The sequence below is a fragment of the Rosa chinensis genome, chromosome 3 (assembly GCF_002994745.2).
Source record: "Rosa chinensis cultivar Old Blush chromosome 3, RchiOBHm-V2, whole genome shotgun sequence".
Classification (NCBI taxonomy): Eukaryota; Viridiplantae; Streptophyta; class Magnoliopsida; order Rosales; family Rosaceae; genus Rosa; species Rosa chinensis.
Window position 1 is genome coordinate 48,815,385 of NC_037090.1, and position 142,124 is coordinate 48,957,508.

Consider the following 142,124-nt stretch of genomic DNA (forward strand, 5'->3'; position numbering starts at 1 on the left):
ACAGGTTGCAGATGGTAACCTTGATGTTTGACTTCATGACCAGATGGGGTCTGAAGATCATGAGTCACAGATGGTGATCAATGGTTGAGCTGAGACCAGATGGGGTCTAATGATTATAGGTCACAGATGGTGACAGGTTGCAGATGGCGACCTTGATGTTGATTTCCTGACTAGACGGAGTCTGAAATCATATGTCTCAGATGGTGACAGATCACAGATGGTGATAGATCACAGATGGTGATCAAGGCAGGAAATAGGTAATCACGTTCTGGTTAGGACGAGTGATTACAATTTCAATAGGGTTCTAGTTTATCTGCCATGATAGCTTATGGGAGTAACGGTCGAGGTTGCTTGAGACTCATAGGTATGCAGCTTAAAGGAGAGTTTCGATGGCATTCTTCTTTAATTGTCTAGATGAGACTTGAATTGCTACTTGATGGTTAAGTTAGCAAATAAGGCATGGTCATAGTGGTGACTCATGTTGTCCTTTCTGTGGAAAGGATATTGAATGTTAGAAGGAATCATGGCTGCATGTTTCCTTAAGTAGATTGATGTGAGTTGTTGATTGATGTTCATGAGTTACTCATACGAGCTTGAAGAAGCTTACCGGGTTTGTTGTTTGGCAACCCCGGTGCACCATTGTATATGGTGTAGGGGCTAATCCTGCAGGTCAGGAAAATCGTGGCTGAAGCTGAAGGAGCTTGTTGGCAGCAGAACGGGTAGGAAGCAATTTTTGTTGGCTTTGCCAATATATGACTTCCGCTATGCAGTAAGCTCTGAGGAGCATTTACGTTTTATTGTGATGACAATTAAATTCGTAAATTTGTATAATATATAACTCTGTGGAGCGAGTGTATGTTATCTTGGATGATTCAGTGTATCAGTCAGTACTTGTTTTAAGGGAAAGATGTTCCAGGTATTTGTATTGATGACTGAATATTCACGCATGTATAATTATGGGATTATATATATCGATTTTTATTGTTGTAAAAATCAGGGGCGTGACATTATCTTCTTTCCAGAGTTCTTCTGGAATTGCAAATCTTTTTGCAACTGTGAATCCTGACCCATTATCTACAAATGCATGTAGATGATACTTTCTGTGATCAGTGAATTTCAATCCAATCTCTATGTAGTTGCTGTATTTACTAATAGAGATGATTTTCGATTGTTGAAGCTCGTCTTGAGCTGCTTGTTCTCGTGGTACAAATGGTTTACATTCTTCTAGAATGTTTTCTAGTTCAACTAGTTCTATATTCTCATCAATCTTTTCTTCCTTTATCTTTGAGGAAGATGCAGTCATTTCTTGGAACAAAACTTCTACTTTTTTCTCTTTTTGTTCACTTAAATACTCTTTAATTCTTGTTCCACCAGTTGGCTTATATTGCCATCTTTTGTTTTTATTCTTGCTTCAGCTATGAAGCATTCTTTGTGGTAAGTCTTTTTTTATTCTTCACAGAACATGGGAAGTCCATTCTTTTCATGACATAGGCAGTAGTCGCAAATGAATGTACCAGGGTTAACCTGATATGCAGACATTATCGCTTTTGTCTTACTTTCTTCCCACTTTTTTACTTTAAGAACATTCATCTGTCTAGATTCTAAATATTCTATTTCAGAATCTATTTCAGAGTCACCTGTCATCATCTTCTTCAGACCAGGCAGAGTATACTGGCTTGTCATCATCTTCTTCATCAAAATAAGCTATTTCATAGCTTTTCATATTTACTGTTTCTACTTGTAGATACCTCTACTAGCAAGCTAATTTGCTATCTCACCAGGCATAAGTAACACCCTCTTAGAGGGGCCCACAAGCCATGGTGGGTCTCAATCGAGACATGCATCCCGTAGCCCGATGTCCAGGCAACGGTATGGTAGTCGGAAGCGGCCAATACCTCGCTGGGAAGCCACATTCCCGGCCTTGCCAACATGCCTCCACAATATGGTTTTCTAGACTAGATCGAATAGTGGTTTTGCATCCCACATCTAAGAAAATATAAAGGAGAGGGTTCCCTTACCTATAAAAGGGACCCTCCTCCCACTTAAAATCCACCCCATTACATCTCATGTAATCTTCTTGGGCCGCAAGGCCCAACACACATAGTTAAGCTTTCAAGTGGACATAGTTTCCCGCTAAGGCGGTAGACGAACCACTATACTTCTTGTGTGAGTGTGTGTGTGTGTCTCTCTCTCTCTAAACGTTAATTAGACCCTTCAGTCACAAACATTAACATTGGCGCCGTCTGTGAGAAGCCAACACAAAGGTTTCGTCACGTACCGTGAACTTTTGATCCGCTAGTGTCAAGTCAATGCCCATCAGGCTCGGTCAACACCATCACACCTGGTCAAAGTTGACAAAAAAAAAATTTGAGCTTCAACCCCAGCAGTAAACTCACTTGGAGGTAGCAAAATTTTTCCTCACTGGGTGTTACGAGTCCCGCGACGACATCTTCTACTAGCAAGGCGAGCATGTTCGGCGGCGACATGTTCTGCCAACGAGTTCGGCGGCAACATCTTTCGCCAGCGAGGCTAGCGTGTCCGGCGGGGACATATTTGGTTAGCAAGGCTAGCATGTCTGGAGGTGACATCTTCCGCCAGCGAGTCCGGCGGCGACATCTTCTTCGAGCTAGGCTAGCTTATCCGACGGAGACATATTTCGCTAGCAAGGCTAGCGTGTCCAGTGTCGACATATTCCGCTAGCAAGGCTACCATGTCTGGCGGTGACATCTTCCGCCAGCAAGGTTGGCAGGGACATCTTCCACCAGCAAGGCTAGCGAGTCCGGCGGAGACATATTCCGCTAGGACAACTCCAACAAAATGTGGGCACTTACATCAATTCCAACTTCAACTCACTCCAAATCGGCATAAGCTAAGTAACTATATCTTCCTTCATGCTCTTTCAATTTGAGTTAGTGCCATGCCAATGCCATGCTTTTACTACTTCTAAGCATGCCTACAATATATCACACTTGATATGTATTTACATGTCTTCATGATCCTTAAGCATGTTCACAACAATGCAAAAAATGTTATTAGAAACTTTACTACAAGTACATGCTATACACATATACCATGTTTCTATTTTAATTGCAAACTTAAATAAACATGTGACACTCAAACAAACTATGTCATGCTTATTTGTTGTTCATATAATTAGCAAGATTTACATGTACACTGTGTAAATACTTTGTCTGGCCTCTTTGCCACCATATGTTGTCAAACCCTCCCCACAGGAAATAGACCTAAACGGGTCTAGACTCCACGAGTCTATGGTCTACGACCAACAGCCAAGCGGTAAGGCAACACCTCATAATGACGATGACCGCTATACGACATTACAGTCAAGCTTTTCTCCTCCGAGAAAGAGTAAATGGACCGGTTAACACAGCCCGTGGTAGCCATTGATCCGGCAATTAACCCCCGACGCTTGGGTATCAAATATTAGGTTAGCTACCTAATGCCCACCGCCTCTGCGGCACCCCGAGCTCAGCTCTCCCAAGCTCTAATGCTCACGCTTCAATGGCACCCCCGAGCTCTGCACTCACGAGCTCTAACGCTCATGCCTCCGTGGCACCCCTGAGCTCCACGCTCACAAGCTCTAACACTCATGCCTTCGCCGCACTCACGAGCTTCCGCTCAAGCCTTCGCTGCAACCCCGAGCTTCCCGCTCATGAGCTCTAACGCTCACGCCTTCGCGACATAACCGAGCTTCCTGCTCATGAGCTTTCGCTCACCCCTTCGCCGCGAGCTTCATGCTCACGAGCACTAACGCTCACGCCTCCACGGCACCCCCTAAGCTTCGCGCTCTTGCGATCACGGCACCTCCGAGCTTCCCGCTCATTCCTTCCCAGCACCCCGAGCTTCCGCTCACGAGCTCCCCGCTCACGCCTTCGTGGTACCCCGAGCTCCCACTCACAAGCTTACCGCTCACGCCTTCGCGGTACCCCGAGCTCCAGCTCACGAGCTTACCTCTCACACCTTCGCGGCACCTCGAGATTTCCGCTCATGCCTTCCTGGCAACCCCGAGCTTCCCACCTATGCCTTCCCGGCAACCCCGAGCTTCCCTCTCATGCCTTCCCGGCAACCCACGAGCTTCCTGGTCATGCCTTCCCAACAACCCTGAGCTTCCCGCTCATGCCTTCCCGGCAACCCACGAGCTTCCCGCTCATGCCTTCTCGGCAACCCGCGAGCTTCCCCCTCATGCCTTCCCGACAACCCACGAGCTTCCCGCTTATGCCTTCCCGGCAACCCGAGCTTTCTGCTCAAGCCTGCCCGGCACCCCCAAGCTTTCACGCTCTTGCCTTCCGGCAGTCCCCAAGGTTTACACTCATATCCCCTCGAAATAGTACACGTTAATGGAACATTGAATTCTTCTACCATTTGTCATTTGCAACAAATCAAATTCTTTTTGTGTTCCATTAATACGGGCGAAAACCAAACGAACACAGGCGTTTGCGTATTCATCGTTCACGAATTACAAACGCTTGCATTCACGGCACTCATGCAACTTACACTGAGCGTAACCTTGTCAACTTGACTCGTTTGTTCTCTTGCGAGCACCGCGTGCATCATATGCAATTCATGTGCTTATTCGTGATATGTTCACACAACCATATGCGTTCTTGAGTTTATACATCATAATCGATCTTACTCGGCGCAATTCACATGTATACATCACCATGTATCATGCACCTCGTACATTCATATATGCCAATGCATATCCATGCAACTCACATATGTTGCCCAACACAACAAGCATCCTACGTGTGCATGTTCCTATATTTGTTTTACAGGTTGAAGAGTCCCTTCTTGCTTACGGAGGTCGGGGACTTGTAGGGGCTAGGCACCTCTCGAACGTTACTTATGCTTGATGACATCATGTGTATAACTCCCCAACCAAGAAGTTCTTCTTACTTGGGGACTTTGGGGACTTGTAGATACCTCTACTAGCAAGCTAATTTACTATCTCACCAAGCATAAGTAACACCCTCTTAGAGGAGCCCACAAGCCATGGTGGGGCCTAACCGAGACATGCATCCCGTAACCCGATGTCCAGGCTACGCCACGGTAGTCGGAAGTTGCCAATACCTCGCCGAGAAGCCACCTTCCAGGCCTTGCCAACATGCCTCCACAATATGGCTTTCTAGACTAGAATAGTTGTTTTGCATTCCACATCTAAGAAAATGTAAAGGAGAGCCCTTACCTATAAAAGGGACCCCTCCTCCCACTTAAAATCCACCCCATTACATCTCATGTAATCCTCTTGGGCCACAAGGCCCAACACACATAGTTAAGCTTTCAAGTGGACGTAGTTTCCCTCTAAGGCGGGAGACGAACCACTATACTTTTTGTGTGTGTGTGTGTGTGTCTCTCTCTCTCTCTCTCTTTAAACGTTAATTAAACCCCTCAGTCACAAACATTAACACTACTATAGGCTCATATTCTTCAAATAGAGCTTTTGTAGATCTTTTATTTTATTTTTCTGGACATTCATTGGCATAATGCCCTTCAGTTTTGCATAACCAGCATCTGCAAGCTTTCTTGCCTAGTTGTTTATTCTGATGGTTGGTTTGGTGATTCTTCTTTTTCTTGAAGAATTTCTTCTTTGCATCTTCATTATGTTTCTTGAAGTTAGAACTTTTCTTAAACTTCCAACCTTTTTTGTTTTCATTCTTTCTGAACCGTTTTGAGTAATATTTTTCTTTTTTCTTCTTTCGAAATTTGGATTCATGACATCCCCAGTTGGTTGGCATGTCCAATATTCCATAGCCGAAGTTTTCAACTCCTTTGAGTTGTTTCTTGGCCATTGTGGCTCTAAGATTTACTTTGCATTGTTCTTTTAGTAGTTGCCTGATTCTGTCGGCAATTCCTCCAACTGAAAATCTTTAACTTGGTTTTTCAACTATGCTTTCTCTCATAACTGTTCTCCATGGTTCAGGAAGTTTCTTATGTAACAGGTTTACTAGATCAGTGTTTTCTAGTTCACCTATTGAGCAATAGTATTCTTGAAATTCATTTAGATACTCCTCAAAATATCTCATGTCACAAATTTTGAGAGCATAAATGTTTGATTTGGCTGCTTCTTTAGCCTTTTCACTTAGATTTGAGAGATCTCCACAGAATTGATCGTACAGGGGTATTGCAAAATCATATGGTGATTTCGAGTTTTTTTATTTCTTCTAACCATTCTCTTCCTCTGTCAGTTTCTTTAAAAGACAAGTAATCTTTCTTGGCTACTCCAGTGTGGATAGTTTCAAAGTATACTTGAAGATCTGATGCTTCAAATTTTCCGAGGATGAGAGCAACAGCCATCATGAGGCTATCTACCCATTGGTCAATAGCTTTTCTTTTATATAGAGTTTTGTCTAGATTTAGCCATATACCATAATTTGTGATTGCTACCCTAGGCATATTGTCCTCTGGGACAAATCTTTGAGAATTTCTTTCTTCCTTTTGCATGTATGGGCTTTCTGTACAGGGAGTTTCAATTTTCCCTTTTCTCTGATGATAAGGGCTTGTCCGGTGACGTTTTTAAAAATGATTTTTCAAAAACCGATTTTGAAAATAAAAACGAGAAAACAAGATTGGATTTTTGAAATCCGAAAATGTGTCCGGTAGCTTATTCCGAAAACAATTTTCAAAAACAAGAGAAGATTGCGACTAGAGATGAGAGAGAGACCTGAGAAGAAGATAGTGACGTGAGAATATGGAAGAAGAGAGCACATTCTTTTTTTTCTTTGTTTTGGAAAATATATCTCCGAGTTTTCTAAACTATGAGAATGAAAATGTGAAAATGTCTATTTGTCGTTTTCATGTTTTACGAGTAAAATAAAAAATTATTTTCAAAAATTATTTTCTGCATTTTTGAAAACAGACCAACGAACGCATTTTCAAGCCATTTTCATTTTATAAAATAAAAAAGATGACTTGAAAACGTTACCGAACGCCACCTAAAAGTCTTGAAATTGGAGCTTTCTTCGTCTTCCATTTCTATACCTTAATAAGGAATGACTTTTCTTTCCTTTCCTATTTTGAAATTTTTTATTTCTTCAATTAGTTGTTCTAATCGTTTAGTATTTTTGCAAGATTCTGCTTCATCATAGAGTTCATAGAGATTTTTTGCTCTAAGCATATTTACTGATCTATTTAGATCAACTTCTAATTCTTCTTTAGTAATAGAATATGTTGATTCTTCAACAAATTTAGTGCCACTAGTACTGTTGCATCTTCTGAAATTTCTATTTATCCTAATATTCTCATAACCGACATCACTTTTTCTATGATCATCAAATTTCAAACTGATATCTCCAGTCTTTCTACTTTCATAGATTGTTGCTTTAGCACTTTCTAGTGGTTTCTTTGGACCATATAATTTCCATTCAATAGGGAAAGTTACTTCATTCCATGTAACTTTGTGAATTTGTTGTGAATGGTTATTCTGACTGGTGAGAAATCCAGTAGTAAGACCTGAGATATTTGATATCCTTGTCTTAGGTTCTACTATGGTACTCATCAGTTTATAATATATTCTGTATACTATTGCAAGTTTTTACATATTTTCTTTCATGGTTATGCCATCTATCTTGACTCTCAGTCGCAGACAGTGAGCAGCATCTTTCAAGCTGGTTGAGAAGTTTGGGAAACAGTTAAAATATTACTTGATTGCATAAAAATGCTTCAAGTGTTCCCAACATACTAGCTTGAAAATCTGTTAGTCTATTGTCTTGTAAGGCACATAGAACTGAACAGTTTATGCCTTCTCAGGCAAGCAATTTTATGCCTACTTGGACTGCTCCAATGTGCATAAATTGATAATTTTTTGCCTTTGCTCTGGCAACTTCTTGAGGAGTGATCATTAAGAGATCTGTTTCTCCTATTGTAGAGGGTGTTGTAAATTCCAATAATTTGAAATGGTGGCTGTTCATCAATTCAAACTTTCTTCTTTTATAGATTTGTTTGAAATCTAATTTTGGAATTTCGGAGTTTTTCACCTCCTGTTCTATTTCATTGTATTCAAATTCTTCTGCATTTAAGAGTTGTACTCCTTTCTTTTTTCCAAAGTTGCATGTCAAAATGACATCTCTTGTTATCAAGTGCTTTGGTTTTTCATATTTGATACTAGTCAAACTAGTAGAGGGTTCTAGAAAAATCATGTTTGGAACATGATTCTTCTTAGGTTTTTCTAATGGTTTGAATCCATTAGCTTTCTTGGATTTTGCTTGAGGCTTTTTCTTATCCTTCATAAAGTTTTTCATAGAATCCAGCATTTCTTGTTGTTCATTGATTTTTCTACTAACACTTGTTAGCTGTTCTTCTTCTCTTTTAGGCAGTATTTTGATATAATCCAGCTTGTTTTTCAATTTTTCTAATTGGAAGATTATATGTGGTAGCTTTTCTAAATGATGACATCTAGATAATTCTTTTATTAGATTCTGATGTTTCTCATCAGAAGATTTTAGTAGAAAATTCAACTTCTCTAATATCAATTCAGACATTGTCCCCATTGGGGATTCCCCTTTTGAGCCTTTTCAGCAAGCTCTGATACTAGTGAATTGCGGATCTAACCGATGCTTAAGTAATCAAAAGGTTTTTGTTCCTCTTCAAGAGTATCTTTGATATCTTGAATATTTTTCTCAACTTTATAAATTTTTTTCTGAATTATAAAGATAATATCTCAGTAGTTGGAAGTTTCTCTTTTAAGCCTTGATCTAAAATCTTTTAATTTTCTTAACTTTTCTCTTTCTTCTACTAATTCTTTTACAAATAGCAATTAAATCTAGTCTGGAAAGGATCGAAATTATGAATAGTAAAAATAACTGTTTACCTTCGAATATAGAGGATGAATTTTAACTGTATTTGCTGTCTAAACAAATAACTTCAAGATATGGGCTCACCACGTTTCATCAAAAATAAAAAAAAATAAAAGAACTTTACTATTTATAGTAATAGTGAATTAACAAAGGTCGGAGAAAGAAAAGGAAAAAAAAAGGGTACTAATGGTATAAAAGTAGGTGAGATGGGTAGGTGAAAAGAAAAAAGGAAAAGTTTTGTGTGAAAGGAAATAAAAATAAGTTGGGGTGTATGGAAAGTACATTGGTATTTTAGGGGTGTATGGGCATTTTCCCTATAGAAAAATACATAATAGCAACAAACAACAGTTTCAATTTATATAAATTTTATACAAATCAGGATCCAAAGCCCAGGTCTAAGGAGAATGGAGTATGCCTAATCCCTAATATTTCATGTGAAATTACAAATTATAACAACTTTTTGTTAAAATTACTGCAATGCCACTATAGGGTAGTGTGAGACTCGTAAAATTTTAAGAAGTTTAGATGGAGTTATTTGTGATTATTTTATTATCTCAATATTTGTTAAGGGTTTTTGAGATATATTTTTCAAAAATTTTCTTGAAGGGAAATGTCCAATTTAAGGGCTGGTATTAATGCGACAAGTTCGTGGTAATTTTCAAGAAAATTTTCCGACATCATAGCTATTGATTTCAGATTTTGGAAGTTTGGGAATTTAAGGAAATTCATTTAAAAAGAAAAGAACAATCATACGATGCAATCTGGGCTGTGTTAGGATATTGTGGTATGGGGCACCCAATTACAACTGAAGTAGAAACTATAAAAACGAGTGGAGCAAAAGATGATAGGCAAATTGTAGAAGGATTTTTACTCTAGCAGAAGGATACAACAATTTCTCTTCTGCAATAAGGAGCGCACAATTGACAATACTCTCTCTCTTATAACAAGAGGAAATACACTCTAACAAAAGAAAGACAATTGTGTTTTAGGAGAAATCTCTATTTTCTCTCTAAACTCCCCTATCTCTTTCTCTATGTTTTTACTCACAACATGTAGTCCCCACTCTATAACATAGGTCCTCTATTTATACCAGATAGAGGCGGTTACAACTAGATTCTTAAAGCCTAAGAATCTTAGATATAGGTGAGTTGTAATTGTGGCATTACAACTATCATATGCTGAAAAACAGCCACCATTTTTTTACTTCTCAAGAACTTAAGTAAGAAGTAAGTCACCATTTTTGACTTCTCAAACTTAAGCAAGAAGTAAGCCACCATTTTTGACTTCTCAAGAACTTAACCAAAAAGTAAGAGGCAAAAGTGATTTTACCGCCACAAACAGTACGTTGTCCACCATTTGATCTGGCCCGTTGATTTTCATTTTACTTGAGAACTATATAAGTATCAAGATCTTGAGATTCTCAGGAAAATAAATAAATAAATAAAATATCAAGACTGACCCCGGAGAACCCAGAAGCTTCAAAACTCAACACCGTTTCTTCGACCCGAAATCCGGCGAAAACGACCCGGCGGTATCTCCACCTTCCGGTCGATTGGCGGAATCGAACAAGCAGTATTCTCTTCACCTCGACGGCGCGAAGCTGAACATGGGCTCGGATTGCTCAACCAAACCTTCATGATAGCAAAACTAAGCGAGAAATCTACGGCAGTTTAGATGCATTTTCCGGGGACTCTAGTCACCGACGATAGCAACTGAAGTATGAAAATTTAATTGCATTCAATTTCGGTTAAGATTTGGAAAAGTTGGTGTTCACTGTGAGCAGCGGCGATTTGGGTCATTTTTAGCTTACTTTTCACCTTGGTTCATATCTTATCTTAGAGCGTATAATAATGCCTGGTTATGCTTGAAATGCAGAATTGGTTGAGTTGGTGAGATGAAGTGAGCTATCTCTGTAAATGGAAAACAACAGAATAGCTATGGTTGACGTGCTTCAGAATATCAAGTTCGTTGTTTCCAGATTTTGAAAGCATGGACTTGGCGGAATGGAAGTACGGAACTACAATGAAGTCTGGGAGTTCATAATTATTAGCATGTATCATTGAAGGTAAATTCCTTAGGGCTTAGAAAAGACGCCCGACCATAATTGATGAAGATTTGTTGATTTCTGCTTGGACCAAGAACCCAGCTGAATAAAGAGACAAAATTGGTCAAAGTTTTAAGTAAGGTAAGCTGAGATTTCTTTCTAGGGTATGGAGTCATGATACTGTAAATATGAAGTTTGTGATGTTTGAATTAAGTTGCAAAGCTTTAGCTGTAATCATGGTTCGATGTTATCTGGAAGTTCAGGAATGAATTTGTCAAAGTCATTATCACAAGTTCATGTAACTTTACATATTTAATTAGTTAAGGTATTAACTATTAAGCCAATGGGATAACTCATGATTATAAGTTTGTATGTGGTATACATGAAAACTAAGAGTTTGAGCCTGGTGATTAGATTGTTAATTTATTTGGCATAGTATCCAGTACCCTTGGTTTATCATTTGATTGTGGTACTGGACAAAAGTTCTAAGTACGTGAATACTTTTTGTGTTAATGGATGACGTAGAACCTTGCTATTTGGGATCATATGAAATTCTTGTCAAATAGAATTCTGAGAATTTTGGTTACTTAAGTGTGAGTTTGGCTCAAACTGAAGAATGGTTTAGAATAGAGAATAGTTTTGGGTGTCCGGCGAAATAACAAGGATTACACCCAATAAGGAAAGAAATCCATTTTTGGAAGAAATTAACTGAATGGGCTCCGTCAAGTGTTATAGTTTGGAATTTTATTAACACTTGAATTATTGACCTCCAGTTACCAGAAGTTGAAATATGGTGGTGGTGTTGGCCTAAGAAGTGAATGGAGTCAAAGCTGCTATGTTCCAGGTAAGGTGATTCAGGACTCTCTCAGTTAAAATTTTTCTTCAATATAAATAATATCACATGGCTGTGATTACTTCTCTATGAATTTAAAGGATTTGATATTTTATTGCCATGCTTGTTTTCAATGTTTTTCTATATCATGCGATGACCTGAGCGTGAGTGGAGCATAGCAACTATCTTGGCTTTCGATCCCATAAACCTCCAAAGGGGCTGTATGGACGGTATGATGTCCTACATCTTGTGAGATGTCACACTATTTCTATGTGATACGGCGTAAATTGACACTCTCGCTACTCCTTACCATTTATATATGATAATAATCTTGGTAAGGATGTAGTTTGCATAATGATTGGTTATCCGGTTTGTGCTCTCTAGGCCCGCAAATGTTTTCAAAACAAACTCTATGGTTTATGATTTAATCTCTCTTTTCACCTGTATACGTAATTTTCAAATACTAGCAATAAATGCCTCTCTCTCTCTCTCTCTCTCTCTCTCTCTCTCTCTCTCTCTCTCTCTCTCTCTCTCTCTCTCTCTCTCTCTCTCAATTCAAGAAATCTAAGGCTGCATCGTTCCAGGAGCAGGCCCACCAGCACTGAGAATCGAATCGGAAAGACCCAGCTGAGCTTGAGTGAGTGGTGCTACCAAGCCTCTTCCAACGCCGGTGCTTGTATTCCGGCATAGGATCGGAGTTTAATTCTCATGCCACGACGTGTTACAGTCCGCACTTGTCCAACATTAGTCCAAGTGCAATAACCATCAAAAGTCTTTGATGTAAACTCTCTAGCATTGTCAAATCCAATTGACTGAATGAGATGATATGGGGAGTGAGCCCGTCACCATATGATCTGTGCTAGGAGTGTAGTATAAGTGGCATTACAAGTGGATAATGGCACAACACGTAGCCAGTGTGCTTGCGTGTCAACCAACATTATGAAATATTTAAACGTCTGCAAGTTGGTTGAATTAGTCCACATATATAATCGCCTCGAATTCTATGTAAGAACAGAAGGAGTATTGTCGCATTATTTGCATAGGACTGTCTCATTCCTAATTTCCATGAGGAACAGGCTTTGTAGAATGAGCGAAAGGCCTTAGAAGTAACCAAAGAGGATTTTGGTTGGGTCAGAGCGTCTGTAACGCTATTGGAAGCAAAGTTGGTGGCTACAACATCACCATTAGCGTCATCACCATGATGGACACCATCCATGGCATCATGGATAGGAACGTTACCAACCCTAGGCCGGTAGTGGACGGCGGAGGAGGTAGAGGCAACGGCGGGGGCTCTAGAGGCAACAACAGGGGTCACACTCAATCCAGGAATCAACCTTTGATTCTTGCTTCATTTCGCTCGAAAGAATAGATGTCCATGTGAAGTCTTTGGTAGACGGATCATCATTCATGACTAGGATGACTTATCCTGTCGTGACAAAGCCAATATGTGTGTAAATCCAAGAGATTTTCTCTCATAGCTTTATTGGATTTAATAGCTCAAATAGTAGTAACATAAAATCCACTAGAGAGACACCTAAGTTTCTCTAAGATGAGCCTTTATTCACAATCATTAGAGGTAATGCAAAGACACTCTTTTTCGTTCTCTACATGCGTTTTCTCATGGAATCTGTTGGCACGAATATCTCAATAAGGTTCGATTTTCCCTAGGAGTGTAGAGAGTTTCTGTGACAGTAATCAAGGTGTCATTTGGCAAGAGAAATTTGGGTTATTCCATGTCCTTGAACTAAACTTGATGGCCCTGCCATTGTAATCACGGAGGAATGTGTAGGCAACATCTCTTAAGAATGATTGCTTATGGCGGTTAATGGTGTGTGTAGTCGCACTATCTGCAAGACATTGAAGTTATCTAGGATTCATTCCTCAAAAGCTCATAATTGAAATGGACTCATAATGAAAAGGACTCGAAATTTTATTCATAAGTCAACGGTGTACATCATTGTTTCTTTGACCAAAAGAAAATCTAATCCCAAATTATCTAATGCAAAACAAAGGTAGTCGTTTAACTTCTTTTGGTAACTCCAAAATAAGTATGACCAGGTGACTAGAGAGATATCGGTGGAGCAAAGGTCGCTTAACTATCACTTATCTCAAGACTTTCCTAGACATCATACTCATTTTGGATGAGCCTACTTGAAGAGAAACTAAACCAATGGCATTTAGTACAAAATATATGGCAATTACCAATTAGATCTCGTGGAAAAATAAAGACTTAAACAGAATTGGCAATCTATTGATCCCAGCTAGATTTGAAGTCTTTAACCCTTCATTCTAAATCACCTTCTTAATCTTCTTGTTCCACATAGTGAGCTTCTCTTGCTTTACAATATCCTTTGTAGGTGGTGACAATATCTTCACGAGCTCTATAAATGTGTGCCCAATGACTGGATACTCCACATCGAGAACATACATCTCTGCTTTCTGACTCCATTGATTGAGGCACTTTGAAAGAGTCATTTGGATGGCTCTTAGTGTTGGTGGCGCCACCAACATAGCCAGAGGCGTTGCCTCCCTCTCTCTTTTCACGTTGACCTCTTCGGTTTCGTGTTCGCCTATTTTGGCGGTTACCGTTCTTATTAGAGTGAGAATATGGACCAAAACGTCCAGAAATGTCCCTAGATTTAGGGTTTCGTGTTCGCCTATTTTGGCGGTTACCTTCCTTATTAAAGTGAGAATATAGACCAAAACGTCCAGAAATGTCCCTAGATTTAGGGTTTCGCTCTTGGTGCCCTCCCTTAGGGGCGCGACTATAATTGGACTCCGAAATAGACATAGTTTCCACGGGTCTCAAATTATAGTTCTTCACAAGGATGTTGTCGTGCTTTTCAGCGACTTTCATGTCTCCAATTAGCTCATGAAATCTTATGATTCGTCCTGCAGTAACATCAATTTAATAGTTCTTAGCAACTATCAAAGCAGAGACGGGGATGTTAGAGAGAGTCCTCTCAATCAACATCGCATCTGTGATATCTTTTCCATAGAATTCCATTAAGGATTTAATGTGAAGTCCTTCCGAGTTGTAATCAAGAACTGTCTTAAAATCACAGAAGCGGAGATTATGCCATCTCACTTCTAGGTCAGGAAGCAGGGAGTCACGGAAGTTGCCCAAGCGTTCTTCGACTGAGACCCACAGCCTTCTGGGGGCTTCTTCATTCATATACTCGTACTAGAGCAAATCATTCATATGTCGAGTCATTAGGATGATGGCTTTCGCCTTATTTGCCTCCAAGGCTATTCTATTTGCTTCCAAAGCTTGAGCTTACTCACCAGTTAGCACGTCCTGGCTAGGCTCAAGAATCCTATCCAGCATTCCTTGGGCCTTGAGATGCTAGAGGATATTACGTACCCATTTGTGATATATAGAGCCAGTTGTTTCCAATAAAGCAAAGTCCAGTTTGTTCAAGTTACTCATTTTGAAAGAGAACAAGAAAAAGCGTTAGTTTCAGAGTAAAAAGGATACCACGAAAATAATAAAAATTTCTGAGCGTATTCACTCCAAAGAAATTGAGAATTCCTAAGCGTAGTCGCTCCTAAGAAATTAGGAATTTCTTAGTGTAGTCACTCCCAAGAAATTCGATTTCAAGAGGTATTGGATTAGATCGAAACAAAGATATAAGTGGTTGATCATATCTTCTCAACAAACTCTAAGTTTGGAGGTCTCAACAAGCTCCAAGCTTGGAGTTAGCACGAACCCCCACAGTTCGACTTAGGTCTCCCCATGAAAAAGAAAGAGGGGTAGAAGAAGGGAGGTTGCAAGTCCCCGAAGAAAAGAAAAGAATTGAAATCTTACAGAAAAGTACACAAATGCGGGAATTAAAATGAAAAATTACCTTGAAAATGACAAACGAGGGTTGACAGAACTTTTGGCCAGAAGTTGGCCGAAAAATGGTGCTTCTGGCTAGTGGTGGTCGAAATTGGCCTGAACTGCCCTAAATGGCTTTTGTCTGATTTTCTGCTTGTGGTTCAGTCACTTAGGTGGCCGGTTCGGTGACTTTTAGACTGATTCTTGAGGTTCTGCTTCAGGTTCCTGAAACCTGGGATCAATGTGCTGTTGTTGACAAAATTTGGTGGCAATCAGAGGTCAGGAAGGTGGTCAACTGGTGAAGAATCTAATTCTGCTTCCAGGGGCCGGTTCTGTTCTTTTTAGGCCGGTTCTGGGAATTCCGCCACCGGTTCAGGACTCCTGGGATCAAGGTCTTTAAGATGTGCGGCAGAGGTAGAAAGGGTTTCAAGGTTTTGTATTCGGATTTAGGTTTTGACTATTTGTTTCAGGGTTTGTCTATTTGTTTCAAGGTTAGGGCTTCGTGCTGATAACGTGTTTTAAGAAAAAGGGATGCAGAAAACAGCAGAGAGAATTGGGAGAATGAGTTGTTATTTTCATTGATAATAGAGGCATTTTTATATAAAGGATTACAAGCATAGAATCAGAGTTTTACAAGGAAACATAATCGTATAATGATTTGGATATCTACGAAGATATCTTCGAGAATATGTGTAAAACTTATCCTATTACAACTCAGGCAAGTAACTAGAGTTTGGGCCAGACACACAATCTAAGTATCAATAAACAACATTATATTTTTTAATTTTACAATTTTATTTTTTATAATAATATTTTAAAAGACCATTTTTCAAGTGAACCATCTCTAGTAAGGCAGAGCTAAAAATGAACTCTTTTTTTCTTGATAACACAAATTTATACGTTACTAATACATATAAAAAAAAAATTTGAACAAACGGCTAGTTGGCGCAACTATGTTTAATTGATAGCTTGATTTTCTACCATTGGATTGCAATGGTTCATTCATTTGGGCAGTTGATTCCTTTTTTTCAAATGCATGCATTGCGTCAGCAGTCTTCTTAATTATGCATAATTGATGTTGGGTTTTTTGTGGGTCCCCACAAGAGCCCAAAAGCCACCTTTAGAGCTATTTTTAGCTCTCCCCCTCCCTCTTTTGGATCTGGACTACCTTTTCTTGTTGGAGTTCATATTTTTTTTAAAATTTGCTAGAGATCTCATTTTGACCCTCCTATTGAAGATGACCTTACATGATGACTTTTGTTTTTGCATGTAAGCTCTTAATGCAGTTTGATCGATTGATTGCGAAGAGCGAGATAGAGTCTGGATTATAGAGAATGAGAGAGAAACTGAATTCGGATCAGAGAGAGAGAGAGAGAGAGAGAGAGAGTGTGTGTGTGTGTGTGTAAAACTATCTTAGGGTAGTTGATGGCCTGGTAATATTATAATTTTGTATCAGTTTTGGGTTTAATGTCCTTTTGGGAAAATATGTTTTGGATCCTCAACTGGTGGGGAAAATTTTGAGGACTTTTGTCCTTATGGGTCAAGGACCCTTAATAAAAAGCTACTGAAATATCCAATTCTCAAATAATTGGAACATAATGATTTTAACATCCATATATACATTCATTGCAAAACTGGTTTACATAGTCACATAGTCCGCCAATTTCATTGTTACAATGAAAAACTGGTAGACATCAATAGAGTTCGATAGGAAAGGGGAAAAAAAACAAATGAGTTTTTTATCTAGCAACCTTTGCACAATTGCTTGATCTATAATCTTACTAGAATGAATACAATAATGCTCATCACCGTGCAATTGCACGTTTTAAATGAATAGTTTTCATTTCTTCAAGATTGAATTTGTGACATATATAGGTAACGTTATAACCCAGAGACCTTGCTAAAAAAAGCCCTTAAATACTGTTAATGCATTAATTTCATTTTATGAATTGAAGTATTAATCGATCACCAATAGAGTAAAATGGGGCGGAACAAGTTGAGATTTAGGTCAGACGACGGTAGGCAGTAGCAAGTAATCACGGGGTTCAATAGGAATCATTGATGGCAAACAAGACAGGGAATCACGTAGAAGAGCATGTAATGGAGCTGGCAATACTACGTACAGCTTCTACTGCATGTAAAGGCTAAAGTTAGATCTTGCAATTGTCTCCCTCAATATGCATGTCCCAACTTCCAACTATACATATTCATAAAGGAACAGATCGAGATCGAATTTCAGCAAATCCCTTCTATATATATAAAGAGCCATGACCCAGGAAAGAGACTCATCGTCTTACTAGCTAAGATGGGAACAATCATGGCGAGCAAGTGTGTGTCTGTTGTTATGTTGTTTGCTGTTGTGCTGAGCTTCACCCAGTCAGTGCAAGGAAGGAAGTTACTCAAGTTAGAGGAACCTCATCACAAGGATGGTGGTGGTGAACAAGTTGAAAAGCCACTCTGGTTTTATGATAGCAATCCGAGTGGGGCTGGTTCTGTAGGTGGGAAAGGGTATGGTTTTGGCCATTCTTTCAGTTTCGGCAAGGGATCATATGGTTATAGTTATGGTACTTCTGGGAAACCTGGCGTTGGTTTTGGAAAACCTGATTGTATCGGGAAAGGTGGAGGAGCCAGAGGAATTGGTGGAGGTGGTGGAAAGCTACGCAAGAAAAAAGAAAAGGAGCATCATCAACATAAAGGAAGTGGGGGTGGTATTGGAGGCGCTAGAGGGGGAGGCATCAGAAAAGGAGGCGGTGTTGGTGGAAGCATTGGACATGGAGGGAAAGGTAGCAAAGGTGGTATTGGTGAAGGGATAAGGAGAGGAGTTGGGGGCGGTGCTGGCAGAGGCGTAGGGGGCGGTGCTGGCGGTGGGGTAGGGGGCGGTGCTGGCGGAGGCGTTGGGGGCGGTGCTGGCGGAGGAGTTGGGGGCGGTGCTGGCGGAGGCCTTGGGGGCGGTGCTGGCAGAGGCGTAGGGGGCGGTGCTGGCGGTGGGGTAGGGGGCGGTGCTGGCGGAGGCGTTGGGGGCGGTGCTGGCGGAGGAGTTGGGGGCGGTGCTGGCGGAGGCGTAGGGGGCGGTGCTGGCGGTGGGGTAGGGGGCGGTGCTGGTAGAGGCGTTGGGGGCGGTGCTGGCGGAGGCGTTGGGGGCGGTGCTGGCAGAGGCGTTGGGGGCGGTGCTGGCGGAGGCGTTGGGGGCGGTGCTGGCGGAGGCGTTGGGGGCGGTGCTGGCGGAGGCGTTGGGGGCGGTGCTGGGGGAGGCGTTGGGGGTGGTGCTGGCGGAGGCGTAGGGGGCGGTGCTGGTGGAGGCTTTGGCGGCGGTGCTGGTGGAGGTATTGGGGGCGGAGCTGGTGGCGGCTTCGGGGGCGGTGCTGGTGGAGGCTTCGGGGGCAGTGCTGGTGGAGGCTTCGGGGGCGGTGCTGGTGGAGGCTTCGGGGGCGGTGCTGGTGGAGGCTTTGGAGGTGGAGTTGGTGGAGGCGTTGGGGGCGGTGCTGGTGGCGGATTTGGTGGAGGAGGCGATGGTGGAATTGGAAATGGCGGAGGCGCTGGTGGTGGATTTGGAGGAGGGATAGGCGGTGGAGGTAGTGGTGGAGGATTTGGTGGTGGTGGTGGGGGCGGATTTGGTGGTGTAGGAGGAGGATTTGGCGGTGGTTTAGGTGGCGGCGGACATCACTAACTTTAATCCTTGAGATATGCATGCTGCTTAAACATTAAAAAAATATATTAAAAAATGTTTATTTTATACATTACTAATGATTCATGTCTAGAGCGCCAAAGAAACCACACAATTTGATTCCAAATAGCGGTTGTTTCTCTGTATTAAATTATGGCATGGTTTTCTTAGTTATTGACCTAATTGTTCTATCGTTGTTGAAATTTTCAATAAATGTATGTACCTAAATAATGTATTCTAATTTTTAATCCTAATAAAACAAAGAGTCATTTGCTTTCTAAGATCTTGGCTTATATCATGCATCGTCTCAAGTGCGAAAAGAAAGCAAGAGATTACAAGAAAATTGACATGGATTTAGGCAGACTTAACTCTTAATTTCTCAAAAGGGAAGGCCAGGACTCAAATTGGCTACAAAGTTGTGGTCTTTGTAGTCATTGATAAATTTTGTAATTCGATGGGGAAAATGAACAATATCTATAGCATAAATGGCCTTCTCATAAGGCTAAAACCTTTTAGCTATATCAGATGTAGTTGAAACTACTGAGTATGTTGGGTGCTGTAACTGAAACTTGGAAATAAACATCATGTTTAATCCTTATCTTTACTCTGTGTGTATTAGTAATGGCATCGTCAATGCTTACAAAGATGAGCAAAAAGCCAAAGCCACTCAGACTTTAGAAAGCCTTCTCAGCAACCCGAATCAGATATAACAGATTGTGTTGAAGAATCAAAACTCACAGAAGCTCAAAGTAGACTCAACAATGACTGAATGATTCTCATTATTGAATAACAAACAAACTGGCTTAAATAGCCATTACACGTACAGGGAATTCAAAAGCATAACCACATCTCAACAACCCTGAGATTGGGGTAAACCAATTAAGGACTCGGTCTAATTAAAACAAACTCGACTAACTCTCTAACTCTCTTGAAACATAGGAATTTATTTGACTTAACAAAAACCGACCTTGACTAACAAGAACTTCTAACCACTTCAAACATATCTCAACAATCCCTCCCCTAAAGTGAAGCTGCTGAGAGCAGTTCAGTTTACTTCTTTTTTTGCCACGACCCTAAGCATTCCTCGAAGTCTTTCAAATGCTTATAACTTCAGAGGTTTTGTTAATATGTCTGCAAGCTGCTCACTACTCCCACAAAATTCAAGTTTCACAACACCATCCTTTGTAAGATCTCGAATGAAATGAAATCTCACATTGATGTGTTTGCTCCTACCATGAAACACAGGATTCTTGGCTAATTTAATTGTAGAAGTATTGTCACAAAATAAAGTAACACACTTACAATGATCATAGCCAAGACTATTAAGAACTCCCTGCATCCAGACACACTGACAAGCACAAGCTGCAGCAGCAACATACTCCTCTTCCGTAGTCGACAATGTTACAATAGGTTGTTTTTTTGAAGACCAAGATACTGCTCCAGTACTCAACATGAACACAAAATCAGTTGTACTTCAAGAATCATCAACATTGCTAGCATAATCACTATCACATTATCCCACCACATCATCAAGTACTTCTCTTCTATAGTATACACCCATATCAACAGTTCATCTTAGATAACGCAGAACCCTTTTAGCTACTGCTCAATGTGCTTCTTTTGGATGAGCCATAAACCGACTGATGAGACAAACTATATACATAAGATCTGGTCTAGTGGCAGTCAGATACATAAGGCTGCCAATAAGTTGCTTATATCGAGTTCCATCAACCTCAGCCCCACCTCTTTCTTTTGATAATTTTGAACCAGGCACAATTGGATTTCTCACGGGATTATTGTTTGTCATTCCGAATTTGTCGAGCACTTCCCCAGCATATTTACTTTGACGCAAATGTATGCCTCTTTTGCTTTGCCTGACTTCTACTCCCAAAAAATACTTCATCTCTCCCAAATCAGTCATCTCAAATTCACTCATCATGGAGCTTTTAAACTCTTTAATCAAAACTCCATCATTGCCAGTAAAAATAAGATCATCAACATAAAGGCTAACAATCAAAATTTTACCTTCTTTAGTAGCCTTCAAGAACAGTGTGTGTTCATAACTACATTTTTCAAAGCCTACCTTGATGAAGTATCCCTTAATTCTGCTGAATCACGCCCTCGGTGCCTGCTTTAGACCATACAACGCCTCTTTAGCTTGTACACCTTCTCTTCTTCTCCTTTCTTTATGTAGCCAAGGGGCTGATCCACAAACACTGACTCACTCAATTCACTATGCAAAAATGTTCTTTTGACATCAAGTTGAAACACGGTCCTTGAGCAGCCAAAGCGATCATCATTCTTATCGTATCCCACTGAGCCACAGGAGCATAAACTTCATTGTAGTCAATGCCGTGTTCTTGAGCATAACCTTTAGCTACTAGGCGCGCTTTACATTTATCAAGCTCTCCCCTTTCATTGAAATTTGTCTTAAACACCCACTTCACACCAATTTTCTTTGCACCTATAGGTAGAGCCACAAGTTCCCATGTATCATTCTTGACTATAGACTCTATCTCCAGGTCCATTGCTTTCCTCCATTTGGCACTCTTAGCTGCTTCCTCATAGCTAGTAGGATCTGCATTAGAGATGAATAAAGCTAAGTTTTCAAGGTCTTCAGTTAAATGCTCCACATTTTCTTCCTCTGAGAGTCCCTCCCCACTTTCATAATCCACCATCCAAACTGGAGTTCTTCTGATCCTTTCTTCTAGGACTGGTTCTTCTTGTGAGCTTGAAGCAGATCCATCCAATGAGCTTCCAGTGTTTACTACTTCCTCACTGCTACCAGCCACTTCATCTTCTTGTGTCTCATCTGCCTTACTATCATTTTTGACTTCCTCATCATCTCCCCATGTCAACACATCAAGCTTTACTTCTTCTTCATTTCTTCCCCAGTCCCAACTTTTGTTTTCTTCAAATACAACATCTCTACTAGTCACTACTTGTTCCTTAATGGGGTCGAAGAGTCTATAGGCCTTCGACTCTTCACTGACTCCGAGTAACACAGCCTTAAAAATCTTGTCTTCAAGTCTTGTTCTCCTAGCATCCGGAATATGCACATGACAAATACAACCAAAGACCCTAAAGTAATCAACATTAGGTCTCAAGCCACTCCAACACTCTTCAGGAGTCTTCTCCTTCATAGCTACAGTAGGACTTCGATTCAAGATGTGCACGGACCACCTCACTGCCTCTGGCCAAAAAGCCTTGGGCATCTTCTTCTCTGTTAACAAACATCTCACCATGTTCATGATAGTACGGTTCTTTTGCTGTGCTACTCCGTTTTGCTGGGGTGTATAGGCAGTTGTAAGCTGTCTCTTGATGTCCTGACTTGCACAAAACTCATTGAATTCGTTTGAGGTGAATTCACCACCTTTATCTGTTCTAAGACAATGAATATAACACCCTAGCTCCTTTTCAACCATACTCTTGAAAACTTTGAACAAAAGAAATGCTTCACATTTTTCAGTAAGAAAATAGACCCAAATTTTCCTTCTATAATCATCAATAAGACTCATCATGTACCTTTTTCCACCATTTGAAATAGGTGTTATTGGGCCATACACGTCAGCATTACAAGTTGAAGTCTTTCTGAAGCTCTCCACCGACTCTTCCTTTGAATAGCATCACGGTGTTGTTTACCAACCATGTAGCTTGAGCACACCTTGCTAGCAGCTTTGAGTTGAGGCAGTCCATCTACTAGTTTCTTGTATTGCAAGGTTCAAAGATTTTTATAGCTCAGATGACCAAATATTTGGTGCCACAGCTCCATGATGTCTTCAGTTGTGGCATTGAGGCAGGCTGGTTGTTGGGTTGCTATGAGGGCAAGCACCACAAACATGCGATTAGCTGTCATCTTTGTTTCCATGATAAGGCCTCGTCTCTTATGATAAACATTGCAAGCTCCATCTCGGATCAAGATAGCTAAATCCTTCTCCTGTAATTGTCCGATGCTAAATAGATTATTTGTCAGATCAAGGATATAATACACATCGGACACCACTTGCTTCACATCACCAATTTGTAATTTCACACTTCCGTTTCCCATTACAGGCATTCTCATATTATTTCCAAGTTTAACCGAGTGTCTGTAGCTCTCATCTAACTCAGCAAACCATTGCTTATTCCCTGTCATATGATTACTACAACCAGAGTCAAGAAACCACACACCTTCTCTAATTTCATTGTTGTTTTCAACGTAGGCCATTAGAAGCAATTCTTCTTCTTCATCTAGCTCAGCATAGTTGGCTGCTTTCTCCCATTTAGGACACTCGTACTGGAAATGCCCTAATTGATGGCATTTGAAGCACTCGATCATTGCCTTGTTGAAGGCTCTACCTCTGCCTCTTCCTCTTGCTGCACCATTTCTTCTCATAGCTCCTTGTCCTCTTCCTCGGTTTCCAGCTTCATATGTGACTTTAAGTGCTTGCTCATCCCCTCCATCCCTTCGAAACTTTTATTCATGTACTAACAAAGAGCTTCGTAGTTCATCAACTGAGAGTCTATTAATGTCCTTAGACTCTTCTATCGAGCAAACTATATAGTTGAACCTCTCCATGAGCGTTCTCAAGATCTTCTCAACTATCTTTACATTTGGCATGTCTTCTCTGTAATTCCTCATCTCATTGGCCACAGTCATGACCCTTCCAAAGTAGTTAGCTACTGTTTCTCCCAACTTCATCTCCAAAACTTCAAAGTCCCTACGAAGGATCTGAAGTTGTGCTCTCTGAACCCTAGCATTTCCCTGGTATCTGACCTTCATACAGTCCCATATCTACTTGGATGTTTCCTTCTGTTCCAGGGTCTTTAGTATGATCTTGTCAATGGACTGAAGCGGTGGTTTCTCACCTTCATATCCTTTAGCTTCAAATCATCAAGAACTTTTCTCTGACCCGCAGTCACAGCTTCTCCTTCAGCAGGTTCTCTGTAACCTGTCTCTATTATGTTCCAGTACTCCTTGGAACTTAAGAGATTCTCCATGAGCAAGCTCCAATACTCATAATCTCCATCAAACTTGGGGATACTCAACAAATTCTGCCCTTCGTTGGACATCTTTCTCTCTCAAACTCTCTTTCTACACTCACAGTGTTTCTCTCCTTTCAGTTTCAGGCCCCTTTCGAAGATCTGATACCAAATGTTGAAGAATCAAAACTCACAGAAGCTCAAAGTAGACTCAACAATGACCGAATGATTCTCATTATTGAATAACAAACAAACAGGCTTAAATAGCCATTACACGTACAGGGAATTCAAAAGCATAACGACATCTCAACAACCCTGAGATTGTGGTAAACCAACTAAGGACTCGGTCTAATTAAAACAAACTCGACTAACTCTATAACTCTCCTGAAACATAGGAATTTATTTGACTTAACAAAAACAGACATTGACTAACAAGAACTTCTAACCACTTCAAACATATCTCAATAGATTGTTCAATACCTGTCGAGAGAAAGCAACTAGGGAACTTAGCATTACATTGCATGAATATCTCCAGTAACACAAGCAGAAAAAACTACAAAGTAAAGTAGACATGGCCAGCCAAAAGAAACAAAAGCCCCATTTCGGTATTTGAAAGAATAGGGAAAGACAATGTGACAGAACTCACTTTTCCACGTATCTTTTCAAAGCCCTTTCAATTCGATCTTTATTTCGCTGCAAGTACCAAATGCGTAGTATAAAGGCAACATACTAAAGTCATACAAAACAAAGTGAAGCTTTAGAAAAGAAGGAAAAATGAATACTTGGACAAGGAATTGTCCATGTTGAAATTTTTAAACAACTCCAAACGTAATAAGAGCTGCAATATTGTAAGAGGCTAAGAGGGGAAATGGTCAGAGAGAACAAACAACTTTAATCACTACAACCACTGAGAGAATTGACAAGCAATTGCAAAATTCCTTTATAAACAGAACAATTTACACCAGAACCAAGCAATAACCACAAGTGTATTGCTGTAAGATCAGACACGCCCTTCTTATAACTACAAACAAATCAACTATCGAAGACACCGAAATAAAATAAATAAATATCGAATCGAAATAGAATGATCTCTATCAAATAAAAAGATGTCCCTTTCATCATAAAAGAATTCAAAGTGAATAAACATAAGCAAGAGGAGCAGAGAAACGGACCTGCTTGACAGAGATGAGGTCTGTCAACTTTCCTGAGAGCTGAGGAACCTTGGTGATCTTTTTGGTGCCAAGTCTTTAGCACCAGCTAACTACTAGCATGTCTTTGTAATCACAAGAATAAAAGTTATATTGATCAACCCTGACAATAAACAACTTCTTATAATAGCCGGGAATCATACCTGGAAATAAACAGAAGCACCGGCATATGAAATAATAACCACAGATGGTCCACGTTGCAGGACAATCGTGAGTACAACTGTACAAGTGGCACATTATCCCTAATGTTCTGATTCAAATCTACCTTGCTATTAGGATTACAATACTACTCCCAAATGTGATAAACAACATCTTCACATCCAGCACCAACATTTGCCATCGATATGACTACGAGCGCGCAGAAAGAAAAGAATAATATTTCATATGAGTATTCCACTATTCCCCTCTGCTTGAATCTTGGGGCTCCATAATTAATACCCGGCTGGGATGGTCGCATTCATTCTTCTGTTCTTTTTCACTGTACTTGTCCATTGCCATGAACTGCATGTTTTTTCAAGAATCAGTGACTATTGTACCATCATCACCACAGTTTGCAAGACACATAAGAAAACCAAGAAACCAGCCTTATACTAAGCTTCTGATGTTTCATTCAAGCAATGCTGAGTGCTGTCTAGCGGTTAAGTTGGAAAACAAGGTATCAAAATGCTGTCTAACTGTGTAGCAGTTTAATTATTATCTTTAATCTTTGTGTGCATTAGTTATGGCATATCACAGAAAAACCGATGTTATCCAAAAATCTTGGAACTACCTAATGAAGTAAGAAGAATCCTGAGAATAATTAAGTTTAATAATGTCTACTTTTGTGTACAGTAAAAATGACTTGATGATTACCAGGTTTACAAAGATAAGCAAAAGGCAAAGACACTCAACTTTGAAAAGCCTTCTCATCAACCCATCAGATACAACAGATTGTTCAATACCTGTCAACAGAAAGCAGCTACATGGAGATATTAAGCAACACAAGCAGAAGCAACTACAAAATACAGTAGACATGGCAGCCAAAAGAAACTAAGGTCATATTTCTGTATCTAAAAGCTTGGGGGATTAAACCGACTTTTCCACAAATCCTTTCAATGTGCTCTCGCTGCAAGTATGTTAAGGAAACATACTAGTCATAGAAAACTAGGTGAAGCTTTAGAAAAGAAGGGAAATTAAGTGAGGAATTCTCCATGTTGAAATTTATAAACAAGTCCCAACTTAATAAGATTTGCAATACTGTTAAAGTCTAAGAGGGGAAATGGTCACAGAGGACAAGCAACCTTGAGAGAATTGGCACTAGAAGTATCCTAACCAAGCAATAAACACAATAGTAATGCAGTGAGATCAGACACTCACTTCTAATAATTTCAAACAAATCACTGTAATCGAAGGCACCCAAATCAACTGGAATTAGAATGATCTCTATCAATTTTCATCATAATTGAATTCAAAGGGAAAGAGAAGCGGGCTTGCTTGACGGAGATGGGGTGAGGAGCCTCCGCGATGTCTTTGGCTGACTAAACATTAGCCTGTTTAGCCTGTCATTCCAATTTAGTTACCCAATAAAACTTGGTTAATGTTCTTGGCCTGTTTTAGACTTTTGGTGCAGAATTTGGATAATTCTACTTGTTGATGGATTTCAACTTTCAACATCAACATCTTTTCTGATTATCATATTTGGGTGTTGTTCTTAGTAAAAGAAAAGAAAAGAGGAAAAAAAAAGGGTCCTTGACCAAAAGCCCGAAAATGAGCCAAAGTTATCCCACTTACCCCAGCAACAGATTTTTACTCCCACTAACCCAATTTAAATTAAAATGACAATTTTACCCTCACCTTAATTAATAAACTACAGAATGCCACTCTATTTTATCTTTCATCTCTCTCTCTCTCTCTCTCCAGCACGATGCCTATGACGCCGGCCCCCTCCCTCCCCGTCGCTACTGGCTATGCCGCCATCGCCGTGGAGAAAGAAGGAGTTGGTCCTCCCGGAAATCGTCAAAAACGACATCGTCAGCACCTCCCAGAGATCAAACTCGCTCCTCCGCCGCCTTCACCACACCTCGGAAAACGCTGTCTCCGCGGGAGATCATGGCGCCGGGGACGAGTTTATTCTGATCAACGATGGATTTGGCGGCCTTGTTCTTCCTTTGGCTCTGAGGCTCGAGAAGGAGAAGACGGAGGAGATGTTGAGGACGACGAGGATCTCAGCTTCCTCGAACAGCCGACCATGATCTTGATCCGGATCAACCGGTCAGAGAAGTTATTGTCGTTGAAGGCAAAGACGAAATCGGCGTCCGTCGACGTCGTCACCGTATCGGCGAACTCTGACCCAATCATTCTACTATCTGCTATTTCCGATGCTCACAGTGGAGGAGATGCTCATGTTTTCCGACGCACTCTTCACATCCGATCCAGATTCAATTGAGCCACTCTTCACATCCGATTCAGATTCAATTGCATTTCTGGTTTGATTGCTTGTTATAGGGTTTGCACTATCCAATATGAAATGATTATTTTGTTTTTGCATTTTGATGCTTTTGACTGTAAGAATTTGAAATGATTCTGTGTTACAATCCATCAGTAGTCGATGCTTCTGTCTTTCATTTCTTTGTTAGTTCAATTTATTTCGTTTCTGCTTCATTTTGCTCCCACTTGAGGACTTCCTCTGTTTTCAATTTTCTCCTTTTCTCTCATCTGTGGGAGAAAGTGGCTAATGATGTTGAGAATCTGCTCCTCCTGGGTGTATTTCTCTGCTTAGATTAGTTCTCATTTTGGCTATCGAAAGTTCTATTGGGGGGCAATAGACGGCAATTGGGGGGCAATAGACGTTTTGAATTGATGTAATCTCCTTGTTTTTTTCTATAATCAAAGTTTTATTTGTCTAAATTTAGGGAGATTAGTTCCCATTCTGGCAACTGAAAGTCCTATTGGGGGGCAATAGGCTTCTATTGGGGGGCAATACATGGTTGATAGTCGTCTATTGGGGGCAATACATGGCTGATAGTCGTCTATTGGAGGGTAATAGACGTCTATTAGGGGGCAATAGACGTCTATTAGGGGGCAATAGACGTCTATTGGGGGGCAATAGAGGTTTATTGCCCATCTACTAGGGGGCAATAGATGTCTATTGGGGGCAAAAAAACTTTCCGGTGAGATTTTCAGCAAATTCCGGTGGGCGGCAGTAGGCGACCGGTGACCAGATTCCGGCGAAAGTTGACCGGATTCCGGCGGCCGGTGACCGGATTCCAGCGGCCGGTGACGGGCTCCGGCGAAGTCTCCCATGGTTTCTCTCTCTTCTATTTTCTCTCTCTCTCTCTCTAAGTAACAAGGGGGTGAGGGTAAAATGGTATTAAAAAAAAATTAAAAACAAAAAAAAAAGTATTAGGGAAGACTCCCTTAGAGTGTATTGGGTAAGAGAGAATTAAAAAAACTTAATGGGGTAAGTGGGAAAAAAATCCCTAGAAATGGGGTAAATGGACAAAATCCCTAAAAAAAAAGGCCTTTGAAAGGCTAGTCCATCTGTTAATAAATGACAACATAATTGTAAAAAATGATAATTGGTATATTGATGATAATTACAATTCAGAATATTACAAGATATATAGGAAAACAATCTACCTTCTATGATATGGAATAATCTAGATCCTAAGTATTATCACAAAAATAAATTACAATGATTGACAAAATGTGAAGGGAAACAATTAGCATTTACACTTAAATCTTTCCATATCATAAGAGATTCTCAACACTCCCCCTCAAGTTGGAGAGTGAATATCATGAAGTCCGAACTTGGAAACTAAAGATTCAAAACTATCTCTTCCCAATGCCTTTGTGAAAATGTCTGCGATTTGTAGAGAAGAAGGAACGTATCTAGTAGAAATCAATCTGGCTTGTAGCTTCTCTTGAACCACATGACAATCAATCTTTATATGTTTTGTTCTTTCATGAAAAACCGGGTTGGCGGCAATATGTAATGCAACTTGGTTGTCACAATACAAAGAAGCAAGTTTATCTTGAATAATCTGGAAATCTTGTAAAATGTACCTCAACCAAGTTAATTCTCGAGAAGTCATAGCCATAGCACGGTACTCGGCTTCTGCTGATGAACACGCCACATTACTTTGTTTCTTAGATTTCCATGAAATCAATGAATTACCAAGGAAAACAGAATATGCAGTTGTTGACTTTCTTGTTGTTGGACAACTTGCCCAATTGAAGTCACAATAAGCTTTTAAAGCCAAATCATTTTCTGATGGAAAGAAAATGGCTCTACCCAGATTTCCCTTAATAAAATGCAATACTCTCATGACAGCTTCCATATAAGGTTTCCTTGGCTAATTCATGAATTGGCTAAGAATCCGAACAGAATACACAATATCCGATCTTGTCACAGTGAGATAAATGAGTTTCCCAATCTGACAGAACCCGACCCAAATTTCACCCCGAAAGCCGGATACGAGCCTGTGGGGCCCACTTTAAGTGAAATCCTATCGAAAAATTGGCAGAACCTCCCCTAAAATGGGCTACCCAAAATTCACAAAACCTGGACATGATCAACTCTAATCTCACACTCACAGACACAATCCAAGATTTACATTCCAAGTGTATAAGTTACATCCAGAAAGTACGAATTCATCACAACTTCAAAACGATAACAACTTCTCAAGTAATAACATTCTCCAAATTAAAAAGGGTTATCAGAGAAATACTACATAACTAAGCCGATATCATATAAAGTAAGTTAAGTATTAACCTACAGTCAAAACAGAAGCGCTGATTCCTTTGCCTCGAGTTCCTGGACGCGATTTAGGCCAATCTGAAACCCTGGGCATTTGAAACCGAAGGGCGCAGGGGAAAACATTTAAAATCCGTTACAGTGAGTGGACAAAACTGAAACAAGTTATGAACAATTAATTGAATGCTTCCCCATTTTCTAGTTATTAAAATCCGACATGTAGCAAGATTTATAAAACAATTCCAACTCATTCCTTTTTGAAATATCCTTTTTCAGAAAACTCGCTCGATGACTAGAGAGGATTGCTGTCTAGTCGTCTCCTGCCATCTAGAGGGGACTGCCGCCCAGATGACGCATCGAAGGGGACTGCCGACGGAATTTAGGAGGCGGTGGTTAGAGAGGACTGCTGACTAACCACAGGTAGTTAGAGGGGACTGCCGACTAACTAACTCATGTCATCTGGAGGGGACTGCCGACCGGGATATAGTCTGGAGGGGACTGCCGACCAGACTATTACCTAGAGGGGACTGCCGACTAGGTAATGTACGCATGCACCGGAAATAGCCTCCTTGCCAATTCATTGCTTTCCACGAAAATCACATTTACTCAAATAATAATCCATTATAAATTTAATACTGTGCTGCATGCAATATTTAAAGAAAATAAAAGTCTACTCACAAGTGAGTCTCACAGCTAATCCTGCTGTCTGCCCATGTCCTCCTCGCTCGAGCACTCAGTACGTCCAGCAACAACAACAAAAACCAAGCAGAAGGGGTCGGAAATTCTATCCCAAAATCAAGATTTCGTCAGTTACTGTTCACACTCTCAAACACCTTCAATTCTTCCTCCACCGATCATGAGAAGTTGCAAGAGGTTAGGGATGAAGGTTAGCTTCGACCCAGCAACAAAAACCCCAAAGAAATCGGGCAGGAAACCAGAGATCAAAGCAATCTCCGATTTTCCCCTTTCCTGGAAATTTCCTCTTCTATTTTTCCACAAATCAAAGCTACCGAAATGTTACCTTAGATGCAAGAGGAGAAAAAGAGGATCCTCAAATGGCTGGTGATGAGGTCGGCGGCGGTGATTTCACAGAAAATGGGTTCCGGGTCAGAAGAGAAGAGAAAGAGGAGGGGGGGCTGGAGTCGGGTTCTCCCGATTTCACTCTCTCTCTCTCTCTCTCACCTTTTTACCCACTTTCCACTTAAAATATCAACCATGAATAGTAACTTTCCCTTTTGGTCACAACTTTCCCGATATAATTCCAATTTAAACAAACTAGGTGTCCACAAACTCAATTTTTCGTATACTACAACATTCTCAAAGAATTTTCTTAACTCAACGGACAAAGAAAAAGTCAACTCCTCGGTCAATAACGGTAAAGATGTAACTAGTAAAAATTTTAAGGTACGTGGCATTACACAATCAATCTCTGATAACGTGTGGGATCTTTAAGAATTTCCTCATTTGTAGGTGTAAGCTTTAAATTTTGTTCCGTAGGAAAATGACATGGACGTGATCATGTAAGACCTGCTGCATCAAATAGAATATCTAATGCATATTTTCGTTGAGAAACGAAAATTCCTTTCTTAGACCGTGAGACTTCAATGCCCAAGAAATATTTAAGATTGCCAAGATCCTTTCTGCGAAATTCCTTATGAAGAAATGCCTTTAATAATTCAATGGCTTTGGGATCATTTCCAGTGAGCACAATATCGTCAATATAAATGAGCACAGCAGTGAAAGAATTACCAACCACACGTGTAAATAATGAATAATCAAACTTGGATTGCCTGTAACCAGCCTTTTGAATAGCATTGGAAAATTTGGAGAACCAATTTTGGGAAGCTTGTTTGAGACCATACAATGACTTATTTAGTCGACATACCAAATTCTCCCCCTGTCAACTGAATCCAGGTGGAGGAAGCATATAAACCTCTTCATGAAGGTCACCATGAAGGAACGTATTTTGTACATCCATTTGATGAAGACTCCAATTTTGGGAGGCAGCAATAGCGAGGAGACACCTAAATGTGGTGAGCTTGGCAGTGGGTGAGAAAGTCTCACAATAATCCACTCCTTCAACTTGGGTGTAACCCTTGTAACGAGGCGGGCCTTGTAACGTTCAATGGTGCCATCTGAATTATACTTGATCTTGTACACCCATTTGCAACCAATGGGTTCCTTGCCTGGAGGAAGAGGAGTAAGGCTCCAGGTGTTGTTAGCCTCCAAAGCTTGAATTTCAGATGTCATTGCTTCTTGCCATTGAGGATTTTTTATGGCCTCTGCAAAACTATTAGGTTCCACATTCTGAGTAATATTGGCAATAGAAGAACGGTGAGATGAAGAAAAATGGTGATAGGAAATGTAATTAGAAAGTGGATAACGCGTACCTTTATTAGGAAATGGCCACAAAGACGATGAATCCTCCTGGGTAGGCAACACAACATGAGAACAAACATAATCTTTTAGTTTGACATTTGATTTTCTAACGCGTTCTGAGCGGCAAAGTGCAGGGACAATATCCTCATTGGGTACTGGAGGAGAAGAAGGAGGTGAAGATGGTGATGAAGGTGAAGAGTTGTCAAGTGGAGGGGATGAATGATGTGAAGATGGTGATGGAGGTGTCTGATCATTGGGATGAGTCTCATGGTCAGACAAGACATCTAGAGATAAAGAATTGTCAACTTGAGGAAGGGTGTGTTCAATGGGAGAAACCCTAGATGCAGACAAGGGTTCTTGAGTGATATCATTTTCTGGAATCACATTAGGAAGCACTACATCATGAGGCTGCAGAGAAAGATTAGGAGAATCTTGCTTATAAGGAAATATATCCTCATGAAAAACAACATCCCTGCTAGTGAAAAACTTTTTCATAGTTAGATCATGAAGTTTATATGCCTTTTGACCGAAAGGATATCCAACAAATATGCATTTATGAGCATGAGGATCAAATTTGTGTTTGGGGTGAACATTAGTGGCATATGCAAGACAACCAAAAACACGAATATGAGAATATTGGGGAACACGTTGAAATATTTTTTCAAATGGAGATTTACCAGACAAAAGTGGTGGAGGCAGACGGTTGATAAGATAAATTGTTGTGAGAACACATTCCGCCCAAAACTTTAATGGAAGATTAGCTTGAAAAAGTAAAGCACGGGCAATCGTGATTATATGGCGATGTTTTCGTTCCACAACTCCATTTTGTTGGGGTGTGTAAACGCAAGAGTGATGATGAATGATGTCATTAGCTTGAAAAAATGAACGCATGGATAAAAATTCACTTCCATTATCAGAACGAAAGTGTTGTACCTTTTGATTGAATTGTGTTTCAGTAAAGGTAAGAAAAGATTTCAGAAGATTTTGAGTTTCAGATTTGGCATGCATAATATACAACCAGGTACATCTGCTAAAGTCATCCACAATTGTCAAGAAATACCTTGCATCGGAATGAGATGCAATTTTGTGAGGACCCCAAATATCACAATGAATGAGAGCAAATGGTTTTGTTGTGGAAATAGTACTCAAATTGAATGAGAGACATGTTTGCTTGGCTAATGGACAAACATCACATACTTTATCTGCACTACAAGAAACACCTGGAATTGTTTTGGCTAACAATTGCAAGCGATTTGGAGAAGGATGACCAAGACGTCAATGCCACAAGGTGGAAGAAATGACTGCATGATTGGCAGAAGAAATATGTGAAGGTTTAGTGGCTAAATTTGGAGTGAGGTAATAGAGATCGTTATGCTCCCTACCCAAGCCGATTATCTTCTTCGTAACCAAGTCCTGCAAAAGACATATGTCAGGAAAAAAGGTGATGAAACATTTAAGAGATTTTGTAAGCTTGCTTACTGAGATAAGATTAACCTTAAAACTTGGAGCACAAAGCACGTCATTTAGATGAAAATTAGAATTAAAAGAAAAATCCCCAATTGAATGAATGGGAGCATGTTCACCATTAGGTAATTTCACAGGAGGGAACGAAGGTGTAGGAACAAGATTTGATAAAGAATTAGGAATGGATGTAATATGGTCTATTGCCCCGCTATCTATGATCCAATGATTAAGAAAAGAAGAGGAATGTGGCAAACCTGTACCATTTGCTTGAGATGGAAAAACACCCTTACTCTTTACCAGTACTATAATTTGTCTGCATTGTTCAATGGTAAGATTGGGAGCAATTGCTTGAAGTTTAAGGATGGTAGAATGAGCAACAACCATGATAAACAGAAGGAGAAGTTAAAAGCTTCTCAAAGAAATTCCAACACTAGTTTAGAATATTTTGAAATTTAGGTTCAAGAGCGTTTTGCTCTGATACCATGTAAAAAATGATAATTGGTATATTGATGATAATTACAATTCAGAATATTACAAGATATATAGGAAAACAATCTACCTTCTATGGTATGGAATAATATAGATCCTAAGTATTATCAAAAAAATAAATTACAACGATTGATAAAATGTGAAGGGAAACAATTAGCATTTACACTTAAATCTTTCCATATCATGAGAGATTCTCAACAATAATCAGCTGATTACTTTTGCAAACTATCAAAAAAAAAAACCTCTTTTCAAAAAAATTAAAATAACCAACTTAAAACCAAAAAAAAAAAAGAGTAAACGACAAAAAAAAATCACTCAAAGAAAGACATAACTAGTTTTGCAAATGGGTGCGATCTAGCATTTATTGTAGCCATCGAGTTTATATTGTTGCAACTCTAGTGCAAACTCGGCTATGGCCAACTTTTGTCGAGCTTCATTATATGCGACTTTCCTCCACTTGTCCAGCAATTCCAAGCGTTCTTTTCCTTCTGCTTCATTAATCTTAAGTGACCGGCGCAATAAATATTCATCAAACGCCTTAATAATAACATCATCATTTACATGCACCATGTCCTCCGTATCACTAGTGGTTTTCGATTTATCATCACCAACAGCATCAGCATTAATCGATTTTTTCTCGTGTTCACCTCTTGTAAGATCAACTTCTGCATATAAATGTAGTATTACGTAATCATTATTTTTAATTAATAGTATGAGAATTAAAAGTAGTACGAGTAGCAGTAATATTACCCCAAATTTTCTTTGATAAGTTGTGTAACCTCTTCTCATGGGGACTTGCAAATTTGCCGGCCTTCCACTTTTGACACTTCTCCTTCAATCGCCTGACTTTATCCTTTATTTGCGTTTTTGACTTATTGGGGAGTGACTTGGTGATTTCAATATTGAAATTTCCTGATTTATGTGAAATTAAACCTTCTAAAAGGGTAATCTCCTCCTCCTCCTCCCATACTCGCACTCGCACGGAAGACTTCATCTTCTGGTTTGCTTTGGTACTGCTAGACTGGAATTTTCTTTCAGAACAATCAGCACTTTCCGATTCAGTATCGGATTCACACTGGTACTCCATGTCGGAGCCCACCAAGGATGGAGAATTGTTGTCTTGCTCATCTTCCTTCGTATCAATATCGTCGTCATCACTATCTGAGTGACAAAACTGTAATGCAGTTGGCGGAGAGGAATAACGATATTGTTGTGAGGTTGCCATATATAATTGATATTGGCTAGAGAAGCAAGCAAACAAGACAAGGTTTGTTTTCTCTCCTCATATGAGATTCGTTATATACACTTATACAGTAGAAGATTTGTGAAAGATATTTATTACTTTTGATTTAGTGCTGATCTCGGTCATAACCTCTAATAAAGGATAAAAGATTAGCTGAAATCCCTTTCTATATTTGTTGGATGACTTTTTTAATGAATTTGGCCACATATACATAGGCAATACAGATTCTCAATTATATGTAATCTGAAACTCCCTTTAATTTATTGATTTGATTTTGGGGGAGAGATTAGTGGAGGAAAAGAAATCAATTTCTTAGAAAAGTTCATGGGAAAGGAAAATAAATTTCTCACTAGCTTTCATTTCCACGGTTTGGAAACATTGGGAAAGCAACGGGAAAATATATGTTTATTTCCATTCTAATATTTGGTTTGTGTAAGGAAATGAAACTAAATTATACTAATATTCCATTTATATCCTCATATGTTAAAACACAAATCATAAACTTTCTAAATAAAATTATCAATAACAATTTTCAACAGGATTACTTATGTAATTAATATTCCATTTATTTTTATTATGTAATTAATGCTTATTTAATGTTGGAAAAATGAATCATTTAGATGATCAGTGGATTACTTTCTCCCATATGGAAAATTGTTAATTTCCTTATATACACCAAATGTATATAGAAAAAGAATATATTTTATGTCTCAAACCCTCGTAAACCAAACGATACCTAAATTCGTAATTGACAAAAGAAGAGGAAGATATCGAAAAAGAGGAGTAGATGGAGGGGCATTAGGGGTTTAATATTAGTAATGAGGAGTAGATGGAGAAAGGAAAAATGGGAGGCAGGCCCCCAGAAATAAGGAAGGACTGGGTGACAAACCGGTGGGTGATATTCTCACCGGCCAGAGCCAAGCGACCTTCGGACTTCAAATCCAAATCACCGGCGACGCCAACCCAACAACAACAATATCAACAGTCTTGTCCCTTTTGTCTCGGCAACGAGCACGACTGCGCTCCCGAAATCTTCCGGGTTCCGCCCGACGACCCCAAATGGAAACTCCGAGTGATCCAGAACATGTACCCGGCGCTGAGCCGTGCTGCGGATGTCCCCGTCATCACTGTCCCTGTCCCTGCCCAGGAGGAATCCTCCTCCTTGGGTCAGGTCATGACTGGGTTCGGGTTCCACGACGTGGTGATTGAGACCCCGCTTCACTCTCTTCACCTCTCCGATCTTTCCCCAACTCAGATCGCCCATGTTCTTCTGGCCTATACCACCAGGATCCACCACTTGATCGCTAATCATTCCATCAAATACGTCCAGGTTTCAATCTTTATTATTTATTTATTACTACTAGTATTCACATCTAGTTAGTGATTTTACTAGATTTCATAATGTTATGTTGGTCTCTGTTTCAAGGTGTTCAAAAACCATGGTGCTTCAGCTGGGGCATCAATGAGTCACTCTCACAGTCAGATGATGGCTCTGCCTATTGTTCCTCCTGCTGTTGCTGCTCGACTTGACTCTATGAAGGACTATTTTAATCGGACTGGCAAATGTAGTGTCTGTGAATTCAACTCGAACGATCTTTTGATCCATGCATCACCCCATTTTATTTCAATTGTACCTTATGCTGCTACATTTCCCTTCGAGATATGGATCATTCCTCTCACTCACTCTCCTCATTTCCATGAACTTGATGCTGACAAGGTAATTCTTCTTTGATTTTTCATTTTCTTTTTTATTTATCACCTGCCATCTGCACAATTCGGCTCAATGCTTATGTAATTTCAAATATTAAGAGACATTGGTTTTCTTTCCAGTCAGAAATGAAGCACGAGTATGAGTTGATAACTATTGTTTGTTTTCCTGGTCCGTTCTTGATGATCACTTATTATACAATTGTAAATTGCAATGTGAATAACTTCTCAGGTTGGTTTCTTTTTGCACCAATTGTCCTAACTAGAAGATGCCTTCTGTATTATGGTATAATAGGGTTTTTATGAAGCTTGAATTTATACGCATAAGGAGGACTGTATCTTTGAAAAAAGAAAACTGAGAGCTAATGGCATTAATGGGGCCTTGGCCCAAATTCTAAACAATGAGCATACAACTTTAAATTGACTTGGCTTAGATCTTTGACATGCATCTGAAACCATATTAACTATCAACTTTACTCAAAAGTTTTCAGCTGATCTGATGATTTATTTACTTGGACTGCTTTCTTATTACTTACTGTGCAACTTTGCAGGCAGTTGACCTTGGGGGGATCCTGAAACTCATGCTTCGGAAGATGGCTTTACAGTTGAATAATCCACCATTTAATTTCGTGATTCAGACTTCTCCTCTTCAGGACGGTGCTTCAGAGTTACCTCACTCCCATTGGTTCTTGCAAATAATACCCCAGTTAAGTGTTGCAGCTGGTTTTGAAATTGGAACTGGCTGCTACATAAATCCAGTCTTCCCAGAGGATGCAGCAAAAGTTTTGAGGGAAGTAAATGTTTTACCTTTGGAAGGAGATGATTAAAATAATACGGTAGCATAGTAAGTACGTCTTAAAAAATTAAAAAGTAGAAATAAAAATTGTGAAAATATTCCTACTTTGTGCGTGAAACACCATTATCTCACCACTCCACATACATGAGTACCTGTTGTGTCCATTGATGTGGATGGATGTAATCTCTATATCTATTTCATTTTTTCATCTCAACTCCTTCCATCACTTGCTTTCATCTTGCCTATCTTTTGCATCTGCTTTACCCCACCATCTGTTTACATCCCTTCGGCTGCGAATCTATAACAAAGTTATTAAGCATGTGTTGAAACCATAGTGTGGTTCAAAGAGCTCTACTCATCTCCAATTTTTAAGGAGAAGATTAGAAGTTTTATTACAAATAAAATTTGGGAGCTGTTAGCCTTTACATTTCCATTTGTTCTTTAGGTGTGTGCCAAATTTTCACATTTCAGTCATTATTTGTTAGCTTAGTAGAGTTTGAGTTGTTGATGAGGAAGAGAGGTTTTTGTCATTTTGTTTTCCCCTGAAATTGGTGTGCGGAAAGAATCATTGCGATGAAAGTAGGTTTATAGGGATGAATTTGAAATTTGAGGACTCATATTTCCTTCATGTTATTATCTATTGGAGTTCCCTATTCTTATGAATCCGATAGAAAAGTAGTTAAATTGAAAATAATTAGGTCAATTAATTCCTACGATTCTTATCTAATTTATTTGGACTACATTTTTTTTTTTGGCACATTTTAAATGACAAAATAGTTTTGGATCTTTTAGAAGTTTCTTGCATATGAATATAAAGAACTCGGTTTAGATCATTGAATTACATAATAATTGGAAAAAGTGAGTGTCAACAAATTTTAAATTCAGAGGAGTCTATTCTAGAATGACTTGAATATGTTAGAAATACATGTGTATACCTACCTATATAAGACTCGTTCTAGAGATAACCTCCTTACTTTAAGAATTTGAGGGTTTTCACTATTTTACACTAGTATGTGACCTAATTTAATGATCTCAACTATTGATCCTTTAGATTCTTAGGCAAGAATTGTGTCTACGAAAAATCAACTAAATCCATAATCATTTGGTCATTTAAAATAGTATAAACAAATGTGGTCCGTTAGATAAAATTAAAATGTATATTGGGCTAATCAAATGATTAAACGTTTTTCGATTTGGTTAATTTTTTGTAGGATTCATGTGTATGTAACTAGAGGATGAATGATTTAGATTATTAAACTACAGTTAAAAAATAAAAACATCCTCACTTTTCAAGTTTAAGGAGGTCCTCTCTAGATCATCCCTATATATATATATATTCTAGAGGACTTTCGTAAACTTGAATTTGGATTTTTATATTTAGCACGTAGTTTAATAATATAAATTACTCATTCTCTAGTTACATACATATATATATATATATATATATATATATTTGAATCCTACAAAAAAAATAGCTATATCGAAAAACGTTTAACCATTTGATTAGTATAATGTCCATTATAAAAAAAAAACCATGTAAGACAAAAGGTGCTTGAAATAAGCCAAAAGCGGAAGGAGTTTTAAACCCTAAACCAAAAGCTGATAAGTCTAGTTTGAAGATCAAAGGAAGGAAGAAGATTCTAAGATCAAAGGTGAAGGAAGCTTTGCCTTCTCCTCCCTCAACTTAAGTGAGAAGAGGTAACAAAGGAAATGGTTGCTTCGTTTCAAGTTTTCTTTGTTTTAGGATCTAAAAAAACAGGTGTAGTATTTGTAGTTTCTCTGAATTGGGCTTCTGAAACCCTTTAAGAGTGGATCATTATTTAGCAAATTACCACTACCTACACTTTTTTTTCATAAATTACCATGAGCAGACCTGTTTTTATAAATTCCCATGAGCTAGTGTGTAGGGCCCATGCGCAAGGTATTATACATTGCTGTCAGATTTCTTTCATTTTTGAATTATTTCTATTGACAAGTAAATTACGAATCTGCCCTTATGGGTTTGATAATGTGAATCAACACTGCTGAATGTCAGTAGCATTATGAAAAAATAATATTTCTAGAAACACTACATTTGAATAATAATTCCAAAAACTATTTATACATATTACAATATGAAACTTGAACACTACTGAATGTCAGTAGCATTATGAAAAAATAATATTTCTAGAAACAATACATTTGAATAATAATTCCAAAAACTATTTATACATATTACAATATGAAACTTGAACACTATATCATTTATCTCTGGTTTTGCTGCTTTCACATACAAGTTGCTTTGAATTTCACATCTTCTCATGGTGAAGAAGTTTCTCCAGCAGAATTTTCAAGAGTACTGACCCTCAGTAGTATACTAGCCCTATCAGTAGTGTATTGATCCCCAGTAGTATACTGACCCCCTGTAGTATATTATGGCCTTCTTGCATTTGCTCACATCAACATTGCTTTCATTAGCTCCATCCTGCAAGTCAACCGGCAACACAGAACATAAGGGATGACAAAACACAAAACTAAAGCATTACACAATACCAACAATCCCATCAGAAACTAACATAAACGCAAAACTAAAGCTACTGACCCTCAATACAAAACTAATAATCATACTATAGCTACTGAACACACAATCCGTTATAGCTTACCCATGCCAAAACCTGTGACAACATGAGGTTGAAGGTACTGACCCTCAGAATTTCTCAACCAAAATTTCTCAGCTAAAACTACAAATTTCTCAACCAAAATTTCTCAGCTAAACCTCTATCATATCGCACCTGTCATCACTCTTTCCCTCCAATCTCTACTTCCAATTGCGATCTAAATTTGAGCAGACGACAATCACAAATAACAAGAGATGTCACTTGCACTCTCAATCAAGCAATTCAGTAAAGAATCATCTTTTCACCTAAATTTAACCCCAAAAAAAAAAAAAAAAAAAAAAAACCTAAACTCATGAGCAAAGAATCATCTTTTCACCTAAATCCAAACCCCCTTAAAATCTCATGCTTATTTCCACTATCAGTATGAGCCCACAAATACAATACACGCTAATCTGCTTACTCAAAAAGTCTCTAACTTTTCCAATCCCACAAAAATTCTGCTTACCAGAATCAGATTCAAAACCAAACCCACTAAACCAGCAGCTAAATCCACAAAATTTCCAACAAATCAAGCAAAAACAAATCGAGATCTACAAGCGAATCGCACCAATACACAAATCACCAGAGCAAATCAATTCTGAGAAAGCAAGAAAATTCAAAGATTTGAGGAATTGATGAGCAAACGTACCAACTAGAGTGGTTGGGTTCAGTGGCCCCTGAGATTTGAAAGCTTTGGGCTTTTGCTGATAGAAGAAGCGACTTTCGATTGTTTCACAGCCTCGCTTCGCCGCTCACTTGGTCGGTTGCTTCGTCGCCTAGCTTCGTTGGCTGCTTCGCCGCTCACTTGGCCGGCTGCTTCGTCTCCTAGCTTCGCTGGAGCTTCGTCACCTAACTTGGCTAGCTGCTTCGCCGCTCACTTGGTCGGCTGCTTCGTCGGAGCTTGGCGGGCTGCTTCGTCACCTAGCTTCGCCTGAGCCCTAGATCAATTTAGGGGGGATCTAGATTTTGGGACGGTTTTGATTTTGGGATCTGGATTTTGGATCGGTTCTGATTTTGGGAGAGTGGCATGTTTGGTAATTTTTGTAATATTTGAGTGTTTTTCTTTAGGATGGGCTAACAGGGTGTTGCAATTGTTGGCCGCATGGGATATTAGTTTTAGACTTTGCTATTGGTAATTAATAGTGTCATTTTGTAGTTATTGGTAAAAAGCTCATCATTATTCTACTACTCACTTATCAGATGAATTTTTTTGACTCAAAAATAATAATAAATAAAACAGTTTACCACTATGTCCCACGTTGGGCCTTCGGCTTTGGGCCTTGTTCATTGAAATCTTAAAAGGAAATATCTTGTAATAAATATCTCCCCGGTGTGTACGAGTGTATCATTATCCGGCCGGTTGCATCTTTTGTATCATTGATTGGTTTTCAATCAAGTAGAAGAGAAACAAGTGCGGAAAGCAAATGGCAATGACCACCGTGGCTTCCAGTCCATTTTTGTTATCCAAATCCCGTCCTTGCTCTTGTACTAATTACAAGAGGGGATTCCCACTTAGAGTTGCAGCTGTTGCTTCAATCCCATTTCAACAACCCATCAACGTGGACTACCTGGAACAAGAGTTCAGTGGCCGTGGAGTGGTATTCAAAGGCATTGGTGACGATTGCGTTGCCAAGATGAGTCTTGATAATGGCAGCAAAGCCATCTTGATGCTGCCAACTGGCCTAATCGCGTCCTACAAAGCCTCCATGTGGCATGGTGGCACTGTTGAGTTGCTCCAATCTTCAGTCTCCCAAGAAGAAGAAGAAGAAGCCAATAGCATCCGAGGAGGGGTGTCTGTGGCTTTGGAATGTCTCAGTCTCAGTCTCGATCAAGAACAAGTTTCATGGTCTCCAAGTAATTGGGCTCTTCATGACATCACAGGAAATCCTCATGACTCTATTCAGGTACTTATCTAGTTCCATCATTCATGACTTGTTTGATTTATTTGAGAAAACACCACTTGATAATGCATGTGTATGCAATTAATGCAGGTAGAACTGATCAGCACTGATTCCCATGACATGGTTCAAGTCAAGTACATTGTGACTCTCCAAGACGACGTCCTAATCTCACAGCTTATGGTCTGTAATAACTCTGATTCTTCGTCACTCCAACTAAGTGGGTGTATTTTAAGCCATCTGACAGTAAGCTCACCAGACGCTACTTACGCTGTTGGTTTGGAAAGATCAGATTTCTTTGGCAGGTTACCCATTTTGACAGGTTCAGCTATAATTCCTCCAGATTGTGGCCAGAAAAGTGAATCTCAATTCAGCCAACTATGGAAACAAATGACATCCAATGGTTGGGGTCCTAAGAATGGCCACCAAACAGAAACTGAACAAGAAGAAGAAATGGAGGAAGGGGAAGAAGATGACAATTATAAGAACTTAAGGGAGCAAATGTGTCGAATATACACCAGTGCACCTCGAGACTTCACAATCATTGACAGGGTGGGTACTGTACTTTTACAAACTTAAGGAAGCAATAGTCTTGTGTTAGCACAATCACATTCATTTTTCATTTTCCTTATTGCAAAGGTGTCTGTCTTGCGGTTCACACTGTTTTTTTGTGATGGAATGGAACAGGGTAGACGAAACTCAGTGGTGGTTGGAAGAGATGGGTTTGAAGAGCTATACATGTTCAGCCCTGGCTCAAGTCATGAATTCTACGGCGAATATGCTTATATCTGCATTGGCCAGTCGGCAGTGCTCAATCCAATAATCTTGGGGCCTAAGGAATCATGGACAGGTGGACAGCGCTTACACAATCCAAATCTCTAACTGTGGTTATGAGAACAAATACTTTATAGTTATGAGATTGTCAATGAAAAGATGAAGTAGCTCTTGATTATATGGATGCAAAACTTGTTCCAGTGTTGCTATGTTGGCATGCAATGGTTGCCGAAAAATTACCAGAGAAGATTACTACTTCTAAATAAAGCAAATTTTGCAGTCAACCATTTCCGGATTGCAGTAATATCTTTGCAGACGTCATAACCATGCATAAGATTTTCATGTAAAATTTGACAAGGACATCAGTAAATGATAAACATCAACTCAATAACCTTGTTCTTTAACTGCTAAAAACAAACACATTCTTTTCAGCACATTCAGCATCCACATCTGATTCAGATGGTCAAATTCTAATGTTACAGAAACATTCACAGCTCGTTCCTACCATGTTTAAGTTATCAAGACACTAAGTTGGAACAAGATAATAACCTTCATGAGCTTGACCTTGACCTTGATCAGTAATCAAAGCTAACGGAACAGCTACTGCAAGTACTGCAAAAGAGAGACCACAGAACAATTTTACAGCAGCCTTGCGAAGGGGTTTTCTGATGCCAGAATCTTGAATTTCTGATTTTATTTCAGGAACCACATCATGAAACACTTGCAAATCAGCATCTTTAGGGCTACCATCTGTTGAGGATACAGATTCAGGGCCACCTTGGAACTGCTCACTACCACCGTCATATAAGCTACCATTGTGGTCATAAGTCGCACCATGTGAATAACCATTTTGATTGTACCTGACATTTGGGCTGCAATCTTCGCTCAAGGATAAACTTCTAACTCTTCTAGTTTGTTTCTCAGAGAAGTCTGAGTTGACATTATATGGATCCTGAAGAGAATGAACAAGCCTCCTTGGAGTTTTGAAGATGATATTATCAACATCAACTGGAGTTCGTGACCTCTGAAGCACAACAGGAATATAGTCGTCAGAATCAATACCAAGTCAATAAACAAAAACATCAAAAGGTTTGCCAATTTAGTTAAAATTAAAGCTTCAGTGGACAGCAGGAATAAATCGCAACACCATAATTCAATACTATCCCAAGATTTGCAGTCTTGGGATTTGAGATTCTGGAATTTAAGTGCATATAACTTGCCAAATACTTGGGCATAAGAAGGCTCCTTGAGCAATCTCTGTTCTGCTGTTGCAAGCCAGCAAGCAGATTATCACCACCATCTTGCTAGCATAATTTTCAGATCACCTACTCTATAAACTAGTTTGATACAACTACTAGCCCCATCTCAATCAACCCATTGAATGAATCTTTAAAATTAAAATAAAATAAATTAAAAATTTAGAAACAGACACTAAATTCTACTGGAGCAACTTACCAGGGGACTGGTTGTGGCACTTCTTGATACTCCATTTCTAGGATTTCTTTGAAGGAAACCTGAAAATTCTTCTGTGCACTCTCCTTCGTTGTTCATGAACTGATTATTCCCAGAGTCTGAATGTGCATTAGAGTAGGAAATTCCTGAGAACAAACCATCCTTGAGAGACACATCAACTCCTCCACGCTCATGACTCCAAAGTTTCCTGTTGACACTCCTACTATCATAATTTGAGTTGTGAGAAACCTGCCCCAGTGCAATAGGTGATTCAACCCATGATTCATATTCTATAAAGGAATCAAGGGTCTGTGACTCAGGTGACACTGATGCAGGGGACTGATCGCCAGCACTAGATAAATTTCGCCTCTTGCTATGGTCCTTCCTACTAAAGTTTGAGCCAGTGACTGAATGAGCCTTTTCAAGTTTTGGGCCTTTATCTGCAGCTATTCTCCTTGCAGTTTGCAGAGCTTCAAAGGCAGCCCCTCCTACATAAGCCATCTGATCTGACTGACTCTTGTCCATTTCTTCAATAACCAAGTCAAGCTCGGATAAAATGCTCCAAGGATCTAAGCATTTCATCAAGAAGTTGACCATTTGAATAGCTTCCAAGCGTTTCTGAGAATTCCCCTCTATTAAACCATTGTTCAGTATCTGCAGTCCAGCATGTATTAACAACCTAGCATATGGTTCAACTATTATAGCATTACGCTTTGCAAGAGACATGACCAGACCCATATGTGCATTTGACTGAGTAGATTTCTCCTCCAAAGCCCCAGAAACATTCTGACAAACTTTGTTAACCATCTCATCTGAAGCAAAACGCCAATTATCCGAATCCACAAGAGCCTTTAAGCAAAGGGCAGCTCCAGAAGTCAAGCTGTCTTGAGAACCCAAGAGGGAATCCGCGAGAGGATTGCAAAGTGAATGAATGATATGCCTTTTCTTGTCTTCAGGGGTGGTAGGGTCAATCCCATATCTAGCAATGGCGGGAACCACCTTTGAGCATGCTTGTTGAAGAGGGAAAGACCCTGCACTCGAAGTTAGTGTCTTGATTATGGTTGCCATGATGCTGTTTATGAGAGGGACGATTTTGACACCATGAACACGAGCAAGAACTTCATAGAGCGAAATGGTGCATTCCCCATTCAAAGGACCAGAGTCTTTGGACTGGGAAACTTGGGCAAGAAACATAGGGATTGCCTTGGAGTCCAAATCTTTCACATAGGATTTCAGTGCTTTCATTGCCGATCTACGACTATCAGCATCTTTATGAAGATTCTCCAATTCTCTCTGTAGTACTGGGGCTAAATTTCTACCCATTATTGACCTAAAAATCCAGTTTCGATCAAGAGAATGAATGTTTTATGCCCAATGAAATTAAACCATTGCAGAAGAACATATCATCAGTATGTATTCAAGATCCGGATTCAAGTTTTGCAAAAGCAGCAAAGCAAGAAACGCAAAATCCAAGTTTTGTCCTCAAATCTCAAAGACTGAGGGCTAAAGTTGGTTTCTTTAGTCACTATCTCATAGCAATCAAACTAATGACGAGTCTTTTGATGCAATAAACACAGAAAATGTCTAGGCCGGCGCAAATGGGTATCTCAGATTTGACATAAATCAGCGAAAGAAACGAAATTTAAGAAGAAGAAGAAGAGAGACAACTTACAGCGGTTCGACCTCTGGGGAGCTTCTAGCTGAATCAAATGTCAAGGGGAGAGCTTAAGAGAAGAGAAGAGAAGAGAGAGGATTTTGGGTTTATAGTAACCGTGTATTTAGGGCTGTCTGTCTTAATGAATTGTCCGTCTCCGTCTTAATGCCTCTCTCTACCTTCAATTTCAAATCATTCCTCTAAATTCCACCGCTATCCCATTTTCATTGGACGATAATGCCCCTCTTTCTATTTATCAATCAGCAAATTTCGAAATTTTTGCTATCCCAAGATAGAGAGTCTTTACTAGTTAAGGACTTTTCAATTAACGATTTGAGAGACTCATTTTTTTATTACATTACGGACACGGTAAATAAACTCTTAGATGTTTATGTATGCATGAGTAAATCACTTATGAATTTTTTATTTTTTTTTTCAAATTGCTAATTGTTTTTTTTTTTTTTTTTTTTTTTGAAAGGGGTTTGGAACCCAGCCTAGCTGGGAGGCTCAGCCCCACGCCCGGTTCCCTTTATTATATTAATAGTAAAATTTTGCATCGGGGGGGACATAGCACCTATACCCCGAGCTACAGACAAACAATGACAATAATCCTCATAGAGAACATCCTGTATTATGGCAGGTGTCTCCCCTAACCAAACATCATCAACGGAACAACTACTAGCAAGATGTGCAAGCCTATTTGCAACACCATTTGCTTCACGGTAAATATGTCGGATTCGAATGGATTGGAAAGCGTCAAAATATTCTTTACAATCATCCAGAACCCGACTTACCTCCGAGAAATTCTTTTCCTCACTCTTAAGAGCAGCCAAATTGCTAATTGTTAAAGCACCGAACTAGATTAAATTAATGGAAAAACCAAATCTGTTAAACACGAATCGTTCATGTTCATAACTAATAAGTCACGATTATGAATGCATTAATGATTTTCAATTTGTTTGAAAATTTGTATAAATGATCTACACATAAATATCTAAACATCTAACGGTTGATTTACTGAAATATGATCGAAAATTTTGTGGGACTCACAAGTCATTAACTAGTCTTCATTATAGTGATTCTCATTAAAAAAAGCTCCCTTCCAAGATAAATCGTGGCTATACATCAGGTGCTTTCTAGAATTTACGAAAAAAATTGTTTTCTTATTTTAATTCTCTTATTCTTATAGCAATGAAAATATCATACTGACATGTTCAAACTTAAAGCAAGATTTAAAATCTAATTTCACTAATGCATATTGTGTATTTCTATTCCTACAGAAAGGTCATTAAATGTAAACTTTAACCATGTTTCATTTTGTTAAAAAAAGTAAAGGCTATCCGCATTACAGTATCAACCATCGCCTTATTCATAGGGCTTTCTCTAATACTATTCGGCAATCTGACTTTTCAAAGTTTTAGATCTCTAGATATCTATTATGTATGCAAAAAAAAAAAAAAAACCAAGTTGGAAGTCATTTAAGGTACTTAACTTGGGCTATGCATAATAAATTGAAAAATTAAATAACCGAAACAAACCAGCTAGATCAGGGCGACTCTTATTTTGAAGGGTTCTTGACCCAAAGCACCAAAATCAACTAAAATTGTCCTACTTACCTGTCACGCCCCTGATTTTACACACATGAAAATCGATATATATAATCCCATAATTATACATGCGTGAACGTTCAGTCATCAATACAATACCTGAAATCTTTTTCCCTTTAACTTACACAGATATTGATGCCCTGAACCCTCAAAGTTAATATAAACTCGCTCCATAGAGTTATATATTACAATGCTTACGAAATAGATTGTCAACAACAAAATAAAACGTAAATGCAGCTCAGAGTAACTATACAACGGAAGTCCTTAATCAACGGTAAAGTTACAAAAATGGCTTCCTACCGTAAAGCCGCAAGGCGCTACCTCCGCTTCAGCCCCGATTATCCTAACCTGCAGGATTAACCCCTACACCGTTTGAATAGTGTACCGGGTTGCCACACAACAAACCCGGTAAGCTTTTGCAAGCCCGTATGAGTAACTCAAACCACACACAACTCACGCCAAAAATAAGGAAAACAACTCACGCTTTGATTCCTTAAAACACGAAATAAAGGAGAATAACTCACACTTTAATTTCCTTTCAAATCGAAATAAAAGAAAGCAACTCACACCTTGTTTCCTTTTAAAACGAAACATAGAAAACAACCCACACTTGATTTCTATCAATAAAACATAGAAAGCAACTCACACCTTGATTTCTATCAATAAAACATAGAAAACAACTCACACCTTGAATTCTATCAATAAAACATAGAAAACAACTCACACCTTGAATTCTATCAGTTGTACCATAAGCGTACCATAGAAAGCAACTCACACCTTGATTTCTATCAAAAAAACATAGAAAACAACTCACACCTTGAATTCTATCAGTTGTACCATAAGCGTACCATAGAAAGCAACTCACACCTTGATTTCTATCAAAACGTTAATAAGGAAAACAACTCACACCTTGTCCCCTTAAAAACCATTAATAAGGAAGCAACTCACACCTTGTTCCCTAAAAATACGTAATGTCATGAGTTGTAAATAACCAATTCCCGTTACCCCATGAATTACCTATATGGCAGACAGATTAGAGCTCTAACTGAAAAACGTAACCACTCGTCCGGCCAAAGACGTGGTCACCTGAGATTCTGCCCAAGGTCTTAGACCTTCGATCCTCGGGCCGCAATGTCCCTTGGAGCAAAACATTAAAGGAGTCGCATCTGACCCAAAATGTTACACAAATCGCAACGCTTTTGAAAACAATCGAAATCAACATTTCCATAATCATTGTTTTCCGAAAAAGCCATAACACAAAACAATAAAAAGCATCAATTCATGCCTATTGTTTTCATACCCAAATCTCAACACTTTTCTCAAATCTCAACGCTTTTCAAAACAAATCGAAATCAATCATTTCCACAAATCATTTGTTTTCCAAAAGCCACACCCCAAAACAATAAAAAGCATCATTTCATGCATATTGTTTTCATAAATCCACAAACCACCCAAAACATATATATTTCACGTAAACATATATCTACTAATACATGAATACGTATGTATATATATACATCCCATAATATATATATACACACACGTAATCATCTACTCTAAGTGCCACTAATACCATCTATAGTTTGCAGTTAACTAAATAACTCTCAAAACAATAAGGGTATTCCCGTTCGTGAAATGAACTTCGTGAGATTACTCACCTCAGAATCCCGCTGCGTCTTCTATACAGAACCGAACTAACACTATCACCAACAACTCGTCCAATTCACCTTTAGAAGCACCTAATCACCAATGATCACAATCAGTAACGATTCACATTTGATTTAAGTCCGAAACCCTTGTTTTGAACTAAAATCCCTAAAGTGGCGCCAATCGAGGCAAAACCACATCTGAGACCTCCCGAAGTCTCTGGAATACGTCCACGATCGATGTGACCAAACCACAAGTCGATCGGACGCTCAAATCCTCACGGATAGAATAATCGATCGGTATGAAATTGCAAAAATCATAACAATTCCATACGAACTCCAAAATTTGCATATTATATATCGAAACGCTCGTATCAACGAGTAGAACATATATAATACCAAAAACAGTTCCTTAAGTGGCCGGAACACCGCCGGAACACCTCCACAGACGGTGGTGCACCGCCGCCGGCCAAAAACTCATTATTTCACAAAACTCCCAACATCAAAAAGCTTCATCTAAGCATGCTTGTGAATTCTCATAACTAGCTCGAAGTCAGAAAACAAGCTTAAGGGATCGAAAACTACCTCACAAGCCGTGAACAGTAATCCCAACTGAGTTGATCGAAGTTTCACGTGAATCGATCCAAACAACCACCAAGGATCGATCAGCGAGCTTGTTCTGAACTCAACCCAAGAAAATCGAAGCCGTGCCGACGTCGGAACTGTGTTTTCCGGTCGGGTCCGATTTCTCCAGTCTGCACCGCCTTGAACTGCCACCGAGACGGAGAATCGCCGTAAGAGAACACCAGAGGGACGACCAGACGGAGGAGACGACCCTGCTGACCAAGTTTCACGGCCAGAGACCGCCGCAGTTGGCCGGAAAAGCCGGGTCGGGTCAGGCGGTTTTCTTCGATACTGAGGGAGCGGACGAGAGAGAAGAGAGAGAGGGAATGCAGTTTCCGGAAAAGGAAATGAGGAAAATGAATATATTTTTCTGATTTTTCCTATATATACCAAAATGGAAACTTCTTTCCAATAGCCATAACTTCCTCATACGAACTCCGATTCTCGCGTTCCACATATCCACGAACTCGTATCGACACGCTCTACAACTTTCGTGAAGGAAGTTTTCGGAGAATCCCTACGAATAAAAGTCAACCTTTGGCAACCCCCTAAAACCATATTCTTCAATTAATTATTCGCCCGAAACACTTCCGCTCCATCCACGAGCCACGAAACTGTCCAATAGTTATAAAATTAATTCCGGAAAATCCTCGGAAAATAATTGTGAATTTCCGGGGCATCACATTCTACCCCCCTTAAAGAAATTTCGTCCCGAAATTTACACGCACCAATCCCACAAGTACGCATAAACCAAGCTCAAATCCAATTTTCATTCTCAGCAAGAATGCCTTCATTTCAAAGTACAACTTCCTCGATCAATAGTGGATACAGGTACCTCACCTAATATCGCAATTCAAATGCATCCTACCATCCCACTTGGAGATAATCTAAACATCTCACCTGTTTCAATCACGTACTAATGCAACAACAATTATGCACAACCACCTAAGAATTCATAGTCCTGTCCTCACAGTATCTGCATCGATATATCATCAATTACAACATTCTCATTGCTAAATTTAAAATGACATTTCATTTCAAATCAATTGATAAAACTCTAAGTTTTTGCCACAGTCAACTATTTGCAAAATCACAATAAGCATTCCAACTATCTCCGAACATAGTAAGATGAGATTCAGCCTCGGCCGAACTACCCATCAATTATCACATGGTATCGCACATACAAACAAAGTTGTAAAAGACTCCTCTGTTACAACAATGAAAAATGCATCATGCAACATACCATCTAAAACAGTATTTTACAAAAGGAAGCCACACGCAAAAGTCTAACTATGGACATCAGGCAAAGCCTGTCACAGCACGCAAAGGAATTAGGTTCTCCACTATCATACTTCGCCTTAGCAAGAAAAGTCTTAAGGCCGATAAGACACCTCCATTCCCTACACTTTGCTGAAAATTAGCATCCACTCAGACATGCCCCAAAGGCTGCTGTCCTCGCTGATTTCCTTGTCCCCTGCCCTGCTGCTGGGTACAATCCCTTGAGAAATGCCCTGTCCGGCCACAAGTAAAACACGCCAAGTTCTTCGGTTTTGTGCAAGCCTTAGCAGTATGGCCAATCTCCTTACAGTTGTAACATCTCAAAGGTGCTCCCTGCCCAACAGGTGCAACCCTAGCAGGTGCAGCCGCTTCCCTAGCTAGCGCCTGCTGATGAGTCCTGCGCCTCTTCCAGAACCCACCCTGAGCATCTGTCCCTTCATTGCTCTCAGCAGTTGCCTTCCCCTTCCTTCGGGAGTCCCTCTCAGCCGACTCCTGCTCCTGGAAAATCAAGTTCTCCTGCTCAATGGCCATAGCCTTAACGAAAATGAGCTCTACCGTCTTCAGTTCCAGAACAGCGACATCGCGCCGGATTGAAGCATTCAGTCCCCACTGAAACTTCATAGCTAAGCTCTCAGCATCCATCTGCCTCACAAAGCGATACAACCTTGAGAACTCAGCTTCATACTCCCTCACACTCTTAGTCCCTTGGACTAACGAGATGAATTCCCTTTCCATCTGCTCCCTCACTGAAGACGGAAAGTACTTCTTCCTGAACAGTTTCACAAAACCGTCCCAAGTCATGGCGGACACATCCATCACCCTCTGTGTGCCGCTCCACCATACCCGTGCATCGCCTTGGAGCATAAACGCCGCAATCTTCCTCTTCTCAACGTCGTCGCAGACGACCATCTCGAAGTAGGTCTTCATGTTCTCGATCCATTGATCTGCCAACATGTGATCCGTACCTCCCTGGAATGGAACTCCTCCCAACCTCGAAATCTCCTTTGCCAACTTCGACAAACGAGTGGGATCTACAACATTCGCAACCTCCACAACCGGTGGAACAGGCAGCTCAACATTCGATGCCTCGATATCATTCTCAAACATCTCCTCAACAGGAGGAGGAATCCTGCCCCTACCTCTGGCTCCACCCCTGCCTCTGGGTCTACCTCGACCCCTAGCTCGGCCTCCTTGTGAATCCATCACCTAAGAAGCATAACAACCTGTGATTAATACTTGTACAACTTCCGACTACAAGTATAAGTCAACAACATGACTAAATCAACCACCTTACTACGTCAGAAGATACAATTCTATCCCCTACGTAAATCTTGAGTCAAATCTAAAGGTCCTCATTCCTCAAAAGATTATAACTCCTAGAAGCTACCTTAAGCTCCTACACTTGGTTCACTGAGCTAACACTACCCTGATGACTCGCAATCCAACACTCATTGCATACCCAATGACTATATCAATACCGAAGAGCATCAGATGGGGATCCGCTGCAGACGGGCCATCACTCGAGGAGTATTGATTGTCACCAAATATGCACCTTACGCTCTGATACCAAACTGTCACGCCCCTGATTTTACACACATGAAAATCGATATATATAATCCCATAATTATACATGCGTGAACGTTCAGTCATCAATACAATACCTGAAATCTTTTTCCCTTTAACTTACACAGATATTGATGCCCTGAACCCTCAAAGTTAATATAAACTCGCTCCATAGAGTTATATATTACAATGCTTACGAAATAGATTGTCAACAACAAAATAAAACGTAAATGCAGCTCAGAGTAACTATACAACGGAAGTCCTTAATCAACGGTAAAGTTACAAAAATGGCTTCCTACCGTAAAGCCGCAAGGCGCTACCTCCGCTTCAGCCCCGATTATCCTAACCTGCAGGATTAACCCCTACACCGTTTGAATAGTGTACCGGGTTGCCACACAACAAACCCGGTAAGCTTTTGCAAGCCCGTATGAGTAACTCAAACCACACACAACTCACGCCAAAAATAAGGAAAACAACTCACGCTTTGATTCCTTAAAACACGAAATAAAGGAGAATAACTCACACTTTAATTTCCTTTCAAATCGAAATAAAAGAAAGCAACTCACACCTTGTTTCCTTTTAAAACGAAACATAGAAAACAACCCACACTTGATTTCTATCAATAAAACATAGAAAGCAACTCACACCTTGATTTCTATCAATAAAACATAGAAAACAACTCACACCTTGAATTCTATCAATAAAACATAGAAAACAACTCACACCTTGAATTCTATCAGTTGTACCATAAGCGTACCATAGAAAGCAACTCACACCTTGATTTCTATCAAAAAAACATAGAAAACAACTCACACCTTGAATTCTATCAGTTGTACCATAAGCGTACCATAGAAAGCAACTCACACCTTGATTTCTATCAAAACGTTAATAAGGAAAACAACTCACACCTTGTCCCCTTAAAAACCATTAATAAGGAAGCAACTCACACCTTGTTCCCTAAAAATACGTAATGTCATGAGTTGTAAATAACCAATTCCCGTTACCCCATGAATTACCTATATGGCAGACAGATTAGAGCTCTAACTGAAAAACGTAACCACTCGTCCGGCCAAAGACGTGGTCACCTGAGATTCTGCCCAAGGTCTTAGACCTTCGATCCTCGGGCCGCAATGTCCCTTGGAGCAAAACATTAAAGGAGTCGCATCTGACCCAAAATGTTACACAAATCGCAACGCTTTTGAAAACAATCGAAATCAACATTTCCATAATCATTGTTTTCCGAAAAAGCCATAACACAAAACAATAAAAAGCATCAATTCATGCCTATTGTTTTCATACCCAAATCTCAACACTTTTCTCAAATCTCAACGCTTTTCAAAACAAATCGAAATCAATCATTTCCACAAATCATTTGTTTTCCAAAAGCCACACCCCAAAACAATAAAAAGCATCATTTCATGCATATTGTTTTCATAAATCCACAAACCACCCAAAACATATATATTTCACGTAAACATATATCTACTAATACATGAATACGTATGTATATATATACATCCCATAATATATATATACACACACGTAATCATCTACTCTAAGTGCCACTAATACCATCTATAGTTTGCAGTTAACTAAATAACTCTCAAAACAATAAGGGTATTCCCGTTCGTGAAATGAACTTCGTGAGATTACTCACCTCAGAATCCCGCTGCGTCTTCTATACAGAACCGAACTAACACTATCACCAACAACTCGTCCAATTCACCTTTAGAAGCACCTAATCACCAATGATCACAATCAGTAACGATTCACATTTGATTTAAGTCCGAAACCCTTGTTTTGAACTAAAATCCCTAAAGTGGCGCCAATCGAGGCAAAACCACATCTGAGACCTCCCGAAGTCTCTGGAATACGTCCACGATCGATGTGACCAAACCACAAGTCGATCGGACGCTCAAATCCTCACGGATAGAATAATCGATCGGTATGAAATTGCAAAAATCATAACAATTCCATACGAACTCCAAAATTTGCATATTATATATCGAAACGCTCGTATCAACGAGTAGAACATATATAATACCAAAAACAGTTCCTTAAGTGGCCGGAACACCGCCGGAACACCTCCACAGACGGTGGTGCACCGCCGCCGGCCAAAAACTCATTATTTCACAAAACTCCCAACATCAAAAAGCTTCATCTAAGCATGCTTGTGAATTCTCATAACTAGCTCGAAGTCAGAAAACAAGCTTAAGGGATCGAAAACTACCTCACAAGCCGTGAACAGTAATCCCAACTGAGTTGATCGAAGTTTCACGTGAATCGATCCAAACAACCACCAAGGATCGATCAGCGAGCTTGTTCTGAACTCAACCCAAGAAAATCGAAGCCGTGCCGACGTCGGAACTGTGTTTTCCGGTCGGGTCCGATTTCTCCAGTCTGCACCGCCTTGAACTGCCACCGAGACGGAGAATCGCCGTAAGAGAACACCAGAGGGACGACCAGACGGAGGAGACGACCCTGCTGACCAAGTTTCACGGCCAGAGACCGCCGCAGTTGGCCGGAAAAGCCGGGTCGGGTCGGCCGGGTTCGGGTCGGGTCAGGCGGTTTTCTTCGATACTGAGGGAGCGGACGAGAGAGAAGAGAGAGAGGGAATGCAGTTTCCGGAAAAGGAAATGAGGAAAATGAATATATTTTTCTGATTTTTCCTATATATACCAAAATGGAAACTTCTTTCCAATAGCCATAACTTCCTCATACGAACTCCGATTCTCGCGTTCCACATATCCACGAACTCGTATCGACACGCTCTACAACTTTCGTGAAGGAAGTTTTCGGAGAATCCCTACGAATAAAAAGTCAACCTTTGGCAACCCCCTAAAACCATATTCTTCAATTAATTATTCGCCCGAAACACTTCCGCTCCATCCACGAGCCACGAAACTGTCCAATAGTTATAAAATTAATTCCGGAAAATCCTCGGAAAATAATTGTGAATTTCCGGGGCATCACATTACCCCAGCAACAAATTTTTATTCCCACTAGCCCAATTTGAGGTAAAATAACAATTCTACCCTTAACCTAATTAAATAACTATTATCATGCCACTCTCTCTCTCTCTCTCTGCCATGGCAGCTCCGGAACTGGAGGACAACGCCCACATCTCCTTCCTCCCCTTCCCTTCAGATCTGCCCCTCCTATCCTTCTCTCCCTCTAAAACTGTTCGATCTTTAGTATAGAAGAAGCCATGGCGGAGCCAGAAGAGATACCAAGGGCATCGCTTATAGAGAAGATCTACTCCCAGCGCCGCTTGTCGTCGTCGTCTTCCGACGATGACAAGCCGTCGAAGAAGGCCGATGATGTCAAGCACAAGGCTGACATGTAGAATCTGGAGGTTTTCTTTTCGCGATCTAATTAAGGAGAATATGCATGAGAATTTTGAATATATTGTATCAGAAAGATCTCATATTGTTTTAATTTTGATGTATTAGCCTTGTTTTGATTATCTTGTTGGCTATTATGTGCCTGTTAGATTGTATTGATCCTCATTGTCATGCAATTATGGGGATTGGATTAGCACATTCTATGGATTTTCAAGGTTTCGGTAGGCCACTGCAGTAATTTTTTTTTTTTTTTGAGAATGGTAGGCCACTAAAGGTTGGTTGCTTTTTTCTAGAAGATTTTTTGTGCTATATGAATTGAATTGAATCAGAATGGAATAATAGTTGTAGTTGTTGTCTTCTCTCGTTTCCTGCTTTGGTGATGTGTGTATTGTATTCTCTGTTGGAAGGTGGTTGTTTTGGTAGTGTGCATTTTTTTTTTCCGTCTAAGATCGAGCACGTCTTGACCCTCTCTCTCTCTCTTCCTTTTTTTTTTTTTGGGTAAAATGTGGGTACAAGGCCTAGAAGGAAAGGGGGATTTGGAGGGTAATAAAGGTCTATTGGGGGCAATACATGTTTATTGAAGGTCTATTGGGGGGCAATACATCAATAGACGTTTTTGAATTGATGTAATTTCCTTGTTTATTTTTCTGTAATCAAAGTTTTATTTGTTTAAATTTAGGGAGATTAGTTCACATTCTGGCGATTGAAAGTCCTATTGAGAGGCAATAGACGTCTATTGGAGGGCAATACATGGCTGATTGATAATCGTCTATTGGGGGCAATAGACGTCTATTGGGGGGGCAATAGAGGTCTACTGCCAGTCTATTGAGGGGCAATAGATGTCTATTGGGGGCAATAAACATTTCCAGTGAGTTTTTCAGAAAATTCTGGTGGGCAGCAGTCGATGACCTGAATCCGGCGAAAGTTGACAGGATTCCGGCGGCCGGTGACCGGAATCCGGCTGCAGGTGATCGAGCTCCGACAAAGTCTCCTATGGTTTCTCTCTCTTCCATTTTCTCTCTCTCTCTAAGTAACAAAGGGGTGAGGGTAAAATGGTATTAAAAAGAATTAAAAAAACAAAAACAAAATCTAGCTTAATGGGGTATTAGGGAAGACCTCCTTAGAGTGTTTTGGGTAAGAGGGAATTAAAAAAACTTAATTGATTAGTTTTTTTACATAAAGTTCTTCAATTAAACTAAAGAACTAAGTAGTTCAATGCAACAAGTGCAACTCTTCAAACTGAAATAACTGTCTCCAATTCGATATAAGTCTTTTAATTAGATGAAAGAACCGTGATCCAGCAACGTCTTTTAACTATGTGTCATATTTTGAATGAGTACATCTAGACATATTGTAATTTCTACCTAATGCTACATTTCTCTGTTTCTCCAAAAAAAAAAAAAAACCCAAAAATTTGGTGGAATTCCTGCAAGTATACAGGGTGGATGTAGTATGGTAATGGAAGAAAAAGGAGTTGTCGTTCCCACGAGGATATTAGTTCAATTCACAATATGAAACCCTAAGTTAACTAAACTAAAAGAACACACAAAACAAGAAACACTAATCGACTAAGATGAACACAATGACTCAAACTAAGACTTACGATTTTCACTGTTTTGAAGGAGTGTATGATAATGGGTAAATAACTAGAAAACATAAACTTGAAAAGTGAATCTAAATAAATTGAAATTGAAAAGGGTCTATAATGATTAAAAGTGAGAATATGATGATGATAAGCCTAGGGTGTCGGAATCAACCACAAGCAATCTTATCTACGTTCGAACCTATCAATGGATTCTTTCGTTTCTCCAGATGATAATTCCCTTATCTAAGTCCTTCTCAGGTACTCTAGACCATAGTTTTCCTTAAGTGCATGATTCTCTCCCTCTCGGGTAAAGGTCGTATATCCTAACTATGCAATTTATCCTTCTCAGGTATAAATTTAACATGCAGGTCTCATTATGCTTTAGAAAACAAGGGAATCAAGCAAATCATTGTTCTTTCTCAAGTAATAATGTAATTTACAATTCTTAATCACATGAAGCTAATATGAATTATATTGCAGCTATGCCTCAAATTCATCTTCTGATAACTAGATGCAAAGCCCTAAAGGTCACGAATCAATAGAACTTTAACATAAGCAATAATTCAAGTAGAGATTAAGAATTCATCTGAAAAGAAACTAATAATCCATCAATTGAATATCAAAACATGTAAACAATCATGCGAGGGCTTCATCCTAGCCCTAGAAAAGGAGTTTAGCTACTCATGTTCAAAGAAAACATAATAGAAATTCTTAAAAACATAAAGGAACGTATTGAATAGAGATGGAAGGTGAACACGTGATGACAGCAGCTTTCTTTGATGAAAATCTGATGGTGACTGGTGCTCCTCCATCTTGACACATTCTCCTTTTATAAGATGCAACTTTTCCTTCTTGCTTTAGGCCTATAGAACTCCTTAATCACTTAGCACAAAAGAAATGTGATGTGGCACCCTAAAATTCCAAGGAAACATATGTTTGGGCTCTCAGACAATCCATAATGCTATATCAATTTTCCTAGAATTTTGCTAAGTCATTCAGGTCTTGAAAACTCGAGCTCTTGGAAACACATTGCAGATTCGCGCATTGACTAAACTGCCTGTATTTAAACTGCCATATCTCCTTCTAGAAATATCGAAATCACGAACAGTAAAATTCTCCAGAAACTAGACATTCGGGGCTTTCCGTGCATAATAGGTTCGTTTTCTGGTTATCTCTGGATCAGTACAGTTTAATCCTCAAAGTTAGCTGTTCTGCAGCCCTGCTTCAGTTGTTAGGACTGCAAACCACCCTTCAATCCTTTTCCTCTCGTTTTGCTTCTTTTTCTCATCCTTGCTCTTCATACCTATAAAAATACTAAAATAAGTAAATGAACCATAAACAAGGAGAACTAGACATAAAAATCAAGATTAAGAGGCATAACAAATTAGGAAAATATGAGCACATCAATTATACCCCCAAACTTAGTCTTTGCTAGTCCTCGAGCAAAACAAGAATAGAAACTAATGACTAACTAGAACAAACACACAAGAATAAAGAAAAGTTCCTAATCCTTCCAATCACCTCAGAGAATCAATCTCAAAATTATAGCATCCAAATAACAACAATTATCAAAACAGGTCCATAAAACTTTCAATCGAGTGCTAATAAATTCTGATAACAACCATGCTTGTGTAGACAGCTATAAATCAATACAAATTTCCACAATCCAAATAGACACATGAAAATCAGCTTCAACTTCAAATCTCACCAAGGATTTCACTCAGAATAAAGCGCTTAGATTTTCTGGGTAATTCTACTCACTCATGTTTATGTGAGACGAAGGATATATAAAAGAAAAATAGCTCACATAAATGTTAAGATGGAAAGGCTTTTTCTGGAAAATAAAAATAAAGAATGATCTCATGCAAGAATATCTATCACCTGAATTATAGAATTGCCCCATAGGCTCACCTCTTTGACTCATCTCCACAAATTGCCTCACACTTTTCCTAGGATCATATAGGTCTTTGTTTCGGTTGTAATGGGGCTAAGGGTTTTGGCTAAAAGAAATGAAAGATAAAGGAATTCAAAGGTTCTAAGAAATCAATAGAGCAAAAATAAATCGATGCTCAAGATCGCCAAATTCTCATAGGTGTCACATTTTCACTTCTCAAATAAGAACATGGAAGGCCTAATTTCATTGCGTTGGGCCTTGACTTCACTCTAACCTTCTTATACTCCAAACAACACTCCAAGAAATCTTCAAGATAGGGCTCTACGGTTTGTGATTCTCAATTGTTTGTTTTTTTTTTTTTCAAACCATTGAGCATTGACAAAATCTGTACCATAAGCTCCAAGTTTCAATTCTTTCTTAAGTAAAACCCACCAATAGAGTCAAAACTTTTCTTCACTGGACAAAATGATACCCAACTTTCAAAAGTGATCAAAATGATACCTAAATTTTTAAAAACAAATCAACTTGATACCCAACTTTCAAAAGTGATCAAAATGATACCTAAAGTTTTAAAAACAAATCAATTTGATACCTCGGTTTAATTTTTTGTAACTTTTTGTTAAAATTGATCACGTGTGGTGCAGTATTTTATGGGGTTATAATAATATTTTACACAAAAAAACTATTTTTCAATTATTTTTTATTTTACTTTGTTAATTCTCTTCTTCTTCTTCTATCTCTGCCTCTCTCTCTCTCTTCCCATTTTTCTTTGTTTCTTTAGAAGTTGGGAAACATCCGAACTTTATTTGTTTCTACGATCGATGGTAGAATTGAAATTGAATGGAAGATTTTTTTTTAATTCTATAAAAGAAGAAGATTGTGTTATAGATGATTGATGGCTCTCTGACCACAAAACTTCAATTTTTGTGCTTGATTTTGCATTTGATTTAACAAAGAAGTTAAAAAAAAAAGGACTAAATACTGACCTACTACGTAATTTGGGTCCAAAATCAATTCAGTCCATAAACTTTTAATTTCATCAAGAACACCCTTGCACCTTCAATTTTGATCTAATAGGTCCAATTTGTTAGTCTTTTGACAATTAAGTCATTTAACTTGTTGACGTGATTCATATATGACCTATGTTTTATGATGTGGTGTTGAGGTGGCCTGCATAGTCAATTTTGGAGTGAGTCCCACTATTAAAAATCTATCAAATAAATAGTTTTTCAACAAATAATCCAACTATAACTTGAACCCATAACAGAATATTAACGAATTGGACCTATTAGATCAAAATTGAAAGTACATGGGTGTTTTTGATGAAATTAGAAGTCCAGGGATTGAATTGATTTTGGACCTAAACCACATAGTAGTAACCAGTATTTAGCCCTAGGCAATGTACTTGCTACATCATCTCATGGTGATCCATGCCAAGAGCTGTGGAAAAAGCTTTGGAAGGCAAAGGTGCCTGGCAAAGTTCAAATATGTGCTTGGAGAGCGTGCTGCAATCTTCTCCCCACCCGCGAAAGACTTATCACAAAAGGGTATGAAGGCGAGCTTTCCTGCCTTTTATGCTCTTATGTGGTGGAAGACTCCGCTCACATCTTCTGTAAGTGCCCTATAGCCACTACTTTACTTTCCCAACCTCCTTTTCTTCTTCATGGAACGTTGCTCCCTAATATCAACTTTCGTGGATGGATGTTGGAGCAAGCTATGCACCTCAAAATGGAAGTGTTTGAAAAGTTTCTTATGATTATATGGGGGCTGTGGAAGAATAGGAATACTAAACTGTGGGAGAACAAGGTTAGCTCGGCCTCGGAAGTCTTCTTCAGCTGTATAACCTAGTTAGAGGAGTTTCAAAAAGCTGGGGTTACAGAGGCTTCCTCCTCCCTACCGATCAACATGGTCTGGAGCCCAGCAAGCAATGCTACTCTTACTCTGAATGTGGATGGAGCTTTCCTTTCTCAACTCACTAAGGGTGGTCTGGGAGGAGCTCTCCGAGACTCACGTGGAATAGTTCATGCTGCTTATCAAATTGCAGCTCCTTTCGTCAGCTCGGCTTTACATGCTGAACTTCTGGCAATCAAAGTAGGTCTGCAACTACTTAGTCTGCATAACTTCCAGTCTGTGTGTATCCAATCTGATTGTTTGTTAGTTGTCCAAGACATTAATGGCAATTCTACCAATCATACAGAGTATGGTACTTTGATTGAGGACATTCAGTTCATGCTGCAACAACTGCAGCAAATCCATGTATCTTATACTCCTCGTACTTGTAACAAGATAGCTCACAGATTAGCCAATTTAGCTTTTGAATCCGAGCAGACTATGTATTGGATTCAAGAAACTCCGGATTGCATCCGCGACATTGTACTAAAGGAGCTTCCTCCTCTTACTTAGTTTAATAAAGCTCTTATCTGTTTTTACCTCAAAAAAAAAAATTTAGCCCTAAAAAAAATAAACTGAGGTATCAAATTGATTTGTTTTTAAAACTTTAGGTATCATTTTGATCACTTTTGAAAGTTGGGTATCAAGTTGATTTGTTTTTAAAAATTTAGGTATCATTTTGATCAATTTTAAAAATTTAGGTATTATTTTGATCACTTTTGAAAGTTGGGTATCATTTTGTTCGGTAGAGAAAAGTTTTGACCCTAGTGGTGGGTTTTACTCTTCTTTCTTCTTAGTAGTTGGTAGCACGTCAACTTACTCCTCTGTTTCTAACACATAGTTGCATTCTTTTCTCTTTTTCTTTCTGTCACTTTCCCAAAGCAGCTTTGATTCTTGCTTTCACATGCCAAGCTTGGAAACCTTCCTTTCAGAGCTCTTCTATTGTAACGTCCAAAATTGTTCCTTTTTTTTCACATTTCTCTGTTCTCTATTCTCAGCCTTAAGCCCATGTTTTTTTTTAGTTATTCTTTGTAGCTACTGACATGGAGATGAACCCAAATAAAATCTTTTTTGGGCTAATTTGGTCAATCCAAATAAAATCTTATTAATTATTTAATTCATTGGCGGTTCATACTTGGCGTATGAATCAGAACCCAAAAAAAAAACTTGATCAATAGAAAGGTGTATTTCCCGCTCTTATAATTCATCAAAATTCAAAAGTTTGAAACCCAAGAAAACAAAATTTAAAAAAAGTATTCTCTAAAACAAAAGAGAGAAAACAAAATAAAAACCCAAACGTCACTATCCAGTATCCATTCCAGAATCCAGATCGTTCCCCTCGTTTAGGTATACAATGGTACATACAGACACGACAAGCATGGGCCATGAACATCCTACCCTGAAACAAAAGGGAAAACACATTCAAATTTCAATTAAACAAAACAAAATTCAACTAATTTGCCAGGCATAAGTAACTCCTCGCAGTTTCAAAGTCCCTAAATCTGCCATTGCTCGGCTAATTTCATTGCAACAAACATATTTCAAGCAAACAATTATATTTTCATGGGTACTACATTCCGTACCCAAGCCTTATCAAGGGTCAAGGGCAATCAATTTCCTTGTCAGAAGAGAGAAGGGGAAGTGAACTTCCCGTGACAAAAGAGAGAAGAAATAGATACATACATGTAAGAATTTGAGTAGATCACAACTCTATTACAATCCTAACTCTATAGAGTGAAGTCATAACCTCCCATCTTTCTTAGGAAAAGTAGTACTTGGAAACCAGCATTAGATTCATATAACTAACTATTGACCTTGTGGTTGTAGTCTGCATGTTGGACAATACCACTTTCCCTTGAATCTCGTCTCTGGTGTGAGCCCAACACATGCGTAATGGAACCATTCGCCTCCTTGGCACTGTCAAGAAATAAAATTGACATATAATAAACACATTATTTAGCAAATTGCATAAGACGGTAAGAGTGCCCTCTTTAAATTATACATTTGGTTTTTTAAGGCTGTGAGAATCTCTAAGCTACATATTAATGCAACAAGCAAAAAACACCAATGTTCTTTCTCAGAATACTGGTCCTAATTATAAGAAGTGGCATGAGTACCACAAAGCAAAGGTTAACAACATTAAAATCCAAATGAGGACAGTTTATGCAACAAGCAAAAAAAAAACCCGTCCTAAAGATAAGAAGTGGTTGCATAGTTCAATGATGTGGATTTACTTGAAAATTACAACTCAGCGTAGACCTATTAAGACTCAAATGTAATCATCAAATAATCCACTCCGAACCTGGCTTTGCAATAAGTATCCCAGCAATGCTTGCATTTAAGTTTTTTTTGGCTCATTTTAGGACAAAGATACCCCTCCAAACCTCAAGATGACAAAATTTCTAGACCAGTGTCTAGTAGATGTAGACATAACTAAAACTTCTATAGCTACTGATATAGAAGTTCTAAAGCTAAACTGATGCATCCTATTGTAAAAGATGATTAATACAAAAATAAGAGTAAGAAATAAACAGAATGACGCAAAAAGGACTTACATTTTCATTGTCACAGGCAATCATATCTCCAAAAGACACCTGAAGAAATCATGATAATTACTAGTCCAATATATGCAGCAGGCATTAAAGAAACTGTAAATAATCATCAGACGATAGCAGACACTGAAAATAACAAAAATATAAAAGAAGAACCTGATGGCAAACACAGTAGGTAGGTTCATTTGGATCAATTGGTTGATCAGCATCCATGGGAATAGCATATTCCTTTTTGTGGCTTCCTGGGGGCGGCATGAGCTCAAAGTCCCTGTCACGCTCTCGATCCCATTCCCTATCCCTATAATCAAACCTTTTTGATTGAGGTGTTCCATAAATGGGCTTTCGTTTTTCAGTTTTGGGGACTACTATGGGTAATGGAGGAAGAATTGCTGGTTCATCGGGTGATATTTTTCCTTCTGAGAGAATTGGAAAACACAGAACAAAGTTAGCTTGCTTACTCATTGCTTTCAAGATACGCATCCTCAAAAGTGAAAACAACATGGGTGCTCTATGAAGTGGCTGATATATCACGAAATGGTATTAGTACTTGACATGAAGGTTCAGAATGGCAGCATGTAGTGAACAAAACAAGCATATTCTGATATCTGTCCATCTTGAACATCATGTATCAGGTTTTTATCTACAGTCAAAGGATGGCTTTGACTTGGAATTACATTGCTCATGTACGTGTGGCTTAATGGAGTTCACTTGTTGATAGTCTTAAACTTTTCTATCTTTTTTCATGCGATTGTCTATTACACTTGAAGCGAATTGGAACATAAATAGATGTAGTCTTGTTACAAAACTGATGGAATGGTTTAGACCCTTCAAAATGACTGTAGTACCTTGCTTTAAATCTTCTGCAAAGTGGTTCAGATCCTCGTCGAGTCGTTTCACATGACTATCTATCTGGCGCAAAACGCAACATGGGAGAATTAGAAATGGTTGAAAGAAGTTGAAGCAACAAAATGGCAGTTATAGAGGGGGGGGGGGGGGTAGAATGAGACCAGGTCATAAGCTTGTTTTGCGAGCAAAACCTTCTCAGTACAGAGACTGACTGCATTCTCCTGATTGGCTTCAATTTCTTTACGCATTTTGTCAATGGAGGCCTCATCTTCTTCGCTGTTCCATTTCTTTGACAATCCCAAGCAGTGCTTGGTCTGCTGCCTCGTCTGGTGTATCATCGCTTTTGATGAAAGCACGCACGCAGGGAATCATCAGAACACAGCAGCAGCAGCAAAATTCAGAATCGGAGAAGGCGAGAGACTTACATTGAGAGCGTTCGTCCAGTTCTCGAATTGTGTTCAGAAGCCTCTGCAGCTCAGCAGGCAACGTACTTGCGTCTTTACAAATTCAAATTCAAATTCAAATTCAGATCCAGATTCCAAAATTCAGATTGATTAATATCGGAAACAATAGTGGAATGAGCGCTTACATTCAAGATAGTCGTCTACGTACACTCCCGTCCTGGCGATTGCCATTGCCCCAATTTGGGGATTTCTTCTATCTTAGGGTTTCTCTTTCTCTGCCAATTCTAATCGGGAGCAAATCGCTGAAACGACGTCGCTCTGAGATCTCCTTGCGGAAATTATTTAAAAACCCCACCTCAGTTTTTAATTAGAGTCCAATGAGCCCATATTTTGAGCGTTCTTCTCTCTCCCCACGTCATAAAACAATAAGAAGGAGTTTTTGTCTATTTACCCAATTTTTAGAGATTGTTTCTCCACTTACCCTATTAAGTTTTTTTAATTCTCTCTTATCCAAAACACTATAGAGGGAGGTCTTCCCTAATACCCGATTAACCTTCTTTTTTTTTTTTCATTTTTCTTCCGGGGGCCTTCTGCCTCATTTTATATATATAAAAAAAATGATTTGGGCACCCACCTCTTCACTTTTTCGCTGGTTGCTATTTCAGGGCAAGAACGGAGAAAGACCAAGACGACCACCCGAGACCGAAGAAGGACACACAGTAGTTGTTTTGGGGCAAAAACAGTGGCGTTGGCAGAGGAAGAGCGTCGAACTCGCAGAGAGAGAGCATCGGCTGAGAACCCGAACCTGTCTTCCCCTTTCTCGACCCCGAATCCTTCGATTCCAATTCAGATTCAAATCTCCAATTCACTCTTAGCGACGATGCCGCTTTGAAGTCTCCAATCAGTAAGGCCCGAATGGACCCGCGACTCTGAGCTCGGAGAACGCGAACACCCTCAGATCAGTGATTGTCTTAGTCAAACTCAGAGCGATTGTAGTTGGTGTCGTAGCTATTGGAGGCCACGGGCTCGACCTTGGACGGTGCGGGAGAAACAACGCCGGGCTCTGTTCGTCGTCGTCGCGCCTCTCGCCGGGACCGATGATCTGTATGTACGAGGGGAGAGAGAGAGAGAGAGAGAGAGAGAGAGAGAGAGAGAGAGAGAGAGAGTCTGATAGGAGAGATAAGAGAGAGTGGCTTTGATGTAATTGTTTAATTAAGCTGAGGGTAAATTTTTCATTTCATTTGAAATCGGATTAGTGGGAATAAAAATATGTTACTGGGGTAAGTGAGATAAATTTAGCCAATTTTGGTGCATTTGGTCAAGGACCCTAAGAAGATATCAATTAAGCGACTAACAAGCTCAAACAAGTTAAGGACGGTGACCCAACTCAATTAGAAAGTATGAGAAAGTCCATAGAATCTAAAACTCACTAGGCTTTTAATCATCTTATTGACACACAAACACATGATAGTTTGAGATTACTCAATTAATTTTTTTCAGAAATGAAGACTAAATTAATTTGCACCATCTTTTTTTCCCCCTTGTGCACCCCTTATGGGTTACACAATCACCCCCTTTTTTATTTTTTATGGGTCCCTGACCCAAAGCACTAAAATTAGCTAAATTATCCCACTTACCCCAACAACATATTTTTATTCCCACTAACTCGATTTAAACTAAAATAACAATTTTACCCTTAGTCTAATTAATGAATTACAACCACTGCCATGCCACTCTCTCTCCTCTCTCTTTCTCCTCCCTCTCCGATAATCCTGAAACTCTCTCTCTCTCCTCCCCCAAATTGTTCACCACAGCTGACATCTTCCGGCGCCGACTGACCGAGACGATCTTGCCAGCTATCCCTCCTCTCTCTCTCTCTCTCTCTCTCTCTCTCTCTCTCCCCGCCGCAGTCGTCAGGTTCAGATTCGCCATCGCTCTCACCACGCTCGCCACGTTGCCAGAAGCCGTAGAATTCCGGGTTTGGGTGGTCGACTGGTCATGCAAAAGATGCAGAACGACAGAGGACTTTATAAGATCAATGACCTTGAAAACGAATCGGTATATGGCATTCAGCTTGGATCGGTATATGGCTATCTACATTATTCAACTTGATTTGATTTAGATGGCTTGATTTGATACCATTAATTTGGGTTGAATTAGAAATCATTTATTTGCATTAGAGTTAGTATTGATCTGGTTCAATTGGTGATGATTCTTACCACTGTGAGGTTGTTGCAGAAGCTGCTTTATTGAAGACAGAAGGATATTCAGGACGGCTGAGAATAAAATTAGGAGCTTGGCAGTGAGTGTGTGGTGATAATGTGCTTTTGCCTAATCGGGATTATTATGTGAATTGGTTAGAGAACACTTAACACTTATTTCATTGGTCATTTTGGATAGAAATCCTTCTCCTGCTGTTGTATATTCTTATAATTAGTCATTGAACATCTACCATTTAGTATCGAGTAAAACCCACCACTAGGGTCAAAACTTTCTTGCACCGGACAAAATGATACCTAACTTTCAAAAGTGATCAAAATGATATCTAAATTTTTAAAAGTGATCAAAATGATACCTAAATTTTAAAAACAAATCAATTAACTTGATACCCAACTTTCAAAAGTGATCAAAATGATACCTAAAGTTTTAAAAACAAATCAATTTGATACCTCAGATTATTTTTTTTAGGGCTAAATACTGGTTACTACCCTGTGGTTTAGGTCTAAAATCAATTTAGTCCTTGGACTTCTAATTTCATCAAAAACACCCATGTACTTTCAATTTTGATCTAATTGGTCCAATTCATTATTGGGTATGGCTATTGCCACCCTACCATTTTCTTAGTTTACCCTACAAACATTTGAATTATTGAAAGACCATATCACCCAAGTGCAAAATGACTAATAAGTACATTAATTTTCTAAAATCCAAATATGTAAGAAAAAAATAAATCTATAAGTAATTAATTAAATACAAAGACTACTTAATTTCTCATTGGATAACATTAATCTTTATATTCTCCACCCAAATTTGAATTTATTACTATTTTTTTATTTTTTTGTTGCCTCTTCATCGTTAATTCGTTATTCAATTCACAAAACCATTACCTTTAACTTCATCAAAATCTTTGCAATATTCTATTATTCTTTGTGAATACTGAAAGTAAAAATTTAAAACACGATGAAAAAAAATCAATATCTTCTTCATTGATCATAGTTGTAAATTTACTAATCTTTTTATATAAATTGAAATAGAGAACATTGAAATTGAAAGAAAAAATTAAAAAAACTATTTATTTATAGTTGGATTATTTGTTGAAAAACTATTTATTTGATAGATTTCTAATAGTGGGACTCACTCCAAAATTGTCTATGCAGACCACCTCAACACCACATCATAAAACATAGGCCATATATGAGCCACATCAACAAGTTAAATGACTCAATTGTCGGAAGACTAACAAATTGGACATATTTGATCAAAATTGAAAGTGCAGATGTGTTCTTGATGAAATTAGAAGTAGGGACTGAATTGATTTTAGACCCAAACTACAGGGTAGTAGTCAGTATTTAGCCCTTTTTTTTAACTTCTTTGTTAAATCAAATGCAAAATCAAGCACAAAAATTGATGTGATTTGTGGTCAGAGGACCATCAATCATCTATAACCCAATCTTCTTCTTCTATAGAATTAAAAAAAAAAAAATCTTCCATTCAATTTCAATTCTACCATCCATTGTAGAAACAAATAAAGTTTGGATGTTTCCCAACTTCTAAAGAAACAAAGAAAAATGGGAAGAGAGAGAGAGGCAGAGATAGAAGAAGAAGAAGAAGAAGAAGAAGAGAATTAACAAAGTAAAATAAAAAATCATTGAAAAATAGTTTTTTGTGTAAAATATTATTTTAACCCCACAAAATACTGCACCGCAAGTGATCAATTTTAAGAAAAAGTTACAAAAAATTAAACTGAGGTATCAAATTGATTTGTTTTTAAAACTTTAGGTATCATTTTGTTCACTTTTGAAAGTAGGGTATCAAGTTGATTTGTTTTTAAAAATTATTTAGGTATCATTTTGATCACTTTTAAAAATTTAGCTATCATTTTGATCACTTTTGAAAGTTAGGTATCATTTTGTCCAATGCAAGAAAGTTTTGACCCTAGTGGTGGGTTTTACTCTTTAGTATCCAATTAATACATGAAATGGAAATTGCATAAATCATTTTCTATGAAATGCTCAAATACTCTAATTTCCCTAATTGCATAAATTAGGGTGTTTGAGCAAATGGCTATTGGGTTTTGGGTGTTTGGCTTCTCCCTAAGTTTTGGTAAACTCATGGTAAGTCTTGGTGCAAATATATGACATTTACCCAAAGTATTTTCGGGGTGCCCAAATTAATTCTTTTTTTTTCTTTGGTCTATTGGGGGTGGGGGGCAATATAGGTCTGTTAAAGGTCTATTGGGGGACAATACACATGTTTTGGGGGGCAATAGACGTTTCTAAATTGATATAATCTCTTCGTTTTTTTCTTTAAACAAAGTTTTATTTGTGTAAATTTAGGAAGATTAGTTCATATTCTAATAATCGAAAGTTTTATTGGGGGACAATAGACACCTATTGGGGGGCAATAGACATGTATTAAGGGGCAACACATGACTGATAGACGTCTATTGGGGGGAAATAGACGTCTATTGGGGAGGAATAGAGGTCTATTGCCCCTATATTGGGAGGCAATAGATGTCTATTGGAGTATAAACCTTTCCGGTAAGGTTTTCAGAAAAATCTGGTGGGCAGCTGTCGGTGACTGGAATTCGACGAAAGTTGACCGGAATCCTGCGGTTGGTGACTGGAATCAGGCGACCGGTGAAGGGAATCTGGCCGCCGGTGACCGGGTTCCCGGGAAGTCTCCTATGGTTTCTCTTTCTCTCTCTCTCTCTCTCTCTCTCTAAGTAACAAAGAGGTGAGGGTAAAATGGTATTAAAAAAAAAAAAAACTTAATGGGGTATTAGGGAAGACCTCCTTAGAGTGTTTTGGGTAAGAGGGAATTAAAAAAACTTAATGGGGTAAGTGGGAAAAAAATCTCTAGAAATGAGGTAAATGGACAAAAGCCCATTTTTCTTTTTTTCTTTTGGAAGGTTAGTTAACATTGATGGTGTAGAACAAAGGGCGGAGTTAATTGAAGATTAGATGGATTGGTGTAAAAGTGAGAAAATCAGCACAGTACAAGTTTGGGCTTTGACCTCCGATTTGACTATTACGTACAATACCTTTTTTCAGAAGAAAACATCGACACGAAATGAACTCAGTGCTTTGTATGGGCTTTTTGGGGTCTCAAATCAACATTTTAATATATTAGTTTATTTTCAAATTTTTATATAAATAGTCAGGTTATCTTTTATTTTGGAACATGTGGGCTTGCTTAGGCCTATCATTGATGCCCTAGGGTTTCATACAACTTAGACGGTGTCCTTTCATGGTTGCTACACTTACAATTATCCTTTATCAATAACATCGAGATGTTCTACTCAATTTTCTAATTCTAGATTTGTTCTCTTAGGATTTATGCCTTGTAAATCCCTATTGCTTCCATACCATTAAACTAACTTTTGATCCCTATGTGGTACTTGTTACTGTTTCTGTGAGAATCACCGTGAGAGCAACCATCTTCGAGTTCCATACCTATCAACCATGAATAGAGGTTAGAGGGAAGAACGGGGTTGCCGGTCTTCGACTCTTTGATGCCTAAGTCAGATGCATGTAAGAATGTAGATAAGGTATGAGTAAGTGAAGAATGGATACTTACCTTAAATGAGAGGAGATGCATGTATATATAGTGTAGGTTTGGGCTTGTCACCCTTTTATTTCCATGTGAGCCTAAGTGAAGCCTATTAAAGTTGAGAATGTGAGGCTTATGTATGCATTAGGCTTTGGGCCCATCTTGTAGAGTTTAGGTTCCAAGCTTTTTCCGATGGCCAGTTGTCGTGTTCTTCAGGTGTTTGTGTACTATATGTACATGGTATAAACAGTTACTATTTAGTAATCAACCAGGTGGGGTAAACCCTATTGAAAATGCTTATGAAGTGAAATCTTCAAATGTTAAAGTACTGATTGATGAGACTAAAAAATTTGACATACAGATCCATTGAATAAGCCCAGTCGCTTGACGCGTCAGGATTTTCATTACTGGTATTATCGTTATAACATGTAAATGTATGTTTCTGATTTTTACCTTTATTTTTTACTCTGTCATGTTTCAATATTTGCTTATGCAATGGTTTGCTTCATGTTTCAATAATTTTTCACTTTCTTTCTATAATACTAAAATTGATGAAGCATTATATATTTTGAAAAATCATTTAATAAGATAATTAAAAAATAATTTACTTCTTTTTTTTGTTTTGATCCAAAATAATTTACTTCTTAGTCCAAGGGGAATCAATATTAACTACCTAATTTTCTTAATCAGTGAAAATCGAACAATTTTCTGAAATCTAAACCATCACTATTTATTAAAATCATAAATTTTTTTATATTTATAATAAATAAATTAATAGAATATTGAATGAACAGTGTCTTAGCCCAATGACCCAGACCAAACTAGTGGAAACAAACATAAAAAAGTAGTGAACAATGTTTTGACCTAGTGACCCAACGGGAGAACTTGCTCTAAGTGGTTGCCCATGTATATGTATGTACAATAATGAGGAGGGATAGCATGAAGAAATTTGGAATTTCATCTAAAATATTTAGGATTAAGTGCTACTCTTCAATTTTTAGTATCACGAAGTATTGTACTATCAAAGATATGGGATCGTTTAGATCTTTATTTTTGATACTGAAGAGGGTTCATCTTAATTTTTTGTTTCACTTAATTGTTTCTTCATTACTATTCTTCCCACATGTTTTCATTTCCAGGGCCAAACCTTAGATTTTCATACCTAAAGTGAACTTTAAAAGTTGGACCCCTCTTATCACAGTATGCATTTTTTTTTTTTTTTTGTTCAGAAGAATTTTCTAGAAATAAATCTATAAACTCAAAATCCAACAATAAAATAGCTGACAAAACGTAATATCCAAAATATTTATATTCACGTAATAAGGCCGAAGATGTTCCAAATCAAAATTCAAAAGATCTTTATTAAGTTAAAGATGTTCCAAATTAGAACTATAAAAAATAAGCTAAGAGCATCTAACAGAGTACGTAAACAAAAGTTGAATATAACTTTTGGTAAAATAGCTATATTTAGCTATGAATTTTGGATAGTTATATTTCTATCACTTATTTTCTTTGCTCTTTATCCATACGGCAATTTATGATTTGATAAAACATTTGAAATAACTAGTGTTGCTAGAGAAAATTTATTAAACTTATAGCTATATTTCAGTTTTTTAGTTATTTTAACTTAAAATAGAGCTTAGGTCTTCTCCAATAGAACGTTTAAAGTCTATATCATAGACCATGGTTGAACAAAATCCATCTCTAATCATGAATTTGGTCTACTTCAAAAATGATAGATGGAGGTCTAAAGTCCACAACTGGGTCTAAATATAGACCACCCTTTAGGCCATCTCTAATAAGAGGGCTAAATGGAGAACTCTAGTCATTTTTGCTAAAATATGGGTTTCTAACAAGAGAATGTCCAAAGTGCTATAGGAGGAGAGGGATAAAAATAGCCCTATGGTTGGCCCTTTAGTTCTTGTGGGACCCACGGAAAACCAACCTCAATTAATTGGTTCTGAAGCAATGCATGGTCTGCATCACTGCATGCATTTTAAAAAAAAAAAATTCCAATGGCCCATAATAAAAAACCGTTGTAATCCAACGATATCTAATTAAGGATCATAATTATATATGCATGTAGCTAACTAGCCGTTGATGAAGACAAATTTTAGTTAATATAAATTAGTTTCTTTTAAGTGCATGTATTTTTTAATTAATTTATTTTGTATCATGTTAATGAAGTTTATAAAATATTTTATTTATGAAATAAATGGTGAAATTAAAGTAAACTTTTATTCATTACAATTGAAACCAAACAAGCGACACAATAAAAGTTAAAGCAAATAAAAACAAGTTACACATTAATAAATAAATAAAAAGACCCGAGCACTATGACATGATAATGAATTGTCAATTATTATTAGGATGACAATGTAATTGTCATACCCCTAACCTTGTCCTCCTCACCATCTTCCTGACCAAACATGTTTGACAAGATCTTTTCGTAGATTACTATTTCCAATATGAGAGTGTACCCTCCGGTAACGAGACATTGTAATATGCCCGGTCCTTGAATTAAGAGGTAGGTTTGGGCCATCATATATTCTTGCTTGAGCTCTCCTTGACCTATTTGGGTTTGGTTCATCATCATTGGACTAATCATTATAGTAGTCATCTCGCTCATCCTCCACAATCATGTTATGAAGTATTATGCAAGGCAACATGATTGTCGATAATGAATCTTTATCCCAACCTCTTGCAGGTTGCCTAACTATTGCAAATCGTGCTTGTAGAATTCCAAATGCATTTTCAACATATTTTCGGTATGCCTCCTGTTTTGTGAAAAAATACTCCTCCTGCTCATTCTCAGGTTGTCTGATAAATTGCACCAGCGTCGCCCACTTAGGGTAAATACCATCAGCAAGATAGTACCCAAACTCATAAGGAGTCTCATTAACATAGTATTTAAGATGTGGTGACTGACCTGCTATGACAGCATCAAACAAATGGGAGCCTCCGAGAACAGTGAGGTCATTTTGAGCTCTCGGGGTTCCAAAGAAAGCATGCCAGATCTAGATGTCAGGACCTGCCACAGTTTCGAGAACAATGGTTGGCTTTTTCGATTTGCCGCTAAAGCTACACTGTCATCCCACTGGATAATTTTTCCACTGTCAATGCATGTAGTCAAGCGAACCTCTCATTCCAGGAAACCCTTGTCACTCGACTTTTTGTAGGAGCATATCTATATCTTCTGTTGTAGAAGCTCGAATGTAGCGTTATTGATAAATGTTGACAATGGTATGAAAAAATCGACTAAGATTCTCAATGGCGGTTGATTTCGGCATAAGGAATGATTTATCTAAGGAATCAGCCGAGCATGCAGTGGCTAGCATCTGGAGTGTGCACGTCAATTTCTCGTGAGGCGAGAAGTCCGGATACCAAACACAATCTTGTGACTGCCTAAAATATGGGTCCGCCGTCTAGACACGCTCATGCTCTATCATGCGGAGGTACACTTCATGCCTCATCATGTAACATCGTTTGAATGTTTCGGCTAGTTACACAAGATTAGCTACGAAGTAATCATTTAACAATTTTTCATTAGCTACCTCACGTGATCGATGACGGGTAGCGCGATCAGTTTGAATTCATTGCAAAATGTAATGAAAAGATATAAACTGAACGAACAATTAGAGAGGAGATAGAGGAGATAGTGAGATATGCATATGAAACCACCCTTTTTATTGAGGTTTGAAGCTGAAGATAGAACCGCCACGTATGCATAAAATCTAATTGGAAATCTAGAGAGCTGATCACAACATAACACGTGGCATTCAAAAATCCTATCAGTAAATTTGATAAGACTTTGTAATAATCAATCTTGCCACGTCGACACTATATCTAATTGGGAATCTATATATTTGCTTCCGAAGTGGCACGTGACACTTAAAAAACCAAGGTCTGCTCACCAAGGGACTGTGAGGGACAAGTGAATCTGACGGCTGAAAATAAATGCACAGTTTTAAACTGTTATAATTTCTGCTTTTATATTTAATACATGTGGTTGAGATGCATTTGTCTCTCACAGTCCCTTAAAACTGTCCCTTAGGTGAGCAAGCTTGTAAAAAACCTATCCGAAAATATTATCAACAATACCACATAAATACTTCATCCAAATATACACCTTAAAAATTAATTTGTTTCCTCAAAAATTAATTTTAGTCTAAATTAACATATTATTAAAATAAAATAAAATCATAAAAATTGAAAAACATTACGTAAAATCATAAATAATTGAAATGGCTAAAATTTAGCCATGCCTTAGTGGAGATGGTTCACTTGTTCATGAGAGCATCTTTAGCAGACTCTCTATTTTGACTCCTTAGCTATTTTTGAGAGCATGTTTAGCTTTTTATCTATTTTAGTAGCTGCACCAGACTTCTAAGTGGCTATTTATTATAACTTTTAGCTATCTCGCTCCTAAATATAGAGAGCGAGATGAGACTCTCTATAATTCAAAACATTCATTTTAAGTTATTTTTTATGTAATTTATAAATACATTTAAACTATTTAATCTTCATTTAAAAAATAATAGAGAACATTGATGCAGATGTAATTCTAAAGTGGCTAGCTAAAATGACTTTTTAGCTACTTTAGCTAAAATTTGACTAAAAAATGGCTAGCATTGTTAAACATACTCTGAATAAAGAATAATATTTTTGGGGACTAAATTATAACCCTAGCCCCAATATAGCTCATTCTTACTGGAGATGGTCTTAGACCATTGGAGGCAAGTAGCTGGCCCACCAATCATGCAAGTTCAATTTATTCAAAAGTCATATTTGAGTATATAAAAAAGAAGAAGTCATATTTGAGTTTCCAACCGCTGGCCAACGGTTCTTTTCCTACTTCTTTTATGATGTTTTGGTATTTTATCAGAAGGGGATTTGATAGATTGGTATCCAAATTGTTCACAAAAAGATCATAGTTTTTTCTTTGTGGTGATTTGGTTTCTTTTCATTTGGGCTTTTAACCTAATATCGTCATAGAGTTCTAAACTTGTGGTGTTGATTATGCTGATTAATTGTCCATAGGTTAAGTCTCCATAAGGAATTTCATTGTCATAAATTTGTTTTAATTTTTGTCTAATTTTTTTCAGCAAAAAGATTTGGTAATCCTGATATGAATTTTTCTTTCCATACAAGTTGATTTGAGTATGTTCTAAGCATGACTTTTGAGAGGAAAATATCTTTGTACCAATGAAAATCTTGGAGTTTTTTACATCTTAAATTTGTGAGAGTTACGGCCATTCTATTTTTGATTGCTTTGTGATCACCTATAAAGTGGGTCATGATGGAGTAACAAAGAGTTGCTGCCACATCTGTTACTGGCTGATGTTGTTGATCAACAATCATTGCACCAGTTGTTTGTTCTATTTTGACACTATTTAAGATTTGATGGCGTTGGTCAGATGTGAGATAATTATCTCACCAACCCTTCAATTGCTAGTAAATCCTGCTACGAGGATATTACCGATTTCATTGCTAACAATTAACATTTCATTGATGTGTTGTATGACTATATTCACTCATGCCATCTATATTCCACTCATACAAAGTACCAACAGAATATCCAACATGTTTTTGAAGTTTTGTTTCTTCAAATTGTAAATCTATTGGAGTTGGTCTTGGGTAATAATTTCTAGAAGGGGGAATTTCAATTTTTCTACTTTAAAATTTTCTTCAATTTTACTAACATCAGATTCACTAGTTGAATCTTCTCTAAGGTCAGAAAGGGTATTGATTCTTACAAGAAAGATGAATTAAAAAACTCAACCAACATCAAAAGAATCATATGCAATGACTCCTACAAAGCCTCAGCGAAGCAGACTGGTTTCCAGTCCAAACACCATTAATATTGCAGGCAAATTGGTTCATGTCAGAAACTGTTTCACTCCCTTAGCGGAGCAACCTCAAACTTTTGCTCAAAAATTCACCCAACCAAAACCTTCTGCTTTATCATGTTCAAGTCAACCGATATCTTCAAACCAAAAACCTTTTAAAAGCCCATATTATATCAAGCTGGAACCAAAACCATTCTTGTCATTGACCCAGAAATCTATGACAGTGAGCCTTACCAAATTCTCATGAAAACAACTTGCCTCATTATTTTGTTACTAATGATCCAAATAAAGGCCAAAGATTTTATGAATTTATTTTGGTTGATACTGGCTCAATTACTATGACCCATAACCAAGACAAGGAATGTGGTCAAATTTCTCATTCAAAAATTCAAATCCGCCAAATTTTAACATTTGAAGATTGGAATCAACATCCAATGACTCCATATAAATTTTCACTTTCTTCCCTTCTTCTACTTCTTTTCTTCCTCATTTCACTCATATACATATTTCAAGTTTCTATTCCTTATTCCAAAAAAAAAAAAAAAAAAAGGAAAAATTGTACACCAAAGGAAGATGAAGCTCTAACTATTACTTTTGTGAAAGTCTCCGAAAATAGCTCGATTGGTACAAGTCAATCGAAGGAAGGGCTTTGGGAAACTATCTAACAAACATACTTGAATTATTACAAGGGCAATATTCTTCCAAAGATAAGATTGGAAGATAGTTATAATTGTCGATCGAAAAAATTATATTTTTTCAAAGATGAACGAATGGCATCAATGCGTCAAACAGGCCGAGAGGAGCACAATAAGTGGAGCAAACCAATTGGATCAAGTACGGTTCTTGTTAAGCTTTTTCAAAATTATTGTGACATAGTTAATCATTTTTTTTATATCTAGTGGTATATAATTTAAATTTGTTGTAACTTTTTTATTAATTCATTTTATAGCACCGCCAAATTGAGGGTTACTATAGGGCCGACATGGGAGCAGCATTTAAATGTGGTAATTGTTATGATCTGTGTAAAAATTCAGTGACATTTGATGATCCACCCCCAAAGAAAATGTAGAGAGAGAAAGTTAGAGAGAGAGTGATTTTTCGGAAATGATAAGGAAATGTGACTGAGTTCCTATATATATGGAAGGATAACCAATAGGAAACAACCATGTGTCAACACCAAGCCATCCACCAATCTTGTGTCACTTGTCAAGCATTTACCAAAATTTGTCATATCAAGTGACAAGTGTCCCATGATTAATGTAATTATAAGGGGCACGTATGATTGCTAGTCTTGGTCACTAAGTAATTCCTATCAACCAATAAATTCTCGCCATGTCGGCATTTTATTTTTCTTCAAATAAACTTCAAAAATTCCTTAAAAATAGTTCGGGAACCCGAAAAATTCACCCAAAAATACTACAAACTCGTGGCAACCTCTCTACTTTTCACAACCTCAAAAATAAAATTCGGCCAACTTCAAAATTCAAGATCTCACAATCCAACCTCCTTAAAAGAATTTTGTCCTGAAATTCAATTCACCCCAAAGACCCAAAACACTTAAGGCTCAACGCTATGTCACTAAAATCCTAATCTACCACAAATCCTGGAGTTCTAATCTATGGTTATCTCTGATACCATTCTGTCACGTCCCGGCCCCCGTGTCGGTAGATTTTAAGCACGTAACGCTGAATCCAAGGTGTGAGTGTTACAAAGAAGAACATAAATAAAACTCTTCCATCTAGGCTCGTCCAACCCATTTCAGGCTCGAGAAACTCTTAGTACTTCTCTGCAAAATGTATTAGAGATGGGTGGGTGAGCAAAACCACGCGATCCGTTATTAGATCATATAATTTGCCAGTAAAGTCATGTCATTTTATACACACTAAAAAGTAGTGTATCATATACACAACAATTCACATCAAATCATCACATCGCATCATCCCTTCTTATTGGTTATCCTTCAATTTAGTGTATCCCACAAGAACCCTAATGACTTTCTCTAGCCCTATATTACCATGTGACATATCATTAACTCGACATAATCAATCAAAAAGTTTACATGTCCCATGTCTAATCAAACAATGGATCAAGCACATAATATATATAAACTCCGCATATTTCACAAATAGACATGTGTTAATGTTTAAGATTTGGGCGGTAGCCCAAGTCTCGGTTAACGCTGGTCCGGTGGGTGGACCGCTACTTATGATATTCTCAAAGGTTCCGCTATCTGTCAAATGAAATACAAAGGGCTTCAGAGGGAGACCGCGTTGGGCGGTCTTCTCTTCTTCGATGCCTAAGTTAGTCAATGTATTTGTACTGACAGAATAACAGTAGGTAAGTAGTAAATGCGTAATTAATGAGGAGAGAGGGGTGAACCTTATATAGGTGGGGAAGAGGCTGATCTCTTCCTTGTTTTCGATGTGGGACCAATATGCTTCAGTTCCCAGTTTGTGGAGCTTCTGATGCTGTTTTGGCACTGTATGTGACGGCGCTTCAGCGGTGATCTGAGGGTGAGCCAGGGCTCAGGCAGTAGCCTGCTTGGCTGTGTTTCTGTAGGTCACACCTTTGGTGGTAGTTGGTACTGCTAGCGGTAGCATGAGCGTGGCTCATTATAGCTAATTGTGTTTTGCAAATGCTCATGTAAGTACAAGTCCCCCAAGCCCCAGTCAAGGAGGGCAATCTTGGTTGGGGAGCTGCCTAGTGGTTTGAAGCGTCACTTTTGCTAGTCTTGCAACAGTATAATTAGCGTTAGTGCGTTGTCAACCATGGATTTATTGAGTGAATGCTTTATACACTTGTGGGTGGGCCCTTGCTAGGTCCCCAGGGAGTTCCCCACTCTGCGGCTAAGATAGACCTCCGTTGAGCCGGTATATTGTTTGTTGAGGGGAGTCGCGCGGAGCAGAGGGTGTTGGGTAGCGAGCCCAATATTTGATACCCGAGTGGTGGGGGTCAACGTGCCTGATCAGGGCCGTCGAAGACTGTTGACTTGTCTCCTTGTCCCGGAGGGATGTAGCTTTACTGTAACTCCGCGTGGCGGTCGTTGTCAGGATGAGGCTGTCACGTCCCTGATTTTTAACACAAGTAAAAATTGATATATAATCCCATAATAATACATGCGTGATCGTTTAGCCATCAATACAAAATACTTGAAATCTTTTTCCCTTTAAACAAAGTACATATTGATGCCCTGAACCCTTAAAGTTAATATACACTCGCTCTCCACAGAGTCTTACGAATTAAATTGTCAACAACAAAATAAAACTTAAATGCTCCTCAGAGCTCACTACAAGCGGAAGTCTCTATCAACGGTAAGGTCACAAAAATGGCTTTCTACCGTAAAGCTGCTAGCACGCTTCCTCAGATTCAGCCACGATTTCCCTGACCTGTAGGATTAACCCCTACACCGTTTGAATGGTACACCGGATTGTCACACAACAAACCCGGTAAGCTTTTTGCAAGCTCGTATGAGTAACTCAAAATAAAACACCACACAACGCACGCCAAAATGAGGAAAACCTTTCAACTCGAGAATAAGGAAAACATACCATGCTTCCCAAAACAATACTCTTTTCCCAAAAGAAAACAACGAAAGTCACACCGTGACAAAATCATATAAATCGTTAACCTAACAATTCAAATATGATAAATCAATCCAACCTGGATAAAACAACAAATCGGTCCAACCTGAACAAAACATCAAATCGGTCTAACCTGGACAAAACAACAAATCGGTCCAACTTGGACAAAACAACAAATCGGTCCAACCTGGACAAAACATCAAATCGGTCTAACCTGGACAAAACAACAAATCGTATCAATTGTTAACCTAACAAATCGAATATGAATCTTCGGTCCAACCTAGACAAAACATCAACACATATTAATCATATCTATCGTTAACCTAATAAATAGAATATGATTCTTTAGTCCAACCTGGACAAAATATGTACTCAAGAATCTTAAGTAACCTACTTAGATCCATGAGGTGCTATGGCAGACAGACTAGAGCTCTAATTGAATTGTAACCTGTCACACGGCCAAGGTTCAACCTTACGATATAATATTGCCATGAGGATGCAACCTGCAACCCCGGATCCTTAGGCCAACTTGAACCTCAGATCAAAACATTAAACGAGTCGCACTGGACCCAAAATGTTAAATCAAATCAAACTGAGAAATCACAACTTGTGACTCTCAAATCCTTAAATCACCGGTCGTCAGATTAAAACATTTAAAATGGTCATAACGGACCTGAAAATGTTACCAAACCCAAAAGGATAAATAACAACCTGCAACTCCCCAAATCCTCAAACACTTTTCAAAACAATAGAAATACCATTTCCTACCCATTTGTTTTCTGAAAAGCCATAACCCAAAATAATAAAAAGCATCATTCATGCATATTGTTTCCATAAATCCACAAATCCACCAAAACATATATATTTCACGTAAATATATATATACGTAGTCATCCGCTCAGGAATGCCTACTAATACCAACTATAGTTTGCAGTTAAATCAAGGGAAAAATGCACAGATAGTGTCCGGAGACTCTGAGGACTGTCAAAATGATACCTGAACTTTCAAACGTATCAATGTGATACCTGGACTTATATTTTCTTGTCAACGTAGTACCTACATCAACTTTCTGTCACGGCTCCGTTAGTTTCAGTCACGTGTGACGCATGTGAGTCCGAAATGAGGGCAAAATGACTGATGTGCCCTCAAATTGTTTTTTTTTTTGTCTTAGCCATGATTTAATTAAATAAAATAATTAATTTAAATGAATTTCTTAATTAAGAAAGAAAAATAAAGGAAGAATTAAATAAATTTCTTCTTCTCTCTCGTTCATCATCAATTTACCCATAATCGATTCGGCCTCCAAGTTCACTCTCAATTCTCTGGCCTCTGTCCGGTGGACTGGTGACGTTTGAATTGTCTCGGCGGCGCAAAGCGGGGCTATGTCCCCTTTGGTTCAAACGGCGAGCTGGTCGGTTTTGACTGTGCATGGCGGTTTCCGGTTGGATTTTTCGACTTCGACCACAACTGCTGGTGAGACTAGTAGCGGTAGCTTCGTCTCGGTGAGGTGAAGGATTATATGGTGTTTTCTTTTCAGATCATCAACTTTGGAGAGAGAATCGAAGCTTGGAAGCTTTGGAGTTGCTGGTGGGTTTTCTGCAATTTTTGGTGAATTTGGTCGCAATCGGCGAAGACTGAGATAAGAGGTCTGATCTACTCTTCAAGCTCTATAGGATTATGTGTTCATTTTCAAGTTTCAGTTAAGTGTTGGAGGAATTGGTATTTTGGGTCCATGAAACGCTCGAGCAACTCTCTCTCCTTCAAAACCAAGCAATCTTCAGACTTGCCAAACCAGCCATAGTGTCTTTTGGCAACATAATCATATACAATTTCTCTCAAAGGAGTTGGGACTACCATGAGCGTGCTTAAAGCAGAGTTAAGGGAGAGGCAAGTATGACAATACTTTCAGTGCAGCAAATCACCTTGGCCTTGCTGTACTTCTGGGCTTCCTTGAAGGCCTTGTCGCCCCAGGACTCGGTGACCAAATAATCCACTTTATCATCGAGCTTGTACAGATTGAGTGGGATAGCAGTGAACTGGGTGGTGGCGCCGCCTTGGAGGAAGAGGACGAAATATTCTTGGGGAATATTCAAGAGGGTTCGGAGGTCGGACTCGGCCTTCTGGATTATGGAGGAGAATTCCTTGCCGCAGTGGCTCATTTCCATGACGCTCATGCCAGATCCGCGCCAGTTGTAAAGCTCCGATTGGGCCTTCTTGAGGACGTTCTCCTGGAGGTTGGCGGGGCCGGCGGCCAAGTTGAAGACCCGATCTTGGGACTCGGGCGGGTTCAGGCAGAGATCTTGGATTGGGGTCGTGGTGGCAGCGCATTTGATCCAGATGGGTTTTGCGGTGGTGGTGGGGGAGATTCGGGTGGAGGTCATGGGGACGGCGATGAAGGGTAGTTTGGGGTTTTTAAGGAAAGTGGGAGTTGGGTTTTGGAGGAGGAGGGAGTGAGGTGAGGTTGCCATTGCCATGGTGGGTTGGTGGTGGTGGCGGGTTTTGGTTCAGCAATAGAGAGAAAGAAGGAGAAGGGTTTTGTTGGTGAAGATCTGAATCTTGGTGTTGTTTTATGAGATATTTTTTTTTTGCTTTTTTTTTTTTGCGTTTTGCTGGTTTTAAGAAGATGAACTTCAAGAATTGAAGTTTTAATCGAGTTTTGGGGATGATGTGAATAAAAAGTCCATTTTGCCCTCATTTTCGACCTCACATGCGTCACACGTGACACAAACTAACGGAGCCGTTGATGAAGGTACTACATTGACAAGAAAATATAAGTCTAGGTATCACATTTGAAAGTTCAGGTATCATTTTGACAGTCCTCATAGTCTCTGGACACTGTCTGTATATTTTTCCCAAGAAATCAATAACTCTCAAAACGATAAAGGTAATTTCGTTCGTAAATGAACATTGTGAGATTACTCACCTTAGAATCCCGCTGCGTCTTCAATACAGAACTGAACTAACACTCACACCAACAACTCGCCCAATTCACCTTTAGAAGCACCTATTCACCAATGATCTCAAATCAGTAACGATTCACAAATGATTTAAGTCTGAAATCCCTGTTTTGAACTAAAATCCCCAAAGTGATGCCAATCGAGGCGAAACCACATCCAAGACCACCCAATGGCTCCAGAATACTTCTACGATCAATATGTCAAAATCATAAGTCGATCGGACGCTCAAATCCTCACGGATTGAAACATCGAACGGTCTGAAACCGTAAAAACCCTAACATGCATGCTCATACGATCTCCAAAAATTACATATTGTATATCGAAATGCTCCTATCGACGAGTAGATCGAATTCAGGAACAGAAACTATTCCTGAGGTGGCCGGAAACCACCGAAAAACACCAACACAGGTGCCGCCAATCCAAAGTCGGAATTTGGCAAAACCTCCAACACAAAAGTTCTTCATCACAACTCCAATTACAACTTTCATAACTACACCAAAGTCCAATTATAAACCAATCGATCGAATTTTACCTTAGAAAAATCAACCCAATTGAAACCCTAGAATTTCAATTCCAAAATTCGACCTCCACGAGTTGAATCGATGCAAGCCACCTTGTGGAAAGAATCTACGTCCTCTGAGCTCCAAAAGCCCTCAAGACTCACCAGCAAAGGTGGCCGGAATCTCCAGTTCCGACGAAGGCGATTTCGTCCTCGTCGCGGCTTTTTCTCGGCCTTGCAGCGTCCACCACAGCTCGAAACGTGAAAAATCACTTCCACAGACGTGTAGAGGAGGTTGAGGTGAAGAAAGCCCACTTGGAATCGCGTCCGATGGTGGCCGGAGGAGGAAGAACGAAGTCGGCGAAGTAAAGAGCTGCGCGCGGGCTCGGGAGAGAATAGAGAGAAAATATTTCCAAAAATGGAAATATGACTTTTTCTGATATTTTTTTTCCGGAAAAATCCCATATATACCAAAATGGAAACTTTTCCCGATGGCCATAACTTCTTCATACGAACTCCAATTTCCGCGTTCCACTTGTCCATGAACTCGTATCGACGCGCTCTACGATTTTTGTGAAGGAAGTTTTCGAAGAAACACAACGTATAAAAAGTCAACCTTTGCAACCCCCCTAAAACCATATTCTTCGACTAATAATTCGTCCGAAACACTTCCACTCCGTCTACGAGTCACGAAATCGTCCAATAACCACAAATTAGATACTGAAAAATCCTCGAAAAATAAATACGAATTTCCGGGGCAACACAGAGGCATTGCCTCGGGACTTGTCGATGGCGGGAGTTCCTCCACTGATGGAAGGCGGTAAGAAGTGTGGCGGCAATCTTGTTGGTTGAAGCGAGAGGTATTGTACTCAGCGGATACCGCTACGTTGCCAGACGAAAGGGAGAAGTCTCGCTAGCGGTGTTGCGCTTAGCGGAGATTGTCTTGCTTGCAAGATGAAAAGGGAGAAGTTCCGCTAACGGAGTTGAGCTTAGCGGAGACTGTCTCGCTTGCAAGATGAACAGGGAGAAGTTCCGCTAGTGGTATTGCGCTTAGCGGAGATTATCTCGCTTGCAAGATGAACAGGGAGAAGTTCTGCTAGCGATGTTGCACTTAGCGGAGATTATCTCACTGCAAGATGAAAAGAAGTTCTGCTAGCGGTGTTGCGCTTAGCGGAGACTATCTCGACGATTGGTATACTTGCTTTTTGACGGTTACTTCAGATAGACGCTTTGTCTGACAGTGCCCGACATGTGGCTATCATGCATTGGGTTAGCGTGTGGGATAACGTCTCCTCAGCACGCCCGTATCATCGCCATTAATGCGAGTAATTATTGATTTTGTAACCGAGGCGTTAATCCGGAGAGTAAGTGCAATCGAAGGGCACGTGTATGGCTGTCGTTTTTCAGCGGAAGGCTTAAATCGGTTTGATGTTGACATAAAAGGGGGCGGGGGGGGGAGTTAGAGAGATTTGACATTTGTGAAAACTTCGAACCTGAGTCGTCATCTTCAAGCTTTGTTCTATGAGTGTCTGAAGAGTACCATCTTATCACCAAAAGCAGGAATCCCCCAAGTGCATATAATCTTATATTTCATGTTGGTGATCCCAATTCTTGCCTTTGTTTTTGTCGTTTTGGGTTTCTGGAGATGTTTGCGTCTGAATGTGTTCTTTGTTTTTCTTCATGATAATGCGTTAAGAGGGTCTAGAAAGCTTTGTGGGTAGGTGTTGGCCTTGTTGGCAGAGTGGTAATGGTTTTGATTTTACTAGATGGTCGAATCTGGGTTTTCTATGGGGAAATATGTGGTTTCTTATTTTGGTACTTTTCTGGGTTTTCTTTGAAGTTCTGTTCATGGTGTTCTTGGGTATAATCTGACATAGGCGTAGTTTAGATCCATTTGGAACTAACTGATCTGGGTTCTAGAGTGTTTGTGATGGCTAACGTCGTAGAGATCTCGAGCAGTGAGGATTCCTGGTCTGACGTGTCGCTCAGCAGTTCAGATAGGGTTTTTATTGATTCGTTGCGTCCGTCTGCCCTTGCAGGAACCTCACTGTCCAATCCGCTAGACATCGAACCGCTATAAACGATATACCCGAAAATGGCCAAGGGATGACTAGAGTCTGCCGCGTCGGCCGGGGAGGACACAGTGGCTAGTCAAAGGCGAGAAGAGCGGTTGGCCAGTCATGGTGCAGCTAGAGGTTCCCACGAGGAAGGTGACAACGCCACAGATGAAAACACCTTTGTATCGACACGGAAACTATCGGACGGAACGCCGGTGGATGAAGCTGTTGGGCCGATGTCCCAAGTGACGATCAAACGAATAAAGAGGGTATTTAAACTTCCCAGGGTAGCGAAGCTAAGGGCGCCGCTGGGGAACGAGCTCGCATAGTCCCTGCCAGTGGGGTACGCGGCTGTTCACGAGGTCGTGTTCCGTCATGCGGTTCGGTTTCCGTTGTTGCCGAATCTTCAGATACTATTATGCTAGTTCGATCTCGCCTTTGGGCAAATATGCCCCAATATGTGGAAGTTGCTAATGGCGTTGAATGCGCTATGGATGATGTCTGGATGTGAAGGTCCGACGGTGGCTGAGGTGTTGCACTTCTATGAGTTGACGTACGTGAGAAGGAAAGGGTGCAGCGGCCAAGTGAACCTGAGTCGGCGTATCGGGGCGCCTCGACTAGTTGAGAATCCGCGGGCCCAATGTCCTTCTGGCTGACAACCTATTGCGTAGCGACCGATGGTTGGGAATATGACACGGTTTTGAACCCAGAGGGTCCGACACATAGGATTAGGTCAAAGTTTCAGACTATCCGAGGTTGCCGTTGTTTGTCTTGTTTTCTCCCTTTTGTTGTTTCAATACACTCAGACCTAACGCTTGTCCTCTTCTTGGTGTGTGTAGCGGGGTTGGGCTTTGTGTTGACGCCGGAGGAGGGGTGTCGCGTGGCAAGGATCAAGGGGTGCAGGGAAAATCAGAATCTTCTCGACCTGCGATTATTAACTGGTTGGGAGTTGTTAGCGGAGTTGAACCTCGCTCGCCTTCCAGGTAGTTATTGTTGAATATTCTTCGTTGCTTCACTATTTTTCATGTTGGGTTAACTTGATGTGGTCTTTGCAGATCTGGTGCCTGGCAATAAATTGAGTCGAGCAGCGTTCAAGAAATCGATGGATAACGCCGGATTGGACAACTATTTGGAGGGTATGTTTACGGCGGCACTGAAGGCGAAAATGACTACCGTCGATCCGAAGACGAAGGATGTCTGACCCTCTGAGCAAGAGGTTGTGCTAGAGATGCCTCACCACTCCCATCTCCCTCATGCCGAGGAAATAGATGTGCGGCCGATCGTCGCCCAAACGAAGCGTCCTATGGCCGAGAGTCAGTGTCATGAGAAGGCCGTGGAGAGGCCTGCCGGAGCGCGCCGTGTGGCGCAGAAGGACAAAGTTGTGTTGCGGGGGAACTCTGGTGGTGGCGAGGCCGTTAACATAGCGGGCCTGGAGCCGCAGATGTCGGCCGGAGCGGCTGTCCCCGTCGTTGTCCCGATTGCCCCTCTGCAGAAGAAGAGGCAGCCGAATGACGCTGGGGACGAAGAGGAAGTGGTGGACAATTTGCCGCTCTCCGTGCGCCAACAGCAAAAGAGGGCGCGGAAGGAAGGGAAGACTGTGGTTGCCAATGTCGGCAGGGAGCCCCCAGTCGACGATCTGGACTCCTTCGCTTCTTATGCTGAATTCCTTACTAGCAGCGAGCGGGAACTGCTGTTCGGCATATGCAAGCGGCTGGGATTCGGCGGCATGGATGCCACCGTGCGGGACACTTCGCTGCAACGGTTACCGTTCAGCTCGGCCTTTGGCCACCTTGCTGTCTGGCTGAATGAGCTGTTTCTTGCGGTCTCCAAACCATCCGCTGCTGAGGAAGAGCTCTGTGCCGAGGTTGACGGCCTAAAGCAGGAGTTGGCGGTTGTGAAGAAACAGCTCCAAGAGTGCGAGCAACAACTCTTGAAGGTGAAGGTGAAGGTGGATTTGGTTGACCCCTGGGAAAAACTAGATGTTGCCGTCGGTCGAGACGTCCAGCACAATGATGAAGTGACGAAGCTGTAGGAAGAGATTGCCCGCGTTCAGAAGCAACTGTCGGCCAAGACCAAAAGGCTGGATAACACTCAGCGAGAGTCCGCCGCTTGCTCCGAAGAGATAAAGCACCTTCAGCGCCGGGCTGAGGGCTGGGAGGCGGTGAAAGAGAAATTGGCTGTTGCTACTGTCGAAGGAGTACAAAGATGCGTTGACGTAGGCTGGCATAGTGGGTGCTACCGCCAACTTCGAGAAGCTTAATGTTAAGGGGGTGATTGATTGGGAGAAGGCTGCCCAGATGCAAATAGGGGAGAGTCAGCTGCGGACCGCTGAAGGTGGCCCTGAGTCATCGCGGCCTGAAGGCAAGCGGTTCGGAAGCGACTAGTCCCTCCATCGGTAGAGCGAAGGGCCCCAGCAGTCGCCCATACCAACGTCCTCCGATGTGTCTCACTTCCTCTTCATGGCGGCCAATACCCATGAAGATGGGACGATGATTATGCCAAGTCCCACAGCTTCTGGCTCCGACCAGACCAGTTGCTCCATCGAGCAACCGACGCAGGTAGAGTGTGCCCGTATTGCAGCCCAGCAAGGAGAGTCTCAAGAGACTTAAGGTTTTTTTTTTTTGGCCGCTGAGGCATTTCACAAGTTGTAACAGAGTTATTGGTTTTTTAATGAAGTGAAACTGTTTCTTTCGTGCATTGTGACTAAGTGTTGGATTGCCACTGAAGTTATTTGGGCATTGTTTTGATGTTTATGTACCGCTAGAATTTTGACTTAGGCTTTTGTTAATCAATGAAACATTAAAGGAATTAAAATTGTTTCCAGTGCACGACGTGGTGGACGTGGTCCGCTGATTGTTGTTGGCGTTGCCAATTAACTTGTGCTTATGGAGAACAATGGTTTGAATAATTTCTCGTTTCATTGATTAGCTGAGATATCAGCGTTTACAAAAGCGGGGTTGTACCCGTCGGGTAGCTTCCCTTATCTAAATATTGAACAAAAATTTAGCTAAGTCAAGATGCTCTTGGGTAGCAGCATGACTATTTGTAATAATATCAAAGGTGTTCGGTATTCCAAGGGTGGGTCGTTGTGACGCCATCCTTGTCCATTAATTAGAAGGTGCCGGGGCTAATGACTTCCATGATTTTGTATGGTCCTTCCCAAGTTGGGCGGAGTGCCGTTGGTGGTGGAATGACTTCCTTCATTACCTAGTCCCCCAGTTGGAGGTTCCGAACTTTGGCTCTGGCGTTGTAGAAACGCGATACCCGTTGCTTGTTTTGCAAGTTGTGCAAATAGGCCTTGTGGCGTTTCTCCTCGAGGAGGTCTTTGTCGAGGTTGACGCCCTCGCCATTGGTCTCGGAGTAGTAGCCCTCGACCCTAGTGGTAGGTTGGGTGACTTCAATGGATAGGACGACCTCAGTTTCGAACATAATACAGAATGGTGTTTTACCGTTGGCGGAAGTTGGAGTAATCCTGATGGCCCACAGAACTTCCGGGAGCTTCTCCGCCCATAAACCCTTGGCGTCGTCGAGTTTCTTTTTTAGCAGCCTCTTGATTATCTTGTTTGCTACTTCGACTTAGCCGTTGGTTTGGGGGTGAGCGATAGATGCAAAAATCATCTTGGTGGCGAGGTTAGCGGTGAAAGATATGAGTTCCTTGTTGTTGAACAGTGTGCCGTTGTCTGTGATGATTGTGTGGGGAACGCAGTAGCGGCAGTAAAAGTTCTTCCAGAGGAAGTAAGTTACCTTGGCGGTAGTTATTGCCGTCAGCGGTGCTGCCTCTATCCACTTGTTGTTGTAGTCTATGGCTACAATGATGTACTTGAACTGTCCCTTAGCGGTTGGAAATTTTCCAAGTAGGTCCAGGCCCCACATGGAATGAATCCATGGGCCGATGATTATTGAAAGAGGTTCCGCTGGGACATGGGGGAGATCAGCGTACTGCTGACACTTGTGGCAGGATCTGGAAACCTTTCTGGCGTCGTCGCCTAGCGTGGGCTAGAAGTAGCCTTGCCGCATTGTGCGATTGGCCAGGGATCTGGCGCCGGAGTGGTTTCCACATTCCCCGACGTGTATCATTGCAAGAACGACTTTTCCCTCATTTGGGGTCAGACACTGGAGGTTAGGATGGGTGAATCCCTAGCTATAAAGCTTGCCATTCTGGATGTTATAGTGGGTTGCTCTCCGCTTGAGTTGCCGTGCCTCGACCTTGTCTGTCGGCAGCGTTCCATTGAGCTTGTATTGGATGATTTCATCCATCCAGCTGGGATTGACCTCAATGTTGAAAATCTCCGCTAGGGTTTTGGTGATGCTTAGCTTGTCAAGGCATTCCACCCTTATGTCAGCTGGACTCTGGTGCAGTTAAGCGGTTACTAGTTTTGCCAGTGAATCAGCCTTGGTATTCTTTTCCCTAGGGATTTGTGTGATAGTGTGGAATGTGAATTTCCCGAGAAGCGTTTTGACATACCCCAAGTATGCCGCCAACTGTTGGTCTTTGGTCTGGAAGGTGTCGTTGACCTGGTTGACGACTAACTGGGAATCGCTGAATATGTTGACACTGTCGGCATCGGAATCGATGGTGAGGAGAAAGCCAGCAATGAGCGCTTCATACTCCGCCATGTTATTTGAGGCAGTGAAGTTGAACTTTAACGTGTATTCCACGTTCAGTCCCCCTGGCCCTGTCAAGATAACTCTAGCGCCGCAGGCCTTGGCGTAGGCAGAACCGTCCACGTGGAGGTTCTAGTCTGACTACTACTTGGGTACTGGTTCCCCAGCAGTTACCAATTCTGTATTGGCTTCTTCTGCCGCTAGGTTGGGTTTATCCTGACACTCAGTGCGCTCAACGATGAAATCTGCCACTGCCTGACCTTTCATAGAGGTTCTTAGCTTGTAGTCGATGTCAAACTTGCTAAGCTCGATGGCCCACTTGCTGAGGCACCCGGAATGTTCAGGGATCTGCATTACTTGTTTCAGCGGTTGGTTTGTCAAGACATGTATTATATGAGCTTGAAAGTATTGGCGGAGACGTCTAGAGGCGACAATGAGTGCAAGAGCGAGCTACTCTAGGGGGTGTATCTTGTCTCCGCCCCGTTCATGCCTCTGCCGGTGTAGAATACCAGGAGCTCGTCGTGTCCTTCTCTCCGTACAATAGCGCAGCTTACCGCTGATGAGGATACCGCTAGGTATATGTAAAGTACCTCACCCTGTACTGGAATGGAGAGAAGTGGGATTGCTGCCAAATATTCTTTCAAGCTCTGGAACGCCGCCTCACTATCTGGGGTCCAGTCAATTACTTTCTTGTGGGTCCTCTTCAGAACCTTGAAAAATGGGAGGCATTTGTCGGTGAGTATGGAGATGAACAGAGAAAGGGCGGTTAGCTTGCCCTGGAGGCTTTAAACGTGCACCTTCCACTTTGGGGACTTCATGTTGAGGATGGCTTGCGCCTTGTCAAGGTTAGCCTCTATGCCTCGTTCACTGACGATGTATCCCAAGATTTTGTTGGCGGTGACGCCAAAGAAACATTTTTCGGGATTGAGGGGCATACCATAGGCCAAGAGGATGGCAAAGATAATGCATAGGTTTGCCACGTGTCTGTTGGCTTTGATGCTTTTGACAAACATGTCATCCACGTAAACCTCTATTATTTTGCCAAGTTGCTCCACGAACATGGCGTTCATCAGCCGCTGGTATGTTGCCCCAGCGTTCTTCAAACCAAAAGGCATGACATTGTAATAGTATAGGCCCTTGTCAGTTGTGAAGGTGGTGCACTCCTGGTCGCTGGGGTGCATCTTGATTTGATTGTATCCTGAGAAGGCGTCTATCATGCTGAGCAACTCATGTCCCGCTGTAGCGTCAGCCAGTTGGTCGATGCGGGGTAGCAGGAAACTATCCTTAGGGCATGTCTTGTTAAGATCCTTGAAGTCTACACACATCCGCCGCTTTCCGCTGGGTTTCTTGACCATGACCAGGTTGGAAATCCACTGAGGGTAATTGACTTGGCGGATGAACCCAATGCCCTGAAGCTTGGCGACCTCTTCCTCTATTGCACGATATCTCTCTTCATCGAAGACCCTTCGCCGCTGCTTGACCGGATAGAAGGATGGTTTGATGCTCAACTTGTGCGTGATGACCTCAGGGGAGATGCCTAGCATATCAGCATAGGACCATGCAAAGACGGCGGCGTTGTCACGGAGAACTGAGTGAGTTCTGCCGCTATCTCTAGGGCTAGTTGAGCGCCTATGCCGATCGTCCGCTCAGGGTGCTCGTCGGAGATGCTGATAACCTTCAAGGATGTCTCTGGGTTGACAGGTTCCTTTTTTACATATTTCTCCTCGTCATCCCTAGGATCTTCAAAAATATTTGTCAATGGTGCATGGTTTCCTACCGTTAGGATCTCATGGCGGCGTGTCGACTGCGCTACAGTTGTTGACTTCCTTTCACACAGCTTGTCCGTTGGGTGTAGGGAACTTCATGAGAAGCATGTATCCAGCTATGATGCACTTTAGCTTGTTGAGCACTGATCGACCGATGATGGCATTATATGAACTGAAGCAGTCGACGACAATGAACTCCATATGTATCTTTGTTGTGCATGGACTAGCACCAATAACTAGTCGCATGTAGTTAGAATCGAGTGGTTGCGTGACATCTCCGGAGAAGCTGAGCAGTGGCTCATGATCTTGGAGTAGTTTTTTATTCCGCTGGAGTTGGTTGTAGCAGCCATTAAATATGACATTGACAGCGGAACCGCTGTCGACAAGGACTCTTCCTACTGACCATTTATCGAGCATAGCGTCGATTAAGAATGGGTCATCGTGGGGTAGATGCACTCCGCGCTCCTCCTCCTCCGAGAAGGTAATGATCTCTCATAGTGGATGTTGCAAATTTCTTTGGGGTGGTTGGCGCGTGCATACCGCTTTCTTGCCCTATGAGACATGTTGGTGATCGGAGCACCGCCTGTCGATGGTGTTGATGCGGCGCATGGGCTCGATGTTGGCGACCACAGGTGGTGGCCGACGCACCTTGAACTGTTCCAACTTACCATCGCGATACAAATTCTCGATTGCCGTTTTGAGGGCGTTACAGTTGTTGGTGTTGTGACCGCTGTCCTCGTGGTACTTGCACCACTTGCCGGTGTTTCTTGGCTTTCCCACTCTTGGGTACTTTCTTGGGGGTGGTGGTGGGATATGGTCCTTGCATTGGTCGTATATCTCTTCATATGAGGCTGTGAGGATTGTAAACACTGCGTACCGCTGGGAGGACTCCATCTGTTTGTTACGATTATCCCCGTGGGATGAGCGGTTGCCCTTGTGGTAATGCTGGTCCTTTTGCCGCTTGCTCTGGTAGTTTCTTTGTTGCCACTCTTTCTTCTTATTAGTTGGCCGCGTAGCAGAGGATTTGTTAGTGGTCTCCTGATGGCTGGAGGAGGGTTGAGTGAATTTTACCAGCGTTGGCGGTGATGGTGGGGTTTCTCCATATGTGATGAATTCTACCTGTGCATGGATGACGGCTTCGCTCATGACATGGTCATACGTGGCGTTTGGATGATTGTAATTGAGATGGTAGAGAAATGGTCCCTTTAGGAGTCCTTGCTTGAAGGCTGCCAGTGCCATTGTTTTATCTAGATTACGACATTGAGACGCCGCCGCTTGCCATCTGGTGACAAATGTCTTCAGTGTTTCCTCTGCACCCTGTTTGATGACTTGATACACATTTACGCAAGCGTACGTATCCTTGTCAAGATAGGGAAGTATTATGCCCAAAGTTTATCGTACCAAGGGGATTAATGGCTAACCCACAATACTTGGATAATCGGAAATAAAAACACTTAGCACACAAAGAAAAAGAAGAAAAGATAATAAATAAAAATGCTACTCTAAGGCACCAAGCCTTAGCAATGCTCCGCTTTGGTTTGCACCGAAGCCTAATCAAAACTAAGACCTAGTGATGACTATTTACAATGAAGTAGGAAATGTCACCAAAAATGTAATTTGCATTTTTAACAACTAAAGTGCAAGAATTTAAATGGAGACTTTAATTAACAACTAAATTAAATAAAGTAAAGAAAAGTAAGAAATGATATAGATATGGGATTGGTAGTTAGGGATGAGTCCTAACCCTAATTCAATGCTCTAGATGCTAATTTGATTGATATGCAATTTACTAAAGATGGTAGAAGCCGTACCCAAGGCTTTTCAAGGCTCAAGGGCTGAAATTCTCTTTCATGGTATTCCTACTCTGGTTCAAGGGCCGTAAGAACTCACTTGGCATGAATTAGAGCCGGTTCAAGGGTCACTAATTCACATCATGAGGCCTAGAGATCGAGGAATGAGGCAACTAAGCTCACCATAACCACAATCAAGCTAATCATGTAGTGAACCATGCTTGTATTTCCCACAATTATTAAATCGGGGTTCTAGCTCTAAAATCTAAGGATGTCATCCCCTAAATTTTAATCTAGAAATATTAAAACACATACCCAAGAGTTGACAATTCCTAAACATGCATTCTAACCAATTATCACAAAATACAAGCATCCAATGATTAACAAATTCCACATATAAATTAAATTAAGCATCCATTACATCAAATTTGGGCTAGAGCACTCAACCCTAACCCCCAACAAAGAAATTACTCACTACCCATAATTAAATTAACATCAACAAACATCAATAAAGAGGAAAAGGTGAAAAGAAGTGAGAAGTAACAAGAACAAGTCACAATTGCTATGAAGCAATTATGACAAGCCTTGATTTATAGCTTCCCACTTTTACCCAGTCTTCAAATCTTGATGAAGATGAAGTCCTTTGATGCTTAGAAGCTTTGGAGTGAGTAATCCTCAAATACCAAAATAAAATAGAAAGAGGAGAAAAAATTGTAGAGAAGGATGGGGGTTGCCTCTGTATTGTGGTGCAGCTGTTGGGTGATGGATAGGGATAGGGATAGGGATAGGGATAGGGATAGGGATAGGGAGTAGGTCGTGGTCTATATATATGCAGAGAGAGGAGAGTGGGTTAATTATTGGAGTGGGTGGCTGTTGGTCTTCCAAGAGAAAGAGATGGATAAGTTACACGTGCTGAGTACGTGAGGAAGAGAAAGAAAAATCATGTTGATGGCCAGCCACGTGTTGGCTTTTAATTGGCTTAAGGCAATTAATGTAATTGGTGCATGTTAATGGCTGGAGGTGAACGTTTAATTAATCAGATGCTTGATTAATTAATCAAGCTAATGATTAATTAATATAACCTTTTCTCTTTTCTGCAATCTTCTTCTTTTCTATTTTTCTTTCTTCCCCACTTTCCACAATCTTGAATATTTCCATATATATTGTCAAGGGACTAGCCGGGTTTCACTCTCTAGCTTGCATTGACCATGACCATATCGACAATTTCGTCATTTTGTCGGAAACTATAATTTACTTCAATTTCGCTCCATTTTAGCACAATTTTCTCACGTTTCCGCAACTCCACTTATTTTCTACAAAATAAATAAAAATGAATTAATCACATGTTAATTGACATGAAGATTGGCTTAATTCTAGTGCTTTAGATATAATTATACGCATATAAATGCTTTAGATATAATTATACGCATATAAATGCGTATAATCATTTGACGTTGCACAACTGACTTGTGTTGTGATGTCCGGCTGCCAACAGGATGAACCGAGAAAGGAAAGCGTTTGATAGTGAGTGGAATGAGTCGATGGATCCCGGTGGGCACTCAAAGAACCAACTCATTGCCTCACTATCCAACATTTCGCTAAACAAGTGGCAGAGGGTGGCGTCATCAAATCCCTTGTTGTTAGTGACTTTTTTGAAGGTGGATAATATGGACGAAGGGGTCAGTCATGCCGGTGTAATGTGGCATTTTTGGTGTCTTTGCATGTGCTGGTCTGACGACTTGCAGGATCCTGGCTGTGAATGGCCCTAGCCTGGACGCAAAGAGAGGATTTGGAATTGGTGCTGGGGTGCCTGCCTCCGCCCGGATGAGTCTTTGCTCTAATTGTTGCATCCTCTCCAGGATTCGGGTGGTTGAGTCGCCAACGGGCCCCTCCTGGAGGTTCCTTTGCACCAGCTCCTGCCTGGGGGTAGGTAGATTGCCCTCAGTTCTAGCTTTGGTCGCGGAGCGGTTGGTGCGTGGTTGTGACTTTGCTTCCTATTCTAGCATTAGTCGGGGCAGAGGAGGTGGTCCTATTCCCAGTAATTCGGGTGGTCTCAGCGGTACCTGCATTTGTATGACTGGTGCCGGTATCCATCCGCCGGTATTGGGTCGACTACGTCTGGTGCTTTGCGATTGTTCGCTTTGCGCTGGGTTAGAGTTTGCCTTAAGCACTTTCTTCAGTTAGTCGAATTTTGACATCAGCGTGGCCACTTGATTTTGGGCCTCGACCTTTTCTCTATGCTCTTGCTCGCGCTCCCTGTTTGGCTTGTGGAGGTCCACCAATGCCAGCTCATACACGGCGGCGAGATCTTGGCCTGGTGGGCGACTGTTGCCTGATTAGGCCTCCGTTGCCATTTGAGTCAGCGGGACCTAGGATGGGCCCTAGGGTTCCACGCTAGGATTGACCGGAGTGTTGAATAATGCACGGTTAACGTTAACCGCTGGGTTAACGTTAGTCGCGGGGTTGGTGGGATAGGGGTTGGCAGACTGATCCGCTTAGCCCTCAACGTTTTCCCCTCTACCGTTAGTCATGGTGATTGTTATGGTGGGATGGCCTTTTGTTCAAGGGTTCCCACAGATGGCGCCAATGTTAATGTTTAAGATTTGGGCGGTAGCCCAAGTCTCGGTTAACGCTGGTCCAGTGGGCAGACCGCTACTTGTGATATTTTCAAAGCTTCCGCTATCTGTCAAATGAAATACAAAGGGCGTAAGAGGGAGACAATGTTGGGCGGTCTTCTCTTCTCCAATGTCTAAGTTAGTCAATGTATTTGTATTGACATAATAGCAGTAGGTAAGTAGTAAATGCGTAATTAATGAGGAGAGAGGGGTGAACCTTTTATAGGTGGGGAAGAGGTTGATCTCTTCCTTGTTTTCGATGTGGGACTGATATGCTTCAGTTCCTAGTTTATGATCTGGGGGTGAGCCGGGGCTCAGGCAGTAGCCTGCTTGGCTGTGTTTCCATAGGTCACACCGTTGGTGGTAGTTGGTACTGCTAGCGGTAGTATATATGAGCGTGGCTCATTATAGCTAATTGTGCTTGGCAAATGCTCATGTAAGTACAACATGCTTCACTTGAAAATAGAGATATTTCATAAATAGATAAAATCATGCTTCTTCACCATTTTTATAGCAGATAAGAATATATGAAACATATTGTACAACTCACTCATCTCGATAGTACGAATCGCTTCCCAGAATATTGATCATAAACCAAGCCTCCTAAAATGAGCCTTCTAGAAATAGTTGGATCTAACTCAAACCTCCATGGATAGAAAGAGAACATCAAAACGAATCCATAGCTTTTCACGGATCCTGAATCGGAGTTACAGGTAAAAAGTTATGATCTGCCGAAGTTTTAGAAAGAGAAAACTTGAGAGCGAAAGTTAGAGAGAGAATGATTTTTAGGAAATGATAAGTAAAGATGACCGAGTTCCTATTTATATGGAAGGATGACTAATAGAAAACAACCATGTGTCAACACCTAAGCTATCTACTATTTCTGTGTGAGAATACGGGAACCATGTATGAAGCAAGAGAGAGAGAGAGAGAGAGAGAGAGAGAGAGAGAGAGAGAGAGAGAGAGAGAGAGAGAGAGAGAGATGACACCGCATGTATAGTGGTTCAGCTTGCCCATGAGACAAAACTACGTCCACTTAGAGATTCTACTCAGAGTGAGGCCAAGTAACCTTTGTAGTGATACAAGAGTCGGGATCATGGATCCCATCATTTTCTAAGAAGGGGAGGACTTCCTTTTATAGCTAAAGGAAGTTCCATTTTATTCTACATTTCCGATGTGGGACACAAGACACATATTGCTTCTCTTGAAGCCTTTTGAAGAGCATGAGAGGGTGGCCTTTAGGCGATATACCGGCCGACTTCCACCATAGCGAGGTAGCTTGGTTGTCGGTCTACCGGATGCATGTCTTAGGCTGGACTAACCATGTCGCGGGACCCACCTACAAGGTCATTACTTATGCTCGACGGTATGTAATATAAGTGGTATCAACATCTACCAACCTTCTTGTGCCGCTTGTCAAGCATTTACCAAACTTTGTCCTATCAAGTGACAAGTGTCCCATGATTAATGTAATTATAAGGGGCACGTATGATTGCTAGTTTTGGTCACCAAGTAATGCCTATCAATCCTTGTAGCTTTTATTTTCTTCACCCAAAAAAAGTAATGCCTATCAAGAATGTGTCGACACCTAAGCCATCTACCAACCTTCTTGTGCCAGTTGTTAAGCATTTACCAAACTTTGTCATATCAAGTTACAAGTGTCTCATGACTAATGTATGATAAGGGGCACGTATGATTGCTAGTTTTGGTCACTAAGTAATGCCTATCAATCCTTGTAGCTTTTCTTTTCTTCAACCAAAAAAAGTAATGCCTATCACCACGTCAGCATTTTATTTTCCTCCAAATAAATTTTAAAAATTCATTAAAAATAGTTATGGAGCCTGAACAATTCATCAAAAAATGTTGCGTACTCGTGGCAACTTCTACTTTCCACTTCCAACCTCAAAAATAAAATCTGGGCAACTTCAAAATTCGGAATCTCACAGATGAAGTCTTAAGTATGTTGTACTCATGAAAACCTTCTAGCCTTAGCTTAAAGGGCATAGAGAAGATGTAGTTTCTTTTATGTTTCTATACCGATAAACTATGTGTTAAATTACGTCATATTTATAGGCTTGCTAATAAATGAGCGATCAGTTTGAATATAATTGATCTATCCCTATGTACCATTGTGATTTGAACCAAACTTTGGACTAAATTATTATATCCCTAATTTTTAACTAAAAATAAAAAATATCATGAAAATTGTAATTTTAAGCGTAATATTTTATGAATTTTACTTTCTTAAGAAAACAAAAAAACAAAAAGTAGAAATAAAATAATAATAATAATTCCAAGGACAAGTTGCTCTGGGATTTTACATTTTTACATGATAAATTTTAGTTTAGAAATAACAAATGTCAACATTTAAATGCTAACCGGTTCAATAAGTTTTTATTATATTAATTTATTAAAAATAATAAAAAATAAAGCTATGAACGTCGAGCCACCTAAAAAAATGGATTGACCTTCCTACAAATCCAAAACCTAAGCATAAATATCCCACTCCACACTGTGACAGGGATGAGCCACATGACCATTAGAGATGGGATTGCAAGAAAAGCTTGCTAAGACTATGGATAATGCGCTGCTACGTGTTGGAGGACGAGAGTTGGCATATGCGTCGACCATCCCACCACTGGAACCCGGACCCATTCTGAAATCCATTTAAACATTATCCAGTTTTCAACAGTTTATTATTTCCAGCCATTGATTAACAATGGACGGCTGAGGACGTTCCAGACAACATTTTTCTAGAAAAGGAAAAGCAACCCTCTCCTCTCTCCTCTCTCATTCATCCATTCCATTTTGTGTCCAGAAAAAAAAAAAAAGAACTTTGCTTTTCTCTGTATCCAACTTTTCTTCGTGCAACGCTCTCTCTCTCTCTCTCTCTCTCTCTCTCATGGCGGATGTGGTTGTGAGCAAAACCAACTTGTTTTCATCATGCCACCATCATCATCAACACATCTCTGTGTTTCCAAAGACTTGGAATCAATCATCGTTGTCATTCTCATCAAAGACGGACTTTCATGGCAAACGGATTGGGCTTCAACAACTTAGACGACCCCTTCCCTCTGCAAGGGATCCGCCGCAATTCCAAGCCATTAATTCACAGCTTCAGGTTCGTGTTCTATCTCTTTCCATTCCATTCAATCATGATACCCAAATATTCAATTGGGATCAAAACTTTGATGTCTGATTTGTGCTGTTGTGGGGAATCAACAGGCGCCGGGTTTTCGAATCGGTAAAGCTCATAGATGGTGGGAAAAGGGGATCCAACCCAACATGAAAGAGGTGACGTCAGCACAAGACCTTGTGGATTCCCTCTCAAACGCAGGAGATAAGCTTGTCGTCCTTGATTTCTTCTCTCCCGGTTGTGGTGGCTGCAAAGCTCTTCATCCCAAGGTCAGCTCAGCTCATCCTATCTATATTTATATATAATTTTTTTTTTTTTTGAAATTGTTGCTCATGCTCTTTGCTTTTGGCAGATATGTCAGTTCGCTGATATGAACCCAGATGTTCAGTTTCTTCAGGTGAACTATGAGGAACACAAATCCATGTGTTATAGCCTCAATGTTCATGTCCTACCCTTCTTTCGCTTCTACAGAGGAGCTCATGGTCGTGTATGCAGCTTTAGCTGCACAAACGCCACGGTCAGTGTTCTCTAGTCTCTCTTGGATCCTTATTATGAAACTAAACTTGTCTGTTTTTTATATATCAATGCAATCTCTTACCATCCTTTGTTTACCATCCATGTATCCATTCTTAAAAAAAGACCCACTTACATGAATGTCTCATCTGCTTCACCTCCTACTAAAACTACTTGTGTTTCTCTCGGAACATATTTGTGTAATTTGCTATAATTCCAAGTACTCTGTTTTAGTTTTGCATTCTATATACACTTAACAGTTGTAATCCATATTCACCTTGGGATTTGAAATCTTGGCCTTAGTGTAATTTTTTGTGTTCTATATTTTGAAATATGTTTGCATCTTTCTCACCTTTGGCCGGTTATCTCAATTATCTATGCACTATCTCAATTATTCCTCCTAGTAATTCTGGAGCTTTCTGTTTGGTTGTTTTCTAACATGATTGTGGTGTTGACTGTCACAGATCAAAAAATTTAAAGATGCGTTAGCCAAGCACAAGCCAGAGCGCTGCAGCCTTGGGCCAACTAAGGGGTTGGAGGAGAAAGAGCTCCTCGCACTTTCTGCTAATAAAGATCTTAAATTCACCTACACCCCTAAACAAGTTGAATTTGTGCCTGCAAAAGCATCAGAGGAAATGATTGTGGCAGCACCATCTCGTTCAAACTCGGAATCTCTTCCTCTACCTTCAACAACTTTGAAGTCTGGTCAAATCTCCGAGGAGAGAAACATGGTCAGTGCTGGGAGATGATGCTACGCAGTCGGGTTTTCACCGTCCATCCCTATCGATGGAGCCCCTGTACAGTTGTGTTGTTTTCTTAATGTAATGTAAAGATACATGCTAGAGAGGATATTAGTGAAGGGTAAGTCAATCCTGTGAGTTGTAGCAGGCTTTTTGGATTTGTTTTTGGGAATCCTTGGCCTGAAAACATATGCGAGTAAATTTGAAGAGCTACCATTTGTGCAATTGTTGGTTTGCTCTGTTCCGCTGTAATAGTGTAATATATTATTCTTCCTGAATCTCAATGGAAGAGTTACTGGAGTGTATGTAACAATATTTTGATGACTAGTCGTTTGACTCGTGTTTTTGCACGCAGAAATAAAAGCGCAGAAAATTATAATCTTTCACTGTATTTTTATTTTTCTATTTTCTAGTTCACTCTTTTTAGGATTGTATTAATTTTCACTTAATTTTTTGAGAACTTCAATTTTTAGGTGGCAAGAAATTGTTACTGAATTGAGGCACATCAAAGACTCGGATCTCAGAAAAGGCCCAACTTTATGAGGGATGCTAGGATGCAACCAGTTAACAGATTATTCAGGAGCAGAATCTCCTTCAGTTTGGCACACGTGAAGACAAAACTACCTGGGAAATTCCCACTGAGTTTGTTGTTAGCTAAGAGCAAGTTCACTCGTTGGGTCACCAGGGCAGGAAACTATTCACTGCCACTGGATCTTTACTTCCACCCATTGGATCAGGGTCACCAGTCAGTTACTGTTCTCGAATATTTTATAAATTTTTTTTTGGAAAATGAGAAATATATGATGTAAATAAATAGTATTGATAAACAATTTGCAAATGCAACCAAAGAAAATTTTATTGGTAGACAAATTATATGTCCACCGACACTCTTTTTTTGTCTTTTTTTTTTTTTTACTCCACTGACAGTTTTATCATATATACACTACCGACAAAGTTTTTGAAAAGTGTGAAAATATTTAAAACTCCACCGACACTTTTATCATGTACACCACCGACAAAGTTTTTGAAAAGTGTGAAAATATTTAAAACTCCACCGACACTTTTATCATGTACACCACCGACAAAGTTTTTGAAAAGTGTGAAATTTTTTTTAACTCCACCGACACTTTTATCACATGCACACCACCGACAAGTTTTTTGAAAAGTTTGAACAAATTTTAAAATCCACCGACACTTTTATCACATGCACACAACCGACAAGTTTTTTGAAAAGTGTGAACAAATTTTAAAATCCACCGACACTTTTATCACATGCACACCACCGACAAGTTTTTTGAAATGAGTGAGTGATAATCCACCGACACTTTTATGTGAGGAAAATTTCAATAAATAGACATGATGTTTTCACTACATACACACACCATCCGAGCTTAACAAAACTTCACCCTTTTCATATCTCTAGCATTACATATTTCCTAAATTCCCCTCGTTGCAATGAACAATTTGTGGGATCAAATTCGACGGTCTCAGGATGAGGATGATGAAGAGATGATGGCCACTAACGCCATTGTCATGGCTGCAGTCGCTCAAGAATCTGGAAACCAACACCGAGGGCGCGGTTCTCATCCGGGTCGTGCACCAAATGAGGAACGATTTAGAGAAGAAAGGGGCAAAGGTATGTTGGCCGACTACTTTGTCGATCGGCCAGTGTTCAAAGATGCGGAGTTCCGAACACGTTACAGGATGAGTCTCAATCTCTTCCAGCGTATATCTACTGACCTTTGCCAGTATGATCGTTACTTTGTTCAAAGGTCAGATGCTACTGACAAAGTCGGACTGCTTCCGGAGCAGAAGATGACAGCTGCCTTGCGAATGCTTGCGTACGGTGCAAGGGCAGATCAATGTGCTGAGTATTGTAGGATGGCGAAATCCACCTCCGTTGCAGCCCTTCAGCACTTCACACGAGGAATTGTTGATCTTTACTCAACAAAATACCTCCGCGCTCCAACTGCAGCCGACCTCAGATGACTTCTTACCAAAGCTGAGAGGAGAGGTTTTCCAGGAATGATTGGGAGCATCGACTGTATGCATTGGCAATGGAAGAATTGTCCGACAGGTTGGGCTGGAGAATATAGTGGTAGGAAACAGATCCCCACTATCATCCTGGAAGCAGTCGCATCTTACGACACCTGGATTTGGCACGCATTCTTTGGAGTGCCTGGGGCATGCAACGACCTGAATGTCTTGGCAAAGTCTCCATTGTTTGATGAGCTTACCGCCGGTAGAGCACCTCTTGTCCAATTCCAAGTTAACAACAGAGCTCACAATCTAGGGTACTATCTAGCCGACGGTATTTATCCTCGATGGGCGACTTTCTTGAAAACTGTTCGAAATCCTACACGCCCCAAGGAAATTGAGTTTGCAAAGGCTCAAGAGGGGTATAGGAAGGATGTAGAAAGATGTTTTGGTATATTACAGTCACGGTTTGGTATTATTCGAGGAGCTGCTCGTGGGTGGCATAAAGAGGACCTTCGATACATTATGTTGACGTGTATTATATTACACAACATGATTGTCGAAAATCAACGACCTGAAGATAGCGATGATGAGTTGGAGTCCGATGATGAGGAGGATAATAATATGAGGCCCAGGATTGCTGAGGTATGGGAGGGACCAACCGGTAAAGACTTTGATCATGTTGGTAGAGATGCTCATCATATGAACGGATTCATGGACCGCTACCAACAAATTAGATCTGAGCAGTGTCACTCCAACCTTTAGGAAGACCTCATTCAACACTTTTGGGAATTTCAAGGCAATAGGCGTATCTAGATCTGCTATTTGTGTGTGTTTTCTATTAGTTTTTATGTTTTTAATTATGTTTGTGTGGTTTCTACTTTAGTTTTAATGTTTTTAATTATGTTTGTGTGGTTTCATTTAGCTTTTCATTTGTAAGGGTATTATTCCAATAAATGTTAATTTCATCAATCTAATATTACATAAGTAAAAAACCAAGCATTGGAATCATAACAATACAATTATTTAAAATAGATAAATTCCTAATTTTCCTAATCCTCATCTTCATTAGGAATCCAATTTGTGTTTGTGGGGTCATCCATATGGTTGGGGTTGGTGGATTCACCCGAAGAGAAAGGTGGGGAAGGGACACCACCGGTGAATGGTGGTTGTGGGAAGCCACCGGGGAAAGGAGATTGTGGATAATACCCACCGGGGAATGGTGGTTATGGATAGCCACCGGGGAAAGGAGGTTGTGGATAGCCACCGGAGAAAGGAGATTGTGGATAATACCCATCGGGGAATGGTGGTTGTGGGATGTTAGATCCACGGGTTGCATCTTCAGCTTCTTTCTCTGCAATTTTTTTTTTGTTTTCTTTGCCAGTAATTCTTTTTGGTTGGCGTCATCTTACTTGTGTCCATCTCCATAATACGCTCTTCCCTCTCTTGAATTTTGAATGCCTCGTTTCGCATATCCATTTGCAAGCGTATATAATCTCGTTGTTGTTGGTCACGGAGATGTCGAGCATATTCCTCATCACGTTTCTCCTTGGCAGACATCATTGATGTTTGGTTGGTTGCTATAGTCTCCACAGCGGCTGTCAGAGGATTGGAATCATTAGATGCTTTCTTTCCTTTCCGAAGAGCTTCTTTGGCAGCCTTCTTTCCTTGAGGCCTCACCGAAGGATTTGGAGTTGCATCGGCGTTTACCTCATCTGCATCTATGTCCAACTGGATATGAGAATCAGGAGCGGATTGTTGTGTGTGCATCCATTTAGTTTCTCCCCTGGAGGTTCCTCCAGCCGAAGAGGAATGGTTTGGAATGTCTTCAAACTGTTGAAACCCCTTAACAAACTCGTAACATTCTAAATTAATGAAATCACCTTTTTTTTGTTTTCCTTTCGATTTGGTCATCGCAGCTCTCCACAAATCTTGTGCTTGACGTAGCTATTTAATTTAAACAAAAAAGTATAAATCTATTAGTACAAATATAAACGAGGTACAATGTATCAACTATTTAAGTATAAGGTGAGTATAATGTATAATTTAAATAAAATGAAGTCTAAAGTATGATTATGAAGTACTAATTTGAAGTATAATTATCAACCAAATTTTTATATATGAACTAATAATTTAAAGTATAATTATCACCAAAATATTTCAACTAATAATTTAAAGTAAGATGTATCAACTAATTAAATTTTAATATACACTAAAAGAATAATAAAAATTAATATTTGTGTTACACTACAAATTCATACCTCATCAATCATATTCGCACCACTCTTGTACCAAAGTTTCGCTTGCCTTAACACACAATGCCAAGCATAGAGTTCGACTTTCAAGGTTTTCCACCTCCCTTGAAAAGCTTGCAATGATCGGACATATCCATCCCAATGTTCGGCATAGTGTTGGCGTACCTCTAACCATAGATCATCTTTTCTTCGTTCCATACCCTTTGCCGGATCTTGGCTAACAGCCCTCCAAGACTTGCATAATTGAATGTCTTCAATAGTCTGCCAACGTGTCCCGTCAATACTTGGATCTCCTATGGGTTGGACAATCGTATTCCCTCGTACACTCATATTCGAATAAAAAAATTGTAGAGTATGAAAGCTATGAGGAGAAGGAGCAAAAAAATTTGAGGAAGTAAGATAGATGATTTTTTTGGTGTGAGAGGTAAATTAGGAGGTGAGGTATTTATAGGAAATTTTGGTTATTTTTATTTTGTTACCGTTGTAATCTAACGGTATTGTTTTTTTTTTTTTAACCTCTGCAATCTCTAGCCGTCAGATCCATTTCATAATCATAAGCAACGGTCCAGATCTGTGGACCGTTGCATCCAAATCTGCAGCTGCTCACCAACGGCTACATGCCACGTCGCCGCACATATCCACAAAACAACAAAAAAACGAAAGCAACGCACCTGCCTTAATTGTCGCCGCTAGAAGACAAGAAATTGACTTCCACTCACCCCCAAGGCGCGTCTCCCCGAGCTGCTTTGTTTTGGGCCAGGCTGGCATCCTGGGTCACGGCCTCAGTCAGCCTCCTACCCGAGTTCATGACCTGGGCCTCCCACTGTGGTTTTGCCCTCTTTCCAGTGGAAACATGAACATGATCATTCTGGGTCAGCAGCTGCTGCTTTTGACGTGGTGCTCGGGCAATAGGATGCCCGGTGAACTTGCCCTAAATTGATCACAGAAGCTGTGCATTCCCAAAATGTTTCAAAAGTTTGAAAAACAGTAATTAGAGCTTGATATCTAGGATGGTTAGACTTGAATTATGAGCTCATGGAAAGTGAGGGTTTGAATATTTAGTAATTGCTTGTTGCATCATGGAATTTTGAACGCTGTGCTCACAATTATGAGTTAGATTTTGTTTTAGGATTGTATATAAATTTGCATTCATAAAGCGTGATTCAATTATGAGCATAACTGAGGCGTGAAATTTTCAATTGACGAGCAAGCAGCTTCAATATAGGCATGGATCTTTACTTACTACAGTGATCACCGCGGCAATTGGCCATGAATTGGGCCTTAATCCCAAAGCCGCTAGATATATAGACAAAATTGAGGAGCAATTGGAACACAAGATCAGACTATGCTTTGGTGTTATAAGTCAATCGCTTGTTTGAGATTCAGCGTGTCAGTACAGCTCCTAGGTAGCCTCTATGAGTACACTTGCTTGAATCTATCGATTGCATTGAATAAATATAGGGATTTCTTTTGTTAATTGCATATGACATGACTCATGAGGTGGTCTCAATATCTCTCCATGAGCTGGTTTGTGACAAGTTGCTTGACTTCATTCTACTTATGACCTGATTGCAAGAACAATGCTTTTGCAATAGTATGTAGTTCCAAGTTCCAACAATGACTTGTAGATTTGTGAATTCTACGAGTGCATAAATGAATGCTTTGAGTATGAAAAAGCTTTTTACTTGAAATTTAACATATGAACATAGATCCTTGCCTGACTAATTTACTGCATAAACACTTGGTTCAAGAGCAATGACAATATCTGTAATTTTGCTGCGGGTGGTAGTTGACCACAAAACATAGGTCTAAGGTCTAAGGTAATAGTTGTGAAAGCTGCAGAAAAAGGATCTGAGATAGAGTTAAAACTCTTAAATTCTGGAGTTTGAACACGGATTAAATTTATGAAGCTGGGTTTTGATGATAAATGTGTGTGTTCTCACCGCCGTAAACATGGTAAAAAGCCTTGGTTCAAGGAAAGGTCTAAATGTCAATTTTGGGTTTGAGTTGATATGGTTTGCTGCTGAAAAATAGTGTGTCGAAAGGATTGAATTTGTGGATCTCAAATTTTGTTAATTGAAGTTGTGACTTCTCCATGGTAGAGGACACAAGTTATCGGAAGTGGCAAATCCCATGCATGAGTTGGACTATTGGTAAGTGAGCTAGCATGACTGCAAGTATAGGATTCTATTATAATATAGAATTTGTGATTACTGTATAGGGGGTATTGCTTGCTATAGGAGTAAAACTTTGGATATGGTACTAATTTTTTTGGTTTGAGAAAGACTTGCAATAGTGATCTTAGTTTGACATCATGCCTGGTTGGGTATAAAGTTGAGTGTTGTGATCAATATCGAGGTTTAGGTTATGGAGTACAATAGTTACTGAAGTGGCAAAAAGCTTTCTATTGTGGTAATAACAGTGTGAGACATGACTGGGAGCTACGGAGAGAAAGAATAATCCATAATATAAATCATGGTATTAACACTAGCATCGGCTCTTTGACTTGGAGAAAGACTTGGAATACAAATGTCATCTTGACATTAGGATCGCATCGCCACGGTGGAAAATACTTGACGGTGGCATGTCCATAATTCTAGCTAAAAGCTTGAGAGAGATAATGTCCTGTTGACACGCAAAAGAGGGGCATTTTGAAAAATATATGCTTGAACTACAATATATGATGAGTTAGTGACTACAGCTTCACGATAACCCTAAACAACTGGTTGCTTTTAAAAATAAAAAGAATGAGATAAAGTTCTGGTTCACAAAATGCCGATTGAAGGAACATTGGTTTCAATATATACATGACCAAAACAGAATACTGAGAGTGATTCATTATAGATGGATGTTCTGGACATTTATACAAGACCAAAATGAGCCTCCTAGTACATATTTCATGACCATAGCAAGCTACTGCCCATTTTCCCAAATAGCAGATTAAGGACAACAGAGGCTCAATGAGTCAAGGAAGCATCAACATTTCAGAAGCAAAAATATACACCTTAAAGGACAGAGGTTGACAAGCTTCAAATGTCGAATGCCACCACTGCCGATTTGCTCCTTTTCAGTTTCGTGCATACTACCTAAAATGGATAGAGGTGAGCATCATTTACATATGCCCAGTAGCAAGCAATGCTAGCTAGGTTTGAAAACGAATTAGATTTTTGGTACCATCAAAGTTAAAAGAATAGTAACAGAAAACTAAATTATGTATGTGATCCTGGTAAGAACATGCATGAAAAGCATACCCATTTTTCTAAAACCGAAGACCGGTCTTAATGCCAACGGCTTTCTACAATAAATATACCAGAACTCATGCATAAATATACAGTATACGTCCTCCGGAGGTTTAGGGGGTCAAAACCCAAAGTTTGGTTCCCTTCACTCTCAGGTCACCACTCAAAAATTATGCAATTTATATGCTTAAAAACCTAAAAGTATTTTCAGAAACGTCTGTAACCAGTGAAGACCCCCTACCTGGAAACAATGGTATACAAATCCCAGCAAGCACCACTAAACCAATCTTCAGGCAACTAGAGTCCTTGATCTTATTATGAAAAACGTAAACCATCATCAGTTCTAATACTCTCTCTCTTGAAACTATTACACACACTTCCTGACTGAACAATAGCTTAAGCTTCACCACATGGAATTATACCAAAAGGAAAACACTGATAACAATGACCAGAAAACAAAGATTGTGAGTAGGATGGTTTGCTGTTACTTTTCAACAAAGGTGAAACCTGTTGTAAGCCTCTTGGACTGAAAGTTAAGTTTCAAATCATCCTTGACATATCTAATTTAACATACTCAAGATTAAGGGTTAACATAAGGGTAAAAGTTCTTCAAATCAATTGTTCTATAACAAAGTTGCTGCAAGTTTGAGAAATTTTCAGAAAACTGTTAACATGAAAGAAAAATTCACCATCAGTCATCCTTTCAGTAATTTCAAGCACACTCCATATTTAAAGTAGACATGTAAAGCTACTATTCGCAAAATTTCAAGTTATTCGCAGTTCAAATGAATGGTCAATCAAGAATTCAAAGTGAAATGCTAAATTCTGCAGAAATTCAAAATAGCAAAAGAAAGTTTAAATATGTCATTCTAACTTCGTTTTTCATGAAACCATATTCAAAATGATCATTGAAGAGTCTATTTTAATGTATCAAAAACTCAGGTTAAAACAAGTATACGTTTTTGGAAAATCATAGAGAAGTCCACTGGTTTGGCTTTGTTGTTGTCTTTGGGGAATTTTATCGAGCATATGGTGTCAACATGATCTATTTCAGTTCTAATGGAGCTAACAAAAATGGATAGAAATTTAACTAATTGTATAAGTCTCTTACCAAACGAAAGTTTGAAACTGAAGCTTCTGTTAGAGATGCGAAGCAGAGAAGCTCAGCAATTTGAAAGCTCAAATTCCTCCAATTAATCTGTCATGGTGCAGTGTTTGAGTTATAGGAAGTTTGCAATGCATGCAAGGGCAAGATAAAAATTTGGAGTTGAAGAAGTAGGGAAATTCGAAAGAAAATAAATCAAACTATGGGTTCATACCTCCTAATATGATGAGGAACAAATCGCAGGAATAAGAGTGTTATCGGTTGCCAACATAGAAGCAAAATAGCTAGACTTGCAATATTTCTAGGCTTAAGTGTGGAGAAGTTGTGAATGAGATGGGAAAGAGAACAGAAAGACTTGTTTTTCTTTTTTGAGTTTTTTGATTGGGAAAAGTGTCTTAGAAATAAAAATATAACGATAATATTTTTAATAATTAATATAAGGTAAGGGAGTTTTGTAATTAAGGAAGCTGAGAACAAAGAAATATTTTAAGAATTTGGGTTGTAAATCATTAGACGTCCAAACTGGAGTAAAAGAAATATGATGGATTTAAATGAATGGAAAAACATGACTCTGGATAATTCATAAATAGGAAAAAGTACTAATTAAGGTTGATGGAATTTCCACTTTTGACTTAAGAGACAACTCTCTAACAAGTTCCTAAAATTTATGGTTATCCCAAAAGCTAACCTTTATGAAGCGTGATGGTCCTATTGGATCATGGCATGGAGTTTGGTGTCAGTCGTAGGGCATCCTCAGTACCCTCTGCCTTGCTCTGCTACCACAGCATGCTGTACTAGTATGAGTCTCACTGCTGGATGCACTACTGGATGCCTAACTGATGCTCAGATGGGCACTGAAGTAGCTCCCTGAGCCAGTTGAGGGCACTTCCTCAAGTAGTGACCATGTTGGCCACAATGAAAACATACCACACTCCCTACTTGGCACTGTCCATCATGGTGTTTGCCACACGTCTGACATTGTGGACGGTCTCTCTGAATGGGAAGTATGGGCACTGAAGTAGCTCCCTGAGCCAGTTGAGGGCACTTCCTCAAGTAGTGACCATGTTGGCCACAATGAAAACATACCACACTCCCTACTTGGCACTGTCCATCATGGTGTTTGCCACACGTCTGACATTGTGGACGGTCTCTCTGAATGGGAAGTCTTGTAGAACCTCTACTATAACCGCTAACACTACTCCTGGACTGTTTGGTTCGTGGCTTGTGCTTGCCCCGCCTCCGTTCACGTCTTCTGTAATTCTGTCGTGAGTCGGACCCAAAACTGTCAGGTCTACTACCGGTCAAAGCCTCGGACCTCAAAATAGCAGTAGCCCTCTCAGATGGACTCGGGCTAGGGGAACCCGCCTCTAATGGTTGTACACATTTCAAAAGTCTGTCCTCGCACTTCATGGCGGCCAAAAATACTTGACTGAAGTCGGTAAATAAGGTAGCCGCTAACATAACACGGAGTTGATCGCGTAGTCCTTGTAGGAATTTGTGGATTTTATCCCTCTCATTAGCCATCAAGGCAGGCGTAAAACGATACAAGCTATTGAAACGTCGCCCATATTCCAACACCGTCATGTCACCCTGCCTCAAATGCAAAAACTCAGTCTCAAGTCGGGTGATCAAACTTTCAGCCATAGCCGGATCGATGGCATAGGTCTTAGCTCCGGGTTGTTTGACTTGCTCCATACTATAATCAGAACTAGTACCTGGAAGAGCCACTACTAAACTCCCTAGAACCTGCTTCTTGGGTACAGCAACCGAGAAGTAGTCACCTGTAACCTCAACTACAGATGGAGTGTCCTTACAAGGTCAACACCTATGAGGCATAGTACCTGAGAGAAAATCAAAGTTAAATAATTGAGGGGAACAACACACACATATCGTAATTCGCACACACATGATGACCATACCAACACCAAATAGTATCTGATGGGAAATGCTATGGCCGAGCCATCTCCCGAGAGGTATTGATTATCACCGAGCATATAAGATAACAAAAAACTGAACAAAGTCTATGGAATCTGAAAACCTAATGCTTTCAAACAAAGTTGACATAACCCGCCCCAGATTACACCCTAAGATCTGAAGTGACCTTGTAGGACCCAATTTATGAGAAATCTTACCTAACATTTGACATAAATAACAACAAATTCCTACAATTACAAATAAAAGGGTCTCTAATCAATACAAATGAAACTTCTCAACTAATTACAACGAATACAGAGGTTAGTAATTCATAGCTATCTAAAAGGATAACCAAAAATAATATATATTTATATATATAGGTCAAATAAGAACCTACAATCAAAATGAAAGCGGTGGAACACTGCCTCGACTCCAAGTATGCCGAACCTCCAACCTGTGCAAACAGGAACGAAAGGGTGTGACAAAACTAAAATAAGAAATAAAAAATTAAATAGATTTTATGTCTTTTCCACTTCTTTATTTATTTAAAACCGTGCATGCATTTCGACTAATTTGAATAAACTGGAAAGTAATAATTTAAGAAAAGGCATATGTAAATCATCAAGAATAAACCATAAAATATTAGTAGTCAAAATCCTTGTAACAGCTGGGAAGAAAATCAACCACTAACATAAAAGTGGATGCTGGGCTCTGGTGATCTTGCCACTAAGGCAATCAGATCACCTCGCCACATAAGGGGATGCTGAATTAACGCATGCATGCTCTAAATACCTAATACTCTCCTGGATAAAAATCTATACGTTAAATCAAGAAATCCTTAAAAAGTCGGAAATATCCCCTCTTTGAAATTAATAACTAACAACTGAAAATATAATATCTCAGTCTTGAAAAGAGGGAGATAATATGAGACTAATAAATCGCATACATTCGCCATTCTCGGTATCAACCTAAAGCAAGTCTCAAGTAATAATTATCCGAAATAACAATAATAACAATCACAAAGTTTCTTAAAATTGCGATCAAACCGCAATCAAGCTTGCGAAACCATAAGAACAAAGATTATAAACCAGAATGTAGGTCCTCAAAATCCGAAATAAGGCAAAAAGATATTCACTTGACAATATAATTTAAGTCTTGAGCAACTATCAGAGATCATGCTCAGGATTGATTTCTGACTCGGCCAAATTTAATATGAGAAAATTAATATTTCAGAGAAAGAATATTTATATTAGTACGTTCGTTTATATTCTACCCAACTAGCCAGGCCGGAAGATACAGCATACGCCGCCACAAGCGGCTGTGCAAACCGGCCAAACCCAACTGATGAACTCGTAGAGAACAAAAGGAATAACCTTATATAGTCAAGATCGCCCAAAGTGAGTTAACGGTTGGATTAGCCAAGATCGCCCACGAAACCTTCGGCAGCCCGAAAATTCAAATCGAAAATCGTCTTTCCTCGGATTGAATCGAGATGTGAAAATTGGTGAGTTTGTAGAGAACTCAAAGGCGAACAAAGCCCAGTCGGTCTCCTCCTACAATATTTCCGGACTTGGCCGGAATTTGAAAAATACGCCGGAAATGGTCGAACCTTTCCTCCTACGATTCGTCGTGTATGGTGAAAACAGGTTGTTAACAAGGCTTTATGTGTTTGGAAAGATGATTTCTATACGAAGACAATGATACCAATTTCGTAGCTAGAGGTAGCTAGAGGTGGCCGGACGAAGCAGCGGCGAAGCCACAAAGAATAGGCTTCGTGAATAAAAATTCTCGGCTGGTTCTTTGGCCTGACAAAACCGTCCTTTTCTTCTTCATTCATGATGCTTATTTTAAGGGTGGATGCGGGCCGGTGCAGTTTAGGGCCGAAATCGCATCCAAGGCTTATGGCCATTTTTCAAATAGAAAATTATATAGTAGCACTTGTCTAAAGATATAAATACAGAAAACACACATTCAATTTGTTTTATACAAATAAGGACATAAGCTCAGGCCAAAAACCAAATGAAGCAGGTCTGGCTTCGAATTTTAATAGAAAATGACTCAAATGGCCAATTTTCATTACAATTTACGCTCATGCCACTGGCATAATACTCAACGACCGAAACCTGAAATCCCAAAATGCAAAACGCCCAAACCCAAATCAGAAACCCTAAAATCTCCAGCGACAGATCCAAAACGCACTGCAAGATCTCCGAAGCAGTAGCACTCAGCTTGAATCTGGCTCCAACGGAGGTTGGTAAGGTAAGCTCTTACTCCAATTTTGCTGCCTTCGTTTATGTTTCTTCGAATTAGGATATGAAAAGATGAGGTAGGAGTAGCAGTAGAATCGATTGAAACCTCCAAAGCTGAGCAAATCGAAAGTAGCAGTAGAATCAAAACCTCCAAAGTTCGATTTACTCAGCTTGAAACCTCAACATTTGCATAATCGATTTCAAGGATTTGTATATTAACGGGACGCTTGTGTAGAAAATCGGAGTTAAAGAAGCAGTAATTTAAGAGTAAGAGAGAGATAGTGAGAGTAGGAGTGAGGGAGAGAGATGACCTACTGTGTCTCTGTGTTGTTTGGTTGAGCTTCTTGTTTGCTTACTACTGTTTCTCTGTGTTGTTTGATTGAGCTTCATGTTTACTTGCTACTGTGTCTCTCTTTTGTTTGATTGAGCTTCATGTGTGCTTGCTACTGTGTCTCTGTTTTGTTTGATTGAGGATTGAGATTCTTGTTTGCTTGCTACTGTGTGACTGTTTTTTTTATTTTATTTTTATTGAGGATTGAGCTTCTTGTTTGAACTGGATTGGGATTTGGATCGTCGTCTTGGTTATTGGATTGGTGTTTTTGTGGAGTGGAGTGGTTTTGGTGCCCTTAGTGTTTTTTTTTGCTAGGTTTTGATTTACTGAGTTTGCGATAATGTTGGTGTGCTGGTTGTGTTTTGGTGTTGAGAGTTGGATATGATCGCTGGTTTTGGTGGAGATTGAGATCTTGTGGTATTCACAGACTCACATTTCGAGTGGATTCAGTGTTTTGTGGTTAGTGTGTGTATAGTCCAGTGGTTCGAGCACTCGATGTGTTGATTAGGTTCTATGCTTTACGGAGTCTGTTTGGTTATTTTGAAGGATATGAAGTGCATCCGATTTTTCTGTTGGAAAATATTTGGAGAACCTGGTGTTCTTTAATTGTTATTCACTGATTCACAGTCCGATGCAGATTTCATACAATGTTGTTACTGTTTGTGTTCATTTCGGAGGTCCAATCAATGCATAACTATTGTGGAATTGCATTTGAATGCCTGATTTTAAGATGGAAGTGTAGCTCATCAATTAGATCAGGGATTACAGATTGTAGGGAGTGCACTATATGTGACCTACATCAAACTTATTTTCACATCAAACAGTGTTAGTGCTGGTATCATTTGGCTTAATGTTAATTTGGTCTGTGTTTCAGCAAAATATACTGCTACTGTGTTAATGTTATATACTACTACTGTGTTAATGTTATATACTGCTACCGTGTTAATGTTATATACTGCTACTTTGTGTAGGTGAGAAGAAAAACTCTGGCATGTAGGAAAAAGTTTCCAAGCACAAGAGCAAGATTGAAGAGACAAAAGCAGAAAGAGGTGGAACAGGAAAGGGAAGAAGAGGAAAATGAAGAAAAGGAGGAAGAAGATGAAGAAGAACAAGAGGGGGGAGAAGAGGATAATGAAGAAGAAGAGGAGGAAGAAGAAGAGAATGATGGAGCAAGGAACAGAGGCAAAGGCCAGAAACAATCATATTGCCAATACAGGTGCAATATGATTGCCTTTCACGACGTGCTTCATAAAGTGTATAAGCAGCTCAATCGTGAAGAAAAGATGGGATTGAAAGCCAAGTTGAAGAAGACGCCATTTTGGAACTTGATTGAAGCTTATGATAAGGGATTGATGACTAAGAAGTAAGAACACAGCTGCAAAATCAGATCGAGAGATGCATAGGTTAGTGCAATGCTACAAGCCGGCTTTGAAGAAATTTAAGTTTGGAAACAAGTTGGCAGAAATAAGTGTATTGGACGTGCAATACATTTTGGGTTTGCCAAATCGAAAATCAACTATCACGGTGCCAAACCCAATAGATGATCCTAAGAAGCCGACTGATCATCCTCTTGTTCGAAAGTTCTTTCCAAATGACCAAAGGATAAAAAAAGCAAGAATCATGAGCTGTATTGATGAGCAGTTAAGGGAAAAAGCTCTTCACTTTGGATCTTTACCTTGTTTTGATATTGTTTGATTGGTAACAATGTGATATTGCATTATTTTCTAATTTTTTTGAGTTATCATTTTCTTTTGGTTAAGGATGTTGCGGATGGTATTGGAGGTGACTTTAGCTTTGAGACTGGATTGGGGGGGGGGGGGGGGGGCAAGAAAATGAAACAAACTGTGTGGATCAGGATGGGGAAGGAACTGAAGGAGGAGAACCAGATCAAATGGAAAGGAACGAAAAAGCTACTACTGAGGCCGGTGCAAATATTACGGATCAAATACTAAAAAACATTGTAGAAGAAATTGTGAATGAAGCTGAAAGGAACGAAAAAGCTGCTACTGAGGCTAGTGCAAATATTACTGATCAAATTCTAAAAACCATTGTAGAAGAGATTGTGAATGAAGAGTACAAGAGCAGGTATGATTTGCATTTATATGGTATGATTGTGAATGAAGAGATTTGTATTTATCTCTATTATTTTTGTATTAAGTTTTTTTTTTTTTGCGTTATATGGTTTGCATTTATATTGATTCATGTTGTGTGGATTGCAATGCTGGTTGTTTTGATGTTGGGATATAGAAAGTTCATAATTGGGTGAGGTTGTATGCTACTATGTGTAGGAATGATCCAGCTTGGTTCAAGGAATGGGAAGGCATGTTGCAGAGTGAGTATGACGAATTTGGCTATCCAAGCACTGATGAAGAACAGATCAACACAGTGGAGCATTGGCAAGATGTAGCAATGTTGAAACAAGATATGGTGGGAAGCGTTATCGAGAGCTGCAAGAGGAAGCAAGCTTATATAGAGAGGCTGTGGGATGAAAAAGAAGAAGTGTCAAACAAATACAAAAAGTTGAAGATAAAGATGAAGAAGAAGCAAGAAGACATTAGAAAATGGAGAAACAAATACAGATAACTAATGATGATAGTGCAAAGGGTTGAAAAAGATGAAGAGGCCAATGAAGATGCCGCTCCTCCTGCTATTCCTGATCATGCTACTGCTCCTACAAATGAACCAAGGACATGATCAGCGATAAAGAGAATCAAAGAAAGAACCGATTAGAAAGAGAAGCAACTAGAAGGTTTTGAGGTGCAGAAACCATCGAAGAAACAGAGGAAGAAGAGCAATTAAAGGACTTCACAAACATATTAGTAGTCTATTTTGGTGCACCAATCGTATGGGATTCGGTGTTAAGTTAGTCATCCAAATTAGTATATATTTTCATGTGCAGAAGATAGGGATATGTTTGTAGATTTGCTATTGCCTATCATTTTTTTTATCTTTCAACAAGCAGGATGGGAAGGGGATCAAAATGTTGAATTGCAAAGTTGCTTAAAAGGTTGAAATTGATTCAAGTTTTCTAAGCCAAACCAGAATTTAATGTTAGGTTGGTGTGATATTTTCTTGGGAAATCGTAATGTTGGAAGGATTTGATTCTGGTTTTCGGGTTTGGTGTCCTTTACTCTCTTCTTTATTTATGGTGACCAAACATAAAATGAAAAAGATTGAATATACACGGAGGCAGAAGATTGAACATAAAACAAGGCAGTGTGTCGCTACACCGCCAACAGGCCCTGCTACTACACTAAAACATTTTGTTACTACACCACCTAAAAAAAGACAGAAGAGTGTACATAAACAAATCTGATACTTCATTATTGGAAACCAAAAATATCAATCATTGAAATTAAACTTTTTCTTGTAAATTTTGAAAATCTTTAATTTGCTACAGCGAAACAATGTCATCTGCTACTGTTGAATAATCTACTGCTTAAAAACGATCATCCATGACTATTTATCCCTATAATACTCAGTTCCTCATGACTTAGAAACTTCTCAAAAGCTCAAAAATTAATCTGAGGCACTGCTACTATATAAAATTGCAGTGCGAACATATATGAATCAAAAAATTGCATGTGATATTGTTGAATCATGCCATCTGCTACTGTTGAATCAATCTGCTACTGCTGAATCATGTCATGTGCTACTGTTACTGTTGAATGTGCTACTGTCTCAGATCGCCACATTGCATGACTTGTGATTGTGGTGGCCAAGTTGATCACACCGTGTGCATTTCACTGGTCTGGACTCTTCCCCAAACGAATTGATCCTCCTTGTCTGTGGTCTTCCGGGAGGTTTTCGAGTCTTGGGAGGCTGCAAAGCTGAATCACCAAAACTACTAGGATTGGGCTTATCAAGATTTAGGCTTATCAAGATCCGGGACTGGAAAAATAGGAAGATCATGAGCACTTCTATAGAATGAGGTATTCCAGTAATCTTCAATGTAACGATAAGGGATACGGTTCACCTTCTGCATTACTTGAACTGCTTGAGAACATAAGAAGCACCTAAACTGCCACCAAGCACAAGAACACTCCCTCTCAACCAAGTTCACCATGACAGTGCTATCCTCTGTACAAACTTCAAAAATATCATTAGTAGACTGGCTAACTCTCCAATTTCTCCCTGTTTCTATCCTTTTCAACAACTTTTTCTCAAGCTTAGGACATAGCTCACTCCTCCAAGTAGAAGATTGAACCTTCCTTTCACAAAACATCTCCATAACTTTCACACGAATGTCTTCAAGCAACTGAGGCAGCGGCATGCATCTCTCATCTTTGATCATGTTGTTGAAGCTCTCTGGCAAAGAATTACTCATTTTGCCATATCTTTTGGCAGGGAAGCAAGCAATAGCATAGTTTTTGGGTGGCAAGTTAGTAAGAAAGGACTGACCCTGTCCACAACTTTGCTTCCTAAATTCTTCCAACTCTTCAGTGAAGATATCTAAAGTCCTAGCATATGCAGCTTGTGTAAACAATCTCACAATGTGTTCCTTAAAAGTAGAACCATAGGAACTTGGATACCTGCCATTCAAATTGTCCTTTAGATGCTTGATACAGTAGGAGTGGGGCGCATTTGGAAACACCTCTTTCACACCATCCAAAAGACCAGCTCCACGCTCTGTCATGAATACAATAGTCTGGTAGTCACTCGCCAAGATTATTGCCAAATGTTCAAGGAACCACCTCCAATTCTCTTTACTTTCAGTATCAACAATGGCAAAAGCAAATCGGAAAACATCTGAAAAAAAAAAAAAAAAAAGCAAGAATAAATAAGACAAAAAAAAGATCGAACATAAGAACTGCTACTACTTTAAAATGCTACTGATACTGTTATTGCTACTGCTATTGGCATAAAGAAATTCAAGTTGACAATAGTTTCATGCAAAACAAACTCACATCTGATCATCATGTGAAGATCACAAGAAAACACAATAAGGGCAGCTACTGCCAGGTTCTCAGAAATTACACTAAAAATTCACATTTCATCAAAATTTACATATGCTGCTACTACATGGACAAAACAAAAAAAATCATAAAAGAAAACTCAACTTTAGAAGAAGTTTGCATACCTTTGTTCCTTGTTTTAGCACAAGCACCCAATAGCATCCCTTTATACTTGTTTTTAATAAAAGTCCCATCAAGGAATAGCATAGGTCGACAATATTTGAAGCCGTTTATGCAAGCCCCATAAGATATAAATAATCGATTAAAACGATTATCAAGAGAGTCAAGGATGCAATATGAATCGGGGTTAGTTCTCTTTAATGTGTCAATATACCAAGGCAATAGAGAATACCCAAATGCTTCACTACCATGTAACATCTTATTAGCAGCCTCTTTGCCCCTATATACCATGTGATAAGGAATATCAAACCCATAATCATGCTTGAAATGCTTGACAATATCCTTGGGTTTAATCAAAGGATCGGATCTCACTTTATCAGCCATAATAGTGGAAATAGCTTTGGATCCTAGTCTCTTATGATTTTGATGCCAGACAACACCAACACAAGAATGATTATTCACCAACTTTATTATATGGAAATAATCACTAGTCTTGTTTAAGGAAGCATAAACGTACCATTCACACCCTTCAGAATCTTTCTTGGCACAAGTAGCACTAACACGGCACTTGTCATTCTTAACATAGTTAAACTCAATGTGACGTCCCGAACCCGAATTCACCGGTTTACTAGTCATTTGGACGGTAAACAACTTTCACTTTCACTTTTACTGTCGTTTCAATGCTTTTAGGGGGCCCTAAAAGTTGACTTTTTGTTCGGGTCAAAATTTGAGAAAATTTCCTTCATGAAAGTTGTAGAGGACGTTAAACCGAGCGCGTGCATATGTGGTGCGTAAAAATTGGACTTAGTATGTGAGAGTTATGGCCAAAAATGTAGAATTTACTGTTCATGGTAAGTTGTATATATATATGGAAATTACTGTTGGTAGATTTCCATTTTTGGAAAATCTACCTAGCCCCCGGTAACTTTCTCTTCTCTCTCCCCGACCCTTCCTCCCTTTTGGCCCGATCTCTTCCCCCTTCGATTTCTTCCTCCTCCGGCCGACCCAGAACGTAATCCGGCCACCCCCAAGCTCGGTTTCTTCCCCTTATCACGTCTATGGAGGTATATTACGGTGACTTGGCCGAAGAAGCTCGATTTGGAGCAGAGGAAGCTACGGTGGCAGTTAGCCATTTTTGCCGATTTCCAGCGATTCCGGCCACCTCTGGTCACCATTTTGCCGTCGAAGGTTTGGTTTTCCACGGAGATCATTTCGCCCCTAGCCTCGAATCAAGATTTGAAGTGTAGAGGCAGAATTGAAAATCTAGGGTTCTTGATTTTCTGGGTTTTCTTCACCGGTTGATTTCGACTGTTTAAAGGTAAAATTGGGATGTGTTGTAGTTGAGAAAATTGATCAGTGTGTTGAGTAGGTGCTACTGTCAAAATATGGTGGCCATCGGAGGTGGTTGCCACCTGCGCGTGGAGGCGTGTTGGGCTGTGTTTTAATTCCAGTTTTTAGCCCATTAAATCCTATAAATATTGTAGAGCTTATATATGAAATTTGGTGAATTTTGGAGAAGCTTGGAATTAATTATGAATTTTTGAAGTTTAGGGTTTCGATTATCGAATTACGAGAATCCGGCCGTCGGATATCTCTCGGTTCTGCCTTGGAACCTTTAAATTAACGAAATGGTATTAGTGGTATAATTTGGGTTGCATCCGAGGAGAAGTGGAGATGTAATTATGAGGATTTGATTTTGAGAATCGTATTTAATTGTTGAATAGTTATTCACGGAATATAATTGTGTACAGGGCGATGTACCGAGCTATTGCTCGACGAAGGAACTCGTATGCATGGTCGCCTAAATAGTACTGTGAGTGGACATTTGTTTTTAAATTAATTCCGCATGCAGTATTATTATTATTTTCTTCCAATTGAGATTTAATTATGTTTTGAATATTTGAGATTTAGTTTATCGAGATTTATTTATGGATTACGAGATTAGTATTGAAATTCCTTCCCGAGGGCTTTTAGTAGATTTTTGAGATAGTCATTCATGAGTTATTGAGTTGGAAAATGATTTTCGGGAAGTGACTGATTCGGAAAAATATTATGAGAATTATTGTTTTCGAATATCAGTTTTTATGAAGATATACGAGTGCGATGGATTTAGCAAATATTTGAGCGTGATTGATTAATCGAGATTTATTGGGTTTTGAATTCCGCACTTATCAGACTTGGGTTAGATGGAGCTTTCTTTCCGAAAGCAATTATTGAATTATAGAGTATGTGATTATGCTTTCGAGGATTTATTGAGATATCGAGGATTGAGTTAGCAAGTTATTACGGAGTTATGCTTTCGGTGAATTATTATTGATTTATTGAGGTAATATCGAGTTTCTTTCCGAAAGCAAGTGATTGAAAGAGGTTATTTTCAGTTCTTGAGGAGGCTATTCAATTTATTAAGGAGGCCAGTTTTGGCGCATGCGTATCTTACCTAGTTGGCAGTCCCTTCTAGGTAATGGTCTGGTTGGCAGTCCTTTCCAGACTACAGCTCGGTTGGCAGTCCCATCCGATGCGTCACCTGGTTGGCAGTCCCTTCCAGATGACATGAGGTAGTTGGTCGGCAGTCCCTTCCAGATGACATGAGGTAGTTGGTCGGCAGTCCCGTCTACTACCTGTGGTTAGTCGGCAGTTCCGTCTACCACATGTGGCTAGTTGGCAGTCCCATCTATCCACCGCCTCCTATTCCGGTTGGCAGTCCCTTCCGATGCGTCATCTGGGTGGCAGTCCCTCCTAGATGGCATGAGATGACTAGACAGCAGTCCTTTCTAGTCATCAAACGAGCCTCATGAAAATGATGTTTTTATAAGGATTGAGGATGAGATTTTAAGAGATTTCAAGATGTTCTTGTTACGTGATTGAGATTTCAGTAAAGAGGATGATTAAGAGTGTGTTCAAGATTGTTACTGCATGCGAGGTTTTAGAGAATAACTTGGGAAAGCATTAAGTTTTGGGTTTTTTACTTCAACAGTGTCTGAACTCTTCGAGGACTTTTGAAATGATACCTGAACTTTCAAAGTTATCAATGTGATACCTGAACTCATTTTTTCATATCAACATCATACCTGTGGTCAATTTCCGTCACAGAACCGCTAACTATGACCACGTGCCCAGCACGTGAGGCACAAAATAAGGGTAAAAATGACCTTTCTCACTTCCTTTAGTTCTTCACGGGATTTTTTACTTCAACAGTGTCTGAACTCTTCAGGGACTTTTGAAATGATACCTGAACTTTCAAAGTTATCAATGTGATACCTGGACTAATTTTTTCGTATTAACGTCGTACCTGCGGTCGATTTCGGTCGCAGAACCGTTAACTATGACCACGTGCCCAGCACGTGAGGCACTTAATGAGGTTAAAAGACTAATTTACCCTCAAAAGTATTGTTTTTTATGTTTTTTTCTTTTTTCTTTCTTGTTTTTCTTTTTCGACATCTTATTCCCTCTGATTTGTCCCCTCCATTTGGAAGCCATGGCCGCAAATCAGATCTCACCTTCTCTCTCAACCACCCAACCCTTTCCAAGCACTACTTGACTACAACCACATTGAACTCAGCTAGATCGATATGGCTACCTTGCAAAAATTCAAACTCCTCACCACTCGATGCCCCGTCGTCTCCTGAAGCCCCATGCGCAGCCTATCCGCCAGCCCCGTCATCCACCTCCGCCGTCGTAAAACCCTCAGATTGTTCCTTACCCGCCCCGACCGCCGCCGATTGCCTCGCCGGAGTACCTCGTCCGATGCTCCCACTAAGTACTGATATTACAGCCGCGAATAACCAAATGCCAGTTCTTTTTTGGACAAATTGATTAGAAGCTGGAATCAGTGAAATGATCATTGCCCCATTGTTCGATAAATCATATACAGATAGATATAGTTATACACATACACGCAGTCGTGGAAAAATCAGTTTTGGGTTTTCTCCCATTATCACCATCCTTCGCCTTTTCGCCACTGTTGAGAGATAAAGAGAGTTGTAGAGAAAGACTCTCAGTCTCCTTCACTTTTGTAGATTTTGATTCAATTACAAAGACATGGACTATTTTTGAAATTCATGAACTTATGTTGTGATGTTAGTTGCGATGAGGAAGCTGAGTGCCACGACGGTGTGGCCCGCCTCCGTCATATCTCCGGCAAACTGCACAAGAAGGACTGGATTGCTGCCGGCCATATTCTCTCTCTCTCTCTCTCTCTCTGATCCCTCTGTTTGAAATCTCCAGTAAATTCCAAGTCTCAGATCTGGAGGCCAAGAGTCGTGAAACCGTCTACACCGCTCCGGCCTGCAATAAATTCAGAGAAGCAAAGCTATCGTGCAAGTTGTGCTTGGAGAACTCTGACGAGATGGAGTCCCCGGCAGTGTCCGTCCATCAGAGAATTGGATTCAAGTTTTGCTTTGGGTTTTGCATTTTGCTAGGAAATGTCATCATCCCATCTGATTGCATTTTGCAGATGAAAAAGGAAATAGAAATGGAGAAGAAGAACTGAAGGTACGACGGGTCTCATGAAGAACAAAGGGAAGTGGGATAGGTCATTTTTACCCTTATTTTGTGCTTCACGTGCTGGGCACGTGGTCATAGTTAACGATTCTGTGACGGAAATCGACCGCAGGTACGACGTTGATACGAAAAAATAAGTTCAGGTATCACATTGATAACTTTGAAAGTTCAGGTATCATTTCAAAAGTCCTCGAAGAGTTCAGACACTGTTGAAGTATATACTTTTGAGGGTAAATTAGTCTTTTACCCTTATTTTGTGCCTCACGTGCTGGGCACGTGGTCATAGTTAGCGATTCTGTGACGGAAATTGACCACAGGTATGATGTTGATATGAAAAAATGAGTTCAGGTATCACATTGATAACTTTGAAAGTTCAGGTATCATTTCAAAAGTCCTCGAAGAGTTCAGACACTGTTGAAGTAAAAAACCCTTAAGTTTTACTTATTCATTTGAAATTACTTATTTTTCATCCACTCACTCTAACGGATTTTAAATGTTTTCCCCTGGGCCCTTCGGTTTTAAATGCCCAGTTTGCAGGCCAGTTTAGCTTGAGGTCGAGCGTACTTGGGGTTGAGGCATAGCTGTCATAGCTTCCGCATTATAAAAGTATTGGTCGTTTATCTTGTATTCTACCTTCTTGTACGCCTAAGAAATAGATTGCTCTGATATCTCTTGAGATTAATATTCTTAAGTTTCAGAATTGTTTTGTGATATGAGAGATGTTGTGATATAGGGAGCAGGGTGGCTCTAGGAGAATAAGGATGGATGATTTAGAAGTGTAATTGTTTGTCTACAGGTTTTGGGTTGTCCATTTTTAGGGGAAGTTCTGTCAAATTTTTGGTAGAATTTCTTCTAAGGTGGGCCCCGCAGGGCCTTCTCGGATTTCAGGGTGAAATCCGGGGCGGGTCCTGTCACTCAAACCCCTTCTCAACTGCAAACTTGCACAACTTATCCTAAAATTCGACAGCACCACCAATGAAAACTTGCCCAATCTTATATATATTGTTATTCCAATCACTAGACATATACTTCCTTTTAGACTTGTTGCTCACAAAATTTCCAATTATCATGTTGTTGTCATCCTCAAGGTTTGAATCATCACTACTAGCATGATCTTCATCAACAAGTTCAGGGATATTCACAATAGCATTATCCACAGTAGCAGCAATTTCTTGTTTATCGGCACACATCTTGGAACAAGCTCCAACATCAAGAACATGTATATCTATAAAGGGATAATTTAGCAGTTGAAAGATATCCAACATGATCAAAATATCATCGTCACACTCTAGGTAGCAATTGGGGCAATCGTTAAGTGCATATCTAAAAACAAATTGACCATCCTTGAGGTTTCGAAACCTTGAGGAAATTTTGGCACACAAATTTTCATACATGGTACTTGATGACAACGGTAAAAGAATAGTCTATGTCCCATATGTCAATCTTCCGAATGTTGATTTTGACATACTATAAAACACATTTAGAAAACTATTATTAATGTTATATACTGCTACTGCACAACCTGAAAGCAAAAACAATTAAAACAGCTACTATGATGTGATACCTCGGAAATTCGTAATTATTTTCCAAGGGTTTTCCGGAATTAACTTTATGGTTATTGAACTGTTTCGTGACTCGTGGACCAAGCGGAAGTGGTTCGGACGAATTTTTATTTAAAAAGAGTGGATTTAGGGGGGGGGGTTTCAAGGTTGACTTTTGATACGTTGAGATTCTCTAAAAACTTCCTTCACGAAAGTTGTAGAGCGCGTCGATACGAGTTCGTGGACATGTGGAATTCGTCAATCAGAGTTTGTATGAGAAAGTTATAAGCGTTTGAAAATTTGGAAAGTTCTATATATAGGGGTTTCCGTTTTCAGAAATTTCCATTTTTATTTTCGGAAGTTTCCAAAACAGGAAACTCAGAAACTCTCCGTTCTCTCTCCTCACCCGCTTTTGACCCGACCCGAACCCGGAGATTAGACCCTGATTTTCCGGCGAGCTCCGGCGGTGAAAATCTCCAGATCAGATCGTCTCCTTGTTCTGGTCGTCCCTCTGGCATCCTCTAGCAGTGATCCTCCTCCACGGCGGTGCTGCAAGTCGACAAAGTTAGGTGATTTCGGACCCGACCGTAAATCTAACTCTGGCGACGGCGCGGCTTCAAGCTTCCATCTTTGGGTTCGTGGGAGTCTCCTTGATCGATCCTTGGTGTTTGTTTGGATTGATTTACGTGGAAATCGGTTCAACTCGGATTGAGCAAAAATTCAAAGCTTGTGAGGTAGTTTTCGATCCTTTATGCTTGTTTTCTGACTTCGAGCTAGTTATGAAAATTCACAAGCATGCTTAGATGAAACTTTTTGGTGTTGAGAGTTTTGGGAAATAATGAGTTTTGGCCGGCGGCCGTGAGCCACCGCCTGTGGCGGCATTCTGGAGGTGTTCTGGCCATCTAGGGGACTATTTCTGGTATTATATATGTTCTACTCATTGATACGAGCGTTTCGATATATAATATGCAAATTTTGGAGTTCGAATAGATTTGTTATGATTTTTACCGTTTCATATCGGTGAATTTATTCAATCCTTGAGGATTTAAGCATCGGATCAACTTGTGGTTTGGACATATCGATCGTAGAAGTATTCCGGAGACATTGGGTGGTCTCGGATGTGGTTTCGCCTCAATTGGCGTCACTTTGGGAATTTTGGTTCGATTTAGGGTTTCGAACGTTATTCTTTGTGTTTCATTGACTGAATCAAGGTTGTACTTTCCTTAGGTACTTGACGAAGTATTCTTGGACGGTTAGTTGGTGGTTAGGCTATTTTGTTCTGTATTGAAGACGCAGCGGGAGTTTCGAGGTAAGTAATCTCACAAGGTTCATTAATGAATGGAATACCTTATCGTTTTGAGAGTTATTTATTAACTGTAAACTATAATTGTATTAGTAGGCATTCCTGAGCGGATGACTACGTATATATATATATATATATTTACGTGAAATATATATGTTTTGGTGATTCGTGTGAGTTTATCTTGTGCTTTGTTTCTTGATTGAAACGTGAATCGTGTGAGTTTATCTCGTGATTTGTTTATTGATTTAAACTTGATTTGTGTGAGTTTATCTCGTGTTTTGTTTCTTGATTGAAACGTGAATCGTGTGAGTTTATCTTGTGCTTTGTTTCTTGATTGAAACGTGAATCGTGTGAGTTTATCTCGTGCTTTGTTTCTTGATTGAAACGTGAATCGTGTGAGTTTATCTCGTGCTTTGTTTCTTGATTGAAACGTGTGAGTTTATCTCGTGATTCGTGTGGGTTTATCCCGTGATTTGTGTGAGTTGTTTTCCTTATTTTTGTTGTGAGTTGTGTTAACTATTTTGAGTTACTCATACAGGCTTGCAAAAGCTTATCGAGTTTGTTGTGTGACAACCCGGCACACTATTCAAATAGTGTAGGGGTTAATCCTGCAGGTTAGGATAATCGAGGCTGAAGCTGAGGTAGCGCCTTTGCAGCTTTACGATAAGAAGCCATTTTTGTAACTTTACTGTTGATAAGGACTTCCGTTGTACTTTGTTTCTGAGGAGCATTTACGTTTTATTTTGTTGTTGACAATTTAATTCGTAAGCTTTTGTAATATATGACTCTGTGGATCGGGTCAATATTGACGTAGTGGGTTCAGGGCATCAATATGTACTTAGGTTAAAAGGGAAAGAGTTTCTAGGTATTTTATATGGGTTTTTTGCACCAACAATGTCTGAAGACTTGGGTGACTGACAATATGATACCCGAACTTTAAAAGTTATCAAAGTGATACCCAGACTCAATTTTTCGTATCAACGTCGTACCTGCGGTCATTTTCCGTCATGTTTTCGTCAATTTGACCACGTGCGTCGCACGTGGCTCGGTAAGTGAGGTGAAAAAGACATATTTGCCCTCAATTCTGTTCTTTCCCTTTTTCTTTTTCTTTTTTTGAGAATACTCAATGCGTTAACCATCAATTTTCCCTCTCTTATTCATCATCCTCTTCCTTGAAACAGATTAAATCCAAAACCGATTACCGATCAATGTTCTTCGCTGAGCACATTTTGATTTCATCTCCCATCAAATTCAACCTCCTACAATTTCCTTTCCCATTCAAATCCACCATCAGTCCCACCCAGCAATTCTTCATGTTCATCTTCTTAAACCCATCAAAATGCAAAAGAGAAGGGGAAAAAAAAAACTGAGAAATCCCAGCAATGTTCTTGAACTCATTCATGTTCATCATCTTAAACCCAGCAAACCGATTTGAGCTTTTGAGAGAATAGAGATTGGTGATGGGATTGAGCCTCAATTTGGAAGAAACCCATTCCAGCCATGACAATATGATACCCGGTGGCCACACACGGTGGCCGAACCTGCAAAAAATCCCAATTTCTCCAAATCTCAACCAAATTGAAATTCAAGTGCAGAAGCATGTAGAGCTCGACAAGTAGACCAATTTTGATATCTGAGTTGAAATCGAAGGTCGCCGGAAAAGGAAGAAAACCCACCGTGAAATCCCTACACCATCTCTCCTTCGATTCTCACTCATGCTTCGTTGTTGGGACAATCCGACACCACAAGGACGTCCACAACGTCAAGAGGAAGCTACGGCCACCGGTTGAAGGTCTCGAAATGGCCGGAATCTGGAAAGCTCGCCGAAAATCCATGAAGCTTCTCCCCTTCGATTCTCCTTCCTCACTTCGCGACTTGACAAACGAAGACCACCCGGTCAGTAGCCGCCTCACCATTCCCTAAAAGACCCGAAGCTGGAGTCATGGGTTCAAAAAAGATAACCTCTTTCCCCTCCTCGCCGCAGTTCAACTTCGACTGGCCGGAACTCAGGTTCGTCCCTGGCCCAGTTCCGGTCTTCTCAGCCCTAGTTTTGGGCGTCCGAGACCAACCCGACCACCGCTGCAGCTCTCTCCCCAAATTTAGAGATCCCAATTTCTGAATTTCATAATGATCCACACTCGCAGTCAGCGAGTCGACAAAGAAAATGCAAAAAACCTCCCCCCCCGATTGGGATCTTTGATTAATAAACAAAGTAAAAAATAATTCAGTTTTTATTTTTAATTTTTAATTTATTCATTTAGGATTTAATAGAGGGGAAAAGACTTTTTTGCCCTCATTATGCGACTCATGTGTCTCGCATGTGGTCAAAATTAACGGCGCCGTGACGGAAGTTGACAGCAGGTACGACGTTGATACGAAAAATTGAGTCTGGGTATCACTTTGATAACTTTTAAAGTTCGGGTATCATATTGTCAGTCACCCAAGTCTTCAGACACTGTTGGTGCAAAAAACCCATTTTATATTGATGGCTGAACGTTCACGCATATGTAATTATGAGATTATATATCGATTTTTATTTGTGTTAAAAATCAGGGGCGTGACATATGATAATAGTAAAACTAAACATCACATCAAACTTTGCTACTACTCTACTACAATCATAACACAATTATAAACCATCAGACACTAAAATCACAATACTCCAATTACAAACCAACTCAGACCTCAAAATTCAGGATTGAATATCATAGCCTCGAAGTATATTCCCGTACCAATTATGCAAAAACATAGACGGTAAAAAACCAACACACAAATTCAAAATTGAAAAGTAAAAAGAAAAAAGAAGAATCAAATTCAACCTAAAACAAGTTCAATAATTCAAAACGAAACAAATTGAACCAAAACTAGAAGAAATTCACAAGAAATTGGATGAAACAGTAGATGATCAAAATCTTAGAAAGCATGAAATTGACACAGAAGCATGAAGACATGAAGAATCATAAAACTAACCTGGAAATTCGATCGCTTTCAATAGGAGAAGAGAAATTGGAAAGTTTCCATGGACGGGTTCTCTCACTCCGTTCAAATTAAAGAAGAAGAAGAAGAAGAAGAAGAAGAAGAAGAAGAAGGGGTCGCCGACGAAAGAGAAAGAGAAAGAGAAAGAGAGAGAAACGGTCTCTCCTTGACGTTAGCAGAAAGGGAATAAAGAACCCAAAAAAAAAGTTAAGGGCAAATAAGTAATTTATCTTATAACAGGTGGCAAATGGAGAGTAGATTATCCTTATCTGTAAGATTTTGTCCTTGGATGTTTAATTTCATCTTTAAAGGATGTATCTGTCAAACAATTTTCTGTCAATAACTTATATGCAATTTGTTATTTTTTAAACCGCAACTGTATTTTAAATGGGTAAAGCTATTTAATTCTGTTATTATATCTTTCGGTGCGGTGCAATTCAGTTTCGGGTTGAACCCGATTATTATTTTTATTTTATAAGTCTATAAAATAAGGTCCAAAATTAGAGCCGGCCCTGGGCATAGGCCTAATAGACGCAGGCCTAAGGTCCCCAAAAAAATTTACATCTCCTTTTATATATATGTAAAAAAAAAAAAGAATATGTTTGGAGACTCACTGCTATCGTGCGTCTGACTCTACACGACTTTTGTTCTTTCTCAAGCCTCCCGGCTCCTACCTCCAGAATCGGAGAATTTCAATTCTAAGCAACAAGACATTTTTTTTTCCAATCAACAATACCTTTTTTTTTTTTTTTTTTTGAAGAGGAACGATGGATTTAGTTTAAATTTATAAATTTATCTTTGACTAAAAAGGATGAACATATTCTTCAAAAAAAAAAAAAAGGATGAACATATGAAAGAAACTCTTCAGGTTCTTATTATCGATCTATATATGCAAATTTTGTAAATATATTTTCCTGAATCCATGCCTTTGGTTCATCATGATTTTTTAACTGAAATTGCTTTATTTAAATCTTAATCTTGGATTGCTGGGTTAGTTGTGTTTCTCTTTTTGATCACTTTTGTTATTGTAACTAAATCTTGGGTAGCTGGATCGGTGCCTTTATGAGTTGATTCTGATTTTGTTTTTCATTCTTTATGGGACTTTCTTTCATACACTCTATCTAAACCTTGAGTTATCAACAAATGATTTGCACATGTCTTTCTTGTATTGAAAAAAATTAGATGCTTTGCATACAGTGGTGGACTCGTATCTCATTGCCTGGTTAAGTCTCACACAAAGGAGAGATGTAGAAGCTAAGCTCTAAAACTCTCAGAAAATTTCAGGGAGCCCCACTTTTTTGGTTCGCTTAGAGCCCTGAAAATCTCAGAGCCTGCTCTGTCCAAAATGTCAGGCCCAATTTGACACATCCTGTTACAACTAACTAAAATCTACAAAAGTGTAGTAATGATCTGGTAAGATTGGGTACTAACTAACTAAAACCATCCCTACTAGCTAACCAATCTTACATCTTGTTACATTCTGAAACTTCTAAAAAAAAAACAAAAAAAAAACTCTGAAACAAATCAAAGTGCAGAAACATGAAAGTATGAAATTGCAAAAACATGAAGTGATGAAACTACAAAAACATAAAACTGCAGCAATGTTCTAGCAAATCAAATAGAAGAAACATGAAACTGTAGAAATAAAAGGCAACCTACAGCAGTGATCCAGAAACATAAAACGTACTGTAGCAATTTTCCAGCAAATCAAACTGCAGAAACATGAAACTACAGAAATGAAAGACAAACTGCAGCAATGATCCATAAACTTAACAAATCTAGAAACAACAAACGGCAGGCTACAGCAATGAACCATAAACATGAAACTTAACAGATCTAAAAACAACAAAGTGCAGCAAATCCCATCAATGATTAAACTAATATTTTTAAGGGAAAAGAATGCGAACAGTACCAAACGTTCGTTTCATCAGTAACTTCGGTATCTCAACTTTAAAAAACATCACATTGGTGCCTAAGGTTTTTACCCTAACCCAACATAAGTATATGAAGCTGTTAACTTCGTTACGGAGACTGCCAGCTGTCATATTTCAAAGGATATTTTTGTCATTTCATGTTTAATTCATTATTATTTTTCTTTAAGCATTTTTTCCTCTCTCTCTCTCTCTCTCTCTCTCTCTCTCTCTCTCTCTCTCTCTCCTGTACTCTTTCTTATCTTCTTCTTCCCTCTTTCCAGATCTTCATTTTTCTTTTCCTCCCTGCAGATTGGGGTGAGTTAAGTTTTACCCAGTCTTGAGCCGATTGAAATTTATACATAATGGGGCGGATTGTTAATAGGTATGAAGATAGTTCTCTTCCTTCTCCTTCTCCTCTCCACCGTCTTCGCAAACTCCAATAGCGTACCGCGTACGACTCCATCTCCTCGCCTCCGAGTCAATCTCTGGCCAAGGTCTTCGGCAAATTGAAGGCTGATCCGATTGATTTGAGCTTAGCAAGGGGTTTCTAATGCCACAGAGCAGCATAGCTATTCAAATGCCCTCTGGGTCCCGACCCATTTCCAATTCGTAACCCAAATCTTCAAACTCGCAGTTGCTTTTAAAATTCAACCCCTGAACTCAAATTGCTATCTCACTGTTGCCAAAGCCTTTGCAAGAGCAGATGATTGTGTTGTGAAGCTGCTCAATTTTACAGAGCAATTATTGGAATTGACCCAAGAGGAGAGAACAGAAGGTTCGTTTTTAATCCTCAGAAGGTTTGTTCTTGGCCATTAAGATTGCCATAGTGTCATCTGCATCGCCAATTGAAAAGACGGTCATTACACCTCTTAATAGGAAAAAGAAAAAAGACATGGCGCGCTGGTGTAGCATATATCCAGTAACCTAAAATCCCTCATAATCAAGCATATGACTAAGTCAAAATCGTTAGCCAGCAAAATACTCAAACCTATCCCTTCAATTCATGATCATCAATTCCCGGTTGCAAACCAAACTAATAAAACAGGGTCAATCCTATCCCTTCAATTCATTATCATCTATTGCTCTTCTCTCTCTCTCTCTCTCTCTCTCTCTCTCTCTCTCTCCTCCTTGGAGGAGCCTCGGCAGCTCAAGGTTTGTTCTTGATCCTCAGATATAATTTTTTTTTCTTATTCATGCTTTCTTGGTTTGGTTGTTGTGCATGAGAGTTTAAAGCTTTTTGATACAAAGATTGCATCTTGGTTTGAGTATTTTTGGGTTGATTTTGATGGGATGGAAGCTTCCTCTGATCAGTCTACTGACTGTTTATGTTCTAGGGCATCAATGGGCCTATTCGTGTGAGAAAGCCAAGCAGGAGCTGGATTATAGTCCTAGAAGCTTGAAGGAAGGATTGGAGTAGGTGCTGCCCTGGCTCAAGAATTTGGGTTTGATCAAATACTAATTACAAGGACTTTGATGAGGAATGTTGTTTTTGTTGGTGCGGTGCTGCTACGCTTGTGTTATGTAAATCAGTGCACTTGTATCAATTTGGTATGCACTTTTCCTTCAATTCCAGTGGCGGATCCAGGATTCAAACCTTGGGTGGGCTTGGGTTTCTTAACAATTTTTTTTTTTTGGTGCTGGCACTACTGGAATACACCGATTCAATGAAGGATTCAACAACCAAACTATAATTAAACAAAAGAATACTAACAGTTCATACCGCTGGACCAGCAATGTTGTTAAACAAATTAATCAAACTATAATTGAGCAAACATTATACACAATTGCATCACCGAAGTGTCCCAATACTATAAAATCTACATACTAAAACACCAACAAGTATTTATCAGATGCCATCAATAGCATTTTACGGATTACCACCAAACAGTGACATGAGAGGTCCTTCATGGATCCTCTCCTCTGGAATTTTAAAGTCAAAGCTCTTTATCCCATCACTGCTTCCAACACCAGTTCCATACCCGTTTCTCTCTTTCTTCTCAAAACTCAATGACTAACTCCATTTAATCAAACTAAGGTAAGACATCTTTTAATCTAATAAATCAAACTATAATGAATTAATCAAAGTGTCAAACCAACTAACCAAGCTTGGAGCCTCAGTCATCTTCTAATCAAAAGAACAACACAGCGCCACAGTCATCAATTAATCAAAGTATCTAAGTATCAAACCAAGTAACACAAGAACAAGAGTAGCAAAACTGCAGAACCCAAGTAACAAAAGAAAATCCCAAAGAAAAAGAGTTTACCTCTAAATGATATGCGATTGATGAAACAATTATGATTGTCTATGCCCAAGGCTTGGCTCATTTGTCTGAGATTTTGCCCCAAATTGAATTCGACATCAATTCTTAACCCTAAAATTTACCCCAAATTCAATTGATTGATTGAACACATACTTACAATTTCAGGAATTAAAAGTGTTCACAGATTGTATTTGAGTTTGGAATTAAGGCCTTTTTAGAAGAAGAAGAAGAAGAGTAGAGGACAAAGAGATGGACCGATTAAGGTCTTGAGTCTCTGAGAGAATGTGAGAGGCTGAGAGCTAAAAAGTTTGACTGAGAGTTTGGGAGTTTCAAGCTTGGGACTTTCGGGTGGGCTTGACAATGCCAATATACAATTCTTTGTAAGTATACATCTAATTTTTTTTTGAAACCTGAAAATCTCGGACGGGCTTGATTTGTAGAGAGGGAGGAAGAAGATAAGAAAGAAGAGAGAGAGAGAGAGAGAGGAAAAAATGCTTAAAGAAAAAAAAAATAATAGATTAAGATACAAAGAGATGAAAATACCATTTGAAATATGACAGCTGGGTAGTCTTCGTAATGGGGTTAATGGCTCCAGGTACTTATGTTGGGTTGGGGTCAAAACCTCAGGTACCAATGTGATGTTTTCTAAAGTTGAGGCACTGAAGTTACTAATGAAACGAACGTCGGGTACGGTTAGCATTTTTTCCCTATTTTTAAATCCATAAACTACAGCAGCCTTCGTGCCTAATACTAAACATAAACATTAAATCTACATCAATGAGCCAATGATCCTAAAAACCGTAGCCTTCATTCCTCAGCCTTCATAGCTCACAGAAACAACCTCATTTGATTCAATCCAAGTATTCAACAGTCCCAAAAATTAGAAAACAGTAAAATAAAACAGAGTTAGAATTTGAAATATAGTATCCCAATTGTTGAAAACTCAAACATAATTGAAAAAAAAAAAAATAAATAAACACTTACCAAGTTCAAGTTTTTCCAACTTAGTATACATCTCCATCTTGTCTTACGATGGTTCCTTGTATTCATTAAACCCTCCTCCTCTTAACCAATCCCTCAAGTAGACTAACCCCTCAACCATCCTAGGGTGAGTTGAGCTCTAAAAGGGTCCACCACTGTATTTCCAAGACTGAAAGCAAATTCTAAAGCAACTGTTGAAGTGGGTATAGTGAACACATCCCTGGCTATCTTAGACAGAATTGGATATCTTGGCGCATTCTCCTTCCACCAGTCCAAAACTTGAAATATTTCATTGGAAAGGTCCTCTGCAGCGGGTACTTGTCTAGCTCATTCTTGATCACCACAATATCTTTCTCTTGCCTCAAAAGTTTGAACTGCCGCAGATTTTTTGCATGACTATCCTCTTGCTCTTGGACCATTGTCGACTCAAGCCTTGGCATTCATATTCCTTGAAGCTGCTGCAACCACCGGATCATCCTATATAATTCGAAAAAACCAAGTTCAATTAGTAAATCCTTACCAGAAATTACGTAAAAATAAAAAGTGAAAAAAAGAAATAAGAAAAGTAAACTTATTAACCTGCATATTCCTCAAACAGCTTATGCATTGTATTCCTCACTTCATCAATCATCAAAGCTTGTAATGCTGGGTCTGGTTACAGCTTTGGGAAGAAGAACTCAAGATATAACAGCGTGTATCTTGGATCTAGAACCACAACAATAAGCAGAATCTTGTTCAAGTCTCGTAACTGCAGCCAATACTTGTCGAACTTCTTCATCTAGCTGCCAATGCTAACCATTAAAGCATCCTCGTTGTTTATGCACTTGTTCAACTCACCAACTATTGTGGACATCCAAAGGAGAGGCTCATTGGCAGTTACAAACTTTGTAGCACTAAATTTAAAGGTGGCTCCATAGAAAATCTTGAGGAATTTCACAAGTATTGCTATTTTATCCCAATCAGCAGATCTAGGTGGCCATTCCCTCTTGCTTCCACCTACTCTCTCTTGGAAATTTCTCTCAAACTACGAATCTTCATCATCAAGCCTAGAAAATGCCTTCTTGTACTTCACAGGAATATCCAACATAAAATATGTCGAATTCCATCGAGTGCAGGCATCTAAAGGGACAATTCCTCCCTTGTGCTCAATCTTTTCTTGAGATGCATACTTCCTAAACTTCTCTAACCTTGCTGGTGAAGACCTAATATACTTCTCAGTATTTCTAATGCCATCAATGAAAGAGTCCAGCTCTTCCATTCCATCCCTCACAATGAGGTTGAGAATATGGTAGCAGCATCTCAAATGCAAAAAAGAACCTCCTAACACCAGTTGATTCCAATTTCCTATCTTCTCCTTCATATTGTCTAAAGCAACCTGATTTGGACTTGCATTATCTAGAACTATCGTAAAAACCCTATCAATTCACCCCTTAATCAAATAACTTTGAACTAGCTTTCCTATGGTTTTCCCCTTGTGATTTGGAATCACACAAAAGTTCAAAATCCCTGTATTTTCGGTGCATTATACCTATCCCTATATTCTAGGCTATTGTCGTTGGTTCCGAGTTGTATGGCTATTTTTAAGGTGATGCTTCTTAGCTTTGAACGATTTTGGAATACACCAAAAGTACCGTACGCCCAAGACGGACGTTAACGGAAGGGCAAAAAAGTAGTTTCTGTTTCCATAAATGACAAACAATATTTAGTGGGTAAAAAACCTTTAACTGTGGCGACCTCCCTCTCACATGTTTGTTAACAACGGCAACATGACCTCTGGTAAGTAATTTGCATTTATGCTAATTCAAAAAGTGAATGCATTCATTCAAACTTAAGTACTTTGAATATGTTGTGTTTGTCATCTCATGAAAAAATGTTTAGGAAGTAGTTAACCGTGAGCATTGATAGCATGATAGCATCCTATATATGCGTGTGAATGTTATGAGTTAAAATCACCTAGATCTAGGATTGGTTTGCTTGCATGATTTTTTAAACTTAAAGCTTTAGGCATCTAGAAACAATGAATTGAGACTTAACCGGTAATAGAATTTGTTCTTAGGTAGTTAATTTTATACTTATGCTGTTGGAATTGATAACATTAAAGGAGTTTAAGCCTTCGTAGTCTTCTCCGGTTGCAAAGAGGGTATTTGAGAAATTAGAATAGCATCGCTTGTATTTGAACTTCAATACTTGCAAAGGAATTTAGTGGCAGGGAATCCAACCCTTAACTTCATCCATTATATTACTAGTTTAGTTTAAGTAGTTTAGTTTATATTTGAGCATTTATTTTAAGTTGGTTCACCACTCTATCCAACAGACAATTTCACTACCACCACAATGCACATACTCACCCTGAGCCTAGATTTCCTTGTGAATTTAGGTTTGTGATTGTACATTTCCATATTCTAGCTGTCCTTAGGTTAACACCCTATCTAGTGAAAGGAATCTAATTCTCGTGGGTTCAAGAACCTTTCTTAAATTCATATATTATTACTTGTACCCCTTATACTTGAGGTAGCTATTTAGCTAAAAAGTTTTTGTCGCCGTTTGCCAAGGATTGGAGTAAAATCTGATTCCTAACTCGGTTTGCCTTCGGGGAAGGTACTATGTTTTCTTGTTTCTTGTAAATTTTGCTATTTTTGTAAATCCCCCAATAAATGATTAATCTCACAAAACTGGCGATCGATCGTTTGAAGTCATAGAGCGAAAAAATCACTCAAACGATTGATCTCTTGTTTTCAGCGATCGTTCTTTCAGGAACATAGAGCAAAAACGATCAATCTCACGGTTTTAACTCTTGATCTCTGCTGTAGTTTATTTTATTTTATTTTGTAGATGAAACAATCGGTCTCTAGTTTTAGAGATCGATCGTTTCCCTTTTTTTTTTTTTTTTTTTCTCTTTCTTTTTATTATTAGTTACTAATCCTTTGGGAAGCTATATGTACATATATAATTTCTTTAAGCTATGGATGGATAGAACCAAGGATGGAATGATCCAAGAGAGTTTGACCAACAAAGCCATTATGGTGAACCTTATCAACAATAGGAGACTTACCCCCAAAGTCACATGCCTTTCAACCATATATGTGCCTTGTGTGGATCTCCACAACACTTATCTCTGGAGTGTGTCTTGAAATTTAAGTACTTGGAATTCATGCAAGAGTATGAGTACAAATGAGCATGCATTAACAGACTATGGCATCCCAAGCATATCCTTAAGAAGAAGAAGAAAATGAGTCTCTAATGTTTTTGTTGACTTCTCCTAGATTGTCAGGCAGAATGCTATATCTGACAGCGGGTACCAAGATAACTCTGGGACCCTGACAAAGGAAATACACAACGTCAGATGTATAAACCATACCAGACAGTTTATGCCTCTTCGATGCTGAAGTAAGGTTCTGTATGTAATTTGATAGGGTAACAGTAAAGGGAAAGAAGTTATTACCCTCCTCAAGGTGGTTGAACTTGGTTTATATATGTTGAGCGGGGGGGAGGGGATGATTCTCTCATTTCTTTAATGTGGGACGTGAATCCATAATTCCCAGACTGATGTTGGGTTTTGGTATGAGCTTTGGCTAGCCCTACCAGGCTGAGTTAGGACCTATACAGCCCTGGGTGTTGCCCAATTGTGGGCACCATCCAGTCGGGTACCAGTCCCTGCCCATGGTATGACAATTGGATGGCCCTACGGGGTCTAGTGGTAGTAGGATACCTTGTGATGGTGAAGTATTTGCTGTTATGTACAAGTCCCCCAAGTTCCCGTTCAAGATGTTTCTTGGGTGAGGACTTGAGTAAGTTGAATGGCATAAGGTTTCAATGATTACTGTGCCCCTGTGGTGTCCCCCAAGTTCCCAATGAAGAAATATCTGGATCGGGTAGGCACGTTATGCTCGCTGTAGGTTGCTACACTACAGTGAGGTGCCTGGTGGGGTAGAATTAGTGTATGAGCATAAGTACCCGGTGGGGTAAAATGATGGCATGAGCCTAATACCCGGTGGGGTAAAATGATGGCATGAGCCTAAGTACCCGGTGAGGTAAAATGATGGCATGATCCTAAGTACTCGGCGGGGTAAAATGATGGGGCGGGGTAAAATGATGGCATGAACCTAATACCCGGTGGGGTAAAATGATGCCACGAGCCTAAGTACCAAGTAGGGTAAAATGATGGTATGAGCCTAATACTTGGTGGGGTAGGCATAACCGGCGTGTTGAACACTTTGGGGACATTTTTTGAAAACCAGTGCATGGTGGACACGTGGTGCTGGACATGTTATCGAGGTAGCAAATGGCTGGTCACTTGGCTTGCACGCCGGTTGTGTATGGGAAGTTAGAGAGTTTGTGGGACACATGGCTTGATCTGACACCCATTGTCGTTTAATCTTCTGCGGTCAGGATTGTGCTAGAATTGAATTTAAGAGGGAAACTGGCTCCTCCTATTCAGTTGTTTTGTTTGTTGATTTCCCCAGCATCGGTCTCTTTATATTTTGCTTTGTGCGGCCGTCGATATTTGGGGAGATTGGAGAGAGACAAATCGATTGTTTGTCAGAGCTGCTGCTGAAGAATGCGAAGGGAGAAGAAGGACAGTGGTAAACAGGTATGGGATTTGAGCCTCTTCTCTGTATACCTCAGTTTTAATGCGTTATCTGGTTTTCTGGGTTTGTGCTTCTGTTTTTTTTGTTTTTGTTTTCTATTGTTGATATGTTTGTGAAAAGCGATTTGGGTGTGTAGGTAGAGTTTAGGGGTAGAAACACTCTGATTTTTGGTGGTGGGTAGGTTGATTGTGGTGGCTTGTGATGCTGGGTGTTGTATGGAAAACCAAAAATACTGTTTCTAGGTTTGTTGGGTTTGAAGGTTGAAGTGGGGAGTGATCCAAACTTCAATCGAGCCCTAGATCTGAAAATTTAGGCTGACCCCAATGTCCATTTGTTTCTGATTCCAGATACCGGAGCAAAACTCAGCGGGACTAGCAAACTAGTAGACTTAGGATGGAATCAGAAACATCTGTTGTGGCGGTTGGTGCTGGGTTCTCTCACCAAGCCTCCTCAAGGGAGAGAGAGATGGACATAGATCAGTACTTGGAGCGATTCACTGCCAAAAATAGATCTAGGGTTGGAAAGGTGAGCATGTCTATTGGGACTACGGCGGAAAGGTTAGGGAGTACTGATGGATTAGGAAGTTCAGAGGATTCAGGAACTAAGGGAGAGGCTGGTGTGACTGTGGCCATACCGCAGGGAATACCAATCCCGCGTTACACCTTAGTAGACGGGAATTTATGTGATGAGAATGTGAGGAGTAGGATAATGAAGGAGCTTACCTCATTGAGGTTAAGATGGGGGATCCCTGATGAAGTGGAGCTGAGGCCCCTGTACCCAGGGGAGTTGGCGGCGAACCAACCCGTTGGATAGGTGGCACTCTATGAGAATTAGCTATACTAGGGGTTGATGCTACCATTGCCCCGGTGCCTGTAGTATATGTTAAGGATGCTCAACATCTCCCCCAGACAATTGACGCCGAATGCTTGGTGTCAAATCCTTAGCATGATTGTCATGTGGGATGTGTGCGATATGGGGTGGACATCTATCAATGAATTTAGAGCCAAGTATAGTCTCTTCTACTCGAAGAAGAAACTGTGCAAGGGAACTGTTACCTTGACCGCTAGGGACTAAAAGCCTCTAGTCACCGATCTGCCCACGTCCCAAAGTAAAGGGTGGTGGAATAAGGTGTTCCTTGCTGGTGGTAGGAGGCAGATTAGGAATAAGAAGTGGAATCTATCGGGAACATATCAGGCCATCAGGGACCAGTCTTATACTCTTTCTGAGGTTGAGAGAAAGCGTATAGCACGAGTGTATGCTAAGTGGGGAACAAGACGAGGTGCGAAGCTCGTATAGGTTCATTAGATACGAAGTGTTGAATCAGTTGGGTGTAGATAGAGTTCATGGCTAGTGGGTTAAAATAGCTCCTCTTTTTTTCTTCCTTTTTTTTTTTTGCTGATCCAGTGTTGTTTGTTTTTCAATGAAAGTAGCTAAGAGGAAACCTCGCAAAGGAAAAGCAATCTACAGGATGGATGATCTCTCCTTGATGGATAAGTTGATCAACGAGGGGGAGGACACACTCCATATTGATGTGGATGTGGCCACCGGGAAGGTCGGCCGAACTAAGGAGGAGGTGCTGTTGGAGATAGATGATGAAGGATAACGGGAACTGAATCCCAATGCTTCTATTAGCATGCCAGTGAGGGTCGATGTGCCTCATGTTGTCACCATGGTATGACAGGAAAAAAAGAAAGAGAAGGTAGGTGGCTCCCAGGCTTCTCGGTTAAGTGGCTCTGTGGAAAGTGAGGAGAGTCTCCTTCCTAGGGATAAGAGGAAAAGGAAGCACCGCCATTATAACCACCGAGATAGTGGGAAGGAGGAGGTAAATTATACCGACAAGGGATGTTGTGGGTGTCGGAGTGAAAAAGGCAAGGGTGAGCCACAAAGTTGTATTGGGAACCTCACAGTCGCTGGGTATGTTAGCACCAGTTGTCCCCCTGATCCTCAAGAAACCGATAAAGCAGATTCTCTCTGAATACGGGGTTGCTGACGAAAAAATTTGTCTGGTCGATGTTGGCAAATCTAAAAGACATAGATCTCGACAGGGTACAAGCGAAGGACAACACTCCGCAGGAGAATCGCAGGTTTCTCAGGAGTCCATGATGCTAATAAGTGTCTTTATCCGGTGTAGTTTACCTAGACTATTAGTGTTTACTCATACATTGGTGTGATTTGTTGTAGACATTGTACAATGTGTACGCCATTGATGCTAGCGAGGAGGACATTAAGCTAAAG

At 39.8% G+C, this 142,124-nt stretch overlaps 14 protein-coding genes and 1 long non-coding RNA gene across 22 annotated transcripts; 8 read left to right on the forward strand and 7 right to left on the reverse strand.

The window, feature by feature from the left end:
* Window positions 1-10,256: 10,256 nt before the first annotated feature.
* On the forward strand, window positions 10,257-12,190 carry LOC112191389. The gene is made up of 3 exons (XR_002932942.2): window positions 10,257-10,527; window positions 10,686-10,995; window positions 11,628-12,190. It is a non-coding gene; the product is annotated as an uncharacterized LOC112191389 (long non-coding RNA).
* A 5,633-nt stretch (window positions 12,191-17,823) lies between these two features.
* LOC112194684 (glycine-rich cell wall structural protein-like) lies at window positions 17,824-19,173 on the forward strand. Its single transcript, XM_024334904.1, has one exon. It carries the CDS (start codon window positions 17,824-17,826, stop codon window positions 19,171-19,173), a length of 1,350 nt encoding a protein of 449 aa, XP_024190672.1.
* Window positions 19,174-34,761: 15,588 nt separating this feature from the next.
* LOC112194685 (transcription factor STKL2-like) lies at window positions 34,762-35,632 on the reverse strand. Its single transcript, XM_024334905.1, has 2 exons — window positions 35,158-35,632; window positions 34,762-35,072 (listed from the first exon to the last, which is right to left on the reverse strand). The coding sequence occupies exons 1-2, from the start codon at window positions 35,630-35,632 to the stop codon at window positions 34,762-34,764; spliced, it is 786 nt and encodes a 261-aa protein (XP_024190673.1).
* An 802-nt stretch (window positions 35,633-36,434) lies between these two features.
* On the forward strand, window positions 36,435-38,577 carry LOC112195221 (ADP-glucose phosphorylase). Its single transcript, XM_024335595.2, has 3 exons — window positions 36,435-36,980; window positions 37,077-37,367; window positions 37,909-38,577. The coding sequence occupies exons 1-3, from the start codon at window positions 36,480-36,482 to the stop codon at window positions 38,182-38,184; spliced, it is 1,068 nt and encodes a 355-aa protein (XP_024191363.1). The 5' UTR covers window positions 36,435-36,479; the 3' UTR covers window positions 38,185-38,577.
* Window positions 38,578-42,107: 3,530 nt separating this feature from the next.
* Window positions 42,108-43,745, forward strand: LOC112191410 (protein NDH-DEPENDENT CYCLIC ELECTRON FLOW 5). The gene is made up of 3 exons (XM_024330755.2): window positions 42,108-42,693; window positions 42,781-43,239; window positions 43,375-43,745. The coding sequence occupies exons 1-3, from the start codon at window positions 42,214-42,216 to the stop codon at window positions 43,567-43,569; spliced, it is 1,134 nt and encodes a 377-aa protein (XP_024186523.1). The 5' UTR covers window positions 42,108-42,213; the 3' UTR covers window positions 43,570-43,745.
* Window positions 43,746-43,815: 70 nt separating this feature from the next.
* LOC112191409 (protein SINE1) lies at window positions 43,816-46,790 on the reverse strand. The gene is made up of 3 exons (XM_024330754.2): window positions 46,586-46,790; window positions 44,917-46,243; window positions 43,816-44,485 (listed from the first exon to the last, which is right to left on the reverse strand). Exons 2-3 carry the CDS (start codon window positions 46,234-46,236, stop codon window positions 43,988-43,990), a joined length of 1,818 nt encoding a protein of 605 aa, XP_024186522.1. The 5' UTR covers window positions 46,237-46,243; window positions 46,586-46,790; the 3' UTR covers window positions 43,816-43,987.
* A 5,082-nt stretch (window positions 46,791-51,872) lies between these two features.
* On the reverse strand, window positions 51,873-52,253 carry LOC112194686 (DNA-binding protein HEXBP-like). The gene has a single exon (XM_024334906.1). It carries the CDS (start codon window positions 52,251-52,253, stop codon window positions 51,873-51,875), a length of 381 nt encoding a protein of 126 aa, XP_024190674.1.
* A 9,760-nt stretch (window positions 52,254-62,013) lies between these two features.
* LOC112194687 lies at window positions 62,014-62,511 on the forward strand. Its single transcript, XM_024334907.1, has one exon. The coding sequence runs from the start codon at window positions 62,014-62,016 to the stop codon at window positions 62,509-62,511; it is 498 nt and encodes a 165-aa protein (XP_024190675.1).
* A 654-nt stretch (window positions 62,512-63,165) lies between these two features.
* On the reverse strand, window positions 63,166-66,158 carry LOC112192965 (PHD finger protein ING2). 3 transcript variants are annotated; one of them, XM_024332925.2, is made up of 8 exons: window positions 65,986-66,155; window positions 65,822-65,893; window positions 65,558-65,736; window positions 65,396-65,459; window positions 64,707-64,966; window positions 64,554-64,592; window positions 63,813-63,915; window positions 63,166-63,397 (listed from the first exon to the last, which is right to left on the reverse strand). In XM_024332925.2, exons 1-8 carry the CDS (start codon window positions 66,029-66,031, stop codon window positions 63,393-63,395), a joined length of 768 nt encoding a protein of 255 aa, XP_024188693.1. In that variant the 5' UTR covers window positions 66,032-66,155; the 3' UTR covers window positions 63,166-63,392. The 3 variants fall into 3 exon arrangements, with proteins under 3 accessions (XP_024188693.1, XP_024188694.1, XP_024188692.1); XM_024332926.2 differs by lacking the exon at window positions 63,166-63,397 and having other exon boundaries at window positions 63,484-63,915; window positions 65,588-65,736; window positions 65,986-66,158; XM_024332924.2 differs by lacking the exon at window positions 63,166-63,397 and having other exon boundaries at window positions 63,484-63,915.
* An 8,014-nt stretch (window positions 66,159-74,172) lies between these two features.
* Window positions 74,173-83,476, reverse strand: LOC112194689 (phosphoserine aminotransferase 2, chloroplastic-like). The gene is made up of 2 exons (XM_024334908.1): window positions 82,925-83,476; window positions 74,173-74,589 (listed from the first exon to the last, which is right to left on the reverse strand). The coding sequence occupies exons 1-2, from the start codon at window positions 83,474-83,476 to the stop codon at window positions 74,173-74,175; spliced, it is 969 nt and encodes a 322-aa protein (XP_024190676.1).
* Window positions 83,477-99,834: 16,358 nt separating this feature from the next.
* LOC112193035 (thioredoxin-like 1-1, chloroplastic) lies at window positions 99,835-102,066 on the forward strand. The gene is made up of 4 exons (XM_024333045.2): window positions 99,835-100,412; window positions 100,517-100,696; window positions 100,780-100,944; window positions 101,405-102,066. The coding sequence occupies exons 1-4, from the start codon at window positions 100,194-100,196 to the stop codon at window positions 101,687-101,689; spliced, it is 849 nt and encodes a 282-aa protein (XP_024188813.1). The 5' UTR covers window positions 99,835-100,193; the 3' UTR covers window positions 101,690-102,066.
* Window positions 102,067-103,135: 1,069 nt separating this feature from the next.
* On the forward strand, window positions 103,136-103,669 carry LOC112194690. Its single transcript, XM_024334909.1, has one exon. The coding sequence runs from the start codon at window positions 103,136-103,138 to the stop codon at window positions 103,667-103,669; it is 534 nt and encodes a 177-aa protein (XP_024190677.1).
* Window positions 103,670-103,705: 36 nt separating this feature from the next.
* LOC121052332 lies at window positions 103,706-104,422 on the forward strand. The gene has a single exon (XM_040517074.1). The coding sequence runs from the start codon at window positions 103,706-103,708 to the stop codon at window positions 104,420-104,422; it is 717 nt and encodes a 238-aa protein (XP_040373008.1).
* Window positions 104,423-108,691: 4,269 nt separating this feature from the next.
* On the reverse strand, window positions 108,692-114,042 carry LOC112192505. 6 transcript variants are annotated; one of them, XR_002933541.2, is made up of 6 exons: window positions 113,544-114,033; window positions 112,568-112,624; window positions 110,945-112,097; window positions 110,263-110,349; window positions 109,393-109,462; window positions 108,692-108,998 (listed from the first exon to the last, which is right to left on the reverse strand). XR_002933541.2 is itself a non-coding variant. In XM_024332260.2 (3 exons), exon 3 carries the CDS (start codon window positions 111,949-111,951, stop codon window positions 111,100-111,102), a length of 852 nt encoding a protein of 283 aa, XP_024188028.1. In that variant the 5' UTR covers window positions 111,952-112,097; window positions 112,568-112,624; window positions 113,544-114,027; the 3' UTR covers window positions 110,866-111,099. The 6 variants fall into 6 exon arrangements, 1 of the variants encoding a protein (XP_024188028.1); XR_005808281.1 differs by having other exon boundaries at window positions 109,393-110,349; window positions 113,544-114,042; XR_005808283.1 differs by having other exon boundaries at window positions 108,692-109,462; window positions 113,544-114,032.
* Window positions 114,043-118,612: 4,570 nt separating this feature from the next.
* On the reverse strand, window positions 118,613-120,209 carry LOC112194691. Its single transcript, XM_024334910.1, has 2 exons — window positions 119,831-120,209; window positions 118,613-119,499 (listed from the first exon to the last, which is right to left on the reverse strand). Exons 1-2 carry the CDS (start codon window positions 120,207-120,209, stop codon window positions 118,613-118,615), a joined length of 1,266 nt encoding a protein of 421 aa, XP_024190678.1.
* Between the last annotated feature and the right edge of the window lie 21,915 nt (window positions 120,210-142,124).

What these genes read in the sequence shown, in the direction of transcription:
- LOC112192965 (XM_024332924.2), bottom strand. Translation starts at nt 66,031, where the DNA reads ATGGCAATCGCCAGGACGGGAGTGTACGTAGACGACTATCTTGAAT. An exon ending in CAAAACAAGCTTATGACCTG is followed by an intron (nt 65,460 to 65,557) that starts GTCTCATTCTAC and finishes GTTTTGCGCCAG; the next exon opens with ATAGATAGTCATGTGAAACG. An exon ending in TTGCCTGTGACAATGAAAAT is followed by an intron (nt 63,916 to 64,553) that starts GTAAGTCCTTTT and finishes ATTTCTTGACAG; the next exon opens with TGCCAAGGAGGCGAATGGTT.
- LOC112194690 (XM_024334909.1), top strand. Translation starts at nt 103,136, where the DNA reads ATGAACAATTTGTGGGATCAAATTCGACGGTCTCAGGATGAGGATGAT.
- LOC112194691 (XM_024334910.1), bottom strand. Translation starts at nt 120,209, where the DNA reads ATGGCTGATAAAGTGAGATCCGATCCTTTGATTAAACCCAAGGATATT. An exon ending in TGCTAAAACAAGGAACAAAG is followed by an intron (nt 119,500 to 119,830) that starts GTATGCAAACTT and finishes TTTTTTTTTCAG; the next exon opens with ATGTTTTCCGATTTGCTTTT.
- LOC112194686 (XM_024334906.1), bottom strand. Translation starts at nt 52,253, where the DNA reads ATGGCCATTGAGCAGGAGAACTTGATTTTCCAGGAGCAGGAGTCGGCT.
- LOC112194684 (XM_024334904.1), top strand. Translation starts at nt 17,824, where the DNA reads ATGGCGAGCAAGTGTGTGTCTGTTGTTATGTTGTTTGCTGTTGTGCTG.
- LOC112194689 (XM_024334908.1), bottom strand. Translation starts at nt 83,476, where the DNA reads ATGGCAATGGCAACCTCACCTCACTCCCTCCTCCTCCAAAACCCAACT. An exon ending in AGAAGTACAGCAAGGCCAAG is followed by an intron (nt 74,590 to 82,924) that starts GTGATTTGCTGC and finishes CCTGACATCTAG; the next exon opens with ATCTGGCATGCTTTCTTTGG.
- LOC112191410 (XM_024330755.2), top strand. Translation starts at nt 42,214, where the DNA reads ATGGCAATGACCACCGTGGCTTCCAGTCCATTTTTGTTATCCAAATCC. An exon ending in ATCCTCATGACTCTATTCAG is followed by an intron (nt 42,694 to 42,780) that starts GTACTTATCTAG and finishes CAATTAATGCAG; the next exon opens with GTAGAACTGATCAGCACTGA. An exon ending in ACTTCACAATCATTGACAGG is followed by an intron (nt 43,240 to 43,374) that starts GTGGGTACTGTA and finishes GGAATGGAACAG; the next exon opens with GGTAGACGAAACTCAGTGGT.
- LOC112192505 (XM_024332260.2), bottom strand. Translation starts at nt 111,951, where the DNA reads ATGGAGCAAGTCAAACAACCCGGAGCTAAGACCTATGCCATCGATCCG.
- LOC112194687 (XM_024334907.1), top strand. Translation starts at nt 62,014, where the DNA reads ATGGTCTGGAGCCCAGCAAGCAATGCTACTCTTACTCTGAATGTGGAT.
- LOC112194685 (XM_024334905.1), bottom strand. Translation starts at nt 35,632, where the DNA reads ATGGCAACCTCACAACAATATCGTTATTCCTCTCCGCCAACTGCATTA. An exon ending in CTTATCAAAGAAAATTTGGG is followed by an intron (nt 35,073 to 35,157) that starts GTAATATTACTG and finishes ATTTATATGCAG; the next exon opens with AAGTTGATCTTACAAGAGGT.
- LOC121052332 (XM_040517074.1), top strand. Translation starts at nt 103,706, where the DNA reads ATGATTGGGAGCATCGACTGTATGCATTGGCAATGGAAGAATTGTCCG.
- LOC112191409 (XM_024330754.2), bottom strand. Translation starts at nt 46,236, where the DNA reads ATGGGTAGAAATTTAGCCCCAGTACTACAGAGAGAATTGGAGAATCTT. An exon ending in GTGCCACAACCAGTCCCCTG is followed by an intron (nt 44,486 to 44,916) that starts GTAAGTTGCTCC and finishes GTTGTGCTTCAG; the next exon opens with AGGTCACGAACTCCAGTTGA.
- LOC112193035 (XM_024333045.2), top strand. Translation starts at nt 100,194, where the DNA reads ATGGCGGATGTGGTTGTGAGCAAAACCAACTTGTTTTCATCATGCCAC. An exon ending in CCATTAATTCACAGCTTCAG is followed by an intron (nt 100,413 to 100,516) that starts GTTCGTGTTCTA and finishes GGGAATCAACAG; the next exon opens with GCGCCGGGTTTTCGAATCGG. An exon ending in TTAGCTGCACAAACGCCACG is followed by an intron (nt 100,945 to 101,404) that starts GTCAGTGTTCTC and finishes TGACTGTCACAG; the next exon opens with ATCAAAAAATTTAAAGATGC.
- LOC112195221 (XM_024335595.2), top strand. Translation starts at nt 36,480, where the DNA reads ATGGAGAAAGGAAAAATGGGAGGCAGGCCCCCAGAAATAAGGAAGGAC. An exon ending in ATTCCATCAAATACGTCCAG is followed by an intron (nt 36,981 to 37,076) that starts GTTTCAATCTTT and finishes CTCTGTTTCAAG; the next exon opens with GTGTTCAAAAACCATGGTGC. An exon ending in ATGAACTTGATGCTGACAAG is followed by an intron (nt 37,368 to 37,908) that starts GTAATTCTTCTT and finishes GCAACTTTGCAG; the next exon opens with GCAGTTGACCTTGGGGGGAT.